The sequence below is a fragment of the Mustela lutreola genome, chromosome 4 (genome assembly GCF_030435805.1).
Source record: "Mustela lutreola isolate mMusLut2 chromosome 4, mMusLut2.pri, whole genome shotgun sequence".
In the NCBI taxonomy this organism is placed as follows: domain Eukaryota; kingdom Metazoa; phylum Chordata; class Mammalia; order Carnivora; family Mustelidae; genus Mustela; species Mustela lutreola.
Genome location: NC_081293.1, coordinates 49,173,539 through 49,316,850, shown reverse-complemented (window position 1 = coordinate 49,316,850; position 143,312 = coordinate 49,173,539). Strand labels below are relative to the sequence as shown.

Genomic DNA, 143,312 nt, shown 5'->3' with positions numbered 1-143,312 from the left:
AATGATTTTTTTAAAAGTCAGTAACTATAATATCAAACCACAGAGAAAAACCACAAATTCCGAAATGCAGAAATCGTTAGTGGCCATAGTCATAGACCAGGTTATGAAGTTCCCACAACATCAAAACAGAATGGAGGACAAGGATTACTTAACAGAAGGCTGAAATTCTCTTCTCCAGCAATAAATAAAATCAAGAGTACAATGAGCAACTATTTTGAAAGTAAAAAATACTACCGATTTAAATAAGACAAAAGGAGGATTTTTCAGAGGAGGCTTAATCTTTTGTATTAACATTTATATTATTTTTTCTCAATATTGTTCAGGAAGTATTAAGAGGAAATACAGGAAGAAAATAGGCCAGAAGGAGGATAGCCAGCAAACTAGGGAGGGAGGAGAAATCATCAGCCACCCTGAATCCTCAAGAAATTTCATTTCTGAACACGTTCAGCCCTGAAGTGTCATCATTAGGAATACTCAGTTTATTCGTGCCTTACCAGCAGCTTCTCAATTGGCTCCTTCCTCTGACCCAACGTCCCTCTCCTCCGATCCATTGGGACTTACCCCTCCCCCGCCCGATGCTGCCATGTTCATTTTAAAACTGTAAGAGCTCCCCCAGTGATCTCCTGTGGAATATTCTGGATCTCATCCTGTGTCTAGCTCCATCCTCCACCCCTCTCTCCTGGACCCTAGTCCCAGCTCCATGGACCCGAGTCTAAAACACACCCCACTCCGCCATGCTACCAAGACTCTCACCAGCTGTCCCAGGGGCCCATAGCCCACCTTCCCACATGGCCAAATTGGATTCTTCAAGCTTTAGCTCAAATGTCACTTCTTCTGTGAAGCTTTGCTAGACTTTCCCTACAAGTTTCTCTTCCACAGGGCTTTGTTCATGCCTTTCGTGTAGGCATTTCCATGTGTTTTGTGACATCTGCCTCTCCCCAGGAGTGAGGGCAGAGCCTATGCCTGGTTTGGCTCTGTATTCCTAGCCCCTCCCACCCCAGCATAGAGCCTGGTGCCTAGACTCCCCTCCAGTGAAAGTTGAGCACCTCAAGTGACTTTTTGTAAGAAGCAAAAGAAAGCTAAAAGACTTCCCAGCCCCAACAGACTGTTGCTGTTCATGACGGTACTGAGACAACCCCTTTGCTTGGCTGAAGCTTATTTTGCTCTCTCTTTAGGACCTAGGTGCACTGCCAGGGATGTCTAGACTCTGTTCACAAAAAGACCCAGGCCCCTTTCCCTTATGATTCTCCTTCTCTTTGATGGGTCTTGCCCAGGTGGGTTCCTACCCAGGTCCTTGCACACATGTCTGTGACTCCACCTTGTGCCCCAGGACCTGGGTCTGGGCGGAGGCCATACTTAGCCCCTGAGGCAGTGTCTCAGTCAAAAAGGAGAAAAACAGATGCATTCACTTATGCCTCTGGTTGTCTACATTCCTCCAGCTCTCCTGATTGGATAGTCCAAACCGAAGTTTTGTCTTTGGATACTCTTCTACAACCTCAAGAGAAAAACATTATGGGGTGGCTGTGCACCCACTACAAGTCTGTGTGAAGGTGACAGGCCCTCCCAGCATCACGAGCACCAGATAGCTGTCAAGATCTTAAGGGAAGGGCCCTGGCACCCTGAGCACTCAGAAAAGAGCCTGGCACATGGTCAGCCCTTCATCGAAGTCACCTGGGTGATGAATTACACAGGCCACACAGCAGGGTCAGGCCTGAGGTTATGAGCGACTCCCACTCCCCTGCCCCAGTCCAACCTGCAAATCCCAGCTGGCCACGCCCATGTTCCAGGCAGGCAGGGGGGAAGAGAAGAGGAGCCTGAGATGGGGAGGGTCTGAACACCCCACCCACAGCTCCTAGCACAGGTTCTATCTTTCAGAGGCCTGAGTCCAAAACTAGCTTTCTGGTACACGCTTGAATCTGAAAAAAATGAAACATTTTTCCATCTTCAAAAGAGTTTGTTTTAGACCACAAGCTTCTAGAAAGCCAATTTTCCTTTCTGTGTAACGGCAAGCACTGCACTTTTTATTCATAAATATTATTTGATAAGGAGAATACTTTACAAAATGAATAGATATTCCTGGTTGGTTATTTTAGGAAGTAACTTCTAGAATGAGAACTCTGTGTGTCGGGCGGAGAAATCTTTCTTACCTCAAACAGAGGGTGATGAATGTGCTTCCCGTGCATAATCCTGAAAAAGGAATCCTTTTTATTAGTCATAAAATTAGTACCCTCTCAAGACCATATATAGTATTTTAATTTTAAACCTAAGTTTGTCAGAGAAACTCAAAGGAAATCATTCCCCCCCCCCCACTCCCCTCCAGTATTTCAATGCCCACTTAAATCTCTATAAGGATAACAAGCTCAGGACCTCTCAAAAAATCCTACCCTGTTTTCAAAAATGTCTATTAGAGAAATGTTTCCTTACCGGCAATCCAGTACTTTGTCCTTAGAATACTGTTTGCTAACCAAAAAAAACCCGAGACTCACTACCAAGTGCTGGCATTTAAACTCTGCTTCTGCTTTCTAAGAGGCCTATACATGCGGCCCCAATCAAAACCCTACAGCTGATCTCTGCTGACAGGCTGACGGGTAGAGGCACAGTTTTAAGTGAGGAATTTGACCCCCGCCTTCCGTAAAGAACATCTGTTGGGGTTAAGCATGGGCCCTGGGGCTCTTAGCCTCTTGAGTTCTTATCTTTAAAAGGAAAATGTTATGTTACATATTTTTTTTAAGGTGATTCATGTTAAGTATGGCAGATTATATTTTGACCCAAACTTACCCAATCCACAAGGACTCCCTTTCCTCAACCAAGCCATCCGCCATCTCACCCGACCTCTGCACTCTCCTCTGAACACCACAGTTCCCACCACCTCAAATGGTGCCCACAAGGAAGGCTCTGTCTGCAGAGATGGGCTCCAACACTTGCCCTCAGCCACACCGGCCCTTTGTTCCAGGAGTTCTCCATCCCCATCTCCTGCTTGGCACAGACCCTCTTCCCAGACGCACTGAGGGATCCTGACCATACAAGCCACCTTGGCCCTTGGGTCCTTGCCCCATGGCCAGCATAAACAGGACAGCAGGAAAATCCCAGAATTGGAACAACCACCCCCCACCCCCCACCCCCCCTCATCCCCCGCCCCAACGCTCAGCAGAGGAAAGGGACAAAGCATTGGACACCCAGCAAGGGGCACCACATGGAAAATGCTCCTCCCAGGGAGAAGGCAAGAGGGCAGGGAGCCTGTCTCGACAGAGCTCTACCACGGTGCTCAGGCACGGCTGGCACGCCTGTCTCCCCACAAGACTGTGAGCTCCTGGGACAGGGACCATGTCTTATTCACCTTTGTTCCCCTGTGCCCGGCACAAGCAGCCATTCAATGAATAAAGCAATGGATGGCACCTGAAAGAAAGGTCCACTTAGGAGCCAGAGAGGGTGGGACCCGACAAGGCAGACGTCTCTAATCACATCTCTACCATCCACTGGGATTGAGCTGGATCTCTTCATTTACGATGTGATGGGGATTTCAGGGGTAACCAACAACTGGGTCCACCCAGCCCATCATGAAGACAGGCTATCTCAGACACCGACCGGAGGGAACCCAGTTTCTGAGAGTCGCCAGGGACCGCCCCTCACTTCTGTGCTCTACCTGAGCCCTTCCCATAGGTCAAGGCCTATTTCAAACACACTTTTGCTGGGAAGCCTAGCCGAGCTGCCCCGTACCGCTGCCTCTGCCTGACAAAAGGAGGTTGCCCTTGTCTGACCTCCTTGGATCCTGGTACCCGGATGGCCCGCTGGGGTGTGGAGACAGGACAGACGTCGGGAAACAAACCAAACAAAAGGAGTATCAAATAAATAGCCAAGGAATCCGTCCTCCTTGTTTTGAGTCCTTTGTTTCCACAGCTGAACTAAAAGCTCCTGAGATTAAAACCACGTTCTCCCCTTATCTCCCCACAGCTCCCCGCGATGGACTGGGCTACGAGGTCTGCGATTGTCACTACACTGCCTGAGCGCAGGGTCCCTCAGGCCTCTGCCTCGGCTAGGTCCTAAATGGGAGCCTACCAGACACAAGGGAGCCCACCACAAACCCCAAAAACCCCCACTCCCTGTTTCAGGAAGGAGGCATCTTTGCTGTTTCTTCTTCTTGCAAAGTACAGTGCTGGTACACATACCTGTCTATGTGTAAAGCAGATGAGCCCCCCCCCATAGCTTCAAATCCCAGCTTTAGCACTTCCTAGTCAGATCATCGAGGGCCAAGTTATTTCTATTTCCATCCTGGGCTTCCTCATTTATTGAATGAGAGTAAGACTTTTTCTAGGTCACTGTGAGGATACAAATAATACACATAGGGATCTGGTGCATCGTAAGCCCTAAATTATCATGAATTCATGGTTAGAACAAAGAGTGTCAGTCAAGCGTGCTCACTGACCAACAGGGCTCCAGAGTGCCACTGCCCCGTCCTGCTTTCCCCACCAGCACACCCTCACATGAGACATCAGAAAGGCATCCTTGCTTGGAGAAGTGACAGGAGCCCCCACCAGTCATGCTAGACCAGGTCACCTGGACTGCTCTTTCTCCTTTAGTCATTTTTCTGTTCAATGTCCTCGTGTCAGGCTTAGTATATCTGCCCCAAATAATCCTCTCCAAACCAGAGCCTAATATCCTGGCAGTTGAAAAACACTAATAATAAAACGTATCTACACTAAGAACCAAAATATGCCCCAAGTGCCTGGAAGGGTTTGGTTTTTTTCATGCAGTGTCCTCAGCATCAGTGCATGGGTTCTGGAACATCTGTTTTCATTGCTGTAATACGTTTTTTTTTTTCTTTTGCCATTTTGGATAACTCAAGGTTCAAGAATCTCTATACAAATGAGGTATTGTTCCTACATTTTTTAACTATGATATAGAGATCCTAACCTTTAAAAAAGTAACCATAACAATGCTATAGAAAAGTTCAAACAGAGTGGAACCTATCACAGAGATAATAAAGGGTGAGGTGGCCCCAGAAGAGCATACAGGGCAAGGCGCTCCAAGCAGGGAGAGCGTACCTCGGGCTCCAGGCTCCCGGAGGTGAGAGCTGGAGGCTGTGGACTGGACTGGAACATTCATTCCAAGGAGGTAGCAGAGAGGGGAGCTGAAAAAGGTATAGTAAAAATACCAGACAGTGCTTTAGGACATGGAATGGGAATGTCACCAAAAAAATAATCCATGAAATAATAATTCTTTCTTTTTTCTATACCAGAGGCATGTATCGTTTTTTTTTTTTTTTTTTTAATCAGAGGTCTTTTATTGTTTGAACCCTTCACAACAACAAAAGGGGTTTTTGTTGTCGTCTTATTTTACTAGTTTGAAAGATGAATAAAGTTAAAAAAAAAAAAAAAGTCAAGTCAGTTTTAATCACAACTTTAAACTGTGCACCATTCAGGGGCACCTGGGTGGCTCCGTCGGTTACATGTCTGACTCTTGATTTCCGCTCAGGTCATGATCTCGGGGTCCTGGGATCGAGCCCAGCATCTGCTTCCTGCTCAGCGGGGTTCTGCTTGAGGATTCTCTCTTCCTCTCCCTCTGCCCTTCCCCTCCCCCTGCACTCTTTCTCTCTCCAAAATAAATATCTTTTTTTTTTTTTAAAAAAGAATCGCTTAAAGACTCTCTCCTCGCTGTTACCCATCCTAAGCTATAATATCATGAAACTTTTGCCAGTCTTGATTGGTTTCCCGTCTGCCTTAAAACGCTTGAGCCTAGATCCCAAACTTCACAATCTCCGATAACTTCCTACTTTCCTTTTCTGGGACACTGCTAAGATCGTCCAAGTGTTCTCTCTTACCGCAGTGAGTTCGCATAAACTTAGTTGTTGTTGTTTTTAAAGAGCAAGGGATACAATACATAAGAGTAAGACTTCACGTGTGCATAAGGAGACTCCATGCATGAGAGAGAGAGACTGGGGCAGGTGTCCGTCAAACCCTTAGAGCACACGGGGAGAGGAATGTGCTGAAAGCCTCTGGGAGCAAAGGGGGACTTTCCTTCCTCACGCGATATTCCTCTGTGCTGTCTGAATGCCCACCATAAGCCCCTATTTCTCTGTGACTTAAAAATCCAGTGTTGAAAAGAATGAAAAATTGAAGCTATAAGTTCAAAGGAACATGTTTGACTCAAAACACGTCCTGGGTCAGAACTAATTTTTTGCTGGTCAGTATAACCTAGGCAGGGAAGTGTTTTGTTTTTGGAAAACTTTGTCTAAATCATAAAGTATAGGATTCATAATCAGACTCTCATTCAGCCCACCCTTAGGAGAAAATGAGCCAGTGGGGCCGGAAGGCCTGGCCCCTACTGCAGAAAGGCCTGGGGGGGGGGGGGGAGGCAATGGGGTGCCAGCCCTGCTCTCCTGCTCAGGAGCCAAGTATAAGGGACACTAGAGGAAGGCTCTAGTGTCCCAGTCAGACCCTCCTCTGCTTGGTCAGACCACACTCTGAGACCCAGTCAACCTCTGAGCAACTTTCCCTATAACCCCAGTTCAACGCATCCTAGTCCAGGCCAAGAGGCATGGCCACTATCTCATCAAGTTCAGCTGCCTTATCCAAAGGGTGGACATCCTGAGTCAGCTTGGTAATAGACTCCTCTCCAAACTCCACATGGTCAAGGACTCCTCAGGAGGCTGACTGCTCTCCTAGGGGGCTCTTCCATGATCCCTTTCCCCCAGTCCTATCTTTACAGATGGGAAAACTGAGACTCAAAGAACTTGGGTGGCTCTGGCCAAGGTCACGGTGATTCGGCGGAGGCAGTACCCTCTTAATGCAGACTCCCTTGGCTTGAAAAAAAGAAAAATCTCAGCACTTTGAGGAGATTTCTGTACTCAGAAAATAACCTTAATGCTTCGTACAAGGAAGAAAACTCCAGTGGCTTACTCAATACACATGCCCTAAGCCAGGTTATGAGCAGTCTAGTCAGGCTTTCGAAGGAAGCCAGGATAGCGGTGGCCATTCTGAGTCTCTCAAGAAGGCAGCCTTGGGTGGGATGGCCCCGACAGCCCCTTGTGCTACTGTTTGTTCTAGTTCTGATGAGTGTCACTAAGGCTTCATGAAGAAGTCGTGTTAGTTGTCATTTTGAACAAGTAGGTGTGAATCAGCAATCCTAGGCTGTGTTCTCAACCTCCTCCCAAGACGGATACATTGCTAAGAGTCAGTTTGGAGAGAATGTGAACTCGGCCTCCTCCTAGGTCTTCTCTGTTGGAAGCAGTCCTCTCCTGGGGGCTGAGCAGCTCAGACAGCTGGTGGGAGAGCTCCACGTGCAGGCTGAGGGGCTGCCCGCCCACAAAGAGTCATGCAGGGACATCTGGGGAGGGGTCTGCTGTCCTCTGGGATTTCCCCACACTAGTTGTGTGTGTAGGCAGGGACCTGAGACAAGCAATCCCAGCCAGAAATGGGACTGGGGTGAGGCAGGCAGGATCTGTGCCCAGACAGTCTACAAGACACTCCTCACCCTGCCTGGCATCTCAGAGCCTCATCACACAGGAGTCAGAGGCAATAGCCAGAAAGTTCTTCCCCAGACTGAGCCACAACCTCCCTCTAGGAACGTGTGTCATCCTTGGGCCTGGTTCTGATAGTCCTTCAGCTATGTGAAGCCAGGCATCACGTCCCCCTTAAATGTCTTTGGATTCAACCTCGGAGTCTGCCGGAGGCTGAAGTGTGCAACGTCTTCAAAGGGTGGCGCAGGGACTCAGGGAATCTGCCTGCTTGTGTCTTACCCCTGTGCCAGCACTTGGCCTGCTCTAGGGGTCAAGGTGACAGCACATTGTGAGGCATTTTCATGTAGACTTCCTCCTGACTTTCCGCCTTCTAGATGAATAGGGCAGCAGGCAGTCTAGGACCTGTCTTAGGGGCTCCTTATGCTGCCTGAGACTCCCTGGAGGCCATCCCGTCTGTTTCCCTGGCCCCGTGAGGCAAGCATCAGGAACCCACCGTACTATTTTGCTGCCATTGTTTCTGCTGCTCCTATGCAGTGTTGGGGCTGGCGGCTGACCCCAGACAGTGAGGATGGTGCTTGCCCACGAATAGGATGGTGTTCTTGATGGTTCAGATCCCCCACTGATGTCGCCAGCTGGGGCTGTGATTCTGCAGACACTCAGTTGCTCTGTCCCATGGGGCCAACCCAGTTCTTCACCATGACAAAACCTCCCCGGCAGTCGTTTCTTTGCAGTGGCCCACAGCTGTGCACACTAGGGCTGGGCAGTATTCCAAGGGAAGCTGCCTCTCCAGAGGAATGCACACTCAGTCACCGGTCCCTGGGAGCTGGGGGATTTGTTTTCAGAACTTATCCCCACAAGGCCAGACTGTCCATTCAGTTCATGTATACACAGACAGCTAAGGGGTGCTTCTCAGGAGATCTTCCCCAAGCAAAGATCCTAACTCAGGCTCCTGTCTACACAGAGAAGGAGCAGGATGCTTGAAGATTGCAGATGGGTTCAGAAAACGTTTAAAAAACACTTCTTAGTCCACCAGGCAACACCTATAGGTCTTTATTTCTAGAAAGTCCCTTCTATTAGGTCCCTTATTAAACGAAACGAGACAGAGACAAAGTGAAAGTTATTTAAAGCTTTATTTTATGCCAAGTGTTAGAAATCAGACTGATCGGTCAGGGGAACGAGACTGAAACAAGGTGAAAGTTATGCAAAGCTCTATTCTATACTAAGCATTAGAAGTCAGACCGACCCGTCAGGGCCATCTCTGAAGAGAGGGATCACCCCCAGCTTACAGGCTCAAGAATTGACTGACTGATCGGTCAGGGCCACCTCTGAAGAGGGCGACCCCTCCCCATCTTACAGGCTACCTTTTATAGAGCAAAAGTGTGGCCACATATAGGTGGCCAATGAGATTGTAGTCATGTTAGGTCACACGCAGGTGGCCAATTGAATTACAATTTACCCTATAGTAGCTGTTTGACCTAACCTATTACTCTGGTCAGAATTGGTGCTCAAGGTTGGCACCCAAACGGTGGGGTTAACATTCTTTGGTGGTTAGGGAAAAAGTATGTGTGTTTCTTACTGATTGGATGTCTCCACCTGGCCCGATTCGTCCTTATATTCTGGGCCCTATTATCAGGAACTGGCCAACCTGGCCTTGTATTCTGGGCTCTGTTAGTAGGAACTAGCTGACTATATTTTTTTAATTAATTAATTAATTAATATATATATATATTTTCAGCGTAACAGTATTCATTGTTTTTGCACCACACCCAGTGCTCCATGCAATATGTGCCCTCCCTAATGCCCACCACCTGGTTCCCCCAACCTCCCACCCCCGCCCCATCAAAACCTTCAGGTTGTTTTTCAGAGTCTATAGTCTCTCATGGTTCACCTCCCCTTCCAATTTCCCTCAGCTCCCTTCTCCTCTCCATCTCCCCTTGTCCTCCATGCTATTTGTTATGCTCCACAAATAAGTGAAACCATATGATAATTGACTCTCTCTGCTTGACTTCTTTCACTCAGCATCATCTCTTCCAGTCCCATCCATGTTGCTACAAAAGTTGGGTATTCGTCCTTTCTGATGGAGGCATAATACTCCATAGTGCATATGGACCACATCTTCCTTATCCATTCATCTGTTGAAGGCCATCTTGGTTCTTTCCACAGTTTGGTGACCGTGGCCATTGCTGCTATGAACATTGGGTAGCTGACCATATTTTACTGGTTTCCCAGACATAGGCTTCTAAGTAAGTTTCTCTGGGGGGAGGGGAGCAGAGTCAGTTTAAGTTTTACTGCACAAACAACAAAATGGCTTTTAACCAAGATGGAGTTGCTCTTGCTAAATAGGTTCTTACACCTTCTAGTTAAAGTCTAAAAAACATTTTCTTGAAAATGTTTTTTTTTTTTTTAATGATGCCTTTAAAAGGAATCTCTTCCAGTCAACAGGGTCTACTCTGGAAATAGATGGCCTCCCATTCCTACCTCGACGGCATGGGGAATGGAGAGGTAGGAGGGAAGAAGGCACCACGTTTGGGGAGTTCCCAGAACTGAGGAACCTCCTGTGAGATGACATTTTAAATACTGGTGTCCTTGTCCTAACTGACCAGATGTCTCCCTCCATCCGCAGATGAAGCCACAATTACTAGGCCATAGAGTCACGGTGTCATCAACGGTCCCATACCTGTCGCTGGTCCTGCGTTTATATTCAAGTGGACATTGGCAAGCCTGGCTGTCTCAAGCTTCCAGCCACGGCCTAAACCAACCAGCACAGACACTGCCTCGAGCGCTCACATGCCCTCTGTGTAGGGCATAAGGAGGCTAGAAAGGCAGCTGTCCTTGCCCTAAGGATGTCCTACAGCTAAGTCTAACTTCAGAGCCCATGGTGCTCCTCAGGTCTGACTGAGTTGGAGGACAGGCTCCACATCCCATGTGGGTTCCTCTTTCCTCTGGCTCCCCTTTCCCCTAGCAAAGCTCTGTGCCTTATTGGATCAGTGCACCCACCTTCTTCTGTGGACACGGGTCCCCCTCCCAGGCCTGGGCCAGTCACCCAAGTCTGGGATGGGGATGGACACCTTCTCAATTGCCTGGCAGGCATTCTAGGAAAGGCATTAAGGGCACAGACTCTGATTAGCTGTACGATCTGTGAGTTTCTCAACTTCTCTGTGCCTCAGTTTCCCCATCTGTAAATGGGAATAATAGTACCCACCAAATAATGCTGCAAGTTAATATACAGGAAGCACTTAGGGAAGGATGGCACATAGTAAGGCCCATGAAGCTGTTACCGCTACTGTTATCTATTCCAGCTTTCTCAGGACACCATAGCTCCTCCCTCCTCCCGCTGCCCACAGTTGAGCTGCACAACTAGTTGAGAATCTCTCATTCGACGCCTGGAAACCAGACTCACCCACCCTTACCAAGGATCCTCCCTCTCTCACACTTCTTTCTGTCCTGGGGTACAAGTGTTGACAAAGGATGAGAGGCGGCCCCTAGCCTCTAGAGGCTCCTAACCCTGCAGTGACACTAATATCGGGGAGCAGGGAGTCCACGCCTTTAAAACAGAAGGAGCACCTGAAGGGCTCTGAGAGCTTGGCCAAGTCTCTGTGTCCTTATTCCTAACTGATGAGGCTGGGGCTATCTTGTCTCCATTTTTCTTTAAGTACTGATGGTTTAGGATCTGGCTTTTTCTAAAGGGTCCCTGACTTACCTAGGGATCTTCATAATGCACAGAACCTAAATGTGGGGACTGTGGAAAACACCCAACAGGACGAAACCCTCAGCATGTATGAGGGTTTGAAATCTGAGCTAATTACAATCAGAGTCATAAAAATTAAGTTCTCCACATAAATGGGCTGGGTTTCCAGAGGACCAACCCTCACTTTTCTAAAGCACCCGAACTTGGAACTCAAAACCGTAGGATGGTAGGAAAGAAAATAGCCCCAGTGTTTTCGGCGACCTCCTCATCCTCTTTGAAGGCAAAATTTCAGGGAAACCCAGTTACAAACTGAATCTGAACAAGTGGCAAATAGAGGAGAAGAGCCCCTTGGGTGATAAAGCTGTGATGGGAAGCGGAGAAGCTGCTGCTCTACAGGGGAGCCTAGAGGGTCCCTTCTCGGGGGCTTCCTCGGCTGGTGCAAGGGGGCCACGTGGGCTCTGGCCCCACGGCTGGCAGCGCTGGCCTCGCCACCCAAATCCCGGCTACAAGAGGACTCGCGGTCTACATATTTGTACTTGACGTACGTTGTGCACCTGCGTGGCACTTCCCAGTAACGAGGGATTCCAAGGAGCAGCAAACAAGTCACTGGGGCAGTTTTCATGACCATCGTTTGCTTACATTCTTGTGTGCAAAGAGCCCAGCTCAGAAGCCACCTCTCATTTCATCAATGAAGACATTATCACCCAGTCTCCTTCAGGAGACTCCTCTGGGGGCAGAGCTCTCCCCAGACTGATTGCTTTCGGCAACTGCCCCCCCCCACCCCACCAAGGCTACTCTGCCCCTGGGCTGTGACCTGGCCGTGACTGAGCACAGCAGAGGTAGTCGTGCCGGCAGGGCCACTCCTGCCAAATAAATGCAAGGCTCTTCTAGCACCTTCCAAATGCGGCATGTGCTCACGGCCTTTGGTCCGGTGGAGATTTTCTCAGAATTGCACTGCAGTTTGAGGTGCTTCCTCTGTCCTTCCTTCCCTCTCTCCCTGCACAGGTGTCAGCTCTCCCTGCGTCCAGCCGAAGGCTTCTCTGCACGCCAAACTCCCTCCCCGTTTATCCTTCACAGGCGTTTGCCCCAATAAACCTCTTGTATGTCTAATCCCATGTTGGCACCTGCTTCTCGGAGGACCCCAACAGGCACCCACTTCACAAGGCTTTTGCCTATCCTTTCAAAAATAATGACACCATCCTCGATGTATGGTATTGCTCATTTTTTCATAAAACCTATTCTGAGCATTTTTCCTGGCTATCAAATGTCCTGCAAAATAGGCTTCTGAAATGGCTGCACGGTATTCTATGTTATGAAGGCACCACGTTTATCTTAAGGTATTCAGGTTCACGGAGTACCTTTGTTGCTTGAAGCTGCCCAGCACCTTTTGAATAGCCTCCCTCCATTTGGGAAATCCCTCACATTAGGGGGTCCTGCCTCCCTAGGCTAAAAACCCACATTTGCTTTCTTGGGCTCCCTTACAGCTAGGGTACGTACAGACAGATGACTCTACCAGACACGCTCACGGGAAACTTGAGTTAGTCGCGCACTGTGTGGGAAACATTTTCAATGGATGGCAGTGACAGAGGTGTGTGGCTTTCCAGGCAGTGGTCCCTGCCAGCTCCTCATCCTTTGAAGACATTACCATATTGGTCGTGAGGAAGGAGCAACCCCACTTATAAAAAAGGATACTAAAAATCAAAGACAAGTGTTTAAAGTGGCCCATTCATTGCTAGATACAAATCAGCTGAGGAATTTTGACCCTTAAGCAAATGCTCCGAAATTATATACCATGTGACAGATCAGTCTCTGAGAGGCCAAGGACCAATGAGTCCCAAAAGGAGGATGCTAGAAGCAGCACTGGTTTTATGAGCTGTGTGCAGGGCTCTAGAAACATGAACTCGGCTTCAACGGCTGGTTCTCTCTTTTGGCTATGTGTCTTCGGGCAGGCAACACGTCTGGTTTCCTTTCATGCCTCCTTAGCTCTTTAACAGTAGAATTAGATACTGCTTTTAACAGCAGAAAAACTATTTTTGTAAAAAAGGTCTACATTAAATAAATAATGGTCCATTCATCCCATAAATCCTTCGCATGCAGTCATAAGAACAAGGCAGAGCCCCAGGGTTTGATGTCGAAGAGGCTCCACGGTATTGGTGGGGAGAATCAAGCCACGAGGTTGTGATTTTATTTAGGCAGAAATGTAAGGGGAGAATTCACGAGTCTGTCTTCTGCTGGTGTGGGCACGCACTGCGATGGTGGTTATTTAGAGGAAGAGGGGCTAAGGGTCGGTCAAAATAACTCTTTCCCAAGCATTAGGGTAAGAAGTCCGAACAGAGAAGTCTGCTTTTCGGTGACGAAAACCCACAATTCAATCTCTCGGTCTAACACTCGAACCTGTGGTCATGCTGCCTCACCTTGACCCTGCCGCACCCCTTTGAAGGAAAGGACACTGCACACGCAGATCTGTGCCTCTGAAGAGTCAAGATTGCGTTGCTGCCCCCAGCACGCTCACATCTCGCCCCGTTCCCTCGCGGAATTTCATTCTGAATCCATATTCAGATCCCAAGTGTTTCTCAAATGTCTCTTACAACTTTTTTCCTTAGAGTTGGTTATAGGTCTCTTAAGACACCTTTATTTTTCCTTAGAGCTGGTTATATGTCTCTTAAGACACCTTTAATTTAAATCGGTCCCTTCTATCCATCTACTGCCCCCACCACACACACTTTAGAGCTGGCCATTGAAGAGACCAGGTGATTGCCTTGTAGAAGCCTCCTCCTCAGAGATTTGCCTGATTATCTCTCCATTCCCTAAACGTTCTATAACCTGAGCAGCTGAATTTAATGACTTGATGAGGTCCAGGTGAAACATTTTGGGTACGAACGCATCCCAGGTGCCGATGCTGCGTCCTCATGTCACACCATCTCATCGGAATAGCTGGTGATTTCATTACGAGATTGAATATACCCACGGACAACAGCCAGGCCATTTATAAAAGCAGGGCTTGGACACATAATCTGTAGCCACCAGCCCAGGAAGCCAAAAAACCCCTATAACAGTTGGCCCCAAATGACTAAGATTTGATCGATACCTGCCGGCCAGTGTCTATAATTTTTGCTCTAGCGTCTAGCTTAGTGAAACCAATTAGAGAAGGCCCAATATGCACCCCGAACCAATCATGCAGGATGCCCCACTGCTAGTTAGCCTGCCTCCAGCTTCCTGGGACCAACAGACTGATCAGCGCACACCTGAAGCCCTTCCTCCTCCACCGCACAGCCTTCCCACGCTCCAGCCTGCCTCTGGGTCTCTGCCAAAGGCAAGCGATGGGGGCTGACTCCCTTGCTATGGCTAGCTGGAAGTAGCTCTTGCTTGTTCTCATCTGAGTGGCCTGTATTTATTTCCACAATTGTTACTGATGCTAAGTGCAATCACAGTTAAGTTGATACCAGCCAGACCTCTCCCAATGTCAAAGACTGTGGAATCGAACTTTTCCATTCGTGCCCTGCTGAACACCATTTGCAGTGTTTTGCTGTGTGTCTACATTATTATTTGCAAGAAAAAGATGGCTTAATTTGTCAACTAGAGTTTAATATTCTAAACTAAGAAAAATTAAACTACACGCTTCCCAAGTACACAATGTTAAGTTTTGCGTGTCTGGCTCAATAGAGCAAAGTATGTCCTGTTGTATTAAAATGACGGGATATCACCCTCTTCTCATTAAACATGTGGTAAATTAAGCCAACCTCCTAAAAATTAGTTTAATTTTAATTTGAATAAAAGGATGCTACAATCAAATCCTGACCGTTAAAAACGAATTTTAACCCTGAAAAAAAGGTCGAGTCCAGAGCCTAGGAAAGGCAGCTGACAGGATGCGTGGCACAAAGTAGGTGTTCCCGTGGAGGCACACACGGCACGTGACCCGCCTTTTCTTCTTTCAGGTCAGGTCACGATCCACAGCACACCCTAAAAGCAGCACCCCACCCTTGCTAGAGGGCCACCAACCTCCACGCTCGTGCCCAGTGGGAAGTGCCCCACCATTTTCCTCCCTGGACAGCATCACAGCTCTCTCCCTTCCTGGGACCCAAGAACAACAGTTGGTGTCCCTTTCTCCAAGTTCCTCCGTTGATGTTTCAAGGTCCGAGCCGACACCCGGGACGCAGGACATTCTGCAAGGATCGAGGGGGTGAGGCAAGACGGCCACTCTCACTTGTTGAATTCCAGCAGAAAACCTCCACCCGCTAGGACCCCGGGGTACCCAGGGCTCTTTCAAGCACAGAAACCGCTACCCATAAACCCCAAAGCAGGGGCTGAGCCTTCTCCTAGCACCCCCATTCGAAAGTGTGGGCCCAAAGTAGAGCCTCCAGTCTGGCTTGACACAAAACACTGTGAATGTTTGTCTTTCTTTTTAAACCATCCCTGCTCTCAACTGCCTAAGAGAAACAGGACACGGTGGTAGCTTAACCCACTGAGTCAGCCAGACGCCCTGGGACACGGTGGTAGCTAATACAGTCTCAGGGCTCGCCCCTTTTACACACTTCTCCTTCACCCCAAACCTCTATCACCTCTGGCCTTTCCCCAGGGGGCTGTGTGGCATCTTAGCAGAGCCTTCTCTGTCAGGGAAACAGGCTCTGTGTGGCGGGATGTGAACCTTGTGCGCACTTCCCATCGGCTTCTCTTTGCCTGCCCCGAGGCTACCTGTCTGAGGGCACGCTGCATTTCCGGTCCCAAGTGGAACAGCCCCATTTGCTGCCACACCGGCGGGTGCCTTAGAGAGCAACAGGCCACACTGGTGCTTTGGGTTCTGTGGGGAAAAGCAGGAAACAGAACACTTGGTGCGTGCTCCTTCGGGATGGTGTGGAGGGAGATGTCACATTTGTTTAGCTGCTATCTGCCTCTCGAAGCCACAAACTGATGAAAATATGTCCCCTTCCTGGGGTGAGGAGTGGAATGACCCTCAAATGAGACTTCTCATGTATAAAAATAGACATTTTTAGATCTTTTCTACATTTAAAGCAAACAAAAACCTCCAGGAAGCTCTGATCATCACATCCTTCCAGAGAGGTCTTCTAAATCAAGGGGGTCCTTTCTGTCCCACCCGCTGAAATCCTGGAATCCTTTACGGCCCCTGCCCACCTCAGCACTGATGTGTTGTTTCCTGCCATGGACCGTCCTGTGTCCTAGGGGGTCAGGAGGCCTGCAGTGGGGAAACCCACAGCAAGGAGTCCAAGAAGCCCTTTCCGGCCGGCCCTCGGAGGGACCGGCTTACAAGGGGACACACCCCTCCCCAACTGCGGGCCTCCTGCTTTTCATCCCTGGGTTTCCCCCTCATAGCCCGGTTTTCCTATCTGACTACCTGAACGCGCTTGAGGCACTGAGTGTCCCTGGAGGATGTCTTCAGCGTCGGAGTCCACATGTTGGATCATCCTGGCAAGCTAATGTAGTAACAAGCCTGAGCACTGTGACCGGTGCCTTTTCTAGGAAAGTTCCTGGCGTCCTTTCGAGAGCATTGAACCCAGCACGTGAAGGTGTGTGCTCTTATCACCAACTGGCTGCTATGGGGACATCAGAAAATCTTTCGGTTGAGAGTTTAACCCCTCTCGGGTACCTGACGGAACCACCTGTGGGCCTTCTTACCCTCTGCTACTGCAGCAGGGAAGGCTGGGTGTCCACTGCCCCTTGGGGGCTGCATTCCCAACACTGATCTTGATACCCACCAACAGTGCTGGCTGCTGTTGTCTGGGCACGTTCAGACATTTCTTAACTTGCTCAGCTAGCTCCTTTCCTGAGGCCTTGAACGACCTCGTGATGACAGCCAACACAAGGATCCAACCCAGGGCTGCATGCCGACCCAGTCAGGGTGTGGGGCAGAGCTGTAAATGACCAGATCGACAACTCGGTCAGTTCCTTCTTAAGGACAGACACCACGAAGGCTTGCGACCTCTCTGAACATGATCGGCGCTGGCAAGTATCCGCAAATCCAAGCACGCCACAGTGTACCAGGGGCACACATGCCTATGGACACCACTTGGATTGCAGTCGTCTGTCCTGAGCTCCCCTCCTGGGGCAGAGTGGTTGCTGCTTCCACTTCTGCTGGTAAAGTAGCTTGATGGTAAGCAGTAACCCCTGACCTCCTGTGAAGACCACCATTGTCAAGAGTATCACAGGAGCCCTCTATGCCGCAGCATGGGAACCCGAGCCCGCCATCACAGAATAAAGCACCACTATGGCAGGGAGGCCAACATGTTCCTGTCCACCCCGGCACCTGGGCCCTCCTCCTTGGACTATTGGGGAAACAAGTGAGCAGCCCACACAAGACCCAGAGAAGTTCTGTTGGGTCCCTCCATGTTCTTTTGCATCTGTAGGCATTTTGATTGGCTCCTTCCCTGCGTTCTTAAAGGCAAATTACCTGGGCTTTGACCTGAAATAAGGAACCTGCTTTCTTGGACACACACCTTTCAGATTCAACTCTGAGATTTTTGGTTTTAAATAACTATATTCCTTGCAAATGAAGATGACCTCAAGCAGCAGCCTCTTGGAGAATGACTGGCTTAGCCTAGCCTCTGTAACATATACAGATTGTTTAGAATGCCATTAAAAATGTAATTTTAAAAAATACACTGATTTCTTAGAAAGGGACTTATTTAGAAATTATAAAATGTTATCAAAAATAATGGGTTTCAAACACGGAAATATAAAAACAAGTTATTGTACTTCAACAGAAAGGTCAACTTGTCAAATGCCAAAGTGAAACGTACATTACCTTCATTCTAAGTATTAGCAGATAATCTTAAAATTTAAGCCGTTTGTCAAAAAAGAGACATTTCCAGCAATACTGTGCAATTTTAGAGTTATTCTTATTTTCATAGAGAACGAACACTAGCATGCACCGTTGCTGAACTCGGAGGACCTTCTGATTCTCTTCTTTTTTATCAGTACATATTCTTGGATGGACACCAGACGCCAGCCCCGTGCTACAGAGCCCTCCCATCTGCAGGTGGGCTCTGGGGGTCCTGCCAGGCCCTTTACATCCTCACAGTCACTTAGTTCTCAGAACCTCTGTCCATTTTCCGTCGACTCAGGCACGCATTAAGTATCTTAGATGGTTCACATCCCCAGCAAGGGTGGCATCGATAGAGAGCAACTCCCAAATAACCAAAAGTCTGCTTTTATCCCAAAGGTAACACAGTGTAAGAAAAGGTCATAGGGAATTGCCTGCAACTGCCTAAAACCTGAGTGTATTTATCTGGGAAGTACAAACTCTACTTTGAAGATAAAGTTAAATTTAAGCTTATTTTTAAAAAGTCTATAAACAACAACAAACTTAATCCAAATGCCCATTTGTGGGGAACTGGTTAAGTAAATGACTGGCAAATGCCCCTGTGAGGGGTGCCTGGGTGGCTCAGTGGGTTAAAGCCTCTGCCTTCGGCTTTATGATCCCAGGGTCCTGAGATCGAGCCCCTCATCGGGCTCTCCGCTTAGGAGGGAGCCTGCTTCCCCTTCTTTCTCTGCCCGCCTCTGCCTACTTGTGATCTCTGTCAAATATGTATTTTTTAAAAGTTAAGAAAAAAAAAAAACATACCCTGTGTATGTGTTGAATACCCAGTGGTGCTTCTGGAATTCTTTTTAAAAAAATGCCCCAGTGATTTTTTTTTAAATGTCACAACTTGCCCAGTTACTCAAACACAAGGCATTGATGTGAAGGTATTTCCCGTGTCCATGAAAGCCCCTAATCAGCTGACATTAAGAGCAGGGGAGTATCCTTGATAATGTGGGTGAGCCTGATTCAATCAGCCGAAAGACCTTAGAAGCAGAAGCCTGGAAAGGCCTGGACAGACGAAACCTCACTGGAAAAAAAGGGAAGAAACTGCATGTGTGGACCCAGCTTCAGCTCTCTGTGGAGTTCCACCTGACCACTCTTCCCTCTGTTGGTCCATGCCAGGAAGCCCCACCTGCCCCGGGACCTTTGGGCGGAACTCCCAGCCCTGTGGACCTTATGCCCAGTAGCCAGTACTCCCACTCATAGAAGCCCATTGCTTGAAACGGATTTCTGAAGTTCAACACATATCATACTGGTTTCTACTGGCCTTGCCTCTCTGGTAGAGGTCTGATGAACACACCAACTGGCAGAGGGCATGGCCACTGAAGGAATGAGTATGCGTTTTAGGTCCTTCCAAGCCCCCAGTGAGAGTAAAAATAAAGCAAAGGACATGAAAAGGTGTGAGCCTTAATTCTGGGATAAAAAACAAAAAAACAAAAACCACAACAGAATGATACATAAGCTTAATTTTGTTCCTTTATCAAACCCTCATTAAGGCAAAATAAATATTGGAAAAGGATTTTTTTTTAAGATTTTATTTATTTATTTGAGAGAGAGAGAGACAGTGAGACAGAGCATGAGTGAGGAGAAGGTCAGAGAGAGAAGCAGACTCCCCATGGAGCTGGGAGCCTGATGTGGGACTCGATCCTGGGACTCCGGGATCATGACCTGAGCCGAAGGCAGTCGTCCAACCAACTGAGCCACCCAGGCGTCCTGGAAAAGGATTTCTTTTAAAAAGAGAAAAATCTGGAAACCTGGGGAGAGCAGAGGAACAGCCACCACAAAATCAGTTTAGAACGTGAACAGGAGTTATGTAGCTGAGCTGAGCATGCTGAATCCTAAAACAACTTGAGAAAGCAAGGAATCTTTGAATGGAAGGAACTGGGGCATCGTTCCTTCTAGAACTCAGGGTGGAAAGGAGGGCTTAAATGAATTCAGGAAGACCAAAAGAGACGCAAGTTTTGGGGCTCCTACATTTCCCTCAACTCGGCAGATGTCAGGGAAGTTTTCACCTTGGAGAGTGTAAGAGAACTTTCTGGACAGACCAGAGGATTGGTGCCACACTGAAAACAAATGAAGTGGCTGAGTGCTGCCGCCATATTGAATGCTGACTGTAGAGTGCCAGCCTTTCCCCCACGATGGCTGTGCACGTGCTGCCAGGCCAACCCTTCTAGTCAGGGCCCGAAGGACTCCTCCGGGGAACCTGAGACACCAGAGGTCCAACCCTCTGAGACCAAGACAAAAGGTGGGGGCGGGAAATGAAGAAATTAGATTTACGAGAAAGGATAAAGGAAAAAAACTATCTTCAGATAAAACATCATACCCATGAGACAAACACAGAATGACACAAAGATGGTCATTCAGAAAATAGAGTTCTTGGAAATTAAAGATATGATCTCAAAGGTGAGAACTCCCTAGAAGGGACTGAAAGGAAATGTTGAGGGGATCTCCATGAAAGAATGGCGAAATGACAAAATGATGCTGACAGATCAGAAATGGAGGGACCCAGGCCAGCATGTCCGACACACGAACAACCGAAGCTCCGAGAAGAGGGAAGAAGCCCCCATGGCAGCTGTTGGCAGACGCAGGCCTTATTATCTGGGCTCTCAGCACCAACGCACTCCCTCCCCAGCCTCCCGACCTGAGGGTAGCAATCCGTAGACGCTGGTGCATACAGACTGTTAGTTTTTTTTAATCCAGGACTTTTCTAGAATACAGTGTCATAAGAAGGTAAACCGAGTCACCCTCCTAGGGAGAAAGAATTCCCATCATGAACTGACACCCCCCCCCCCACAAGTGGCAAAGGGGCAGCGATCCATCAACAGAGAGGAGAGCCAAAGAAATGGTGAAAATCCCTAGGAAATGCTCAGGAGAGCAGAGGAGAGGCGTGAGCACGACCAGACTTCACGGATAAGGAGGCTGCTTGGGGCAGGGCCTCAAGACAGAGACATGAAGGGCTATTCACACAAGTGCCTATCTTCGCTGGCTGAGCTAAGGGAAGAACATCCAGAGGCCCTGGTGCACATTCTCATTTCCACTCAGCTTCTTTTGACGTGAGCTGCCAAGCATCCTGCCCTCCAGACCAGCCTTCCATCCCACAGATGGCGTCTCTGACTTTCCAGAAGAGTCCAGTGGACGGCGGTGATCAGCCTGCCCACAGAAAACAGCAGCCCAAGCCCTCTGGCCACGTTTCCACCAGACAGTGAGGACGTGGTGTGTGGAGGCCCCAATACCCCCAGGACCCATTCCAGTCCTCGCTTGCAGACTTCCTCAGAAGGGGCTCTGGTAAATCCCCCAGGACACTAAGGTCCACCTGGACCCAGAGATCGCGCCGCTGTTTCTGGCCGACTACCCCTAATAGTGGCCATACTGTTCTCTCCCCACGCAGCTCAGTTTGTGCTTGATGCCAGGTGTTGTCAAAACTCAATGCTCTACTGTTTCACAGTATCTCCACTGGGGTTAAAAACTAGAAAGCGAGGCAATTACTGAACCACAAATCAGCGCAGTATTCACTCTGGTGGAAAGGTAGAGAATTTGACCACGTTGGGCATAAGAGGTCCTCCAAGGGACGGATACGCTGCCCACTTTATGACTGTTTAAAATGTACAGTCACATTGTACATGCTTTTCTGTATGTAGGACACATTTCACAGTTAAAATTACATATATAATTGACACAGTACATATTATATAATAACATAGATATGATCATATATGATATATGATGAATATATATATTCATATACTAGCAAAGAGAACTTAGGGGAGAGCCATCAGAGGGCAGAAACCATACTCAGGAAGGTACAAGCCGAGGCAGATACAGCCTCACAGCCCTGCTCCCTGTGAGACCATGGAGGCCGCAGGCTCCCTGTGAGCATATGCCGGCTCGGGGGTAGCCCTGCAGTTGCTTGCATTTCTGTCCGGCCTGGGTATCTGACCCAGGTGGTGCTCTACTCCGTCCATCCAGGGCGGGCAGCAGTGCAGCTCTCTTCTTGCCCCAGCACCTTTGTTCTGGCCAAGAACAGGCCGGAGACTCTGGGCCAGTGCTTGGCTCCTAGTCCCGGCCCTTTGGTTTCCACTCCTGCGCATGAGGTGCCCAGGGGCTCCTCCAGCTTCCGAAAAGGCTCCCCAGAGCAGGGGTTCTGCTAGAGTCCCATTCGCCACCCCATCCCAAATGTCAGTATGGGAAGGGGCCTTAGAGATGATCTAGTCTGCACGGCCTTCAAAGGCCAGGTGCTGAGGCCACCAGTGCTATCTGTCCGAGGCATCGTGGCTGGAACCAAAAGTTCCCTCTGCTTTTCCAGAAGGATCTGAGCCTGCACAAGACAGACACCAACTTGGGGCCGAGACCTACCTGCCTGTGCACCCCTCCCTGCTTCCCCAGTCTTGGCAAGCCTTGGAGACGAGCGTAATTCCCTCAGTGGAGCATTTGTGATCTCAGCAACTTAGCTGGCCTCCATTTTTAAGAGACAGTGTTTTTTCCCCCTCGTAATTATAACCGAAAACCACATTCCCTATAGACAATTTGGAAACTACAGAAAAATCCCCAAGAAGAAATGGTCACTCAAAAAGCCACATGTGCAGGTCGTTAAGGTTTTGGCCTCACTGGGCTCTTGAAAAGAACCATTCCTTAAACAAGTAGCTGACTATTCCCATTTGCCCAGTGGGCGACAAAGTCCCTGCAGCAGCTGCCCCCCTTGGGTCAGCACTGCCCCTGGGCTGTTGAGGAGATGTGGGCAGCCCCATGGCCAGGCACATGTGGGCAAGAGGAATGTGCCCTGGGCCCCAGCCAGCTGCACCAGCCCACACACCACCACAGTCCCACAGAGCACTCTAACTCCCATGGCCACAGGTGAGGCCAAGGCCACAGGTGCACAATGCACCCTTACTCAGCCAGAAAGGACTAAGGAGGCACCAACCCCAAATGTGCCTGCATTGGCCAGGTCACCGAAGCAGCACGGGGCTTTTCCAGAACACAATGCCCCCCCCCACCACCACCTCTAGGCAAAAAGAGCAGAGGAAGAGGGCTCTTCCCAGTCCAGGCTTCCTTCCACCCTGGAATTGTAGAGAGTGACACTTGGTATCACAATGTAGCCGCCGTGCCAGGCAAGGCCTTCTTCACTCGGGGAGTCCAACCTGGGACTCACCCCCTTGCAGACAAGTCTCTGGTCGAGAACATCAGGGGATCCCTGTGTCCTTCAAATCCCTTTTGCTCTTTGCAACTCTGAATATAAGCACCCGTGGGCAGGATTTGGACCTTACATAAATCAGCTGCCTGGCTGCCACCACCATCCACACTATGCTGGATGGATGGAGGGGACAGACAGACACAGGGGAGGTTAGGAGGGGAGGTTAGAGTCAGAGGTGCTAATGCAGCAGGGGAAAGGGGCTCCAGGGGATCATGAGGCTGGAAAGGACATCTCACGTCAGCCAGTTGCAGCTACCTGCTACAGAGGGGAGGAAAGCCATCTCACACATTTAGGAATACAAGAGAGGCGAGGGGTGGGGAACTGATGGAAAATCAAAAGACTGCTATCTCCATGACAACCAGTTACAGAAATTGACCTTTATTTATTGTACTAAAGTCTGTTTAACTTTTGATACAAAGTAAGGTTTTAGTACAGAAAATCCCAGTCTGTCAGAACAGTACCTGTGCACACTGTACCGTCACAGTCCCGCTCGGGCTGCCGCTTGCAGGAACAGCCTTCGGGCCCTGAGGAGGGCCTCAGCCCACCGTCTGTCCTACTTGTCTGAGCTAGAAGAAGGCGCGTACCTGTGAGACCAAGGGCAGCACGGAGGACTGACACGTGTCTCTTTGAACAACTGTGCAAGAAAATAGATCCCTTTTTTAAAAATGTCAGTTTGGCTAAACTACAATCTAGTGTCTAGAATTACAAAGAATAAAATGAAATCAAAGATTTCTTGCTAGCAAAATGAAATGTTAAGAACAGTATTAAAATATAGGTCCTACCCCAGTGTCGCTTACACGGAGCCCAGTACAGTACCTATTATTAATAGGACGCACAGTTTAAGGAGGAACCACATCAAATCTTCAGCCAGAGACATCCAGCATCAGAAGTGCAAAAAAACAAAACAAAACAAGAACCCAAAAACAAAAACCCCAAAGACGCCCTCATGGGGTCCTATTTCTGCCGGGAGTGCTGTCACCGGGACTAAGAGGATCCCCAGCTTCTCTCTACATGTCTGAAAGCGAGGACACTCCTCGTTATGCTTCATCTAAGAGCTCTCGGTTCCAAGTCTGAGACATGAGTGTCTTCCTATCAGAGAGAGGTGATGTACCTGCCCCAGCCTATGGAGTTTAAGAATTACCCTGCAAAAATTGCACTGATAAAGCGGTCATTATTTACAGAACCTAAAGAAGACCCAGTGGCATGTGCCAGCCCTCGGTTTACACCCCGCCCAGAACCACAGTGTGGCGGCGAGCCCAGGGAGCCCAGATGGCCCAGGGAGAAGGCAGACGTAACGATCGCAGACAGAGTAGAAATGAGAGGACACGGAAGGGGGGACAGAAAGCCTGAGCGACAAGCTTGCGAGACGCCAAAATGGCCTTCCTGGTGCAGGAAGGGAGAACACAGCCGCTGGTGCCTCAGCCCCACAAAGGCACTGGTCCTGTGGCCACCACGTCTGAGCCCCTGCAGTCACCATGACCTGCCAGGAGAGGTGCCGCTGAGAAGCAGGAAGTTTGTCGAAGCTCTGGTCCCACCGACGAGAACCTTCCAGAGCAACGTGGCCACTGCCGAGGTTCCAGAGTCATTTTGCTGAAAGCAGGAACAAAATGCAACACCAAAACAAAACGGGAGGGTGACGGGGTGGGGGGCAGGGCTGGGCACCGACAGCACGGGGCCGTTCAAGTAAACATAAACAACCAATACTTAGAAAAGGCTTGTAAACTTGTGATCTGAAAGGTTCTCTGCAGCATCTCTGATCGGCTGGCTAAGGTAAGGGTGGTGTTGAACCCCTCTATCAAAAGTCTTCTGTGTTTTTTACTTTGTCTTAAAGCACATGTGTGAGAGGAACACAGTCTTCGGTCTGGGGCCCAGATCCCGGTCCCCTGTGGCCCTCGGTCTACAGAGGAGGTGTTTCTGGAGTCCGTGTGCGTGGATCCTTCCCTTGCGTGCTTATATACAGATAGACGTGTACTTTGCAACCACTGAGCAGGAGCCGGGCCAGGCGTGCGCGTGGGCAGCCAAGCCACAGCCACCCCCAGCATGGCCTTCTTCTACAGTGGACAGGCTGGAATCCACAGGACTTTACTTTGTTCCTGATTGACCATTGCCAAGATCTGAGTGCAAATGCTCGACAGGGCTCCTCCCTGGATGACCCCTGCAAAAGAGCCCCCAAAGACACACATCATTGAGCTCAGAGCCAGACCCTGGGTTCAAGGCAAAATAATACATCTGTTACTCTTTCTGGTTTTCTGCCTGTTCGGAGCTACTTGGCCTGCCTTCCTCACGCTCTTCCATCAGCAAGAAATTGGGGAAGAAAAAGAAGAGTTGAGTACAAATAACTTTGGCTCTTTAATCTGTCCCTCTGCTCAGCTGTTCAGTAAGTCACTGACAACGTGGGCTCAAATGAAGGCTGGTGTCAAATTTTGCCGGGCTTCACGGGTGCTCGTAATAGGAACGACCAGGATTTAACCGCTTGCATTAGCTGCACGCCCCCCGCCCCCAACCCCGCACGCCCTGGGATGGGTCTGCCCCCTCCTGCAAGGGGAGTCCGGCACCCTGGAAGGCAGTCTGGGCTTGTGTTGTGACGGTCCAAACAGCAGCTGGAGTCTCCAGGAAACAAGAACGCGTGCCAGGGCATCCCAGAGCCCAGTGAAGATTCCCAGGCAAGATGATGACACGTCCCCAGTTATGGCCCGGCCCTGCTCTGCAGGCTTTTACCACCACAGGCCCTGAAGACACTAGCCCGGGCTCTCCGTGTGCCCCAGGGAACGGTGCCAGTAGACAAAACATGCCCGGCCGCTTGCCACAAGGTAGGGACAGGAACAGACAGGGAGCCCTTAGAAACTGCTGTGGAAATGTGCCGAGAGGGGCACCCGGATGGCTCAGTCGGTTACGTGGCTGCCTTCAGCTCAGAGGGTCTGAGTCCCACAGCGTGCTCCCTGCTCCTCCCTCTGCCCCTCACCCCGCTCGTGTGCACTCTCACTCTCTCTCTCTCAAATAAACTCTTAAAAAATAAATTTTTCGGGCGCCTGGGTGGCTCAGTGGGTTGAGCCGCTGCCTTCGGCTCAGGTCATGATCTCAGGGTCCTGGGATCGAGTCCCGCATCGGGCTCTCTGCTCAGTAGGGAGCCTGCTTCCTTCCCTTCCCCTCTCTCTGCCTGCCTCTCTGCCTACTGTGATCTCTCTCTGTCAAATAAATAAAATCTTAAAAAAAAAAAAAAAACTGAACTTTAAAATAATAATAATAATAATAATAATAATAATAAAAATAAATTTTTCAAGGGGCGCCTAGGTGGCTCAGTGGGTTAAGCCGCTGCCTTCAGCTCAGGTCATGATCCCAGGGTCCTGGGATCAAGCCCCGCATTGGGCTCTCTGCTCAGTGGGGAGTCTGCTTCTCCCTCTCTCTCTGCCTGCCTCTCTGCCTACTTGTGATCTCTGTCAAATAAATAAAACCTTTAAAAAATAAATAAATTTTTTTAAAAAGTGCTAACAGTAACTTTATGTTTGTTGAAACAAATAAAAAGTCAAAAGTTTGTAAGTTTTAGAGTTTTGAATTTTTCATTTCTCTAGTAAGTGTTAATACATTTGAGTAAATACTGGTTTATGACAGATTAGAAATGAAAACTCACACACGCATATGTAGAAGCTCCAAGATGGGGTTCTGAGGCCAACTGTTTTTGCATGAGAAGCAGGAAACGAGATCCTAACAGTCTGCACAAGTGAATTAAAATCACTGCTCCTGCCTCCGTGACCCCAGTGTGATTAAGCGCCTACTGATGACTGAGTTTAGCAGAGGGAGGAAGCCACAAGGCATGATGGCAGCCAACAGGCCAGAGCCGTGCTGCCTTCGGTTTGCTGTGCCTCAAAGACCACAAAGCTGTCGAGACTGCAGCTTTTCTTGGCCAAACCTCAGGGCTACACTGGACTGCACTTCACTACCCTTCACAGAAAGTGTGAAGACCAGCCAGCCACAGCCATCACCGCCGGGCCGCCTGCGCGGGACCGCCGGAGCCCTCCCGCACAGCACTGCTGCTGGGAGACAGACCTGCCACTGCGTGGGGAAAAACCTGGGGGACGAGGCCGGGGGACCTCCCTTGTCAGCCTGTAACACTCTGCTCACTGCCCCGCACTGGCCAGCAGGACAGCTTCGATGCCGGGGACCGTGGCAGCACCATGGGGCATCTGTCCGCGCTGCCTGCTCTTCCTCTCCGGCCCGGAGGCGCACCTACCTGTGAAGTACCGACTGTACTCCTGTTCGATCTTCTGAGCCGTCTCAAACTGCTCTTTGGAATGCCTCTGAGTCACCTTGTCCTTCAGGTAGATGGGGTCTCTCTGCTCCCTGTCGGACATCCAGAGAAGCAGTCTGAGTGTCTCACCTCCCCAGGCCCTTCTCTTTGCTTTGTCCGGAGTAACAGGGCCTCCGTCAACAGGGTCCCCCCGTGAAGCACAGCGACAGCCTGCGGGCCCCAGGGGGAGCTCTGCATGGTAGGGGGAATGGTGAGTACTCCAGTGTGTGTGTGTGGAAAGCAGCTGGCCCCTAGGTGCAGGCACCAGAAGCTTGGAAGCACAGAAGTGGTCAGCCCAACCAGCACAGAAGCTGGGGCTCAGGGAAAGCCAAGGCTCATCCACGTCCCAAGCTAGCTCCTGGCCGACTGGACCCAGCCAAGGCCACCTAGCTGCTTGTGTCCATGTGAGCCCTAAGCTGAGAGGCAGGAGAAGGAGAGAGAAGGCTGGGATGCCCAGGTAATGACGCAGGGAACCATGGCAGCAACCACATAGGGCCAAAGGCCAGTCGGGACGAGGACTGTGCCTGGTTAGCACTGCCTGAGTGAGCATGAGACCTTCTGGCCATCTCCTTCTTCCACGCCCACCCCCACTGCCCTGGTGTCTGAGTCAGCAGCCTTACCCCCAGCAAGCACCCCGAGCCCACCAAGCCCCCGAGGACCCAGTCACCTACTTGATGTGTTTGGCGCTCTTGTAGTGGATGAAGATGACGATGGGGTAGATATGCATGTGGTGCAGCCGCTCGATGGCATGGGGGGCGATGTCCAGGAGACAGTGCCGGTTCTAAAGGGGGTGTGTGGCCAGTCAGGGCCTGGGGATGGCCCTAAGGACACTGGAGCCCTGCCATAGATGGGACCCCCCTCCCGCAAACATTGCTCTACCTCCCTGCATCAATGAGCACATGAGGACCAGTCTAGCATGAAGACCACGTAGGGAACCCAGGGAGAGTGTCATCCCAGAAAAGCTCTCCCCACAAGCTGTCAACTCTGATGGTGGTGACAGCTAGGAGCCAGGGCACAGTAGGGTCTGGACGGCCTGCCTCGCGACTACCTTCCCTGCCTCTGACAAGACACAGGGAGCTTCTTAAAGCCCGACCCCAGCCCGGCCTCAGAAACCTCACCGCCGCCAGACTGAGCAAATGAAGATGGGGAGACCCAGTAGGACCTGCCTTGGGGAAGGGGCGTGCGTGTCTGCCTGGCTGTGACTAAAACATGTCTTGGGGACCCCTGAGCCTCCATGGAGTGTGAGCCAAAGAAAGACCACGGGCGCTCTGCACAGGGTTCTCCTTGATCCCCAAGAGCTCCACTGAGGGAGCCCAGGTGCCAGCCGGCTTTCTAACTCCCTGGGGCACATCCACACTCCCTGCTGCCAGAAGCCACCTCCCTCATTCAGTGAGGAGCAAAGCCAAGCCTTATGAGGTGAAGTGAGCAGCCCGAGAAGGACAGGGCCTGAGGTGTCCGCACTTGACAGCCGCTTTTCCAATACCCCTTACAGGTTTCCCCACTTTTTCTCACACTCCCCGGCAAATGGACCCCAGTATGTTCAAGAGCCTAAGGACGCAAGGAAACGGTTCTTAACCCTTTCAGGAGCAGGGCCCTGATGGAAACTGGGCACCCTGTCCCCAGAAAAAAGCACACATACAGTTCTGCACACACGCTGAGCAGGGCAAGACCCTGTCATAGAATCCGCCACATGGGGCTTTCCGAGAGCTCAGAGCTCTCACCAGATCCCAAATCCTCAGAGGGAGAGGGGTGACATGGGCACAGGATTAGTGCCCTTTTTATGACGGTGGAAACACAGAGAAGCAATGGGGCAAGCCCTGACAGAGGGTAACTTAGACTAAAATGACACGGGCGAGCGCACTGAAGGCCCAAGAGATGCACAGGGCAGAGGTCCAGAGCCGCAGGGGGTCCACACCCAAATGCTCTGACCCTACCCCTGGTCTAAGCAACAGGTACCTTTTCTGTGATCTCCTTTATGGAAGCCACTGTGGTCACATCGAAATGGCCACTCCTCCGCTTGTAGTCGACAAACAGGCAGTCTTTGACACCCCGCTCGATGGCCTGCTGAGAGGCCTTCATCACCTCTGCAAAGCACAGACACAGGAATGAGATGCCCCCGGCCCAGGGAGCCATCACAGCACATTCTGAGCAAGAACATTGTGCAGAAAACCTGTCCTCCTGTCCCTCCTTCTGGAGAAACACACTGATGTGAGCCACCCAGAAGGGCACTGAAACACCATGGGACCCAGCTCCAGGAGACGGGTGGACAGAACCCGGCTGGCAGTGAGAGTGCCCCTTACCAAGGGGGCATCTGCAGAACTTGCCGGGCGCCTCGTTCACCAGCATTTCCTTCACCACGTCCAGTAAAGGCCCCAGGATCAGGACAGGCCTCAGGGAGGTGCAGTCTACTTTCTGGACCCGCTGATAGGCGAGGCTCACGGAATCTGAGGGAGAGAGGGGCAGTGTCATGGGCGTGCACCCGGAGTAGAGGGAGGGAGGGAAAGAGGGAGGCAGGCAGGCCCGGGGCCCGCGGCTGCCCTGACCTTGCTTGCCCCAAGCAGCTCCGCCCCCTCGGTCCATAAATCCCGAGCCAGGCCAGGTGAGCAGCTCAGCAGGGCTCGCCTGGGACTTGGCTGGTGTAGCGGGAAGAGGCAGACCAGCGCACGCACGGTCACTCCTGCAGCCAGCACTAGTGTCCCTGCTCTGTGAACACCCAAGACAGCTGGTCTAGAGCAGTCATTCTGGCACTTCCTTCCCCTCAAATTCTTCCTCACGTGTCTCAGGCCTGCTCCCCTTGACCCCACTATCCATTGTCTGCTCTAGGCATGCAACTTGCCCTGCAGGCAGGTGTGCTCATGTGACCCCATGAGCAGAGGTGAAGCTCCCAACTCCTTGCCCTCCTCCCAGGGGCTAAAAAGGACAAGACCAGGGCTGCCCAGCCAGCCCTCACCCTGATGATGAGGACAACCTTTAGAAGCATGGCAGAGCTACAGGACCGATGGGACTGGGGTCCCTGGATGAACCCCAGGATAGAGCTGCCTTCCTGGGGCCACCAACCAGCTGGGATTTGATGGGGCAGAGAAATCACACTTCGGCTACTATTATCTGGTCTGGGTTACAGGAGTCACATCAATCTTGTGTGTGTAGTACATAACCCCGCCGCCCCCTGCACCACCACAGTCCCTGAATGAATAAACAAATCGTTGCCAAAAAAGGCAGCCCAACACCAGCACCTCCCCATACCAGTCACTGTGCTGGCATCTCAGAAACACTTCGGAAAGAATACAAAACACAGTCTCACCAGTGTCACAAGTCAGCAACTTGGGAAAAGCCCCAACGACCACACAAGTGCTCTCGACGCTTGTCCAGGTGACAGAGCCAGAGGTCCCAGGGAGCAGCAGGGGTTAGAGGCATGCGTGCTGGCCCCAAACATGAAGAGACCAGCAGGAGGCCCAGGAGGGGCATGACAGGAGCTGTCGCCCTGGCCGAGCCTGGCAGGCCAGTGGACTGAGGGCAGGGAGGGCTGGGGTGGCCTCTGGGGAAGGGTCAAGGGGAGGCTCAGCCCAGATGGCCTGCAAAGCAGCTGAACACCAAGGCCTGACTGGGGACGGGGCTGTGGGTGCACACGCGGCGGGGGGCCAGGTGCCGCTGGAGCTCCACTCGGACCAAGCTCATGGGCAGAACTGAGGGGGAAGTGAACGCAATCTCTCCCCTCCCTCACCCACACCTACACATGTATTCTTTTTTTTTAAGGCCTGATGATTATCCACGTACACCTCTGTGGCTTTCCACAGGGCACCTCGCAGCGGGCTGGCCAGGTGATCTGTTCCAGTTGGTGGGGCAGGCTCTGGGAGCCCCATCTACCATCCAGAATGTCTGTGCACTTCTGACCGAAGCCTCTGAGGAGTCTCAGGGCAAAGGACTTTCCAGAAGACAAACACATCCCCCTTTTGAAAACCGGAACATTACAAGTAAAGCCAAACAGCTCCTCTGACCCCTCTTCCCCCATCCGTCCTGGTCCCCAGCAGCTCCTCATCACCACTGTTAGAAGCTGGAAGGATGCCCTTCCAGACGCTGGTTATGCTCACATGTTGATTTTGACATTCTCAGGAAAGATTACAAAATCTGCTATATATGTATGTGTTCATTGAAAATGACATAACAACGTCAACATTCTGCACCTCCCTCTTCCGCTCCTGTTACGTTTCTAGAATGCACCCCTACTGATTCCTCCTGCTCTCCTGTATTCCTTCCGAACCTCCCACACACAAGTGCACTCTCTTCATCTCTTTCCCTCTGTATGGACACTAAGTCACGATGCCTCCAACTTATTTGAGCAAGAATCATATTCTCCCCTAACAACTATTAACACTCCACGCAGTGGGAGACCAATTTAGAAGATTCCTGTTCCTCCCTGAACAATCTGCTTCGTTGGAAGTCCTCATAATTACAGAATTAGAGAGCTACAGAGCATCTCACAAGTCATTAAATCCAACCAGCAAAAATATAAAACTCCCTGGGAAGGATAAATGTACATATAAATAGAGAATCTGGAAGTAACGTAATGTAGGTAGGTATGCAAATCACTTTAAATCTGGCGTAGGTATTTAAAAGGAACAGCATAAAAGTAATTATAAATCTATGCTAAAATATTACATTGATATAAAAGACGGTAATAGATGTCATCAACAACATCAAGGGGAGGAGGACACAGAGGTATAACACAGAATTTTTATAGGAGATTGAAATTAAGTTGTCATCAGTTTCAAATGGATTGTTACAGGAGTGCCTGGGTGGTTCAGTTAGTTAGGTGTCTGACTCTTAATCTCAGCTCAGGTCTTCACTTCGGGGTCATGAGTTCAAGCCCCATGCTGGGCTCAAGCATGGGACAATGCAGAGCATGGAGCTTACTTAATAAAAAATAATAAAATAAAATGGACTGTTGTAACTTTGAAATGCTTTATGCAATTGCACAGTAACCAAAAAGAAATATCTATGAAATATACACAAAGGGACATGAGAGAGGAATCAAAACCTGTCACTACAAAAAACAAACAAACAAACAAATGAACAAAAAACAAAGGGAGCCTGGGTGGCTCAGTGGGTTAAAGCCTCTGCCTTCAGCTCAGGTCATGATCCCAGGGTCCTGGGATCGAGACCCGCATCAGGCTCTCTGCTCAGCGGGAAGCCTGCTTTCCTTCCTCTCTCTCTGCCTGCCTCTCTGCCTACTTGTGATCTCTCTCTGTTAAATAAATAAACAAAACTTAAAAACAGCACAGCACAATAAGCAGCAAGGGAAGCAAGATGGACAAAAAAGCTGTAAGACATACAGAAAACAATTCCAGTGGCAGCAGTAAGTCCTCCCATATCAGTAATTACTTTAAATGTGAATGGATCAGCTCAACGGATGAATAAACAAGATCCAGCTACATGCGTCCAGGAGAGACTCACTTTGGATGGAAGGACACACACAGGCTAGTAGAAGGGAAAGAACAAGGACAGTTCATGCGATGAGGAATCTGATGAGAGCAGGGTGACCACAGTGAAAGCAGGCCAACTAGACCTTAAGGCAGAAGCTGTTGCAAGAGACAAAGGGCATTACATAATGATAAAAGGGTCAATTCTCCAGACAGATCCAACAATTACAAACACACATGCACCTCACACTAGAGCTCCCAACTGCGGGAGGCAAACGTCGAGAGAACTGAAGGGAGAAACAGAGAATTCACAATACTCAGAGGGATTTCGACACCCCTACTTTTGTTACCGATAAAACAGCCAGAAAATAAGGAAATACTACAGACCCAATGGCCTCACAGATGTGCACCCAGCATCCCAGCCAGCAACAGTAGAGGACATATTCTTCTCAAGCGCACACGGAGCATTCTCCAGGACAGACCACCTCCAGGACAGACCACCTGGTAAGCCACATAACAAACTTAACATTGAAGCTATACAAAGCATCTTTTCTGACCACAGTGGAAGGAAACTAGAATACAACAACAAAAGGGAAACAAGAAAATAAACCTATGTGGAAATTAAACAACTTAGTCTCCAACAACCAAGGGCTCAAAGAAAAAAAGCAGAGGGCATTTCAGAAAAGTTCTGGAGACAAATGAAGCCAAAAGCACAGGATATGGACACTTACGGGATGCAGCAAAAGCTGCATCCAGCTGCATCCACATCCAGGAGGAAAGTGTGTAGTGGTAAATGTGGATATTGAGAAAGAAGAAATCAACAACCCAACTTTACACTTGGAGGAATTGGGGGGGGGGGGGGGGAATGAACAAACTAAACCCAAAATTAGCAGAAGGAAGGAAGTAATGAAGAGCAGAGATAAATAAATAGAGAATAGAAAAACAATTAGAAAAGATCAATGAGGGGCGCCTGGGTGGCTCAGTGGGTTAAAGACTTTGCTTTCGGCTCAGGTCACAGTCTCAGGGTCCTGGGATCAAGCCCCACATCATCGGGCTCTCTGCTCAGCGGGGAGTCTGCTTCCTCCACTCTCTCTACCTGCCTCTCTGCCTGCTTGTAATCTCTATCAAATAAATAAATAAATAAATAAAATCTTTTAAAAAAAAAAGATTTAGAAAAGATCAATGAAAAAATCAACGAAACCAAGAGTTGGTTTTTCGAAAAGATCAAAATTAGCAAACTCTTAGCTAGACTAATGAAGAAAAATGGACAGACTTAAATCACTGAAATAAGAAGGGCCATGATAACCAATTCCACAGAAATGAAAACAAATTCCATAGAAAAAAATTTTTTTTTCTAGAAAAAATTCTAAATTTCTAAAAATTTCTAAAATTTTTCTAGAAAAAGTTTTTTCTATGAAAAAAATTCCACAGAAAATTTATAGCAAATTACCTCGAACAATTACATGTAAACAAATCAGACAACCTGATTAATAATAATAAATAATAAATTCCTAGAAACACAGAATGTATCATGACTACATCATGAAGAAATTAAAAAAAAAAATCTGAACAGAGCTACACCAAGTAAGGAGACAGAAAGTAACAGAAAAACTTCTTCACAAGAAAAAGCTCAGGGCGCCTGGGTGGCTCAGTGGGTTAAGCCGCTGCCTTCGGCTCAGGTCATGATCTCAGGGTCCTGGGATCGAGTCCCACATCGGGCTCTCTGCTCAGCAGGGGGCCTGCTTCCCTTCCTCTCTCTCTCTGATCTCTTCCCTTCCTCTCTCTCCTACTGTGATCTCTCTCTGTCAAATAAATAAATAAAATCTTTAAAAAAAAAAAAAAAGAAAAAGCTCAGAACAAGATGGCTTCTTCACCAGAGAATTCTACCTAACACTTAAAAAAAAAAAAAATTAGTACTGGTCCTCTTAAAGCTCTTCCAGAAATTGAAGAAGAGGGGACACTTCCAAACTCATCCCAAGACATAATAATAAAACAACAGACGAATATCCCTGATGAACAAAGATGCAAAAATCCTCAACAAAATACCAGCAAACTGAATTCAGCAGCAAATGAAAAGGATCATATGCCACGGCCAAGTGGGATTTATACCTGGAATGCAAGGATGGTTCTTAACATACAGAAATCAATCTATGTCTTACACCACGTTAAAATGAAGGACAAAAACCACATGATCATCTCAACTGACACAGAAAAAGCATTGACAAAATTAAGTACACTTTCATGATAAAAACATTCAACCAAGTAAGAACAGAAGGAAACTACTTGAACATAACAAAAGCCATATATGAAAAGCCTGTAGCTAACATCCCACTCAAAGGCAGAAGACAGGAAGCTTTCCCTCTAAGATCGGAAACAAGGGCAAGGATGCCCCACACTTGCCACGACTATCCAACACAGTACTGGAAATCCCAGCCGGGGCAATTAGACAAGAGAAAGAAAGCAGGCATCCACATTGGAAAACAAGCAGTAAAATTATCCATTCTCAGATGACATCATCTCAATGTAGAAAACCCTAGAGAATACACACACACACACACACACACACACACACACACGACGTGCACACACACAACCTGTTAGAACTAACGATTTCTATAAAGTTTCAGAATACAAAATCAACATGCAAAAATCAGTTGCACTCCTATACACCAACAATGTCCACTCTGTAAAAGAAATGAAGAAAACAAACCCACTTACTGTAACCTCACAAAGGATAAACTACTTAGGAATATGCCTAAACAAGGAGGTGAAAGACTTGCAAACCGAAAACTACAAAATACTGCAAAAAGAACTCAAAGAAGATACAGATAGATGGAAAGACAGCTGTGCCTGTGGACTGGAAGACTCAGTCTTGTAAACATGCCCATTCTACCTAATCAATCTTCAGATTCAACGCAATCCCTCTGAAAATCCCAACAGCATTTTTTTTTTGCAGAAAGAAGAAACAGCAAAATCAAGCAACCGTTATTGCCACTAGGTGTTCGCGCCTAATGATAGTCTTTGTTACTACATTTAAACATGTGAACATCCATTCCTAGTTCTGGGCCATATAAACAGACATGGCCCACCTGCTGAGGTCTGCCATCCCATCCTGAGAGAGCGGCAACGGGCCACGAACAAGGATGGGATTCACTCAACTCCCAGTATCCGGGCCTTCATTTAAAAAATAAAAATGGGAGCAGGCAAGGAAGAGAGAAGCTGTCCTCCATGGCCAGCTTTGTAGCATGCCTGCTCAGAAGGGCAACATTCAGGACACTGGACCCCCACACCAGGGTCCCATGAGTGGCAGTCACAAGAACCTGTGGCTTTCCAGGACAAAAGCACCCTTTACATAAGGACAATCTGCCAGATGTCACACTCCCTAATCTGCAACTCTGGCCCTGGCGCAGTGCCTGGCCAGGGAAAATCTTGTAAGAATCGTTCATGGACACAGGAAGAAACCCAGGAAAGGCCAAAGAGCTGCAGAGGCTGGTGGCTCTTGATTACCACCAAACAGCCTACAGTAACCCCCCAAAAAACCCAGAAGCAACGCACTGACCGCAGACTGCTTCTGCCCCTCCCACACCCATCCTTCCGACAGAAGCTACATTACTGTAGCTGGAAGGGGTCCAGCTGAAACCCCACCCTTCCAGGCTCTCTTTCTGAAACAAGCGGCCAGTGAGGTGTGAGTTGGGAGTCGCAGACTGGGTCTCCCAGGAAAGCAGTTTAAGGAGGCACACTCAACTGCGGCACACTTTGGCCCCATCTTCCTTCCTGCTATCTGAATCTGGCAGTGATGGCTGGAGCTGCAACGTCACGTGCTGCCAGAGGAAGCCATGCCCTACAGCTGCCAGACCCTAAGGACAACAGTACCACCACCCCGACTACTGGGACTTCTAGGACTTCCATGCAAAAGCAGGGTAAACCTCTATCTTGTCTAAGTCATTGCTGTGCGGTTTCTGTGGTCAATGGCAAGCCTAATTCTGAGAGCCTGCTGGAAGAGTGAGCTTAGCCACTTACCTTCAAAGAGTGGAATGGTGTCGTTGGAAAAGGTGTCCAGGGCAAGGAGGTCTTTCCCATCTTTGGACCCGCTGCGTTTGTGCTTATGTTTCCTTCGAAAGAAGGATCTGCGCGCAGCCGCTGACAGCGTCTTTGCGGCGTTGTTGTCATCTTTGACCTCAGACATGCTGAGTCTCCTGGAGAATTCTTGATCCATCCTGTGGGCACAGGGAACGGTGGTGCTGGGAAGGGCCTAGCAAATGCCCCCACCCACCCCACCCCTGCCTGTGCAGAGGAAAACGCTATGCAAAGTGCAAGAAAGCAGACACAGAAGGCCACGTTCATGTGAAAGTCCAGAACAGCGCACTCTACAGGGACAGAGGTAGAGTCCCAGCTGCCTCAGATTGGAGAGGGGGCAGGAAAGACGGAAAGACAGGTGAGGTGGCTGAGGGCTGAGGGCATGCAGGGCCACTGCTGAGCTCAGAAAGCTCTGAGATGACAGTGGGACGGTGGCACACAGCTGTAAGTACTCTAAAAGCCACCAAATCAGACACTTCGAGTGAACTGCATGGCACAGGAACGTATCTCAATAAATCTGTTAAAAATAAGAAAGTTCTATTTCCTAAGTTGCCCCTGTATAGCATTGACTTACATACACCATCAGATTGCTCTAGAAGCACAAGTGGTTTGAGCAAAACATACAGACCAGAAGCCAGGGTGCAGGGCAGATGAGCCCTGATCCCTGGGACAGCTCCAGGGGTGGGCTCCTCCTCCTCCAAGCCCAGACATGAACACTTACACATATTTGCTGGGGATCTGGCCACGCTGCATCTTCTGGGCATTCTCGTCCAGCTGCCAGGCCATCCAGGACCCAAATGTGCCCTGTGGCAAGGTGTCATCCACATAGAGAATGTCATCTTTTTTAAAGCTCAGCTCGTGCTCCACCTCTGCCAGCCGGTCATACAGGGCCCTGGCCGGGCAACAGAGAGAACGGGATCAGGAGGAGGCTACCGGCTGCTGAAGGGCCCCCCAGCCACACACTTCAGCAGCCGGTCTCCTGGGACAGCTCTCCTGCCCTGAGCTTTTCCCAGACCACGATCAGGACCCACCTCCCCTGATGCTGGGGGCAATTCCCAGAGAAGGGAACCCCCGACTTTATGTAACAGAACAACATTGTCTTGCCCTCCCCTAAGACTGGGGGTTCCCTCACATCCATCAGATAAAGAACGTCTTGCCAAGGACCAAAAACCATATCCCATCTTCCAAGCGGGGCCTTCACTCCCTGCTGCCAAGTCAAGGTCACTGGTTCCTATAAAAGTGAAACTCCCCAGGATGGACAGATGTCATCTCCCACCAACGAGGGTGTCCTAGAGACAGAGACCATATCTCACAGTACACAGCTGATCTGAGGCCTCTCCATGGCCTCAGAGCTTAGGGAATGTGAAGGAATCTAGAGCCTCTTCTAGAAAAAACATGCTGCCTATGCCTGGCTGCACACCAGTCACACCATACTTCGGGCAGGTGCATACCTTGACACTCACACACGCTGCAAACAGATCTGCCGACGTGGGGCAGGGGAGACCAGGAGAGGAGTGCAGCATGTAGGAAAATGGGGCTCTATACCCTCAAAATTTCCCAGGCCCCAAACCCTACAGAGGGAGCCCTGGAAGGCCTCAAGCAAAGTTTCCCTAAGTCACAGGCGTCTAAGTCACAAGCCGTGAGCACGTGGTCTGGGGCCCACGCAGCATGGACCGCGGTACCATCCTCTGCATTGCAGAGACACTCACCAGCAACAGTCTCCTCAGGAGGGCCCTCCCCCGGCCCCCGGTACCTGATGTAGAAGCTGTCGCCAGGCAGGCTCTTGACCTTGGTGAACTCCTCAGGGCGGTACTGCACCTTGAGACGGACACCGTCCTTGGGCTTGAGCATCTCCACGTAGACCTCCTCCACCGTCTTGTTGCGCACGTCCAGACCGCCATACTGCCCGAGGACAGGAGACTGCGCTCAGAGGCCAGAAGCCAGGGGCAGCTTGGGCCCCCGTGAGCAGGTGGTGGGGGGATGAGGCAGATTTAAGGTCCCCGTCTCAGGGACTCTGCCTGCCTCGCCTCTGCAGGTAAGACTGAGTCCTCTGCCAGGGTCCGCTCTGACCTCAACAGCTTCTCCCAGGAGAAACACTGTGCTCGTCCCCCAGCAAGTGAGGGCTACACAAACACGGCACTTCACCTTGCTTCTGCTATGTGTGTCTTTGAATACTGATGAACCATCCCTCCCATCAAATGGGAGACCCAGCAAGAGGGAGAGGACATGCCATTAGACCCCAGTCCCACTGCTGACACAGCAGAGCACCCTCCCTCCTGATTCCCTCCCTGACACAACTGCCCAAGCCAGGGTGCCACCCGGGACAGTGTGATGCGCCCCGAGGGTCCCAGCAGCATTCAGCACCAACAGGGGGCGCCAGGCAAGAGGCCGTGCTCTGCTCCCCCATACTGCAGAATGGAGGAAGCCAGAGGGGCTGGCAGAGAGGAGCGTGGCCAGCTCAGAACTCACCTCAAGGATGAGGTCCCCTGGCACAAGGCCCTCAGGGCCCTTGGCAGGACTGTCGTCCTCCACCTCTGCCACGAACACCCCGTGTAGGTTCCCTCCACATAAATGGACCCCAAGCTCCAGCTGGGACTTTTTGATAAAGACAACTCGCGGCTCCGGGGTCTTCTTGTTGGCATCTCCCACCATCCTTTGGAGAAGGAAAAGAAAGTCCCTCGGTCACACACAGGGGGTGCAGGGTGTGCAAGACTACGCAGTGGCTAATATCCCAACAGCTGGCCGCTTACTCCGTGAGATCCCCCAGCGGTCCCATCCACGTTCTGGTTCTAGCGACTTAGTCTACAGGCTGGAAGCTGAGGTTTGTAGAGGTGAAAACATGGCCCCAGGTGAGACTGCCTGCTAGGGACTGAATGGAAATCCATGCTGCTTTCTGGCCCATCTGTCCATCCAGTGCCACAAGCTCCCTCTCTCCCCACCTGGACTACACCTGTTCTCCTAACCTAGTTCTGCCTAAGAAAAGTCAGAGCCAGTCGCAGAGCCCAGGGCACAACAGACAACTCAGCAGCGTGTACGCAGCAGCTTCTCTGGCCCAGGGATTGTGTGACACCACTAAGAGGGCGCCCCTAGCCATCAAGAAACCCACAGCACGGTGAGGGAGACACTGGAGAGCACAGGGAAGGGAAGAAATGGGGCAGCAATGGGCACCTGGGGACAGGACAGCTGTGGCAACCGCAGCCAAGGCCCAGTGTGATGAATCCCAGCAGGAAACGCAGAACGGGCCACGTTCTGAGGGAGGCGGGGACTTGGTCGAGAAAACAGCTTTGTCCAGAACTACGGAACCATGGCTGCATGGCCTGGCCTGTGCAGCCCTCTCCCCATGTTCCCACCGGCTCCTCTGTCCACAGCCCCCATGTGCATGGCTAACCCCTGCTCACCCTGAGCATGTTGACTTAGCTGGCTCTGCTCCCTGCCACACTCTCACTCACTGCCCCAGTGTGGCTTGCACCAGCCCTCCCAGCACATGCTGCATAGGCCTGCACACCGGCCTGTCCCTCTCTAACCCCGGCGCTCCCCGGGGCCAACCGCGGGTGGTGGCCGTGGCTCAGGGCCTGGCTGGGTGGTGACTGTGGTGTCCTGTCTAAGGACAGAGTCAGACGACGAGTGACTGAGAAGAGGAGGAAAGGAGGGAGGCAGAGCTAAGAACAAGTCAATGAGGGGAAACAAAGAAACAAGTGTGAGAAAGGGCAGGAGGGCAAGAGGAAAGGGAAGGAATGGCATGCCTCCCACTCCCGATCCTGACGGCCTGTGATATGGTCTGAGGCACGGGGGTACGCTGGCAGGGTGTGCTCAGGCCACGACCACAACCACCCACCCCCCACCCCCAGGCTGGGTTGCAGCAACAGAAGGCTCACAGCACACGTTTGCTGACCTGGAACTGGGGGTGCTCTGCTTGGCCGGGGGGGTGCCAGGGCCCTCATCCTGCTCCATCAGCGGATCAATGACAGAGGGGTGCTCCGGGGGGGCGGCACTGCTCCCCTGGAGTGTGCAGTGGGTGCTGGCAGGGTCCAGGTGGGAGCTGGGGACAGAGGGCAGAAGCAGTAAGGAGCAGCACATGGTCCCCGGCCAGCCACAGCCACCCCCTCTCCGGCGTGGACCAGAGCTGGGCGGAGCAGAGAGACTGGGTCACAGGGCTCGGAGCCCTGAGAACACCTGTCTTGGGAGGTGGGACTCAGGTCGTCCACCCTATAGGATCTGCCTGTCCTCAACGTGGGGCTCCTCTCTGCAGGTGTGGGCTGGGGGCCCCCCACATGCCCTGCAACTTTCCCTCCGTTTGTACGTCCCATTGCCCCTTCACTAAGCTGGGCAGTATTGTGAGTTAGGGGCAGCCCCCCCTTCTCCCACATGCCCGGCAACCCACGGCTCAGAGGCAGGACACGGGGGCAGAACACTCTGTGTGAGAATCCCACCCCAGGGCCTCCGCTCCTGACTATCACACACCTGCAGGCAGGCTGCCTGCTGCACAGGGGTGGGGGACCAGCCATGTGCTTCCACACCCTACACCTCAGGTATCCTGCTTCACCTCCTCCACCTCCTCTATGTTCTTTTTCCACAATCCGGGGCTGGCCGACTCTTCTCTTATGGAAGCTGAGTGGCCGGAACAGACGGTTGGCACCCGGGCTGCGCCCTCTCTCCTCCCCCCAGCCTGGACGGGCCTTGTGGGAGGCCCAGGCCCTCACCTGGACCGAGAGTGGCTGCTGAGCTGGTGCATGTGTGGGTTGTACTGGGCCAGGATGGTGATAGTGTCACACTGCTGCCCAATGATGAGCCGGGCCTGCTGCTCCGTGGCACTCCGCAGGTTTATGCCATTGAACTAGGAGACACCAGGAGCACGCTCAGTGACGTGGCAGGGGCTGGGCCGCAGGGGAGCACAGCTCTTCCCAGGGAGGGAGGAGAGGACGGAGAGAAGGATACAGTGCCCGCTTACCTCAAGTAACTGATCCCCATACTCCAGGCCAGCCTGGTGAGCGATGCTCCCCCCTGTCACCTTGGAGACGTAGACCCCGCCCTTCTCTCCACTCACGATGGAGATGCCCAGCGGCTCCGAGCCCTTCTGCAGCTTCACGTGGCGTGGCTCCTCTGCATAGGGCCTTGGAAGAGAGCCAACAGTTTCGGGGACTCGGACACAATGGAAAGGTCGGGGGCAAATCTGCAGTCAGGCATGCAATCAGCTATGCAGGAAAGGTCAGGGACCACCGGATGCTCCTACGATGACACAGCTGGATGGGAACGCAATGGCCCCACCTCTGTATGGCAGTGAAACACTTTCCCACAACCTCATGCAACACAAACACAGCACCCCCAGATGGCCACAGAAGCACGCAGTCCCAAAGACACAGAGAATGAGCCACGTGAACTATAAACACTGACACAGGCAGAGAAGAAGCACAGAGTTTCCTAACGTGAGCAAAGTTGCTGCAACAAAATGTGCAATGAACAAACCCGGTGGGCTCTCCAGATGCCCCAGGAGAAAAAGAAGGGGCTCCTGGGGTGACAGTCACCGAGGAGCAACCATATCAAGTATCAGTTTTTATATTTACCAGTGTACAGAGTGGTGTACGATGACCATGGAAATGAAGCTGCCACAAACCCAAGCCATTAGAAAGGGAGTGGGTAGGCTGGGAGCAAGGTGGGGACCATGCACTTGCTGGCCTGGGGTGGGGGTGGGGCGGGGAAGCCATCCACCGTGCCAAGGGCACAAGGGGGCTCGGGCAGAGGCCTCATGGCAGGCCAACCTCAGACTCCTCAGGGAGGAGAACCTGGGCCTGGTGGCCACGGGCAGTCTCAGGAGGGATCTGTGGTGGTGGAGACATCTGGAAGGTGCAAAAAGTTAGAAGAGAGGGATGCTCAGAAAAGGGTAACAGATGCCTGGAACCTGATAGACAGAACCTGACAGACATGCAGCCAGGTGACACAGAGCCGTCCTGTGAGGACAGTGCTATGTGCTGCCCTGAGCTCTTCCTCTCAGAACAAAGTCACAGCCAAAGATGAAGGGAAGAGCTGGCCGGAGAGCCATGTCCTTGGGCTCCCCTCCAGAGCATGTGGCTGGGGACAGACTTATGTGCTAATGGAAAGCCAGGCCCCGGAGCCAGCCCTCCCCTGCCAACCAGAGACACAGCCGTCTCTCAAGCTCAGCGGGCCTCAGGCTGGGACACTCCCACCCAGGGCCCGGTCCCCTGGCAGTCTGAGAACAAAATCCTTCTTGACCTATCCCTTTACCTTGTCCCTTCCCAAATTCGCCCTCACCGCAATGCCCTCCCTTGACCCTGCGGCTCAGACACCTCAGTCCCTGGCCTACGACTTCCAGACGCATCACAGGTCACAGTGCCAGGCAGTCTGGAATTGCAGGAGCCCTTACTCAGCAGCCCGCAGCCCCATCCTCATAGCCCCAGCCCGCGTTGGAGGACGGCACAGAGGGTGCGCGCAGCCCTTGTTCCAGTCTGGGGCTCCTCACCCCCCACTGAAGACCCTTTCCTGTCTACCACCTCCAAAACACACGTCTATCTCAATAGAGCAGGTACCTGACTCACCTAAGAGCCCGACAAAGCCGTTGTGAATGACACAAATCAGGCTTTACCAACATGGAGAGATGCAGAGGACACACACTGCGGGAGCGGACAGGTGGGCATAATCCCATCTATATACATCTGTACAAATACGTGTGGCCACTCACACGTGGAGAGGCTTCCAGGAAGGACCCTACTAAAATGTGAACGACAGCACCTCCAGGTGAGGGGACTTGAGGTAATCCTTACTTCCCAGTCCCCTGAGGGATCTAAATTTCTTATAATATGCACAAACGTTTTCTCAGAATAAAGCTGCGTTATGAACGCGGTTTATAAAGCATACTTCGCATATTACAAACCCCTTGAAATGAGAAAGTATTCATGTACAGAAAATGAAAATAATGAAACATGCCTTTAAACTATACACATACACACACACGCACGCTTCACAAAAGGGGAAAGCAATTGAGACTATGTGCGACTTTTCTTCTTTCTACGTTCCTCTATCTTCCCGGTTTCCTCTAATTAGAAGCTACACAATAATGTACGTTAGAATCGGGGGGAAGGAGCTGTTTCGCCTCCAATCGGGTCACACAAGTTAAACTGTTTGCCTCTGACGAGATTCAGACCACGAACACCCCGCTCCCCACAGAGCAGCTCCCGGTTCCCTGCACACTTTAGGAAGCTAACTACGGGACACCCAAGGGCAGGTGAATGGCCCTCTCTGCTTCTAAGGAGCCCACTTGAGTTGGCAGAGGTTCCTGGGGCTCAGTGACCGGAGCTGACCCACCCGACCCCGGATGTGGCACAGGTCTGGCTCCCGAGTGTGTCACGGGGGTGAGAGGTTTCCACATGAACTGCACCCGCTTCCCCTACAGGCCCCCGTGCACTTCTGGGCTCCCGTGAATAGTCAGTCGCTGGTTGTGAGGGTACTTGTTAGGTTGTCTTACAAATTCAGATTTTACAAGTCAGATGGTTTTCTTAAGGCAGAGGCCACCCTGCAGGGTTCCTTCTGTGGCTCATAGAGATGAGGGCCTTCAGCATTTTGGATTTGAGTGGACACGAGCGGTTCTGTTCCTTTTAAGTGATTAAATAAAAGCAAGTTTCAGTTTAACTGGATTGCCTGAAGACTTACCATCTAGATGGGACCTCTTAACCATAAATTCGATCTGATAAAGTCTACTCTGAAAGAACAGAGGTGGGTGAGGGGCACAGAGCTTGTGAGGAGACGGAGGGACCCCTTAGATGTGGGGTCCAACCATCTGGACTGACGTCAGCCTCAAGTTACCCTGAAATCTCAGCAGATTGGCCAGCATTTCAAAATGAACCAATAAATGGCTAAGCTATACTTTTACACTTTACATACATTTTTTTCCGGTATGTTTTATTTCACACACACAAAAAAAGCTTGGGAATGAGGGGAATAAGTGATGCAGCTGTATTCTGGAGCCAAAAAGCAAAGAGTAAGAATGAGCCCTGATTCTAAGGAAGGTAGGCCAGTCACCAACCACGTGACCAGACAGGTCACTCCCACTTTCTGGCCTCTGTTTCCTTATCTGTAAAAGAGAACCAGTGATGATGATGACAAGGACGAGGATGATGCATGAAGCTCACGGGGTCACTGTGAGGATTTCATGACTTATCACACGAAAAGTGCTTAATCAGGGGCCAGGGAAGCCGGGAACGGTGCCATGACATTGTCACGGCCAGGTGGCTCCTAGTGTCAGCCGCCGCAGCTCAGCCCCTCCCACGGACACTCTGTGGAAGGAGCCCACCCTCTCCTCACCTTGCCATCTATGCGCACCCCACCTCCTGGCACCATGCGCCCGCAGGACTTCCTTGTGAAGGGCTGAGGCAGCACGCCAGAGAACGCTAGGTGACCCGAAGCAGAGAGGTCTCGCCCTGGGATCGACTTAGCCGGCACCCTCCAATGCACCCGCTGCTTCCACCAAGTCCCCTCCCTCAACCAAGACCCGGCCCGCTGTGGGGATGCGCAACCCACTGCCGTGCCCATGGGACACATGCCCGGTCGTGCTCACCTGTCCTTCCTCCGTTCCCCGAGGGCCGCAGGGTTGACGGCAATTCTGGGCAACGTGGAAGCTGAGGTCTGGGACTGGCTACACGAGGAGGACAGGGTGTCGATGCTCAGGGGGGACTGCGGAGGCGTGCTGCATTCTGAATGTGACAGCGAACCTGCCAGGAGAGATGCGAAGGAACTCAGGCTCTGTGACCCTCATCTCTGCCCCCCAGGGCCCAGACCAAGACGGAGACACGCCCCAGGCACAAGGCTCCACACTGCAGCCACAGCACATGGCCTTGAATTCAGGGGCTGGGCTTTTACACGGCCTTTCTATCTAGCCCCCCGACACCGGGCCTGAGGCCGGGCTCAGCCAGCCTGCACGGACCGGCTGAGGTGAGGAGGTTACACACTGTGCCCAGACGCTGCACTGTGAAGCCAGCGAGCCGGCAGGCGAGGACGGCAGTGCACGTTCTCACCTCTGTCGGAACCCACGATGGACCGGGGGTATCTTGGCGTTGACGGGATTTTAATGCGTTCTGCCTTGAACTGCAAGTTGCTTGAAGACCCTGTGGTTCCACGAGGAGACAAAACTTTAGGCCTGTGACTAAACCCGCCCTCGCTCCCTTACCACCACGTTAGTAGTTCGGAAGGAGCAGCAGCCAAGACAAACGCAAAGCAGGCCCGGCCATGAACCCCAAGGGGGCCAGAGCGTGAACTGGTCCCGAAAGGCAGATACTCAGTACCCAGTGTGATCTGAGTGAACTGCGCGGGCCTGGACTGCTCCAGAACAGGCTCACAGCAATCTCTCGCCTAGCCCCAAGTGACAGACGGGATGGTCTGCCAATACGCCACGTGGCTAGAAGCAGCACCACCTGAGTCCCTCTAGGAGGAACTTGCTGGTCTCCCACATGCAAACAGCATGATAAACCCCAGAATGTCCAACAGGCTCAGGGACAGGGAGCGAGGCTCACGCCCCAGCGGTTCCCTGGAACAGCCGCATGGCTACCAGGGAAAGACCCAGAGACTCAGAAGGCCGAAGGACAGGGCTCCCAGTGCAGCGTGGGGCCAACCTCGGCTCCGGGAGCAGAGAAGGGCTGGTGTGGCCAGGCCACCTGGAGGTCTGGCCACAAGGATGCAGGTAGAGAGAGAAATAAGGCTAGTGCCCCGCTATGGTGAGAAGGTTCCAGTGGCACCATTACCAAGGCGAGCGCTGGAGGGCAGAGAGTTGGACCCGTGGGAGGTTCTCATATCTGAGTAGTCGCTGCCAACCCTGTGGCTCAGGTCTAGGCTCAGGCGTCCCTGGTGCTGCGCGCTGCAAGAAAACCAGACAGCTAAGGTGCTCAGAAGGAAGGCTAGGACTGGACTGGACACAGCCACTGGGGAGAAACAAGCAGCAGGCCACAGCCAAGGCCTCCCTGAGCCCGCAGAAGCCACCTGTTGCTAGGTGGGAATAGTGGCCTGCCATGCTCAGAGGCAGCATCCAACAATGGCCCTGCCCACAGAGAACAGTCCTACTGTGCCCGTAGAGGACTGGCATACAGACCTGCACAAGGACTGGGCTCACCAGGAGCAACGGCTTCCACTGGGAAAAACAGGCTCTGAACCTGTCTGGACCTAGAGAAGTGGAGCCTCTCCTCCGGGATGAGTGGGAGAGGCTGGATGGGCATCAAGGACCTTGGACGGGGACCTGCACACTTCATTCAGGACAGCTGCCTAGGACACTGGAAGGCAGAGAGTCAGGCCTTGCCCACCTCAGGAGGGCCTACAATCAAACCCAATGATGTCCTTTTCTAGCTGTATAATGAGAATGTCTCTTCCCTGCCTAAAGCCTAGAGTGGAAAAAAATCCAAACTCTGCATCATGGCCATAGGCCCTATAGGACCTGTGCCCTATAGCCTATGCTCTCCTCCTGACTCACTGTGCCAGTGCAAGGTTCCTCATTCTGTCCCAGAAGCCCAGCACACTGTTCCAGGGCACTGTTCCCTCCATCCTGGGGACTCTACCCAGGTCTTGAGCAAAACTGGCTTCTTCACCTCCCTATCTCCGTAGCAACCCCCTCCCCTCCCCCAAGGGGCCCTTCCCTCCACCCAGTCTACTCCCCACCCTCTGCCAAGTCAAAGCCTAGCTGGCTGCCCTGCTCTGCAGTCTTCAGGGTGACTCAGCACCACCTGGTACCACTCTGGAACGAGAACAGTCCATGCCATGTAGTAGGTGCTCAATTAAAACTTGCCAAACAACTGAATGAATGAATGAATGAATGACCTTGAGCCAGTCCGTTCCCCTTTTAAGGCTCAGTCTCCTAATCCATAAAACAGAGACAACAACAGTCCTTAGCTCAGGAGGCTGTTGTGGCCCTTAAATGAAGTTTACAAAGGTCCCAGCACAGCGCTGGCATGTGAGCTCTTAAGCAGCAGCTACCATCACTCTCTCTCTCTTTAAATACCTCTTTGAGCTCCATGCTGGTGAATGAAGAGAGAATCCTTAGCGTTCAGTCTTCCTGGGGCCCCAGCGCTGCTCTAACCAGCCAGCCCCTCCCGGCTAGGCAAGGACACTTCTCAGCTCGTGGGCCACTCTCTGCATCAATGGCTTTATGTGCCTGTGACCATGGCCAGCTGGGGAGCACGGAGGTGTGGGGTGATTTCACATACCTGGGATGCAAACCCTGGGGGCCGACCTCTCTGGGCACAGGTGGAGAGCTGCAAGGACCGACCCTGTGGCTACGCACGGTGTAGACAGGGTTCCTCAGCATGGAGCTCACAGTGGCGCTTGGGGTCATGCTCCGGGGCACAGTGCCTAGAAATGGGCTGCGTGAGAATAATCACCCCAAAGCACCCAGCCAGCCCCAGACCTGTGCAAGCTCTTGGCTTTCTCTACCCGTAAGATGGGAGAACTCGCTTTATCACTTCCTGTATCTCAGGCTGCTATGGGAAAAAATTCTTAGCCATGAAAAGTTAAGGAATGTCCCTGATACAAGACTGAACATCCCAGACAGGGCAGCCATTGCTAGTTCTCTGGACCTCTGGGCTGAGGACACAGTGGCACCTTGAAATGACCGCCTCCCCTCTCCCTAGGAGCGGGCAGGCCTGAGAGCCCACCGTGGACCCTCTTCCCGACCCCAATGACTCACCCGCAGATGCCCTGCCAGGGTAGAATGGGGGGTTGCTGTGCCGGCTGGAGTGCCCTGGCGAGTACAGGGACCATTCCTGGAGCTCTGGGCAGAGCTCTCCACTGGCCGGGATGGACTTCTGCTCCTGCAGGACCCAAGACAAGAGACAGTGGCTGAAAATGGACATGCACAGGTGTCTGCAGGTCTGTCCCCTAAGCACTAGCTCTCCCACTCGGACACACAACATGATAGCCAGGACAGGTCACTGCTCATTCATGTTGCCTTAAGACACCTGGACAGGAAGCACTTCCTTGGATACTACTCTGGAAGAAAACCACAGAGAAAGAATATGTTCTCTGGAGGAGACAAATTGGGTGCAGGAGGTGGAATGCATGAGAGTATCAGGCACGTGTGTACAGTTGCTCCTGGAAACTCGTACTACAGACTCAGGGTGCTCATCTGCAGAGAGTCACATGGGTTTGTCCCCCAGCTCCCAGCAATTTCTCCCATCTGGAAACGACTACAGTGCCCACAACACAAGCCAGCTGCCTCCTGCTACCGGCCAGCAGACTCACAGGTGCTCTCGTGGTTCTCCAGACCCTTCCAGGCAGGTCTGGGTCACAAGTGCAAAAGCTTCTCGATGAAAAAGCAGATCAGACACCACACCCCAGAAAATGCTCCTGTCATGGCATCACATGCCATTAACACACACACTCTCCATCACTTTCCAGCCTCCTATGGAGGGTTCCATCCCACTGGCACCCACCGGCCACCGCACTCCCCTTTTCCTCGGGTAGGTGCTTAGAACGAAGGCAAAGGAGCCAGGGCTAAGCAAGAGGCTGGGGACACCAGCTCAGGGCCCCTCCCCGCACCCTTGCCCATCCTCACCCTAAGGCTGGGCCCTACCTCCAGGAACTGAGCAGGAATCACTACGGGAGCCAGCTTCGGCCGGAAACTAGGAGCGGACTTAGGGCGACGGCGCTTCTGCCCCAGCTCGTCCATCTTCTGGGAGGTGAGGTCTCCATCACAGGACTTCTTGGCAGGCAGGTAGGAGGAGTCCCCATCCCCTTCGGGGTAGTAGCTGGAAGCAATGCGGACCCTGCCCTTGCGAGGGGGCGAAGTGTGCATGGGTTCCCTGGGGTCCATGTCAGGGGGCAGGGCGCTTGGGGGGCTGGTGGATGGGGAGCTGCCCACCAGAGTGGCCTCCGACTCGGAACTGGTTTCCAGTCTGTGCTGGAACTTGATGGAGTCACTCCTCCTGGGAGGTTTTGGGGGTGTCAGAGGCCCCACCCTCTTGGAGGGCTGGGGGGAGTGAGCAGACCCAGGGCCAGGGAGTAGGTAGTCTATTTTGGAGGGAGTCTGGGGGCGCTTGAAAGTGTTAGGATCGAAGATAGACTTTCTTTGCTTTGGCTTCTTATAAACAGAGAGCTTCTCGGGCCCTGCTGTGGAGCTGAGCACGGCCTTGGGCCAGGTCCCGCCACTGCTAGAGCCCTCAGGGTCTGCCTTATCTAGGGGGGCCTCTGCCGCCCCGCAGGGGCCCGCCTCAGTCTCGAAGGGCAGCAGGGGTCGCCGGCTGCGCACGTCCACCAGCCCATAGCCACGCTCCCCAGAGGTATCTGAGCGGAAGGAGCTCAGGCTGCGCTCGGAGGCACTGGGACAGGCCTGGGGGGAGACTGGGAAGGGCCCCCCAGGGAACGGCTTGTGCAGGAAAGAGCTGCTGCCTCCCGGGGGACCCAGCTCCCTCCTGTCCTCCAGCCTGTCTGCGTAGAAGATGTCCGTCTGCGTGGAGTTGTTGTGCTGCAGCAAGCTCCGTTTATTCTGAGCCTGGACCTCAGCGCCGTGGGCTCGGATGCTCAGCATCTTATCAGAGTCCTTGATGTTCTCAAAAATGTTCTGGCCACTCCACGAGGAACTCTGAGGGAACACCTATGTGCAGATTGCAGAGTGAGAAAGAGCGGGTAAGACTGCAGAACCAGGCACTGCCTGCGTCCCTGCGCAGGGAGTGAGGCTCAGCAACGGGCCACACACACCCCAAGATGTGCCCGAAGAGTCTCTACGATCACCTTTTTACTCAGTTCAGATTCAGGTGTATACCACTGTCCTCAAAATGTCCTTTGTGTCTTGTTTTGGTTTTTAAACCAGGATCCCGTCAGGGTTCACACACCCCGCACTTTGTAAACCAGTACCTTTGTTTCAAGGACTCCCTGTGACCCAGCATAGCCGCCAAGGCATACGGAGCTGAGGCTTTGCTGCTGCACAGCCGATGAGAGCAGGGCCGGCATTGGGTGTGGGTCCTTACCTTCAGGAGGGAGAGGGTCAGGGAGTCCTGGCAGCTACGGAGCAGAGATTCACACTCATTCAGAGACTTGTTGTCCAGGGCAATGCCATTGATCTAGGGCCAAAAAGAGAGCCCATCAGGCCCACCGCCAGGTCAGGGTCTCCGCCAGCCCGTCCGGGACGGTGGGCCTGGTTCTCCTAGAAGGGGCCCAAGTCTGGAGTTGGCAAAGGAGAGAAAGCCCCTCCCCAGTACGGCCTGAGAAATCCAGTGAGGCAGCTTGTGAGGCAGAGAAAACATACAGCTTTAAACCATGCGAGAGGCAGGTGCTTGTCCGACTGGGACCAGAACAGAAAGCACCCTACGGGGAACGACCGGACTCTGCTGCCGCCTGCCACGTGAGGCATGACCGCAGCGCAGAACTCCTTCACGCACAGAACGGAAGATACACACGGCTGCTCCCCAGGTTGGGAGATGAGAAATGACATCATGCTGTGGAGTGTCTTTGTAGACTGTGAGGTGTCGGGTGAGATGCCATGGTAGCATCTCCGTTCACAAAGATTTTCCTAATCCCGTAGGCCCGAACCTCTGTCCAGATCTCATTAGATAAGCGCCAATCTTCTGAACAAGCATATGCGCCACAGTGAATGGTCAGCCCGGGGGGCACCCAGACCACGGAGTGCTGCCCAGCAACACAAAGAACACGCCCGTGGTAGCCCCACCACCTGACAGCTCACACGGCTTCACGCTGAAACAGCCAGTCTCAAAGGTCACCTACTGTACAATTCAACTTAGGTAGTATGTTCTCGCGGTGACAAAACTATATGGATGGAGAGCAAATTAGGTGCCAAGGGTTATGGAGGGGGAATGGAGAGCCGGGCTGTAGACGCTCCCACTGAGGGCTAACACGGGAGAGATCTTTGTGCTCGTGGAAGAGTTGTGAATCTTAATTTTTTGTTGTTGTTACTTAAAACATGATAATAAAATGACACAGAGTGACACACACAACTTCATTGTCAAACCCCTGGTTTGGATATCATTTAGTCACATAAATGTAACCAACCATCAGAGGAAACTGCATGAAGGGCACAGAGGACCTCCTGTACTACCATTGCCACATTATTTATTTTTCAATATGATTTATTCAATGTCATACCGAATTCTACCTCTATTTTAAAATCAAAAGTTTAAAAAAATAGGCAGAGTGATTATTTTGGGGCGATGGATTCATTTTTTTTTTTTTCCTTTACAACTTTTCCACATCTTAAAATTTTTTCACAATGGCCACACTGCTTTCAAATTTTGGCATCCTCTGAAATCTTTAATACGGCGGAGATGAGAATCAATGAGCTCCTACACCCTCTGCAAGCAGGACCAAAAAGGCCACCATCTCTTTAACTACACAGGGAAAGATCATGTTAACTGTTAATGCTGATACCCACGGATCCCGCAATTCACGCCCCCGGGGAATTCACCCTGCAGCACACTCCCGTGGGTCCCCGTGGATGGATGCAGCAGCGCACTTGCAGCCCTACTCGTAAAAGCAAAGATGTCCTGGCTGTCCATCCGGAGAACTGGTGAGTGGCTTGAGCTGCTGCCACTACGGAATAAGCAACTAGTAAGTTACTGACATGCCCCAGACAGATCTAACAATGTGAATGCAAATGAACCTGCATGGGAGGCTGTGGGAAACAAGAAAGGAGGTTAGCAGCTCAGGATATTATGATCCCATCTGGGTGTTAGGAAAGGAAAAGGGAAAAATGAAGGGAGAAGGAAAAGGGAAGGGAAGGCAAGGAAAAAGAAAGGAAAAGAAAAGAGAAGGAGATGCAAGTGTTTTGAATATTTCAGGGTGGGGGGAAACCAGAATAAACTGTTAACTGCCATTAGGGTAGGAACTGGTAGACGGGGACTACAGAACCAGAGCAGGAGTCATTGTCATGTGTGCCTTCCATACAACCAGGATTGTGTGTATGTGTGTGTGTGTTGGTGGAAGTGTGTGACTTCCATTTTAATGAGTCAGTTAGAAATACTAAATTAGGGAACCTGGGTGGTTCAGAGAGTTAAGCCGCTGCCTTTGGCTCAGGTCATGACCTCAGGGTCCTGGGATCGAGCCCCGCATCGGGCTCTCTGCTCAGCCCTTTTCTCTCTCTCCTCTCTCCGCCTGCCTCTTTCTCTGCCTACTTGTGATCTCTGTCAAATAAGTAAATAAAAACTTAAAAAAAAGGAGGGGTGCCTGGGTGGCTCAGTAGGTTAAAGCCTCTGCCTTTGGCTCAGGTCCTGATCCCAGGGTTCTGGGATCGAGCCCCGCATCGGGCTCTCTGCTCGGCAGGGAGCCTGCTTCCTCCCTCTCTCTCTCTGCCTGCCTCTCTGCCTACTTGTGATCTCTGCCTGTCAAATAAATAAATAAAATCTTTAAAAAAAGAAAAGAAAAGAAATACTAAATTAGGCTCCATAATCTCACAGCATTTGGGAGGTCTGATCACCAGGGACGCCATTCAGTGTCTGCCAAAGGGCGGTACACACAGGTGATGTCCAAGGCAGGGCTGTATGCAGTGGCAGAAACTGAAAATAATATGTAGGTCCACAAGGGGGCGCGCTTCCAACTACCGATAATCAAACCTCAGAACACCATGAAGTGGATAAAAACACCGAAGGTGAATTTGGAAAGCTGTCCATGGTATGGAAAAGCAGGATGATCACACTATTATATGCTGAAAAGCAAACAAAGCCAAGAAAACTTTATCTGTGTATAGAGATTTGTATGAACACTCTCGGCCTGGCTGGGAGCTCATCTTGCAACGGGGAGTAGAGATTTTTCTCCAGGGGCAGGATTAAAGGGAAAAGAGGGGACTAATGTCTTATACATTTGTGTACTGCTTGACTACTTTGGACACATACGTCTTACTCTGGTCATTAAAAAAGAAATTTTAAAAATAAATGGATATAATGTTTAATAAAAGGGTTTTTTTTTTTTATCACATACAAAAAATAACAATCCAATTAATCACATAGAGATACCTTCTTTTTTAAAGCTCATGTAAATAGGGGCACCTGGGTGGCTCAGTCGGTTTAGCATCCAACTCTTGGTTTCAGCTCAGGTCGTGAATTCAGGGTCATGAGATCAAGACCACGCTCAGTGGGGAGTCTGCTTGAGATTCTCTCCTTCTGCCTCTCCCCCCACGTGCGCGCTCTCTTGCGCTCTCTCTCAAATAAATATTTTTCTTTTAAAAAACTGATGTAAATATACATTCATGTGTAGAATAAAGTCCATAGAAAAATACATTTTGAATGCTCATTAAGGTTATCTGTAAGGTAGTACTGTAAGAGGGAGTCATACTTCCTTCCTAAACCACCTCTGTATTTCCTGATTTTCTATTTATTTCACATTATCAGTAAAAAAAAGTTTGTTAACATTAGAGAACAAAGCAAACTGGTCATTACTTTGTGTTCAACCTCCCAGATGTCATCTAACTGTCCATGTGGGGCAGACAGCCCTGGCCCTGAGGCTTACCGCCACAATCCTGTCTCCCACGGCGAGGGACCCCTCCTTGGCGGCCGGGCTTCCAGGCACCACAGCAGCAGCGTACACGCCATTCTCCAGACTGATACCGCTGTCTGTAAAACCCACCAAGGGCAGACACATGCAGTCCCCAGTTAGCCCCGGCCCTGATCGCCTAGCCCTGGGTGTCCCCTCGTCTTTGTGAGATAAATTATGAGGGGAACGTTCGTAGACTGCGACCTGTCCACCCCAGCACCCAGGTTAGAGAGCACCCCCGCAGGGGCTCAGTGACGTCTGCTCTGGTCAATCAAATACTCGGGAGACCAGCAAGGCCCAGGACGCAGGTGGCCCCCTGCCGGGGATACACATGCTGCGTTCAAGCGGCATCCACGCCCCAAGAACAACTACACACCTGAAAATGCACACCTCCCCCCTGCACAAGGAAGGGGGGCCCTGCCATCTGGGGCGCCCCGCCCACCTCTGTGGGCCCACTACCTTTCTGTCCACTCAGGTTGATGTACAGTGGTGTGATCACCTTCCCGCCCAGAGACTTCCGCCGCCGCACGACCATGTTGATGGCACCCTCCCCATGGAGGAGGGCCTTGAGGGCCTGCTTTTTGTCCTTGTTGATGAGGTCCACGTCATTGATTCTCAGCAGCCAGTCGTTGACCCTGAGGAGGAGCACAGCCAGGTCAGTGCCTTCATGGGCCTTGGGACCAGTGGGCAGGCCACACCGCTCCAGTCTGGGAAGACGAGGGTGGGAAGCGGGTGCCCCACCTACACGCTTAAGACAGATTTCCTCTTTGGGATGTCAAATGGCTACACTCGCAGAGGCTGGAGCCAGACTGCCAGGGGGCGATCCTGGCTCTACTACTTACTAGCTGTGTGACCTCCCTCCTTCGGACCTCAGTGTCCTCATCTGTAAAATGGGGGCAAGAGCAGTAGAGAACCTACCTCATAGGATTTTAAAAATGAATGAGTTGGTTGATTATACAAAGTGCTGCATAAATCAGTATTTAGCAATTCATTATCATTCTTCTTTCATGGAATGGGCATGTGATACACACCCTACACTCTTGCACATGCCACACCAGAACTCTTTCCTAACTAGAGAAGTGAAGGGCAGCATTGGGGCCTGAGGAATGCTCAGACTCACAGGCGCCAGTGAGTCACAGTCTCCATTAACAACAACATTAGCAGTGGAGACTGCCGGCCTGACCCTGCTAGGCCCTCCAACGCCAGGGTGTGCTCATTTACTTGCCACCTGGCTCTCTGGGTCCTTCGCAAGGGGTAGGAGGGGTCCCCTTCCCTCCAGAGCCTGGGCATCCTCAACTCTTACCTTAAGCGGCCATCAGCAATGCTTCCTTTGTCCACTTTAGTGACAAATATCCCACAGTCCCCAGGCAAACAAGGCTCATTCACACCTTCTGCCATATCGAACCCAAGTGCTTTCAAGTCAATATCCTCCTGTCAAAAGAGCAGCAACCACACACTTTACACAGCAGTGATCAGAGACAGGTCGCTCTTAAACCTCAAGCCACTTGCCCCACTGTGAGCACTTGCCCCTCCACGCCAGACGGGGCACTCAGTCCCCAGGATGAAGCCCAGGAGCAGCTGCCATTGGCCTCTTCAGCCACTGCAGATACACGTCCCTGCAGAGGGCTCTGCTCTGCCCTCCTCCTGCCATGTCCCATGCCAGCATCTGCCACTGGAGAGGCCACGGGCACCAACCTGCCAGAAGCTGGCGTGGACAAGTACAAGGAAAAGATGCATGCACCCCAGGAAGAAAAGCTGCAGCCCCAAAACTGACAGCCATGAACCTGGGACCCTCACAAGTGGGCTGTCCTCTCCCGTCCCCCTCCAAAGTGTCCTAGTTGGGAGAGCAGGGGAGAAAAGACATTAAGGCCACTCACCGTCTCCCTTTCGAACTCCACAACTTCCGTTTCCCACTCCATGGAATCTGTGTCGATGGCCGAGTCGTGGGAGCTGTGGGCCATCAGCTGCCGGAACCGGGCCTCCTTCTCCAACTGGGACTCCATCTGCTCCCTAGGAACAGAGAGAGCCATGGCGATGGTCCCCTGGGAGGCGAAGGTCACCATGAAAGCTAAATGGGGCTCCTTTTGCTCTCGGATTAGAAGCCAGATTAGATGCCAGTTTCCCAATAAATCTGGAGCAGCATGCCAGGCAGGGCTTCCTGGATATCACTGGGTTTTCAAAGGGGTTTTTCAAAAAAGACCCAAATTCATCCCGAATTTATCCAAAGGTTTAATGCAATTCCTCAGGAAATGGCGGCAAGACTTTTTGTGGATACAGACCAGACTATTATAAAATACAGAGGGAAAGAAAGGTAAGGATAAAGAAGAGCTAAAACAATTTGGAAAATAAAAAACTAAGTGGGAGGAATCAATGTCCTCAATTTTAAGACTTTTTCTACAGATTCCTCCAGTAATCAAGACTATGTGGAATTGCCAGCAAGACAGACACAGAGACCAGTGGGACAGAAAAAAGGAGTTCAGAAATACCCCACAAAGCACAAGAGATACAAAAGTACTTCAGCCAAGGAAGGACAGCATTCCACCAGGGAGGCAGGAGCCCCTCCATGCCCACACCAGGAAAACTAAACCCCAACCCAGACACTGGGACTCCCATAAAAACCAACTCAAAATGTATCACAGACTGAAATGCAAAAGGTCAAGCTGCAACACGTTTAAAAGAAAACATAGGGACAAAATCGTTGAGGTGTATGGCTAAGGTTAAGGACACCTAGACACCATACAATCCATTAAAAATTAAAAATCAGTAAGTTTGACCTGGCCAAAATAATAAACTTAAGCTCTCGGAAAGACCCAATTAAGAGATGAAAAAAGACCGAAAACTGTGCCATCCCCCAGCACCTGACACTCTTGGTCCTAAAACCTGTGCCCAGATGACCTTGCCAATTCATCAGCGCTACCCGCTGGGCTCTGGGCACGCTCGTGACCTCCTCCTGGTTTCTGCTCAAGTGCACACGCTCGCACGTCCACACCTTTGTCTGGACTGTGCTCTCACTAGCCAGCTCCAGAATGCTACTGAGCCTCAGGGCAGAGCCCCAAAGTCGCCTTCACGAGACCCGGCTCCCACCAGCCCGGAGCTCTGGGTTTCCTGCTCGCTGCCCCTGCTCATCTCACACCCACTGGGGTGTGTCGGCTGCCTCTGCAGACCGGGGGTTTCCTCACCAGCACCGGTTAGAGAGCCCAACAAAGAGGAGGGGCAGATCCAGGGATGCGTGACAAACAAGTGGAATTCGACTTTCTTAGAAGTCCCAGGCAATTGCAGCTCCGCACAGCTGCCTCCCACGCTCAAGCCCCCAGTATCCAGGCTTTACCTTAATGTGCTTCCATCACTTGTTAGACCCAAAGTGGGTCCCTGGAGAGAGTGTGTCACTCTGCCTCTTAGCCTGAGATTTTCTTTAGAGTCCCCAAGCCCAGGAGGTTCTGGGTTTTTATCTGGTAAATGAAGCTGGCTGGCTCATGTCAGAGTTACTGAATGAGGAGGGAGGGGAGGCTGTCACTCTGTCTGAACGGCGCTGCTCTGGCAAGGGAGCTTGCACGCTCGCACTCACACTCCTCACCGCCCTGCACCACCCTATCAGAATGGGGAGTCGTGGCTTCTGCCCTGCAGGGACAGCTACTAGGTTCTGCCAATCTCTCTCTGCAGCTGTGATCTTTGTATCTTCAGTCCACTGCCTAGGGTCACCGAGTCTCACATCACAATCCTGGGTGCAGTGCTGTAACTGAGGGGAGGCTGTCTGACACCCCAAACAGTCTCTTCTGAATGGGCATCCTCACACCACAGGCAGAATGGACCGCCAAGTGGTGATGGTTTTCCAAACACCGCACCACGATGTCAGCGCCTGGTTCACACAGCTGTCGCTGTCCGACCCGCCTGTGGTCTGGTCTCCTGTGTGCAGTGAGCCCCACAGGGCAGAGACCTGGTCCACTGTTCGGTGGCTTCCCCAGTGCCTCCCACAGGCCTGGCCCGTCCAGTGCAGGCATGTGGTAAATCCCTGTAGAGTCAGTGAATGAACGAGGTAGAAAGGGAATGAATGAATGAATAAATAGACAGTATACACTTGCCTGTCTCCAAATGGACTGCCTAGGCACAGAGACCTTCCTTTCTATGTGCCTCTGCACATGGTGCCTGCCCACCTCCGCGTGCTCACCAAAGGGCCGCCATCTTCTGTGATGGTCTAAGAATTTCTCATTAACTTTCAACATGCAGGTGGCATTCAGACCCATTCTACAGATTGACAGAGTAAGGCAGAGTGAAGGGACAGACATCTGGCCAGCACGCAGAACGGCCCTGCCCTGACAGGAGAGGGGCCACCACGAGCCCCACCGGCAGGCACCCACCCCCACGTACTTGAGCTCCTTGAGCTCCCGGCTGACGTCGTTCTTCTGCTTGCGTGTGTCGTCCAGGCTGCGCAGAGCTTCAGCCAGCTCGCTCACTGCCCGGTCCCGCTCCCGCCTGAGGTTGTCACAGAGAGTCCTGGCAGAGAAGGCAGAGGCCGAGGTCACTGTGAGGGGCAGGGGGCAGCCTACGGTGGACTGTCGCCCCAGCCCCCACAGCCCCCAGTGCCCACCTCGCCCTCAAACGCACTGAGGGACCGCTGGAGAGTCTACAGGTAAGTCCGCCCAGGTCGACTCCATCAAGGGGCAGAGAAGATACAAGGGCCAGGAAAGGGGACATCTACGCAGTTACTGGGCAACGGGTCCTGAATGTCCAGGGCTCACCCCACTGCTTCACCCTCAATGTGCCTACCTGAACAGCCACCTGAGCCCCAGCCCACCTGGCGGGCCCCTGGATGCCAGCACCTACCACAAGCCTCACATCTACCCACAGGCAGGCCTTTCTAAAGCTGGCCCTGACCCCACATCTAGACTGAGCTCCCGACTCGGACAGGACCCATGCCTCATGCACCTCTGCAGCCCTGAGCTCTGTCTAGGCGCAACGTGCAGGCACCTCCCCACCAAAGGACAGGTGGCTCCTGGCACCACAGGACCACCTCAGCCGTTCACAGAGCAGGTAGGGGCAGGTGGCCAGGCAGCGGGGGAGTGCTTGCTCTGTGCCATCTCCCGAACGGCACCCTGTCATCAGACGGCCCTACGGGCTAGTCCCCACCTCTCCATGGCCCCCAATTCCCTCCTCCTTGAACCCTCACCCGCCTTGCTAGACAGCGGTCTCTCCTCCCGACAACCACAAGGGATCTTTCCGAAACTCTCAATGACCAAGTCACCACAAATACCACCACAGCCCCTTGTGGCTCTCTGCCAGCCAATAATCAAGACTATACTCAGGGCTTCCCTTTCGTGGCCCCAGAGCCCACCCTCAGGAACCCTGTCAGCCACCTCTCTTGTGACTCCCAAATCCACAAGCAGGCCCCTGCCCTGAGCACACCATATGCCTTTGTTCATAGCCATGACCATCCCCCCCACTCCACCTGGAAAAGTTCCACTCAGGCCCAAGTTCTAACTTGAAGGTCATGCTTTCCAGGGAGAAATCCCCACCTGGCCCTCCATGTCCTGCATGGCCCCATCACAGCTCTGACCATGGCCCTGGAATTCACCATCCATATTTTCTCCCTCCCCTGTTGCCTGGTCCAACGAAGCTGCCCGTGGCCCCCAGAGCGCTAGCCTGGGGTGGGGGTGGGCATCATACCCGCCTGGGAGCCCTGGAGGCAGTTTCTCTCTCAGGGTCTCCTTGTACAAGGGACCTAAGATCCTGGCACACAGCAGGTGCCCACAGAATACCAACTGAAAGAATGCACTCTTGATACGTCCGTGTCATCAGAAGTCCCCTAAGAAAGAAAACTGTCTTTGTGCCCTTTCATGGCTGGGGGAGGGTCTCACCTAGACAAAGTGTACACGCAGATGTCTAGGTTGAAATGAGACAAGAAGCAGAGATGTAATGAGCACGTCTAATGTGATGACGCAAGGCTCAGGTGAGAAGGGAGAAGCCGAGGTCACGCCCACCTTACTCGGACATGCAGCTAGTGATTCTGACCCTCCCCACCGACGCAGTGCTTCCCGGGGAGACTGGGGCCCACGCCAGCCCAGGGCTTCCCCATACCGGATGCTGTCCCGCTCCGCCACAATCTTGTCCCGCTCCTGGAAGGCCCAGTCTCTCCGGCACTTGGCCACATCTGCCTCCTGGAGGGCTTCCTTCAGCTCCTGGCACAGAGCCTTGCATTGCTTTCGAAGGAGTTCAGCCTCCATGTTGGCTCTCCCGGCATCTAGTGTCACCGTGTCTTTGATCTGGTGGGGTCAAGAGGTAAGCAGAGAGATGGTTACTGAGTCTTCTGGTGCAGAAGTGCCCTCTAGCTGGTGCGGGAGCTGGGTCTGAGCCCTCAGGAGCAGGAGGGAGGGAAACATGGGATGCCAGCCCAAGCCCATCCCAACACACCCCTGCTGCACCTGCATCCCCAGGGACCACCTGTCCCATAGTCACACTCGAGTCACCTAATGACACTACGCAGAGTCCCGTCCAAACTCTCCCAGCCCCGCAAAGAGCCTGTCCCAGCACCCCAGCCCCTCCTGAGCCACAGTCTCCGTGGCCCCGGTGAACGCCTCCCCTGGTGTGTGGCTCCCACACTCCTCCCGGCCACTCGCACGCTCCTATCTTGGATGGCCCACCCCGTCTCTCTAAAGAGGTCTCCTGTCAAAACACAATGACACAAGGCCTGAATGCAGTGAAGGCTGCAGATGTCGATCATGATGGTCCCCAACCCATTGGTCTGCAGTACTCATTTTTATGCTCTGGCATACAGAGTTATTTTGAAATCTAAAAATACACCAGTTTTTCTGCTGGTGAAGTCCTGTGTGTCTCAGTTTGTTTAAAAAGCTGAAATCGGAAGCATTTGCATCTGGACACCGCCCAAGGCATTACATGCTCGGCTACTGTTCCAAATCAAACTCTTGGAAGCACCTGTAGAAGTAGCTCCATCTGTGCCCCGAGAACCCTTAGATGACGCTGGGAAAGTGACAAAGGGAGCATCTTTGCTCCCACCGCAGCTCATAGGCTTCCAGAAGCAAAATACCAACAGGACACGAGAGGAACAGGGTCTGCAGTGTGTGCACCGGGAACCCCCCACCTCCAGTGGTAGGAAGCCGCCACCGAGGCCCAGCTTCCACAGCGAGCCCGGCAGGCTGCCTCTGCTCACACGTGCTCAGAGAAATCCCAGAGGTGCATCCGAGACATGAGAACGAGGGGGACAGAGGGAAACACAGAGTCAGTTTATAGCCATCCCGCATCTCTCAAGTAGAGTCAAGAGTCAATAGGAGCTGGAGAAAAGTCAGCTCAGAAAGTACACCTTAACTCCAGGAGGACACAGCGGCGGGTGCACTCTACATACACCTTACACTTCCCAAGATTAATTCAAATTATTTTCGTTCTTTTTCCCACTTTCTTTTTTTTTTTTTCCAAATATTTTATTTATTTATTTGACAGAGATCACAAGTAGGCAGAGAGGCAGGTAGAGAGAGTGAGTCAAGGAAGCAGGTTCCCCGCTGAACAGAGAGCACTATGTGGGGCTTGATCCCAGGACCCCAAGATCATGACCTGAGCCGAAGGCAGAGGCTTAACCCACTGAGCCAACCAGGTGCCCCTGACTTTTTCCCACTTTCGTACAGTGCTGGGGGTCTGTTCAGTTTGCTATTTTTTGGAAACTGGTCATTACTCTTACAGGTGTCAAGAATTTATTATAATAAGGAATAGGTTTAATGATCACATGTATTTAAATTTACATTTCACTCAATGTTCTATAATATATTAATACAGTTTCATATTTGCAACATGTTGCATGCGGCTCCACTGAAAGGTCTCTGCACTTGGCCCTGGAGAAGCATCTCCAGGTGAGGGCCAGAGGTGGGAACACGAGAGGCCAGCCCCAGGTGTTAGGCAGCTCCCATCCTCTCTCTCCATGGTTGGTCTCCAAAATGAATTCACTCCCAAAGCACCACTTCCAGATGAGAAACACAAGAAGTACAAGACTTTGTTTTACAGAGAGGGGAGAACAGTGAGGCATCGTAAAGGCACCGTAGCACTGGGAGCTGAGATCCTGGTAACACTGATGAGGGCCCAGGAAGTGACTGGCCCAGGTCCTTCCTGTTAGTGAGGAGCTGACCTCCATGCCTGGTCACCCGATTCCCACTCCCAGGCTTCCTCCTCTATACTGTGCTGTCTCCACGTGGCAGCTCTTAGTCTGGAGCAGCGCCACAGAGATCTCCTGTCCGCCGCAGGTGATCCAGGGGGCCGCAGGCAGGGACTGGGCCTCATGAGACACTCACCTGGCCCAGGCACAAAACCAACAAGAACAACCCCACAGAGGCACACGCAGGTCCCAGGGAGAGGGCAGTGCTCCCTGAACAGACCTCTCTCCCTGAGCATGCCCGTCTCTTCCATCCGGGCAGTATCTCACAGCCGTCCCCAGACATGGGAATGTTCTTGAAATGCCCTCCTGCTCGTCCTCCACCTCCAGCAGTCCTCCCTCCCTCACACATGGCTCCCGCTCGCCCCCAGCCCCAAGCTCAGTGCCACCAACAGCTCTGGAAGTCAGAGACGCAGCCGCATTCAGGGGCAGCAGGAAGGTGAGGACATGGGAAGCCAGTGCGGTTTAAGGGACCTTGCTGGCCTTTCCATGGGACAGAAGCTCTGGCAGAGAGGCTGGTCCTGGGACATAACCTATTATCTGGAGGAACCTCTGTGTCAGGCAGCGGTGCCCCACAACTTTCGGGAGGTAGAGACCAGCTGCCCATGCAGGTCCTCCGCCCTCCCGAAGGCAGTGACCCTTCACTGCACCTGGTCGCCAGGGGCCAGAGGCTGGGACAAGGGCCGTAGATGGGGAAGCTCCCGCGGCCATGCTCATTCAGGGAAGGGGGAAGCAGGAAAGCGGGTAGCATCCAGAGCCAGACAAAGAGCCAGACAGGCCCCCCTGAAGCCCTCCTTTCACCTCGTACTCCAGAGAAGAGGGTAGAGATGGGGGAGGGCAGCAAGAGAGGGAGAAGCAAAGAGAAGGGAGGAGTGTAGAGAATGCATGGTCTGTCAGAAAAGAACCACCTCCTCAGCTGAGCAGAATGAAGGCAGCTGTGCGATCAGGGAGGTAGGCTGGCTAGAGAGAGGGTAGGCTGGAGAGAGATGGGGTCAATCCCAAGGGCCCTAATCAGGCCCTGGGAAGAGAAGACCCTCCCGACCCCACCTCAGGGCTGGCACAGCCAAGGCCACAGACCTGGCCTCCTCTAGCCAAGTGGGGTGTGGTGTTGTCTGAAAAGCCAAACAAACTCTAGAAGGAGCCAAGGGTTTCAGCTCTGGAAGCTGCCGGGGTGGGAGCAGGGCTTCTCCGCTCCGACCTGCTGACTCGGAACAGTGCCTAGAAGAGATTCCTGCCTCAGCTGACAGGCACACTTGACGTGCAGCCAATGCCCCCTGCGAAGGCCCGGAAACCGGGCTCGGGCTGAAGGGCACTCAGAGAGCTGGGAGAAGCGGGGGTTGGGAGAGGATGACAGACCGCCCCCAGCTGCCTGCACCGCGGGAGGCCCGGAGCCCTTCCCACTGCGAGGAGCGCACAGTTAACCTCTGTAACTGCGGGGTGGGGGTCGGGGGAGGCTGATGGCCTAGCACCTTCTCGGCAGGTCACACATTCTCCGCAACCGTGTCATTTAGTGACTGACTCATAGTTTTCTTCTCACCGTTTTGTTTTCCTTATTTAATATCAACATTTCCCCCCAACGATTCAGCTCTCAGACACCAAAATGTAAAAAGTGAGAGGATGCTGTCTCTAGAACGATGACCAAGTACCAACACATTATCTCTGCCCATTAAAAATGCCCTCATCACGCACGTATTCCCTTTCACGAGGCTTTCACCTCTGGGGTCTGGAGAAGTCTCCCTCCCCTTGTATGAAGTCGCTCTTATTTGGCCCTTTTGCCAATAGAAACAATTTCGTGGGGTTCACTCCAGTGCTAACAGGGCAGTGAGACTTGGAGGATCAAAACCATCATCTTAATGATAAAGGGAACCTCTACTGCCACAGCCACCCTATAAGGCGCTCACGTCCATTTTGTAGATGAGGAAACTGAGGCCCAAAGAGGCAAGAGGTCCCATAACCAAGGAGTGTCGCTCTCCAAGCACTGCCCTTGTCCCTTGCATTTCCGTGGCCCCAAGCACTGCCTGGGCATAAGGAGGCATCATAGTGTGCAGAGAGACTCACAGGCCCCAGTCCCCCCTCAGGAGTCAGCCCTGCCTCATGCTCAGTCCAGAGGGCTCTGGCCGGGACAGTCTAATGAACACTGCCTCCCGCCCAACCTTTAACCCCTTGCTTTTTGCGTCTCACAGACCAGTCTTCAAGGCTGCATTGTAACTGACCCAGAATGAAGAGGCAGGAGTAGAGGACTGTTCCAGTGGGGAAAAGTCTGCTGTGATCAGTTGCAGCAGCTCTAAGCACAGCCACCGCATCACCCAACAGGATAGGAGGGGACTCTCAAACAAAAATCCATGAGCCAATACAGGCCCCCGCAGCACACACCTGGACTTGGGGGGACATCGTGTCAGTAATGAGGCCACGTGGCTCAGGCAGGAAAGAGAATCCTTGCTGATCACTCAGGAGTCAAGCTCAGTGGCCCAACTCTGAGGCCACTCAACCCTAGCCCCTGACCCCGATGAATGTTCCCCAGGGAGCAAGGCTTTAGAAGGGTCTCGGGCTCAGTCTAGCACATCTTCCCAGTAGGAGCCCAGACCTTTAAAGAGCAGATTCCTCAGATCTAAGGGATTGGCTAGGAGGGGAGCAGCATCTCTGAGGGCGCTCTTCCCCGTTCACAAGGCCAAAGGTATCGATGGCTTTGGGCACTTGACCTTGGCCTCTTGCTTCCCAGTGAGCAAGTCTTTTAGATGTTCACTGACCATCAGCACAAGGCTGATCTACGACCCCTTAACCAAGGGCTGGGTATGGGAGCATCTATGCGCAGAGCCCACGCATGTCTGTGTGTGTCACCGGACTGTCTACATCACTATAAGCTCCAAGGCCTGGCCCACAGCTGGACTTCCCTTTGCACGCCCTGTGGCCCACATTAGAGCTGGGCCCCAGGTATGAGCTCAGCAGCTACCCAGGCGACACTACCCAGCACGCAAGCCTAACAGGAGAAGCCCTCCGCTCTGCCAGGGCAGACAGCACGGCCATGACAGCCCTGCTCTCACACCACTCTCCCAGAGGCCGGGAGGCCAGCCACACACACACCCCGCCCCGCCCACCTGCCGCAGGGCCTCCATCTCCTCGCTGGCCGCCTTCTTCTCGGACGTGCTGCTCTTGAGCTTGGACTCGGCCAGCTCCACCTCAGTCTGCAGCTTGTCCAGCTCAGAGATGACCTGGTCGCGCTCACTCATGATAAGCTTGTACTCGCTGTACACCGCATCCCGCTCCTCCTTGTACTTCTCCGACTCCTTTGCCATCTTTGCCTGCATAGTCCTCAGCTCGGTCATCTCCGACTGCAGCAGCTCCATCTCCCACTGCAGGTCCTTGTTCTGGGCCGTGGCCTTGTTCAGCTCGTGGTGGATCGCCTCGAACCTGGGGTGAGAGGCAGCTGTGACACAGGGGCAGGGGCCCGCCCAGGCAGCGTTGCTCTCCTGGACACTGAAGCGTGAAGGAGGGAGTGAGGTCATCCGCACCTCTGAGAAGAGGAAGCCACGGGCACCAGTGCCCCGGACCTGGAATTTTTCTCAGCCTTCTACAAATACCAGAAGTTGATCTGAGGACTTCATGCCCTCTGCTCTACCAGAAATATCCATGTATTTCTTCCACAGTCAAGCTATATTATCTTTTAAGAATAAAACAAAACAATGCTAGAAACACAGCATATGAGAGATAAACATGGCCTTTATGAGCATTTAATCTGACCACCTCATTTCCCAGATACAGACAATAAGGCCTGGGTGTGGGGTGACTGGTGCAAGAGAACGGCTCACCCCTTCCAGCCCAGGAGGCACCTTTCACACAGGTAAGCCTGCAAGTCAGAACCCACAGCTCTCCAGCAGCATTTCTGAACACATGTTTTTTAGAATAGCAATTCTTCACGGAATTCCACTGAGAAAAAAGTGTGTTCTCTGATCACCTACGTTGGGAAACACTGTGTCCCCTCCTGGAGCAGCTGGCTAATGCAGAATCCCAGAAGGAAGGCTCTGAGAAGTCCTGCAGTGCAGACACCTGTCTGAGTGGAACTCAGCAATTCTTAACCCTTTTCATACCTAGAGTACACCTTGCACAGGACACCAGAGTGCGCTCCAGGGGACTGGTGTTAGGTAGGACTACACCTTATGAAACACTGGTAGAGGGTAGGGGTCATTTCTCTACAAACCATATATACCATTTAAAAAAAAAAGAAATTTGGGGGGCACCTGGGTGGCTCGGCCAGTTGAATGGCTGCCTTCGGCTCAGGTCATGATCCTGGATTTCTGGGATCAAGCCCCAAATCCAGCTCCCTGCTTGGCAGGGAGTCTGCTTCTCCCTCTGCCTGCTCCTCCCTGTGCCTGTGTGTGCCCTCTCTCTCTCTCTCTCTCTCTCATTCTATCTCAAATAAATAAATAAGTAAACAAAAATATTAAAAAAAAAAAAAAAAGAAATTTTAGAAGAAACAGTGCCTAAGACAATTAACTTTCCTGTTTGCTGGGTGGGTATGTGACACAGAGGGAAGAGGCTTATGGGGAGACCTAAGAAACAGGGTGGTCAGAACACATCAGAACTGCTGGGATGTGGGGAAGGAGCACAATTCCCAAGCCACACGGAGAGCCAACACAATGTTTCCCAAATGTTCCAAAAATATTTTTCAAATCAAAAGGCACAGCTCCCTTGCCACCTGCCCCCCTCCAACCCCCTGGAAGTGGCTGGAAGCCTTGCAGATAACAATAAGCCCATGAAGGGAAGCGGTCCTAAGGCCAAGTCAGCCCACCTGGCACAGGTTGCGCGTAGCAGTAGGCCCTTACCTCCTCAGGGAGAGGGCACACTGGTGCTGCAGCTGGATGGCCGTGTCCCTCTGCTGCGTCAGCGTCTCCGCCTGCTTCAGCAGACGCTGGTTCTCCTCCTCCAGCTGCTCCAGGCGGCTCAGGTCCGAGTTGTGGATGGCCACCTTCTCGCTGTACCTCTTCCGCAGGGCATCGTAGTCCTTCTTGACCACCTCCAACTTGTCCATGGCCGTGTCATAGAGCTTGTTGAGAATCTCTGACGACCCGTTGAGCTTCAACACCTGGGGGCCAGAGCGTCACACTTACCAAGGGCCTAAGGACAGAAGGAAGGACAGACTCACCTCTCGTCTGCCCGACTAGGGGTAGTATTGCTGACAAAGGAGGAAAGGCCCCACCTTCTGGCCCTGAGGAGTCTTGAGGTCTGATTCCACGGGCCCTGCCATCATACTGTCAATTTACCCATTCACAAATATTTCTTAAGTGTGCAGAAAGGAGTTCTGAATCAGGCCCGAGACTTCTATCCTAAAAAAGGCCTGCTTACGGGGCGCCTGGGTGGCTCAGTGGGTTAAAGTCTCTGCCTTCAGCTCAGGTCATGATCCCGGGGGTCCTAGGATCAAGCCCGGCATCGGGCGGGCTCTCTGCTTGGCAGGGAGTCTGCTTCCCCCTCTGTCTCTGCTGCCTCTCTGCCTACTTGTGATCTCTCTCTCCCTCTGTCAAATTTAAAAAAAAAAAAGCATGCTTCCAAGTCAATCCTTGGCTGGCATTTGGGAACCGGAATGGCTAACAGTTCCCTACACTCAGGTAAAATGCTCCTCAAGTGGAAAGCAGGGTTCCAGGGCCCTGGATGGGATGAACGGTGTGGCTTAGGCTAAGCACACACCTTCTTCTGGGAGTCCAGAATTTCAGTACCTGCTAGGCAGAGAGTGCCTGGGAGGTAGGAGCCCAGGAAATCCCTGGGCCGGGAGTAGGTCCCAATTCAATGAGAGAAGAATTAAATGTGTCCCATGTGACTCCTCAGGGGAGAACTCCTGGAAACTTGCACCTGCCTTCCTCTGGACTTCACCCCATGCACCTCTTCCCTTCGTTGATGTTGCTTTGGGTGCTTTCGCTTAAATAAATTTTGGCCCTGAGTATGATTATATGTTGAGCATTGTGACTCCTCCTAGCAAATCACCAAACGTGGGGGAGTGTGGAGGATCCTTAATACAAGTATCTATGCTGGACAGGACACATAAGGACTGTGGCTTGTGGACCTTTTATCCTCATGCGAGGATACAAACACACAGTCAGAGACACATAGGTAGAAAGAAAGAGAGATAAAAATAAAATAACTTCAGAGCATTAGAAGGGCTATTAAAAAAAGAAAGAAGGCCTAAGGCTTAAAGAGCCCTCTCTAAGAAGGTGACTTCTGAGTCTGGATACAAACAAACAGTAAGAGTTCGAGCACAGGGGGGTGAGCAAGTACAAAGGCCCTGAGGCAGGAACCACCACACATGTCCTAGGCACAAAGAAGGACAGGGCCCCAGGCAGAGCCCAGTGAACAAGGAGTTGCACAAGTGGGCACACGCAACTTCAAGGCTCAGGGCAAACAAAAACTGTATCCTGAATGAGATGGGAACCATGAGAGGATTTTAAGCAAGACAGTATTCTACTCCAAATCAGACAGTGAAGTTCACTCAAGGTGCTGCTCTAAAGAATAAGAAACAAAATGAATGCACTGGTTGCCAGGGTCCTGCTGACTTCTGCTAAGCACCCTAGTGGACCTGAGCCCTTGGGTGAGTCACTCCACATATCTGGGTTTCAGTTTCCTTATTCCTCAAATGATAGGAGTCAACCAGAAAAGCCTGCTTAACCGTTCCAAATGCAACAGACCAGGAATCATCTGCTTATTCGGCACAAACCCTGAGTTACCAGATTTCTGCGGCCCCAAGAACCAGGACATGTGACAAATGAACAATCCACATGAAGGGAGGGTTCGCCCTCAGTAAAGAGGATGAACAAGAAAGAGCTAAAAGTCTAAAGCACAGAGACAAGGAAAGCGAGTCTATTCCTCTGAGACCTAAACACTGGCTCCTAGGACTACTGACTGCTGGAAAGGAAGGGTACCCCAGAAATCAGCTCAGTCAGGGTGGGCAGTATTTTTCCCTTTTTCTTCTCTCTCTCTCTCTCTCTTTTTTTTTTTTTTTAGCAAAGCTCTTCCTTCAAAGAAAATCTTACAAGGCAAGGATACTGAAATACAATCCCATTTTAAAAACAGTACATATACATGGAAAACTAATGATGTACTACATGTTGGCTAATCAAATAATAAAAAATTAATTAATTAGTTATTAAGAAAAAAAGCAGTACGAAAGTTCCTCGGGCAATTAAAACAGTCATTGTTTTGTAAAAAAGCTTCACTATGAGGATGCCTGGGCGGCTCAGTGGGTTAAAGCCTCTGCCTTCGGTTCAGGTCATGATCCCAGGGTCCTCGGATCGAGTTCCGCATCGGGCTCCTTGCTCCCGTCAAACTACAGCTCTCCACGCCCCCTCCCCCAGCCCTGGCAACCCCCACTCTGTACCTTCTGTCTCCCTGAATCTGATGACTCCAAGTACCTCAGACAAATGGAATCATACAGTGTTTCTCTTTCTGTGACTTACTTCCTTTAGCATAATGTCCTCAAGGTACCTCCATGTTGCAGTAGAAGGCAGAATTTAATTCCTTTTTTAAGATGAATATTCCAGTGTATGCATGTATGTATGTATGTGTGTGTGTGTGTGTATACTGAGTTTTGTTCATCCATTTATTTGTCAAAGGAAATGGGTTGTTTCTATCTCTTGGCTATCATAAAAATCAGATTTTTAAAAATAGTATTACCCATCTCATAGAAAAATCGGGGCTCTTTTAACTTGCACTCCCAATTACCAGAGGGACCAATTCCCCTTATGACTCCTGTTTACTGACTGTATACAGGTTCCCTTCTATGAGCTGCCTGGCTGTATCCTTTGCTTTCCTTCCTCGCTCCTTCCCCACCTGCTCCTTTCTCTCTTCTTTCTTCCTATAGGTCCTATTTTTAAATTCCAGGTACTAATCCTTTCCCAGTTCTATTTATTAAAAACTCTTCTCCCAATATGTGTCTTATGTTATACTAAAGTTTCTCATTTTGATAGAGTAAAATCTATCAATCATTTCTTTATGGTTTGGGTTTGGTTGTTTATTTAGGAAGCTCCTTCCTACCCTGAGATCAGGAAGATACTCTATTATTTTTTTTTTTTAAAGTTTCAGCTTTACTTTTCACATTTAAACCTTTAAACTACTTGGAATATCTTTTCTGTACGTTGTGCGATGGGGATATAACATTATTCTTTTCCGTGAATCCCAGAATAAGAACTGAGCCCGAATCCAGGACAAAGTGAGGACAGCTGAACATCTCCAGGTGCAGACAGTGAGCACGGAAGGACACCGAGTACATCACCCATACAAGCTCACAACACACAGAGGCGTCCCACAAGGATTCACCCCCACGTGCACCCAGGACACAAACAGTGAATGGAGAGTTCTCCTGACCTCTCGGTCAATCAGTGTCCCTACCCGTGCTAGAAAAGGTCCAGGTCTGCGGCCCTGAAAAGTCCCATTCCTCCACTTTCTGGCAAGGCTAGGGGCCCTCCCTGAGGCTAAGACAGAGCCAGAAACACATCCTACACTGGATTGTCCCGACCTGTGGACAGTACCTCATACATTCCAATTATAAAATCACTTCAAGGGACCCCTGGAATGGCTCAGTTGGTTGGGCGCCTACCTTTAGCTCAGGTCATGATCTCAGGGTCCTGGGATCCAGCCCCATGGTGGTGCTCTGCTCTCAGCAGGGAGTCTGCTTCTCCCCTTTCCTCTGCTCCTCATACCCCCCACCCCCGCTGTTGCTTGCTCTCTCTCAAATAAATAAATAAAATATTTTTAAAAATAAATAAGTCACTTCAAATGTTTTACACTCTGAACATCCCCTAAGCCAAGTGAGAACCCCACTGGCTCCGAAGGCATGGACTGGTTTCTGCAGAGCAAAGGACCTGCTGCCATTCTGGGGCTTGCCCGCTAGGTGGCAGCCCTGGGTAGGCTGGCCGAATGCTCTCCTCCCGCAGTTGCCACACCTTCTGAACTTCATCAAGAAACAAACTAGTTCTAAACACAGCCTTGACCCGGCACAAAGACGTCATCTTGGGCCTTGCTACTTCATGGGGCCACAACAGAATCTGGAATCTACACTTTTCTTCCTTGGGAAACAGTCCCCCAAATGTCCTCTCTTCCTTGAGAAACAGTCCCACAAATGCACCAGTGGTGAGGAGCTGGGATAGGAGACTGCATGCAGGACAATCCAGGGCAGTGAACTGGCTCCAGGCAGGGTGACGAGTTCTGGGGAGATAGCGTCAATCAGGGGAAACTCCAGAGCAGACCCAAAAATCCCTTCTGATGCTCAACCCAGCTCTGACCTTATGGTGGGATCTGGGATCAGAAGGGACCCCAGGACCATCGGGCTAACAGCCTGTGTTGTTTTCGCCATGGCCCTGCCCAGGTGAACACTCCACAGGACCAGGGCTTGCCTGTTATGAGCTGAAGTCCTCCTTCCTCAGCTTTTACCGTCTTGTTCTCATTCCAGCTCTAGTCATACAGAAAGATCCCTTTCCCACAGGACAGCATCCAGACATTCAACGAGGCTTATGGCCCCCGAATACTTCTCAACTTCTCTACAAGCGGGGCTCAGAATATGGGCAAATGTGATCAGAGCCTCTGCAGAAGTTTGTTAAAATCATGGCCACAGGTAACTCCAGAGAACTGAAAAGCTATCCCATCTGTTAGTGTAAAATTCTTCCTTTTTATAACCAGATGATCATGGTCTTATTAGATAGTTCAACCTTCTCTCTCTTTCTCTCTCTCTCTCACATACACACACCACACACACACACACACACACACACACACACACAAACACACACACACTTTTAGCTTCCCAGCAAGGCTAATGGAATTCTAAGTGAGAGAGAATATCTAATTTGGCACAGAATTCTAAAATGAGACAGGCAGTAAACTTCTCATCTCAGGCAGGCATGTAAGTCTTTAGAGATGACTCCCCCCACCCCTGGCCCAAAGCAAGGGTCTGGTTCCATCCACACAGGAGGATGGAGCAGCTGGGCTGTGCCCCACAAGAAAGCCAACAAGAAAATGGCCCTCATCTTTACACTGGTCAGAGACACTTGCCCCTCTGGGCTTCTGTGAGGCATGCCCTTCATAAACTCAGAAACTCCTTTCCTGGGATACCTGAAAAGAGTCAATTTTCACGAATCACCAAAAGCTGAGGTGGGGGTGGGTGACTTCACTGTTGTCTGTAATTTTTTTCTTTTTTAACCAAAGAACAAGTATCGCAGTAGTAAAGAAAAAAGATCCTCCGTGTTGCTCCCCCAACCAAGGCCTGGCAATCTCCGACCAGTTCTCTTGGGCATTTCAGAAGCACCAAGAAGAATCCAGATGGCGCATTCTGACTGAGGGACCTGGAGATGGAGCCCCAGGCGGCCAGCCACCCCTTACACATGCAAACACACGCATGCACACAGGCAAAGTAGGAGAGGGCCCGGGCCCCAAGCCCCAGGCCCGTGCCCCCACCACCCCCGCCAGCCAGGGCCGCCTCATTTCCTCAGAGATAAATCATGCAGAGGGCTGGGAGCCCCACAAATCCTTCAAGCAAACACGCAAGTCAAACAGCACCATTTACCCTGCAAGGGCCTCTTCAAGTGTACAAGGCATGGGAGGAGCCAGGCAACAAAACCGGCCTTGTCTGATGGGGTCAACCTTTGCCCTCGGGCCCTGTGGGGAGGAAACCTGTGGCCACCCCTGTATTCCCTGCTTCCTCTGCTGCTGGCCTATCCAGGAATGAGCTTTCCACAGCCTGGCATTCAGCCCAAACCTGGTGAAGGTGAAATGGCCTAGGCTGGTGAGAGCAGGTGGTCCTGGCACTCAAGAGATGTCCCCTCACCCCTACCCCCACCCCTGCAGCAGCCAGCCACCTGTCCTGGTGCCATCATAAGGTAGCACCTGCCAAGGGACAATGGTCCAGCTGGACAGAACTGGGGAAACTCACTGACCACTGTAACAAATTAGACCCAAAAGGGTCACAACTATAAGGAAGGATAGGAGAAGGAGACATGGGCTGGAGGGGACAGGGGTCACCTTCCCATGTCATTCGTGGGGAGAACAGGAAAGGGGGGGAAGCTAGAAAGCACTTTCAGTCTGGATATTTGTTCAAGCTGTGAAAGTCCTCAGGATAGTCAGAGAACAGGAGACAATGAAACCTTACGCCTCATGAGGGCAGACTTTTTTTAATAACAAGGTGATAACTGGGTCCTTTTGCTGAGCTGTAATCCACACACTGTACGATTCACCACCTTGAGCGCCCCAGTCAGCGGAGCTGGTATATTTACAAGGTTGTGAATCCACGAAGTTGTGCAGTAACTATCGCTACATAACCCTAGAATACCGGCATCACCCCAAAAGGAAGCCTGTGCCCATTAGCACCCACCCTCCCTCCTCTCACACTGGCCCTCGGCTACCTGGTGTGTCTAGAGAATCAGATACTGTGTGGTCTTCCGTGACTGGCTTCTTTTGTTTCGCACAAAGTTTTCAAGGTCATCCGTGTCAGAGCGGGTGTCACTGCTTCATGTGATTTTATGCTGAATGTTACTATTCCGCCATACAGCACAGACCACACCTTTGGTACCCACTCAATCGCCAACGAACATCTGGACTGCTTCCCTTTTCTGGCCGCTGTGAGAAATGCCGCTACAAGCATCTACACTACGGGTTTTTGTGTCAACAGCTGTCTGCAGTTCTCTTGGGTACACAGATTGAAACGGAATTGCTGGGCCATATGGGAACCGCACGTATCATGACGGCAGGAGCCGCCACACCAACTGCAGGGGGACCACCCCATTTGACACCCCGCAGCAGGTGGGGACTCTGGCCACCAGCCCACCTCCTCCAGGAACAGAGTCGACCCCAGCCTTGATGCGACCCAAACAAGAGCAGCAATGACAGCAAACACTTCGGCAGGCACACAGCATCACTGCTCTGTGGCTGACATCGTCTAATCTCTGGGACGACTGTCTGAAGCCAGGTCTGCGGCCCTGAAAAGTCCCATTCCTCCACTTTCTCGCAAGGCTAGGGGCCCTCCCTGAGGCTAAGACAGAGCCAGAAACACATCTGAAATGAGAAATCACTCAAAGAAAAGTAAAATCCAAACTAAACCCAAGACAAAAGGCTGAGCCAAATCGAGAAAGGATGGAAAAAGGCCCAGAAATAATTGAGCACAGAAACGGTGGGGTGAAGGTAAAAACCGGAGGTAAAGCCAGCACTCCCGCCCCGGGCACGGAAGGCACACAAGCTGTCCGCTGAGACTAACTCTGCCTCTCGCTGCGATCTCCCACTGCTGGAAAAGGGAGTTAACAGAAATAGAAAGGGAGGCAGCTAGAATGAAACCATGGTATTGTGGTGCTGGACTGGAACTGGGAATGTTAGTGCAAACTCACCGTTTTCAATACATACGCTACATACTGAATACCCAGATACGAGGGGGAAGGGGAGACAAGAGACCCGGAAACTCAGATACCCCATTCCAGCTACTGGTACAATGTGGGAGCCGCGACAGATACCCCAGCAGCTATGTGCACACCTGGCATTCGGATCTTGCTTCTAAGCAAGGAATGAAGACTTTCACTACAAGGAATGAGGACTCCTTGGAGAAATGGCTGATTCCCAAGGCAAGAGCAAGAAATGAAACAAGCCTGGGATGACAGCAAGAAAGTGTTCAAAGAGTGAGAAGGGCCTGTCAAAAAGTCAGAGAAACCTCTTGAAGAGGCTCCCGCCGGCCATAGTGAATCACAAACCCACTGAATAAAGCAAGAAACCATGAGTCCACAGAGAGTCCGTCAGACAGATGGCCACAGGGAAAGCAAGTAACTCTGAAGTGGAGAAGCCTGGAGACATCACCGGCATCGAGTGACCAAGGGAACGTCACCAGTAACGAGTCCTCACCAACCAAGTCCCAACCTCTTAAGACGCAGCAAGAAGGTGGCAATCTCACTTCTGGGACAGCAAGACACACACACAGAAACAAACCAGGAAGATCAGACAAATCCAGGTGGAGAGACATGTGTGCAAACAGCCGGCCTGTCATCTTCTGAAGCCATCAGGTCAGGTAGGCCGAAGCCTGAGGAACTCTTCCAGATTGAAGGAGACCCAAAAGACCTGACAGCCACACGCCACACCATATTCTGGCCTGGATCCTCTTCCTGCTAAAGACACTGCACATACAACCGGCAAAACTCAAATTGGGGTCTGATGACTAGAGGGCGTCATGTACCAGCGTTACCTTCCTAATGTCGATGCTTGTGCTACTGCCAAATGAGAGAATAGCCTTGTTTATTAGAAGCATGCAGACTGGCAACTTGTTCTGGAAAGATGAGGGGTAAAAATTCTTGGGGCTGTAATTGCAACTCTTCTGTAAGCTTGTGATAGTTTCCCAATTTACAGAAGTTTAATTGTAAATGAAAACAGAACAAGAGAGATAACATCATGCTACGCGATCAGATGAGCACGGATGGTCCCCGAGGCGCTCTGTGACGAGCAAGCCCCGGCAGTCCTGCTTTAACTCGGGGGCCACGGATGATGCCGACGGAGATGGGGAAGCTCTGCTCCTTGCTGGGACTGCGTCCGACTCCAAACACGTGACCATCTCCACGCAGAACGTGGCCCCGGCCCCTGCCGTCAGCTCCAGGCAGCTCCGTCTGCGAGCTACAGGAGAACTGGCCAACAGCACTCTCAGCGAGCTGGTGGTCTTCTCACTGGCTCTCTCCTCATGCTTCTGTCCATGTGAAACAACAGCTGAGCAAAGTGAAGAAACTAACCCGGAACGCAAGCCAGGAGCAAAGAGGCCAGGCCCCCACCAAAAGCTAATGAAGATAACTCCTCCATCTCGTATCTGCACAGGGCTTCAACACCTCCAAGTTTCTCTCCATCTGTAAGCTCACACCATCCATACAAAGGGAGGAGGCGACAGATCCATGTCTCCTTACTCGGTCCAATTCCTATTCCCCACTGAACTGCAAGCACCTCCCCCCCGGCAGCCCTCACAACATTCGCGGTGATACACAGATCTGTGTGATCATCTGACTAGCATTAGTCTCCCCCTCTGGACTGCAGAGTCCAAGATTGTCTGTTCACAGATATCCCAGGGCCTCACATTAGGCAGACACTCCAAAAATACCTGCTAAATGATCACAAGGCTATGTGAGCGAGTGGACGGATGGACGGTAGGTGGGCTGCTGAACGGGCGGAAGGATGGAGAAAGAGGATGGATGATGGGTGGGTGGATGACGGGCTGGGAGGGTGAGGGATGCAGAGAAGGATGGGGGATGGGTGAGAGGATGGAAGACGGGTGAAAGATGGCCGGGAGGTGGGAGTATGGCTGAGAGGACGGGTGATGGGTAGAAGGACGGATGATGGGTGGAGGATGGATGATGGGTGGAGGACGGATGATGGGTGGAGGATGGAGGATGGGTAGATGATGGGTGGAGGATGGACAGGAGGTACAGGACGGATGATGGGTGGGTGGAAGGATGGAAAGGAAGTGGGAAGACAGATGATGGAAGTAAAGGTAAATGATGGGTGGAAGGATGGCTCTGGGGTAGAAGGAGGGATGATGGTGGAAGGAAGGATGGGAGGATGGATGGGAGGTGGGAAGACAGATGAGAGAGGGAGGATGGATGGAAGTGGGAAGATGGATGGGCGGTGGGAGGATGGATGACAGATGATGGGTGGGAGGGCGGGGGATGAGTAGATGGATGAAGGGGTAGGAGGATGCCCAACCTTGGTCTGCCCCCTGCCACCCTGCCCGGCTCTACCTGCTGCTGTTGGGCCCGGAGGTCACCGATCTCCTTCTGATCCTCCTCGTGGAGCCGCTTCATGTCCTCCCACGATTGCTGCAGCAGGTTACGTTCCCGCAGCAGCTGTCCGTTCTCCCGCCTCAGCATGTCCACATCATCCTTCAGCTGGGTCTGGTCACTCAGGAGCCGGCTGTGCAGTGTGCTACAACCCCATACACACGGTGAAACGCAGCCAGCCTCCCACCCCTGCCAGCCCCACTTCTCTCGCCCCTCCACATCCCAGTACTCCCAGCACCCACGATGGGAGACCATAGCAACCAGGGCAGCAGCACTCAGAGGCAGGCCAAAGCCTGGTGTCAGCCAAATACCAGAAAGAACCACACTGCCTATAAAAACCTAATACCAAAAAGGGCACATGGATGAAGACCAAGGCAACGAAATGAGCCCTTACCTGGTACAGGCCTGGCCCCTCTAAGTACTGAGGCCGGGGCAAGGTCAGCAGGTGGGCAGGTAAGGCGGGTCAGTACCCTCAGAGCAACCCCAGGAGACCAAAAGGGAACAGGCCCATCTGCCTCTCCTATAGCAGGAGCTGCAGCAAAGCTCTGGACAGCGACCCACGAGCCCAGCCATCTGTCTGGCTTCTGGCCTCATTTTCAATCCCTTTCCTGCCAGTTGTGCTTCTGCGGCTGTCACTAGCTGGTATGAAGAGTTCGCATCTCAGCTTGTACCTTAGAAAAACCGAGACCCAAAGACCCCAACCCGCCTGCTGAAGGCCCACTAAGTGCCATGAGGCAGTCCCACTCACTGATAGAAGTCGGTCTCCTTGGCCACCTCCTCGCACCTCTTCAAGGCGTTGGTGTGCTGCTTCTGCAGGCTCTGCAGGTCCGACATGGCCCGGACGCACTGGATCTTCAGCCGCTCGTAGTCGGGATTCAGCCTGTGGTAGGGCCTGACCCAGACAGCAGCAGTGAACGCAGGCCCTGGGATCACTCCCAGAGACAAGGCATGTCTCTGCCCGGGGAGCCTCCAGCCCAGTGTCCCTGGATACCGGTCTCCTGCACACCCCCCCAACCACCTGGCGCGTGGTCAACTCAAGACATCCTGGCCTGCCCAGACTCACAGGAGGAGAACAATGATACATGGCCTTGGTTGCCCGGGCTCCTTGCTCGAGCCTGGAGAAGGTACTGTCTTCTCTAGCAGCTCCCAGGGAGACCACACAACTGGCCTTCACCCACAGTGGGCACCCCAGAAACCTGTGAGGAAGCTTTTCCTCTTTTTAGGAAAGTGTCAATCTTGGGAACTTATCATCAAGGCCCAGACCAATTACATTGGCATCCTTGGGGTGTCACACCTTGGGGGTATGACCCAGACACCAGAACGGGGACTCCACTGTGCAGCTACTATTGAGGACACTGGCCGGGAGCACTGCTTCTCTGTGTTAGAATGTGTTAGAAGTCCAAATCCTCAGGTCAGTTCCAGAACTCCTGAACCAGATGCTTGAGGGGCAGAACAGAGGGAGACCTAACCTGGAACCTGAGCTTTAACAAGCCCTCTGGTGATGCCAGTGCACGCGTCAGGGTGAGAGCCAGCCCTACAGCCGGCGTCAGTAACCCTGCTCTGCGGAAGGCTGGAGAGCAAACACGGCAGGCTCTGCCAGCCATCCAGGCTCTGTCTGGGGAACCCCGTGCTCTGCCTCAATGACACAAAGGCAGGCACTGGACAATATGCACTCCAGCACGCCGTATCTCTGCAGGCCTTGCCTCTGTGCTGAGGACCGTATCGTCGTCAAAGTAAGCTCAGCTGGCTGGCTTTGCCACCCCGATATCACCCCAGAGGAACTTCCTCAGGACAAGGCACACACATGCCTGATGTTCCTAAAGGCAATCCCCCTCCCCTCAGAATCCCTAGGAGAATCTCCTAGAAGGATGAATCAAACTGTTTCCCTCCTCCTCCATGAAGCCCTCCTGGGTGGGGGAGGTGGGGAAAGACACTCCCTTTGCCTCACCCTATGGACCTGGTACCCACATCTAAATCCCAAAAAAGGAAGTAAAGATTTTCTCCAAAACCACAAAGGAGTGGAATATACCCTCCTAAAACACACACGTGGCGGGAACAATGAACACTGGCACACACAATGATCCATGTAGCAGTAAGAGGAGGGGCGCGTGCAGTCACACAGATGCACAGGCAGATGCTCGAGGGCTCAGCACAGGGACAGCTGCCTCCATGAGGGCAGGACCACAGACAAGCAACAGAAAAGGATACTGAGAAAGTATACTGCTCTGGTGCTAGAAGGCAGAGGCCTTGAGAGGGACAGTGACAAGCCTGAGGCCACGCAACCAGCTCATGAGGAGGCACCAGAGTGGGACCAGGCCCCAGCAGCTGCTGCCAAAGCTACCCACCGAATCGTCACCTGCAGATGACAAGTACATGACAGACACCCACACTTCACAAGCTCTGCGTCATGTGACTCAGGCCTGGACAGGGCTGATCTGCCTTGGGACTGGGCTCCAATCTGGCTTGGAGGAAGCTTAACCTCCCCCGACCCAGGGCTGCAAGGACAGCGTTTCCAAGGGACAGGGGAGTGAGGCAAAGGGACACTCTGGCAGCACAGCACGGACCCCGGGGAGCTAAGGATGAGTGCCTGGCAGGGAGGGGCTGGCGTGATGACCTCAGGGGAGTAGCCCTGGCCCATCGGGCCTGGGCAGGGGAGCAGGTGCGATCACTACCTCTTATCAAAGGTCGTCCCGTGGGTCGCGAAAGCCAGGCGCTTCCGAAGTTCATTCCTCTCTCGGGTCATCAGCCGCAGCTGAATGGAGAGGTTCTCCACTTTCTCGTTCACCTGACGGTCTGTGAGGAGGGGAGGTGGTGATGGCGCCTTCCCGGTGGTACCTGGAGAAGGGAAAATAAATAATACAGTGACCCGGCATTTAGACAGCACTCTCTAGGTCTGCCAGGCACTGTTCTGAGCCCTGTGTCAGCTGTGCCTAACCCTACCAGGTAGGTCCTTTCAGATGACACCAAGTCTGGAATAAGAGGGGGAACAGAGACCTAACCCCAGGCTGTGTGCTCCAGCACCCCAGGATCACCCACCCATTCTGCTGGCCCTGACTGGGGACCCCCACTCTCTTCCCAGCATGACTTTGACACCTCCAAGATGGAACCCCTTGGGCCCTGATCTGCGTGTTTTTGCCTGGTCTGGAAACAGCAGCTATCCCCAACCCCTAGGCATGGAGAGGCCAGCCTAAGGCCTGAGCAGAATAGAATGCATGGCTTGAGGAAGAAGGGCCAGGTGGGACCCAGAGGAGCTTCTGGGGCCAAAGGAAGCTGGCCCTGAAGCTGGGGCCCAAGCTCTGTGTTCCCACCCCCACCCCAACCAGGGCTGAATATGCTACACAGCTCCCTTCTCCAACCTCTCCAAATGCCCAGAGGACCTGCCCCAGGCAGCCCAGGGCTGTGGGCTCAGAGAAGGCTCTCCAGCAAAGCCGCCCATGGCTAAGTCAGTGTGACGTGATGCAGGTAAGTCCGGGGGCCTCTGGCTGCCCAGTCCATCTCAGGCCCTCATCACCTGCACCCAGGACTATCAAAGGAAACCCCATGCCTTATGCTATTACTAAGGACCAGCAGCAACAGTGACCACCAGTAGTAGCACCTCTGAAAAGATCCAAATCCTTTTCTAAGAAGGAAGCATCTCACTCAAATGTCCATAAAAACAGACAAAATCCATGGTGCTTTTATCTTTAACTCTGTCCACACATTCACCCAGGATATCCGTTAACCCTCAGGGATCTGAGGCAGGGTCACAGGAACTCACAGCAGCCATTGCATTTTATGGATGTGACCTGGGAGGCCAATCACCCCAGGGAACACAGTGTCTGTCTCCCCAGCAGCCCTAGAATGTGTGAAGGGCAAGATGCAGTTCTTCTGAACCTGGGCCATCTTGATCACCAGTCCCCCAGCTGATCCTTTTGGCCGAGTGCTCATGTAAACCAAGCGTCCCCCAGAATAAAAGATGGGCACTCAGTTGTGGCCTAATGTCCTCCAGGAATGCCAGGGAAGATGGGGACGACTTGGACACTTTGGCAGGGGGGGCAAACCAGATCACGGCGTGGGACAGGAGCTCCCACCTCTCAGCTCAGAATTATATTATTGGGAACCCCAACCACCTGATCTGGTACCCCCAAAAGTGCATTTATTACAGACCCACCACCACTGTAGTGGTTGGGAATGCTGGGCTCCAGGCCTGGCCCAGATGGGTCAGAATGCCATCTGAGGTGTGGCCCACGACCAGCACTGCCCACGAGCATCTCCCCTGAACCCTACACAGTTCTACTCCACAACCTATGAAGCCTCCCCTCACCTTTTCGCAAAAGACCCTGATCCTCCCCCCTGCCCCCAGAGGTCTGGAAAGCAGCTCATTACAGCTGTACAGGCTTCCTCCTCTGGCAAACGAAGTCACTTGTATGAGCCTTGACCCAGAGCCAGGTCTACAGTGTCAAATGACCTGCAACAGCATAGCCGGCGCTTGGACAGATGAGGCTTCCTCTGGACATATGTCCAGTACCCCTTCTGCTGATGCCTGTGAGTCACGCTCTAACCAACTTCAGGGGGCAACGATCCATGTGTGACAAAAAAAACCCAAGAGAGTGGGATGAAAAGACAAAGAGCTCCTAGAAATGGTGTATTTCCATGTTCACGGTCATATGCCAACTCACACAGCAGCAGCCTACAGAGATGTCCCAGGCATTAACATCCCAAACCCAGGTGGGCACTCACATTGTCATCCCTGTCTACAGCTGAGAAAACGTAGGCCCTGCAAGATCAGGGAACTGATTCAAACTTGCACAGAAAGAGCCAGCAATGCCCAGGGATGGGAGCCCAGGCACCTAGGTCCAGAGCACACGCTCTCTGCCTCAGTGCCCCACTGCCCCCTGAACAACAGCCACGACTAGTACTTACTTCCTGCCTGGCATTTTCTAAATGCATCCCAAACCCTTAAGGAAGCTACTGTTGTTAGTCCCATTTACAAATCACAAAACAAAAACTTATCAAGATCAAATGAACTATCCAGGTCATAGAGCCAGTAAATGACAGCACTGAGTTTTGGACCTCCCCCTACCTACCTGACACCAGAGCCCGAGGTCTTCACCTAAAGGTTCACAAACTTTTTGATCTTAGGACTGCTTTACATACAATCTTAAAAATGACTGAGGACTCCTAAGGGCTTTTGTTTACATGAGTTATAACTCTCTAATGAGAGCTACCAGATTAAAAATTAAAAATAAGAATTTTAAAAATCTATTAATTTTAAAATAACCGAAAATCCATTCCATGTTGTCATAAAATTTTTTCCTATGAAAAATTAACTACCCTTTCCATTACAAAACAAAAAATGTAGCAAGAAGAGGGACATTGGAGCACCTGAGGGGCTCAGTCAATTAAGCATCCGACTCCTGATCTCAGCTCAGGTCTTGATGTTGGGGTCGTGAGTTCAAGCCTCATCCTGGGCTCCACACTGGGTGTAGAGCCTACTTTAAAAAAAAAAGAATGGCATCACTTTGCAACTTTCTAATGCTATTGGTGTCTGGCCTCATAGAGATAGCTGGAGTCTCTCGGCCGTGCAGTATCGCATGCAGGACGGATGCACCTGTAGAAAAGTCTGCTTGACAGCAAAGTCTGCTGAGGATGAGAGTCAAAAAGGCAAGTGGTATCTTGTATCATTAAGAAAACAGTTTTGACCTGACAGGCCTCATGAAAGGACCTCAGGGACACCACGCCATGCTTTGAGAACAGGTGCTCTGTGCCATAATCAAGTCCAAGAAGTATCACAGAAACATCAACTCGAGAGTTTCAGAGATGAAAAGCACATCAGGCTCAGCAACTTGCCTCCAGGGAGATAGGATTTTCACCCCACTGGGGGAAGAAGGCAAAAGAAAGATGCAGCCCTTCCTTGGCTTTTGAGGAAGCTGGAGAGAGAAGCAGCAGGACAGAGATCAGGGTCATCAGGTCTGTCACCACACACAGCCACTGTCTCCTGCACAGGTGAGGACCTGAGGGGAGCTGACCATTCAGACAATGCAGCGCACCGACACTGCCCCACAAAACCTAGGTGCTGGGTTCTATGCTGAGTGCACTTTGTCCTTAGCTGATTCAGCCCACGGCACCCTCCCAGGGACGTGCTATGACCATCCCCTGAGAACCTGACACCCACAAAGACTGCACAGCCAGGAAAGCGGTGCACACCCAGACAAACGTGACGCAGGCTCAAGAACCAGGACCACCCCCCTGACACTACACTGCCTCCTGACAGGTAGCGCTCCAAAGGGCTGAACACACCCGAGATACATACAGGTCTGAGAAGCCATCAAACTCAAGGGGGCCCTGACTCAGGAGACCATGCTGCCTGGATGCCTACCCTTCCACAGAAAGGGGGGTGGAGGGCCACAGGGCACCTCAGGAAGAATCCCAAGATGGGCTAAGTCTGGACATGCCAAATTAATGCCAAGTGGTCCAGAAAATCCTCTCCATTCACAGTCAATTAAAAATAAAGTTTTTCTGGGGACCTGAGTGGCTCAGTCCACTAAGCATCTGATGTCAACTCAGGTCACGTTCTCAGGGTCCTGCGATCAAGCCCCATGTCGGGCTCAAGCTCAGCAGGGAGCCTGCTTCTGCCTCTGTCCCTTCCTCTGCCAGTGCAATTTATACCTCAATGACGTGACTTCTTAAAAACCTACACTAACAACAAAACCTGCAATGTCCCAAACAGAAGCCACCCTCCCAGGAGTGGTGTGGTGATTGGAGTTGTGGACCGTCAGTCCTCCCCACCCCTCAGTACCTCACCACAGGTACAGCAGACAGCGTAAAGAACAAGCAAATACGAACTCACATCAGGTGAGTTGTCCACAGAAACTGCAAACGACTTTCCCTCAGCTCTCCTATCTCTGCATAGTTGTTCTTTTGGATTCAAGTGCAAAAGTGTCCATTCTCCCCGACTTCACTTCTTTCTCTTTCCAATCTGGAAGCCACTCAAAACAGCAGATTTTTTTTTTCTTTTTCTTTTAGGATTTTATTTGTCAGAGAGAGAGAGCACAAGCAAGGGGAGCAGCAGGCATCGGCAGAATCAGGCTCCTCACTGAGCAAAGAGCCCAACAGGGTCCTGGGATCATGACCTGAGCCAAAGGCAGACACTTAACCAACTGAGCCACCCAGGCACCAGAGAAGGTAGAGGTCTTTCTTCCTTTTTGTATCCAGGATGGGGTCCAAGGGGTAAGGGACTTAGGCCGCATTAAAATGGGGGTGCTTCAGAGATCCCAAGAGAGCAGGCACAGGCCCTGGATTTTGGAGACATCACACCAGGTCTTGGCATGAGAGGGAGAGCAGGAGCAGAATCCGGCAGGGGGACAGAGCAGACCCCTTTTACCACATGAGTCCTAGCTCTGCCTCCCAGTTGCCATGGCTGGTGCGGCCACCTCCACAGACCGCTGAGGCTCAGCAAGCTACTTGGCAGCTGGGTAGTCTCTGCCAGAAGCCCCTTTGTCCTTAGCTCCCTCACCACCACATGTCAGCTGAAGGCCTCCCCCTCTGTCTTATCACAACTCTGCTCCAGAGCCCTATGGGCCCATGGTGCCAGAGCCGAGGAGAACACTGGTCATGGCCAAAAGCAGTTCGGTGGAGTGGCCATGCCCAGCTAAGCTTCCTAGCTATGTCCAGGCCCCCGCTCTCAGGGGAGAAGCGAAGCAGTGGCAGAACGTGGTCATCAGGGGCAGCAGCAAGCAAAACCAAGCCACCGTCCTCTCCCGCCCAGGAGAGCCAGAACATCAGGAGAGACACGGTCTCTCATCATGAACCAGGGCTTCTGAAAGCACCTAATGTCACCAACATGAGAGAAAGTATATCTCAGGCCTAGCCAGACCTCCTAACTCAGAAACCCAGGACGTGCAGTCAGCACTCCCATCCAGGTGATTCTGATGTCCGCTCAAGTTTGAGAACCTCTGGCCTGGACCAAAGTGGCATCTGCTGGACAGCGGCTTTCTTCCCCCTCGTTTTACTGGCTGTCCCGTAGCTACTGCCCATTGATGACACGCAGGGAGGGCCCCTTCCCCAGGGAGCTCAGGGAGATGCCCCCCCAAGTCAGTCAGGACAGGACAGAGGCCCAGCTTCTCCCAGGACTGGGCGTCCAGCAGCTGCAGCCATGCCCACCTCTCATGGAAAACACTTGCTCTCCAAGCAGATGCTCAACTCGGGGTCTGCTCTGCAAAAACCTGAACCAAGAGAGGCAAGCACTGGCCTCTTGCCCTCTTGCTTCCTCACTGCTCCTACTTCTGAGGCACCATTCCTAGAAGGCCCAACACAAGGCCGACCTACTCCGTGAAATGGACTCTGACGCCCCTCATCAGACGTAGCTGCTCCTGTCCCTGGGCTGTTCGTTTCCTTCGATTTTTACTCAGAGCGCAGTGGCGGCTGAATTCCCTCTCTGGTCCTATGGCCTGAATGCCAGTGTCTCCCCACCAAAATCCCAACAACCCCCCAAGTGTGGGATTAGGAGGTGGGGCCTTCAGGAAGTGATTAGGTCATGAGAGAGGCTCCCACATGAGCAAAACTAGTGCCCTCCTAAAAGGACCTAGAGAGCTCTCTCCCCCTTCTCCCCATGACGACACAGGAGGAAGACGCCATCCATGGAGCTGAAGCAGGCCCTCACCAGACGCGGCATTGGCCTCAACCTTGAACAGCCAGCCTCCAGAACCGTGACCAACAGATGTCTGTGGCTCCCCAGCGGCCCAGTCGATGGTGGTCGGTTTTGGCAGCCTGGATGGACTGAGACACCCAGAGGACTGTAGGTCAGGGGCCAGAGCTCTCTACGACCACTCCAAGCACTAAGCATGTGCTCCAAAAGAAGTGCTCCCCTTCTTTGGAGGAACTGAGAAAACAGGCCTCCGACCCAAAGGCCCAGGAAAGGAAGGGTCAGAAGGCCCAAGGAGTCGAGGTGAGAACCCGCCTGCGTGATGACTCACTGCACTTCCCATGCCAACCAGCAGCTGCACTTTCAAGGAATCTCCCCTAGGACATAGAGGAAGGCCTCCAGCTGCTTCTCTTGCCAACAAGCCAAGAGACCTCTTTGCTTAATAAGAAACCTTTCCTGATGCCTCAATCTGTATAAAATTTAAAGCTCATTTTACAAATGCTACCCAAGAATTAAGGAGAATGTCTATTCTCCTTACAACGTCCCCAGTTGTTCCAGGTCAGAAATAGAAGGCACCTGAGAAATCAGGTCAGGATGAACGGAGAAAAAAAATATCGACTGCCTTAAACGAATGTGTGCTCCCGGGGCAGATCCCTGAGGCCTACCCACAGGATGGGTTACCTACGGACGGGCTGCATGGGCTGGGGGAGGCCTCCAAGAAGCCACACGCGCTCAGCTGATGAAAACTGCTGAAAAAGGTGTCCACAGAATCTGGGTTAGCACAGGCTTAGTGAGCTGTTAGCCATGTCCAGCTGAGAGCCGAAAGGGGACAGGCCACCTGCAGACCTAATGCTAGCCAGGCAGCCGACCGGGCAGCAACTATTGCAGAGAAGACGCAACACCCAAGGCTTCCTCTACCAATTTTCCCTTATGTGGACTGTAACTTGTCATTCTTTTTCCACATGGGGTTTGTTAAGGAGACATAGCGGGAAAGGGGAGGAGATTTCGATTAATTGTTGGTGTTTTGGTTTTTTTTTTTATTTTATTTATTTATTTGCAGAGAGAGAGTACACATAAGCAGGGGGAGCAGTAGGCAGAGGGAGAAACAGGCTCCCTGCTGAGCAAGAAGCCCCATGCAGGACTCGATCCCAGGACCCTGGGATCATGACCTGAGCCGAAGGCAGACCTTAACTGAATGAGCCACCCAGGCATCCCAGGGAGGTGATGCTTTTATCGTAAGACATTGCCCCTGCCTTGCCTTAGCTCTGTGGACAGACTGTGAACAAACAAGAACAGCCAGTCTCCATCTGCCTAGGGGAAGAGCATCGCCTGTCATCAGGTGAGGCTGAGCCAGGAGGAATCCTCCAGGAGGCAGAGGTGCGGTCCCCATGGCTAACCCCATAGCTCATACCACTCCAAGGGACAGGTCCAAGCCAGCCACAGACATTCCAGCACCCTGGCCAGGGAAGAAGTCAGGCCAGCCCACCTCAGACCAGGAAACCTGTTAAATGTAGATGCCGGGCGCCATGCTCAGAGCTTCTAATGCAGCAGGTATGGGGCAGAGCTCAGGAACTGGCATCTCAAACAAGGGCCTGAGTGCTGCTGGTCCAGGGACCACATCGCACGAGCCACTGCTTAGGGCACAGACTAGTGATCCAGCACAGTCAGTGTGAGGACAGCCTGCCGGGAAATTTCTGGGAAGGCTGCTTTGTTGATAAGGAGACACGAGAGGACCCTTTTCATCTTCTGGACCCTTGTGATGACAGATTTTCTTTCATCTGTTCTGTCCAGTATGGAAGCCACTAGTCACAGGTAGCCAGAGAGCACCTGAAATGTAGCAAGTGTTACTGTTGAAACTAGAAACGTTAATTTTAGTTCATTTTCATTCAATTTAAATAGCCACCTGTGGCCAGTGGCTCCTACAAGGGACCCTGCAGGCCCAGACACTGTCACATCTAGACGTGACAGCTGGAGCTGCGGCTACAGGTACCCCGCCATCAGCATGAGCCAGACACACACAGGGGCTCCCAGAGTCCCGTCCCAGGGTGCTCAGCCCAACCTCAGTGGCTTCTTATTATGTGAGAACACACGCTTCTTTGTTGTTTAAGGCAGGGTGAGCAAGTATTCCTATTGCTACAGCCAAAGGTCTCCTGGCTGATACAGCCACAAGGACATTGAAGTCAGCCTGCAGAACTGTGGGGCTACTCTTCCCAATGATGATGTCAACTGCTGGCATAAGAACGAAAGAAGCAGGGCACCTGGGTGGCTCAGTCAGTTAAGCATCTGCCTTTGGCTCAGGTCATTATCCCAGGGTCCTGGGATAGAGCCCCACGTCGGGCTCCCTGCTCAGCAGGAAGCCTGCTTCCCCCTCTCCCACTCCCCCTGCTTATGTTCCCTCTCTTGCTGTGTCTCTCTCTGTCAAATAAATAAATATAATCTTTAAAAAAAAAAAAAAAAGGATTGGAATGGACTTTATGGGGAAAAAGAAAAAAGTAGTACAAAAGAAGCAAGACTTGGGTCTCGGAGAACTGAAGAGGGTCTGACCCAAAAGGATGCAACCAGACCATTCAGCATTCAAGATCTGGGCACCAAAACCCAAGGCTCAGCCTCCAACAGGAAGTCCACAGCACTGCCTTCTGCCTGCTTGCCAAACAACATCTGGGGACACTGCTGACCTCTCCTTCCCAAGGACTGAACCAGCTTCAGGTACGTGTGGAACCAACCAACAGGTGGTTGACATGAAGCTTCCTCCAGAAGCTGCGAAGCTCTAGCTGCATAAAAAGTATCTTCACACTCTTGCTTGAAATTCCACAATTAATTGGTGTGGTTTAAGTAACACCTCTCTCTTTGGAAAGACTAATGCAAACGTTCCTAAGAAAGGTACCATGTTAAGCCCTAAAGTGTCGACGAGATGAGTTTGTCAGCTCTCTGTCAGATCACTGCCCCTTGTTCCCGAGTGAGCATGAGGGAGGCAAGAGAGGTGCATTCGGGGTTGAACAGCTTCGATTTTCCTAAAGCCCACATCGCCGTTCCACCCATCCGGACTGCCCCACTCCAGGGGCTTCCTGGGGTCTGGTCCCATGTTAGAAATTCTAACAACCCCACCATTTGGCCGGCGGACCCACAGCAGGCAGCACAAAGGCTAAATAAAGAAGCTCTGACCTATGGTCCCAGAAGAGTCCTCCCTGAACCCTGCACAGGGATGAGGGACCTGTGCCTGGCCTCGCTGTTGAAATCCTGACCCCCTAGTAAACGTGAATGTGACCTTATTGGAGATACAGTCTCTGCCGATGATCAGGTGAAGATGAGGTCAGCCTGGAGTAGACTGGTGTCCCTCTGAAAAGAGGAGATCTGCAGACAGACACGCACAGGGGGAGAGCACCATGTGAAGACAAGGGCAGAGACTGGGATGACACACCGGCCGGCAGGAGGAAGGACAGAGGCCCGGGACAGACCCTGCCCCGATGCCATCTGAGCCATGAGAGAATGCACTTCTGCCTTGTCAGCACTTGGCTACAACATCCCAGAGAGCACTGTGCTCCCTCCTCCCGGCACCAGCCCCACCGGGCTGAGCTCGCTCACTGTCTTTACTCACAAAACCATCTCCCCCGCGGACCCTAAGATCCACAGGCACAGGGGCCACGTGTGCCCTAGTCCCCATGCATTCCAAGCCCACTTGTAGCTCAGCAGAGGTACTGGCTAAGTGCCCGTCAAATTAACACATTAAAGGTCTGCCCCTGATGGGGTCTGGAGTCCTCCACAAGAGCATCCACTTTCCCATCTGTCTATGCGCAGGGGATAATAATTGGACTGGATGACCTCCAGGGGCCCTTCCCACTACAGACACTCCAGGACTCTCCACCAAAGGTGTATCCATCCATCAGGGTCCGATCGGACATGAGAAGCCACACGTGTTAAACAGAGGGCACGTGATGCAGGAATGGGTCCCAGAGGTGCCGGAAGGCTGGGAGATTGGGACAACCTTCTTGCTGGGATGTTTTCAGTGAAGGGAAAGCAGGACCAGCTGTGGGCTTCTGGAGACACATGGATGGGCTACTCCTGTCCCCAAGGCAACACATGGCCGAGGGGACTGTTCCTGCTTACAAAAGACAGTCCCAAAAGGGGCCATTCTCATGGACAGTGGTAATAAGGCACTAGGTTGGGGGCAGAGGGACAAGAAACACACTGAAAAATCCCAAACCCTGACAAAGTGAAGGAATGGTAGAACACAGCTCCCCCCCAGCACCTGCCAGCACCAGATCCCTGCCCTCCTCCATTAGAAGAATGTGCTGCTGACGGGAGAAGGTGTGAATGGAATCAACAGAAGATGGCCCCTTGAATGATCTGACACGTGAGGCCGACTTCCCACTGGGAGACTCAGGGCTACCTCAGCTTGCACCCAGCCTCTCGCCCCGGATCCACCCAGTGCCCTCCAGGAAGGAGGGGTGCCCAGGGGTACTCACCCACACTGCTGAGGGAGCTGCTGCTTTCTGAGTCTGAGGGCATGATGGACAAGACGCTGTAGGTGGAGCCTGGGGACAGAAGGACAGACCATTTGTTACTAATTCCAAACTACTGTCAGACCAACTGAGTTTTCAGTCAGCACCAGACTGAGAAACACCACCAAGTCAGGAACTAGAAATCGGATCTAAGGGGCCAGGCAGGTGTGGTCAGCAGGGTCTAGTCCGTGGTACTTCTGCCTGGCCTCCCACCTCACCTTTCCACTACCCTCCTGCCCTGGAAACTATCCATGCACAGAGGGAACTCGAAGCCAGTCCGTTGCCTCTCCGTAAGACTTCTGGGGAAAAGCTTAGCAAGGAAGCAACATGCCCCAGGTTAAAAAAGGGTCTGGGGATTTCCTGCAGATCTTTATCAGTACCATGCTGGCTTCCGTGCAGTGAGGAACAGGGTATAAGTTAAACATCTACGAACTATTTGTTCTTTCTGCCCCAGTGTTCTGCTCTCGGGTTCTGACTATATTTAAGCTCAGTCTTTCATAATTTAGTCAGCGACTGCCCCCTTATTAAAAATTACTCATAAAATTATGAGCAATTACACCGTCACCAAAGCCAAGGAGCCTCTTTTTTGGCCAACACTTAATGTTGTTACCTTGGTGTTGGACACACAACCGCACCACAGTTCAGTTTGAATTCGAGGGTTTTCTAAGCTAGGATGTTACCCGCCTCGCATCAGTATAGTCTCTGGGTGAAGAAACCCCATTTCCGAACCAGCTCTCATCCACACATGAGTAACTGGGTCACACTGAGCAAGTTGCTTGTTTTATGCAATTCTGCTCCCTGGCCTATACAAGGAAGGGGTTCAACCCTTATAAGATGGCTTATAAGACACCTCAGGATTACACTTTCCCCGGATGCTGTGCTTTGTCTGTGACTACAGGTGACACCAAGTTAAAAGGGAGAACCCACCCCAAGACTATCTTGGGAACTGAGATGGTGGGTCAAAGAAAACAAGAATAATGGCAGGAATGCAATGTTTTGTCCTTGGAACCAAAAGAACTACGGAGGGAAGAGGTGTGTGCGCCATGCAGAGCAGAGTATAGAGAGGGTGAGCTAGAGATGGGATTTTTGCAGTAAAGCCTTTCAACAAGCCTCAGGGCTCTGAGGAGGAAAAGCAGCCAAGAACTAATGAGATCCAGGGCTCCAGAACCAGAAAGGTGGGGGCTAGATTTGAGGCTTCTCTCCCACCTCAACTCTTGACTAGCTACCTAATACTTGCATACCCTCTCAAAGGGATGAAGTGGGGGAGAGGAAGAAGGAGACTCATGGGGGCGGGGAGGGAGGAAACCACCAGGGTGACAAGAGACCCAGAGCAGAGTGGGAGGAGGAGATGTAGGGCAGACAGACAGGTAGCCCTGGTGTACCAGTATGCAGGGGAGCTGGCAGGTGTGCCCCACCCACCCACCCAGAAAAAGAGATGACAGCCCAGAGCAAAAAGAAAAAAACGAGGAAAAGGGACTCTGGTAACGGTGAGAACTAGGACAGTGACCGGCATGACTGGTGGACTCGTTATCAAATTGTCTGAGACTCTCTTAAAAACCTGTGGGTGTTATGCTGTTCTATATTTGTCCAAACCCCTGGAATGTGCAACACCACAAGTGAAACCTAATGTAAACTACAGAGTCTGGGCAACAACAGTGTGTCAGTGCGGGTTCGTCGACAATAACAAACGTACCACTCCGGGGCATGGTGCTGACAGTGGGCCAGGCTGTACAAGTATAGAGGCAGGGGGTCGGTGGGGGAGGGAATTCTTTCTGCTTTCCCCTCAATTTTGCTGTGAATCTAAAAGGCTCTAAAAAACTTTAATTACAAAAAAGAAGAAGAAGAAGAAGAACCTGTGGATGTTTTGCATGAACTGAAGAGGAAGACTTAGGGAGAAGACAGATGTTCTGTCTTCAGACAGGACTGTCAAAGGGCTCCATCTGTGCCGAACGGCATTGGGCAGCAGGACAGAACATGGCAGGGGGTGCTGGAGAAGGCCGCGGCAGGGGATGCCCAACTGTCAGGCCTGGCTCGGTCCCAAGAGACCTGGGAAGGGCGGGACCTCCTCGACACACACCTCACTTCACCGAGGCCCCCTGCCCGGCCTGGCCCAGAGGCCACAGGAGGGTTCTGCCCATCACTCAAAGGGAGAAGGAACCAGAAAACCCCATTCAGCCCTGAAATTCCTTGATCCCACCAGAAAATGAATCGCAATGTTCAATGAAATACCTCTTGTATTTCAAGTTTCCACCTACATGATTCATGTTCCTGCCCATTCAACCTCTCTGTGTTTTTGTCTCAACAAAACAATGAGCACCACCAGTTTCCCCAACCATCTCTCTTCTCATACCATGAAGGGCAGTAAGTATTGCATAAGGATTGGTGAAATAAAGTCAGGTAGAATTCTGTGGGTATCTTCAAAGGACAAAAACGTCAACACAATGCCGATTTTCTCAACTCAATCGACAGTCTCTTATTTTTTTTCTTTATGTAGACAAGGAAGGCTAGCCAGTTGGTATGTTGGTGGACTGTTTTCGAAAGATGCCTACTCAGAAAAGGAGGCACAAATAAACTCTCCCACTCAAACCTCCCAGATCTCTGAGCTGGGCGCGATCGTGCTTGCGCCACCACGCTCCCTGCAGAAAGCCTCGCTCTTCCTGACTACAGGCATCAGCAGAGCCCGATCTTCCAGTAAAGCACCCCTCCTCATCAAGACATCTCTTTCCTCCCCCATGGCCAGTTTCCACTGTTAATTACACTTGGCAGACATCCTTGTCTCTCTCCGCCCATCTCCCTTCCTGGCTGGGGGAGTCAACGGGCCAACCAACACATTCTGTTCTTCTTCCCTGTCCCTGAAGTCCTCCTGCCGAGGTTCTGGGGCATGACCTGGGGTGACGTGACATCTCTATCTGCATCTCTGGGCATCTCCGCCCCCGAGTCGGCTGGCAGGGCTCTTAGGAGCTGGGGGCTGGCAGGGAGTGATGCAAATTGGACAGGGCCCAGTTTTTACAATGTTCCCAGGGCCTTAGACGTCATTCAGAGGGAAAAAAAGGCCCAAAGACGACGTTGTCTTGGTCATGCTTTGTCTCTGCTGCTATTGTTGTCTTAAAAAGCCTATGTGGTCAGGATGTCGGGAAAAGGCAAGAGGAGAGACTCTCCTCCAAAGTCACGTGATATCCTTTCAAAGCCAGTGGTTTTTGAAGGGCAAGTGTCAGGCGTTATCTACTGAGGTTTCACAATTGAATCTGGAGGCCAAAAGGAGTCTCATCTCACAGGTGCACACTTCCCAGCCCCCCCAAAATTTCCTCAGGAGTTCCACAAAGACACCCATTTCCCACATGCTCTGAAACCTAAGGCATATGCTCCACCTGGCAGAAAGGCCCAGATTAACGAGGGCTATGAAATTGGCCTGGCTCCCCCACTGGCACTGACCCCACTCCCTCCCCGTGCTCCCCCATGCCCCCACAGGACAGCCAGGCACTGCCACTAGGGATGCTCCCACAAACCCAGACAAGCCTGTGCACAGATCCTCAGAAGACTCATGAAGAAGTCAGATGACCTGGAAACATTTCCAGGAAAGGAGAGCAGAGCATGAGCCTAGATTTTTCATGGACGGGTAAACAGAGAGAGACACAGGGAAGGCCTCTACTGCCATTGGGACTACTGGGGACCCAAGCAAAGGGCAGGTTCTGATGTGGGCAGATGAGGGGGGCCTGAGACTCTGCATTTTTAACAAGCCCCCAGGGCATGGGGTCCACAGACAGAATAAATGCAGGGCAGCAGGGCGCCAAGGTTCCCCAGAGTTATCAGGTGGGAAGCCAGTGCGAGCTATGGCAGAGGCCCTGAAACAGAGGCCCGGGGAACCCTGGGACCCACGCGTTGTCTGCATCCTTCCCAAGAGCCCAGCCCCTGCTGTGTTTACTCTGTGACTCAGCCCCACTGGGTCACGGAGACCACTTCAAAAGAACTTCCAGTAAAATCACCCGAGCGATAACGGAATGGCCCAGTCCGCAGGCCATGGGGCCCAAAGAGAGACAAACTTAGCTTGTCACCTAATACACCCCTCCATTCACCTGGAGCTTATAAAGGCCCCGTGACTCATGCTTCCTCCCCATGAAAACCAGAAGCATCGAAGGGACTTGATTCAGCCTGGAGCCAGCACGCAGAGTCCTCCCTGTGCTCCAGGAGGGTGAGGAGAGGCTGGCCCACCAAACAGATCCGAGACAGCGCCAAATCGCTGGGAGCACCTACAACCCCCCCACCAAGCATCTGCGAAGAGGAGGATGAAAGCAAGCTGCGAGTCCACTGGGAAGGCAGGCAGCCTGGCCCTGGCACCCTCTCCTCGTTCACACCTGAGGATCCCCAGCCAGGGCACAGATGACCGAGGGCTTCCGAGTTCCCTTGCTTGCATGTGCCCGTCAGGTTCCTGCCATGAGCCTGAGCCCTGCAAGGCCCTCGGACCAGGCCTGGGAAAGAAGACAAGACAGGAGCTCAACAGGCTACCCAGCTGCTGTGAAACTCTGCATAAGTCTGTGTTCCTCTCTGAGCCTGGGTCACTCGGCTGTCAAGGAAGGCAATAATGACTAGAAGTCCCACATGGGTGCCAGCCTACCTGGGCTAAACTCCCAACTCTGTCACACGGCAGCTGTGTGCTTTTGGGTTATTCACTCGGCTCCCCCTTGACACCATGTGCCCATCTGTCAAAGGGGTTAGTAAGAGTACTTACTTAATAGAGGAATCTACAGAGTTCACATGAAAAGGGCTTGAAACAGCACCTGGCACGAGTGCTCTACGTGCTAGCTGCTGCCACTGTAGTCAAACCAGACCTTCCCACCCTGCCGTTCTCAATCCTCTGATTACTGAAATTGATAGCTGTACTAGAGTGACAAGGTCAAACAGGTTAGGATGACACACTGCCAGACTATACAGTACTCAACTTATAGTAATAATAATAATAATAGTAACAGCAGCTAATAGACACTGAGCACTATTAAGTATCAAGTTGTGCTAAGCACTTGGCATGCACTGTCCCAGTGAATTCCTAAAACAACCCTGAGGCTGTCATTAGGCCCATTTTACAGAAGGGAAAACTAAGGGTTAGGATAATTAAGAAACTTGCTTAAGGTCTTGATAGAGTATGGACAAGATAAGCCCAGTTAAGCCCAAAGTCTTCAATCTTGATCCCTATACCCAACACTACTACCAGGCTCTGAAGGTGGAAGGGCAGTCACCGGAAGCTTCATGGAGGAAGCAGCCTGGAGCTGGCCCTGGAGGATGGTAAACTTGGACTAGCACCCGAGAAGCCAACTCAGCTTGGAAGAAACACAAGCAGAATCTGTCCCCCTGTGCAAGCAGAAAGTCTCCGAACAGAGCCAGCCCCTCTGGATTCCCACCCCACCCCACCCCAGAGCCACTCCCTGCCCTCCTTCCCCCACCAAGAGGACACTCAATAGGCATTGCTGAGATGGCACTGTTGAGCCAGAGATGGGGACTAAAGCTGGGAAGAGGGTGAGAGGAGCCATGGCTCCATGGCCCTGACACGTACTATTGCTTCCTGCCCACCCCAACAGCCATGGCCATGCTGGGGGCAGAGGCCAGTCCCAGCGCATGGACATACTCAACCAACAAGCACCAACTCCGTGAGCTGCAGAGACGAGGAAGGAGGCAAGAGCATGAAGAGCGCTGTGTGCAGTGCAGAGAACACCTCCCTGCTTCTGAGGACCACGGGAGGTAGTGGGAGGGTGCCCCCCCATCTGCCAATGAGAAGCCCTCCTGCAGAATCACAGGCTCAGTGCAGCCACACATCTCCCCAAGGCCTCAGCTTCCTTCCCTTTAAAAATACGGCTCAAGGCTGTAGACACAGACCAAACTAGGAGGCTGACAAGCCCCAACATGTCAGAGAGGTATGGGGTGACCACGGCCCCGGAACTGAGCAGCCAGAACATGGCACAGCCGTTAAGGAAGTCCTGCTTCCTGCACCCTCTGTGCCTGCCTCAGGACGGGAAAATCACCTTCTCCCCAGCATGCACAGGAAGGCCGGCAACAAACAGGAGGCCTGCTGTTCTGGGTCAGGTGAACACACCCCCCCCCCACAGTGTGCATAATCCACCCCCCAAAGTGTCAGGTGTGTAGGTAAAAACCCCATTAGTCTTCCCAACTGAGAAACAGCTGCAGTATTCTCTGCAAAGTTTAGAAAAAGAATAATGAGTTTGCTAAGATATCACAGTAAGGATGCTTATTTCTCCCTTTTTGAGGTCATGACAAGAACCAGTAGCCCATCTTTCAAAGGTGAAAGGGGGGTGTTGATTTCCTAGCTAAGTGGAGTGTTAACCTCCAAGTGTGCAAGTGAGACGTGTGCGGGGGTTGACGTGTGCGGGGGTTGACGTGTGCGGGGGTAGTGTGAAGGACACCTGCGGGGCTCTAGGCTCACTCCTTCACCCCCTCTCACTGGACTCTGGAATCAACCAGGAGATAAGGCACTGATGACCTGACACCCTGACCGAGGAAACTCCCAGATGTCAGTGCTGTCGCCTGTGACCCAACCCCATCTCCCACCAAAACTGCCCCCCAAAGCGGAAGTCTGAAAAGGTAGGAAAAACAAGACATGCGTACCCAGAACTGATCACCCATGAGATTAAAATAAAGACCCTTCTCTCACTGTCAGGCCCTTTGGGTCCTCTCCTCCCCCAAGGCACAAGATGATGGAAGTTTGTTGAATTTCCAGAGATTAAAAACAGCAGTCAGAAAGCTTCCTTCCCCTCTTCAGCTGGGAAAAGCTGGAGGCTTTCTTTGTTGTCTCCCTGTCAGAGCAGCTAAACTCCAGGATGGGAGTAGCGGGTGAAACTGGGACCATCAACTTGGTGCCAAGTGGGAACACCTCCCAGTTCTGGATTTCTGTCACCCAAAACAAGCCCTATTTTCTATCATTTCCCAGCTGGGCTGGGTTATAATTCTGCACCCAGGACGTGGCCCAAGCAGGGTCTGGTGGGCTCCCTGGGAGGGAGGCTAGGTCAGCATTTATAGCTGGAGGTGGGGGCTGGGGGGGTGCTTGAGACAGGTGTTAAGAGTCTCCTACTAAATGCAATCATCTAGGGGTGCCTGGTGGCTCAGATGGTTAAGGATCTGCCTTCAGCTCAGGTCATGATCCCAGGACCCTGTGATCAAATCCCATGTCAGTCTCCTCCCTTTCCCTCTGGCTGCCACTCCCCCTGCTTGTATTCATTCTCTCTCTCTCTCTTTCTCTCTGTCAAACAAATAAATAAAATCTTTAAAAATAAAATAAAATACAATTATTTAGAGGCATATTCCCCACCAATGAATGTGACCAAGCCTGACCAGCATCCCCCAAACCAGAGCTCATGACCACGACCCTTGTGAAATCTCATGCCCCTGGTGTAGCAACAAGGGTACAGCAAGAGGGAACAGGGAACCAGAGCAACACAAACACCCAGGGGGCCACCAAGCCGCCACGATGCCGCTGACGGACAAGTCGCTACAGCACATCTGCCCTAGAATAAACTTCTAACCAACACCATACATCACCATGGGCAGGAAGCAGCTCCCTGCACGGCACCTGGCACTGCCAGCTCCCTCCGGCTCTCAACTGGGACTCACCTCTCTGCTACTCAGTAAGGGGAGAAGAGGCTACCTGCTCCCCACGGACTACCACCAGGAGTGTGCAGCCCTGTACCATCACAGGGCATCAACACAAGTGCCAGTTCTGGCCAGGCCTCCACGCTGTGTGGACTGGGGCAAGTGCTTTCCACTTTCTGGGCCTAATGTCCTTGTTTATAAAGCAGGAAGAATGATGAGTATGAGGGCCAAAGGAGTAAAGAGAGGTAAAAGCCCAAGGACAAAGCCAGACACAGGGCAAACACCCTAGGATCAAGTCCTGCATCAGGCTCCTTGCTCAGCAAAGTCTGCTCCTCCTTCCCCCTGCTTATTCTCTCTCTCTCTCTCTCTTTCTCTCTCTCTCAGACAAAAGAAAATGAATAAAATCTTAAGGGAAAAAAAAAAAAAGATCCCAGGGTTCCTGGGATCAAGCCCAGCAGTTGCGCTCCCTGCTCAGCGGGAGGACTGCTTCTCCCTCTGCCGCTCCCCCCTTATGCTCTCCCTCTCTGTAATAAATAAATAAAAATCTTAAAAAAAAAAAAATTGGAGGAGGGGCGCCTGGGTGGCTCAGTGGGTTAAGCCTCTGCCTTCGGGGACGCCTGGGTGGCTCAGTTGGTTAAGCAGCTGCCTTCGGCTCAGGTCATGATCCCAGCGTCCTGGGATCGAGTCCCACATCGGGCTCCTTGCTCAGCAGGGAGTCTGCTTCTCCCTCTGCCTCTGCCTGCCATTCTGTCTGCCTGTGTTCACTCCCCCCCCCCCGACAAATAAATAAATAAATCTTAAAAAAAAAAAAAAAAGCCTCTGCCTTCGGCTCAGGTCATGATTTCAGGGTCCTGGGTGGGACCCCCATATTGGGCTCTCTGCTCAGTGGGGAGCCTGCTTCCCTCTCTCTCTCTCTCTGCCTGCCTCTCTGCCTGCTTGTGATCTCTGTCTAATAAATAAATAAATAAATCTTTTTAAAAAAATCAGAGGCCCCCTTTGTCTTCTTCTACCATTCTGCCTGGACTCAGCCAACTCCAATCCATCCCTGGCCTTCCCTGTAGGTGTCTCATTCTGAGTCACAAAGAACAAGCCGGAGCACTCGGTATGTGCCTGGTATCCCTCCAGCCCGCCCAGACCTTCTCAGAGTCCTCACTACCACCTACCTGCACATGAGCGGCACATTGTCAGCACACCTCAAGAGAGATGGAGAGAGGGCACTCTGTGCAAGGCACCAACCCTTGCTAGGCATGTCCGCCCCGGGGAACACAGAGCCCATTCATTCACCAAATGCTCAACAAGCACCTCCTGGTCCTGTGGGTGCAGCAGAGAATGAGAGACAGAGTCCCTGCTCTCGTGAAGCTCACAGGAATAGGGGGAGAAGAACAGAGCTAAACTAATAAATGTGAACTGCATCAGGTTATAAGCACACTACGGAGGGTGACTGGGGTGGGGTGGACAGGTGGCTGTTCTGGTACAATTGGGGGGGGGGGGTCTCTCTGAGGTCACATTTGAAGAGAGACCTGAAGGAAGTGCAAAGTGTCTCAGGTAGAGAAACAAGTGCAAACCGTACCTGCACTCCACCCCCTCCCTGAACTTCCCTGAGTATCAAAGAGACTGATAGAAATAAGTCAGACAGATAGGAAGAGCCATCAACTAGGCACCTTACATATCTGAGCTCAAGCTTTTCTTGAATGCACATTCTGACTACTCATAGCAGCTGATATTTATTGAGCACTTGTCACAGGGAAGGTACTATTTATATGGATTATTTCATTTACTCATCCCAACAACACTATTAGAAATGGACTAATAACTCATTTTCTAAATGGTGAAATACAAGCTCAAAGAAACTAAGTAACTCACCCACATCCCCAAAGCTACTAAGTGATGAATCCAGATTCAAATTAAGACTCTAGCCCCATATTACTTCCTTTCCACCAGGGTCAGAAAAATGAAAGTCACCAGTACCTTGTCCCAGCAGAGGGTGGGAGCAGCCATCCCCCTGCTCAGGTGAGGAGAAGCATTTAGGAGTCACAACTAATGGATTAGAAACTCTGGCGGGGCTGTGCCAGAAAGCAGCTTATGGGCCAGCATTTGGCACTGTGGCCAATACTAGCTTTCCAAGAGTGGGAGGGAAGAAAAGAAGCAAGAGAAAGACAGGTTCCAGTCATCTCTGCCATACCTCAGCTACCAGCCTTGTCCTCCTGTCCTGGCTTCAACCCCTCCAACCCTGTCACTCTTCCAATCACCAGCTCATCCTGGTCCACTCAAGGGAGACCAGCACAATCTCTGGATACAGAGTCAGATAGATATTTCCATCCTGGCTTGGAAGGCAGCAAACAGAATGAACCAGTGGGGTTTGGGGAACCTGCTCATGACTCCAATGCTCAGACTGAAGGCCAAAGAACTCCAAAATGTCTCCCTCCCCTGTCCCCTTAATGCCACGTCATCCCCCAAATGGCTATTTTCCATTCATCACAGCTCAGGGTAGACAGAGGAGTCACCCAGAGGGAACGATGGCTCTGGAAACAGCCCAAGTCTCAGGGCGTAAGGGGTGAAGTAGACAAGGACGTGATACCAGCCTGCACAGACCAGGGACACTCAGCCCACAAAGGCCAGAGAGGAAAGCACTTGCTCTCACCAGCAATGAGCTGCTGCCTCTGCCCCTTTTCCTTCAGCAGCAACAACAGCACCCTCCCCATTGCTTTGCATGGTGCCCCCAAAACTACTGACCACCGGGGTGCCTGGGTGGCTCAGCCAATTAAGCATCTGTCTTCAGCTCAGGTCCCAGGGTCCTAGGATTGAGCCCCACATTGGTCTCCGCGCTCAGCAGGGAGTCTGCTTCTCCCTCTCCCAGGTCATGAGTGCTCTCTCAAATAAATCAATAAAATCTGAAAGGAAGGAAGGAAGGAAGTAGGGGGGAGGAAGGGAAGAAGGGAGGAAGAAAGAAAGAAGAAAACTACTGACCAGCACGCTGGGTCCCCATGAGTCTGAGACCATGGAGAACTGCTTATCTCCCCTCCACACACCATTCCTGCTGGATTTGAACCCACCAGGACCCCGGCCACAGCGGGGGGAGGTACACAATGCACAGGACAAATGGCACAGGATCAGAAGCTGGATGGACCTGGGTTCTCCCTGGTTTGGTCACCTACTAAGAGGTGGCCAAGGCGAATTATTTTTCTGAGCCTCAGCTTCTTCATCTACACACCAGAGCTATAAAAAGTCCTTATCTGTATCTCACAGACTGCCGTGCTGGTGAATAAAGTCACAGATGCTGAAAGTGCTTTGCAGCTGGAAAGGAACTGCCTTTTCACTCTGTTGGTAGTGCCTTTCAGTGTATAAAATTCTAACGTATTCAAACACAAACCTGCCTGAGACCCATGTGCCCCTGCTCCCTGATGCCCCTGTGCACTATTCCCAGCTGCCTTCACCCCCCCTCACTGCTGGCCTCTTCTCTTCCAGAAACTCCTCCTTTTCCAGTACTCTTATTCAAAACACAATGCTACAACAAAACACAAGGAAATGAGTAAAAAGCAAGGACTGTGTTAGATGCCAACATGACCCAGTGTGATCTATAGACTCAGTGCAATCCCTCTCAGAAATCCCATGACCTATTTTGCAGAAATAGCAAAACCCACTTGAAAATTAAAATGGAGTCTCAAGGAACCCCAAATAGCTAAAACAATTGTAAAAAAGAAGAATGAAGGCAGAGGACTCACACTTCCTAATTTCAAACCTTGCTATGAAGCTGCAATAATCAAAACAGTGTGATACCAACACAAAGACAGGCAAATGTACCAGCAGAACAGAAATAAACCTTCCCACAAATGCTCAAATCACCCTGACAGGTGCCAGCGCTAGTCAATGAGGAAAGAACAGTCTTTCCAAGAAATGATGCTGGGAAAACTGGATATCCACATGCAAAACAATGAATTTGGACCCTTATCTAAAACCATATACAAAAATTAACTCAAAATTAATCCACATCCTGAAGATCAGAGCTAAACTTATAAAACATGATTAAATATAGGGCTTCAAGACATTGAATTTGGCAATGATTTCTTAAGATATGACACCAAAGTCATGGGCAACGAGAGAGAAAGACATAATGGGCTTTATGAATACGTGAGAATTTTATACACTGGAAGGCACTACCAACAGAGTGAAAAGGCAGCCCACAGAATGGGAGAAAATATTTGCAAGGTACATATATGATATACGATCAAGGATTAATATCAGACTAAAAAGAGAACTCCTAAAGCAATTAAAAAAAAAAAAAACCTGATTCAAAAACAGGCAAATGAGGGGTGCCTGGGTGGCTCAGTCAGTAAAACATGCAACTCCTGGTTTTGGCTCAGGCCATGATCTCATGGTCATGGGACTGAGACCCAAGTTGGGCTCCTTGCTGGGCACAGAGCCTGCTTGAAAGTCTCTCTCCCTCTGCTCTCCCCACCCCCCCAACACATGCGCACGTGTGCTCTCTCACTCTCTTTCTTTTCAAAGGTTTTATTTATTTCAGAGAGAGACAGTGTATGCACATGAACGTGGAAGGGGGTGAAGAGGGAGAGGGAGAAGCACTGAGCTTCCCTTCCACTGAGCAAGGAGCCCAAAGTGGGTGTCGATCCCAGAATCCTGAGATCATGACCTAAGCTGAAGATAGACACTTAATGAACTGAGCCACTCAGGCGCCCCTCCCTCTTAAGGAAGAAAAAAAAAGGCAAATGATGAATACTTGGACAGACACTTCTCCGAAGAAGATATACAGCCAACAAGCACATGCAAAGATGCTCAACATTACTCATCCTTAAGGAAATGCAAATCAAAAAAAAAAAAAAAAATGCAAATCAAAGCCACAAGGAGCTACTCCTCAGCCAGCTTGGGGTGACTACCATCAACAAAGCAGAAAGTAACAAGTGTGGGTGACACGCGTGGAGAGACAAGAACCCTCCTGTGCTGCTGGTGGGAAGGTAAGACAGTAGAGCCACTGTGGAAACTAGTATGGCAGTTTCTCAAAAAATTAAAAATAGTATTATCACAGGATTCAACAAATCCACTTTTGGGCATATATCAAAAAAACTGGGGGCGCCTGGGTGGCTCAGTGGTTAAGCCGCTGCCTTCGGCTCGGGTCATGATCTCGGGGTCCTGGGATCGAGTCCCGCATCGGGCTCTCTGCTCAGCAGGGAGCCTGCTTCCTCCTCTCTCTCTCTCTGCCTGCCTCTCTGCCTACTTGTGATTTCTCTCTGTCGAATAAATAAATAAAATCTTTAAAAAAAAAAAAAAAAAAAAAACTGAAAGCAGGGTCTCAAGGAGATATTCCTATACCCATGTTCACAGCATTACTCACAATATCTAAAGCATGTGAGCAACATGAGTGTCCATTGCCAGATGAATGGATAAGCAAAATGTGGGACATGCATATGCTGCCGTGTTAGCCAGCCCTAAAATGCTAGGAAAGTCAGGGGTACCTGGGTGGTACCGTCAGTTGAGCATCCAACTCCGTTTCGGCTCAGGTAATGACCTCAGGATCATGAGATCGAGCCCTGCGCTGGGTTCCACACTCAACACAGAGACTGCTTAAGATTCTCTCTCTCGGGACACTGGGTGGCTCAGTCGGTTAAGCGACTGCCTTCGGCTCAGGTCATGACCCAGAAGTCCTGGAAGCCTGCTTGCTTCTCTCTCTCCCTCTGCCCACCGCTCCCCTTGTTTGTGTTTTCCCTCTATCTGTCCAAAAAAAAAAAAAAACAACAACTCTCTCCCTCTCCCTCAACTGCCTGTGTCTCCTAAAATAAATAAATAAAATGTTGGGGGGAAGAAAAGCTAGGAAATTGGGACATGTTATACAACACGGGTGAGTGTTGAGGACATTATGGTAAATGAAATAAGCCAGTCACAAAAAGACTAATCCTGTAATTCCACTTATATGAAGTACTTGAAGGAATCAAAATCATAAGAGACAAAGTAGAATGGTGATTATCGGGGGCTGGGGTGAAGGGAAAAATGGGGAATTACTGCTTAATGGATATAGTTTCATTTTTGTAATTTTTCTAAAGATTTTATTTATTTATTTGACAGAGAGAGAGATCAGAAGCAGGCAGAGAGGCAGGCAGAGAGAGGGGGACGCAGGCTCCCCACTGAGCAGAGAACCCAATCCCAGGACCCTGAGATCATGCCTGAGCCAAAGACAGAGGTTTAACCCACTGAGCCACCCAGGCACCCATAGTTTCATTTTTGCAAGATGAAGAGTTCTGGAGATAAATGGTGGGGATGGTACAACATTATGAATGTGCTTAATACCACTGAACTCTATATTTAAAAATGGTTAAGATGGTAAACATTGTTATATGTATTTAGCCATCCAAAAAAAAAAAGACAAGGGTTTTATTTCCCTCTCTCTTAGAGTTAGCCCAAATCCTTGGGGACAGTTTGGGACTAACACAGTCTCCATGGGAGACATCCCACAGCGCCTGGAAGACGTCAGTGGTAAGCCCACAGCCGCTACCCTGGCAATGTGAAGCCCTCGGGTCAGAAAGAATCGAGGGAAAGGGGAGGGCCAGATCTAGGACTTACCCAGCAACCGCATGGTATTGTTTTGTTTTGTTTTGTTTTGTTTTGTACCCCCCCCCCCCGCACGGTATTGTTCTAGGCACATACAAAATCCTGGGACACACACTCTGCAAGGATAGGGGAAGGAATAAAATTTTCTGGAAGAGACACGGAGACCACTCAGGGGGACAGGACGAGCCAGAAAATGAGATCTAGACAGCAATGGGGTAGAGAGTGGTCAGAGCACTGGTCTGCAGCACCAAATGCTGGGGTAGGACACAGAAGGCAAAGAAACGTCTGATGTGGCCTTCTGGAGGTCAACAGAGCTCTGCCAGTTAAATAAGGCAATTGATTGTCTCCGGTTTCTCCAGAACTGAACTTGGATCCGACCAGAAAAGGCAAGAGGTTCACTGTGAAAGAACAGCAATGTCTTGTGACAACTGCCCGAAGCATTGTATTAAAAGAGCTTGAGGCCACACCTGGGAGGAAGCCCATAATGGATTAGTTAGGTCTGCTGAAGGCAAGATGGGAAGGCATATGCCATCTCCACCTGGGGGGCTCCTAAGAGCCAGTCAACAAGAAACGCTATTTCAGGAGCGCCTGGCTGGCTCAGTTGGTGTAGCATTTGACTCTTAATCTCAGGGTCCTAAGCTCAAGCCCCCTGTTGCGTCTAGAGACTACTTAAAAATAAAATTTTAGAAAAAAACAAAAAAGCTGGGGGGTGGGTCTGGGTGGCTCAGTCAGTTGAACACTGGACTCTTGATTTTGGTTGGTCCTGAGATCAAGCCCCACCTAGGGCTCTTTGCTCAGCCGGGGGGGGGGGGGGGGGGGGGGTGTGAGGTGTGTAGGGCATTGTCTGTTTGAGATTCTCTCTCTCCCTTTGTTCTTGTATGTTCTCTTACTCTTTCTAAAATAAATAAATCTTTAAAAACAAAAAAAGAAACACTATTTCATGGTGCCCAGTTCTTAGAAAGCTTACTGTAATTTTTTTCAAAAGATGCTATTTATTTGAGAGAGAGAGTGCACATGAGCAGGGGGAGGAACAGAGGGAGGGGGACAAGCAGACTCCCCACTGAGCAAGGACCCCCAAAGTGGGTCTTGATTCCAGGATCCTGACAACATGACCTGAGCCAAAGTCAGATGCTGAACCAGGTGCCCCAGAATGTTAGCATGACTGACTACCAATTGGAATTAACTCTAAAATCCAATCTGTTTTCTCCATTCTTTAAATGACCAGGACCAAAAGGGCCCTCAGCGAAAAATAAAAGGACAGTGATCTCCCCTGTATTCTTTTCTTTTGAGGTCCTGAGAAACAGAATGTAAAGAAGGGCTTGGCCCTTCAGGCGCTTCTGGGAGACAAAGCAAAAGATTTTCTTATCCAAGAAGAGGGAGAGGCACCTGGGTAGCTCAGTCAGTTAAGCCCTTCGGGTCAGGTCATGATCTCAGGGTCCTGGGATCGAGTCCCACTTCCAGGGCTCCCTGCTCAGCAGGGAGCCTGCTTTTCCCTCTGTCCACCCTCCATGTGCACACGGGCGCTCTCTCGCTTTCTCTAATAAATAACATCTTTAAAAAAAGAAAAGAAAAGAGCCCTAGGACACTTAATGCACCCTCCCTCTTAAATGAGGGGACACCATACAGAAGGGTTCACCCTGTATTTACACAGCGCCTTGTGTGGATTTTAAAAAGGTGACTCCAGAAGTGGGTGAAAAGAATCCATTCCTGAAACCACAGGGACGTTTTACACTGTATTACAAAAAGAACAGCTGCACGTACTCACCCGCAGTCACACAGGGGTGAGGAGGGGTGAGGAGTTTCTCAACACCTGTGGTTACAGACCCAGCGCACCAACACACTCAGGCAGTGAGCGCTGCTCTCTGCCTCAACCCCACCTCCCACAAAATAAGGGGAAACACCTCAAACAAGTTTCCCCCTAAAAATCCTTCTATAATGTCCCAATTTCACACCTACTATTTCAGTGAATCTGGTGCTTCCATTTACCTTCAACCTGAGCGCATAACCAATCTCACGTCCTAATGTCCAGGAAACACTACCATGGTCATTCTTCCCTCAAATGCAGAAAGCCACCCACCTGGGGCAAAATCTGGCCACAAAGGGTCTTCCAAGTGCCCCGAGTCAACCCCAGGAAATGGGGGAGGAAATCAGAGAAGTATTTCAAATGCACAAAGGGATGTGGGTTATCTTTCCTACACAGGCGGCCCTCAGGAGAGAAAGTAACAAGATCTTGAGTAACAAGAGAAAATTTCAACAGAGAAAAAGCCAAAATCCACATCCATGACCACAGAGCACAGCAAATGAAACCAAAGTGGACAAGCCCCCGAAGATCCCAATCTTCTCCTAGCTCCTGGTCCACTGGCCATCAGCTAGGACCCCTGAGAGCAGATACACCCAAGCCTTCGCCCGGTGGGCAGGACACCGCCACGCCTGTGTCACTGTGCCTGCTCTCCCTAGACCCAGCACAAGGCAAACAGTGAAAGTTTGAAGACTGAGTGTTGGATCCCCATTTTCCAATTACCTTCAGTTGTGTCAGAGCTCACAAGGACCCCTGTCCTGCCTGGCCCTGACATTATGCAGATGTCCAGAGGAAGCACGATGAGCCTGGTCACACAGACAGCTGGAGAGTGGAGACAATGCCAAGGCCAGCTTCAGAGCCCTCCATCACTATAGAACCATGCATAATGGAAATAATAGCTGTGAAGGGCTGAATTGTGTCCCCTCCAAAATTCACAGTTTAAGTTCTAAGCCCCAGTACCTCAGAATATGACTTCTAGTTAGAGATAGGGTAAAAGAGGTGATTAACTTAACATGAGGTCAGTAATCTGGGCCTAATCCTTATAAAAGGAGGAAGTCTGGACACAGACATGAGCACACACACAAGGACACGGAGAAGACAGTCATCTACAGCCATGGGGAGTGGCCCAAGAAATCCCCAGCCAACACCTTGATTGGGGTCTTCTAGCCTCCAAGACTATGAGACAATAAACAGCTGGGGTCTGAACCCCCCTGCATGGGCTACTTTGTTATGGCACCAACATAGTTGCGACTGTGCCAGGCTCTGGGCTCCTTTTCTAATACAGACACCCAGTATAGTGCCAGCCATGAAAAACCATCATATTACTGTTACCTCACCTAAATTACACGGTGCTCCAAGAAAGAGGTATTGCTATTAATCCCAATTTACAGACAGGGGCCCTGAAGCTCAGATAGATTAAGGAACAAGATCACTTTAGCTGCACTCACCTCCAAGCCCTGCCCCTTTAACTATGGCCAAACTGCCTCTAAAACAAACCCCTCGGCTGACCCTCACCCACTCAGCAGTCATAATATGATTCCCAGATGGGCCCCACCCCCCAGATGACCAATCTCTGAGGCCACTGAGCCTTCTTCCCCAGCCCTCGGCCCCCAGCAAATACTCAGGTTTAAGGGAACTCAGGCTTTCTACCTCGTAACAGTTCTTGGGTCTATTCCCCCTCCCCCGCCTTTTTTTTTTTTTTTTTTTTGATGAGCATTGCTTTGATAATCAGGAAAAAATTATTAAGGAAAAAAGGTTAACACAGTTAAGGAATTCTGTAGAATCTTCAGGCTGTGAGCAAATAAATAATCAAAAGGCATCAAAAGGCATATATTTGGAACTACTATTAAGAATAAAAAGGGGATTGGGGCACCTGGGTGGCTTAGTAGGTTAAGCGTCTGCCTTTGGCCCAGGTCATGACCCCAAGGTCCTGGGATAGAGCCCAGGATGGAGCATCGGGCTCTTTGCTCAACGGGAAGCCTGCTTCTCTCTCTCCCTCAGCCTGCTGCTCCCCTGCTTGTGTGTGCGCTCTCTGTGTCAAATGAATAAGTAAAAAAATAAATAAAAATTAAAAATAAATAAATAATAATAAATAAGTAAAAAGGGACTGAAATAAAACAAAACAAGCAGCCCTTGCCAGCATGCTATCCGCTGAGATAAGATAAGGGACTCAAGGGGTAGAAAGGAGAAGACCCCCAAGACCAACAGTCCCAGGCAGGTTATCTCCAGAAAAACATCCATTTTTAAAAGCACGTTCCATTTCAACACATTTCAGAAAAACCAAGAAGAGACCTTGAGGGGCAGACAAGCAGGCTCCAAAGCCACTCACAGCGTGCGTGTCTGCAGCTCAGGCCGCGGTCGCCCGTGGCCAGCCAGTGATCTTCATCGGAAAAATTCAGATCTCAAGTGACAGACGGGGCTCAGACAGGGGGCTACCATCAGCATGCAGCCCAGCCAAGTGCCAATTTTCATATTTCCTGCAGCCTGCTGGGCTCCCAGCTTCTTAGTCAAAATGGAAACTGTCAGACAGGATTTTGTGCAAATAGGCACTTTCCTTGGGGGCAAACATTCTGAGTCTACAACTTGTTCTTTCATTTTCCAAGCTTTCTGTCCACGGCAACTACATCAAAGATGAGAAAGGCGGGCGGGGAGGGTGGCTGGGAGCACTGGGAGAACAGAGCAAACTCAAGAGTGCAGAAAGAGCTCGCTGAGTTACCAGAAGGCGAAATGCAGCAGGAGCCTATAGGCTCAGCCCCCCACAGTCCCAGAGAAATGACCATGCCGGGCCCCTCCTCCTGCAGCTCCTATGTGCATGTCCCCACCTGTGTAAGCCCATCTTGCCTCCAGATGACCTGGGAGAGAGAAAATATGAAAGGGTGTATACACACACACACACAAAGTTTCAAGGTGGGGAGCAACAAAACTATGAGGACAAAGGAAAAGAAACAGAATTCCCATCTGAATGGGGTTAGAGGAGTGGGTTAAAACTATTACTAATGCTCATTGAGCAAAAGTATTGAATGCGGGGCACCTGGGTGGCTCAGTGGGTTAAGCCGCTGCCTTCAGCTCAGGTCATGATCTCAGGGTCCTGGGATCAAGTCCCGCATCGGGCTCTCTGCTCAGCGGGGAGCCTGCTTTCCTCTCTCACTCTCTGCCTGCCTCTCTGCCTACTTGTGATCTCTCTCTGTCAAATAAATAAATAAAATCTTTAAAAAAAAAAAAAAAAAAAAAAAAGTGTTGAATGCAGCTTTAGTTAATGATACCAATTCTTCTGGAACCATTTTTTTTTTCAAGATTTATTTATTTATTTGAGAGAGAGAGAGAACACAGGAATGGGAGTGGGGGGTGGTGGCAAGCAGAGGGAAAGGCAGATTCCCCACTGAGCAGGGAGAGCCTGATGCAGGGCTTGATCCCAGGACCCTGGGATCATGACCTGAGTAAAAACCAAGAGTCAGATGCTCAACCAACTGCGCCACCCGGAGTCCCTGGAACCATTTTAAAGGGCCAGCCAGGGAGCCTGGGTGGCTCAGTGGGTTAAGCCACTGCCTTCAGCTCAGGTCATGATCTCAGGATCCTGGGATCGAGTCCCGCATCGGGCTCTCTGCTCAGCAGGGAGCCTGCTTCCTCCTCTCTCTCTCTACCTGCCTCTCTGCCTACTTGTGATCTCTCTCTCTGTCAAATAAATGAATAAAATCTTTAAAAAAAAAAAAAAAAAAAAAAAAAAAAGGGCCAGCCACTTTTTTATAGTAAGATCATTCCCCGGAGCCTCATCCGATAGCCTCAGAAACAGCTAGGCATGTGCCCAAATTCACCTTTCTGTAATCAGCATGTGTGGGGCAAGTGGAATTCTGAGGCCAGAACTTCTGGGAGGACCAGCCCAGCGCCTACTACTAAATACATCTTCCTCTCAAGTTTCATACTTTAAACCCAATTAAACCGCATCACCTAATGTTTACCAAGCTCCCATGAGATGTGTGGTCTTTTGAAATGTGTGGTTGTGGTATGTTTGGGGTTTGCATTTGGGCGGGAGAGTGATGGAAGGATTCCTTCAAGATAACTGAAGAATTGCCAAAATTGAAACACTCCAATCTCCTTGAGTCTCATTTCCCCTCTGGTGATATCTCAAGGAGACACGGTAAAAACCCAGCCATGAAGAAGGGTGAGAGCTCCTAGGGGACCTCCCAGGCCTCTGCCAGGGAGGTAAAAGAATCCAAGAAATCTCTTGATACAGGCACTGGAAAACACTGTCTTCAACAGCAACCAAAAGAGGAGAGGAATGGTCCCTGCAACTCTGTGCCCCACACAGCCATCATCAAGGAAATGGGTCCACTGCGGGCCCCCCAGCTCAGAGCTAGCTGCCCTGGGCCCCACCCAGTGCAGCAGGCCTGCGGGTGTGCAGTCACCTCGCCCATGCTGACGGCCACTCTGTCCACCAGCTCACCACAAAGGCCACTTGTTTCCCATGAGTGCCCAGAACAGTGGCTCAACCAGTTGGCCCAGTCAGGGACTGTGGTCCTGGTAGATGGGTGGTGACAAGGGCTCACTGTGACCTCAGCAGACAATTAGTAAGGCAGTGTCAAGTTACCAAGCACCTGCCTGGCTAGGAGGCTGTAGGATTCAGCTTCTAGGGCCAGGAAATGTCAGGCAGGGTCAGCTCCAGGCTATTTCACCTCCACCTCTGTCCCTCAACACTAAGCATCAGGTCCTCCCAACACTGAGGGCTCACAAGGAGTCACAGGAATAACAGAGCAGCTCTTGGGGTGCAAGGTAAAAGAGTACAGTTCTCCAAGGGGGTACCTGGAAATGTGTAGGGACATGGTCCAGTAGATGCATGACGGGGAGGGGCACCACCAGCCCCCCACGGGTGGAGGCCAAAGATAATGAGCATCTGAAAAGTGCGGAAAGATCCAAAAGCCAATAGCCCTGCTGAGACAAGCAAAGTCAATCCCAGGTCTCCCAGCTGCTAACCACACCTGAACCACCGCACTCAGCACAAAACCACAGTAAACGAGACCAAAGAACCAAGAGTTGCAAAAAAGGAATAAGTAAAGCTCTGGAAGAACAGACTACCGTCTTTACATGCCCAAAGGGCAATGATGAGGAAAAGGAGAAACTCAGAGACAGACTGCAGCCGAAAACCAAGAGGTAACAACTGGAAGGATCCACCAATGAGAAGGGCAAGCAGCTTCGCGAGGTGGGGTGCCCCCACCTTGCTGCCACTGAGCCACCGCAGGAGGCCACCCAGCAGGACTGCATGGCATCTTCAGCTGCTGGGAACTCCTGCCCACAAGGGCCACGCAGGTGCCCACGTCCACCATCCAGGCACCCCTCAGAGCTCAACCGTTGCATTGGCCTTCTGATTCACCTCATGTCTCTAGGATCCCAGCTCCACGACCAGCCACTGTGGACAAGGTCCCTAACACCTGTCTACTCCTCCACTTCCTCATCTGCAGAAGCCTGGGAGGATGAAGAGAATACCAAGTGTCCAGTGTCTCAGCAGCAGAGCCACTCCCAGATTTTGGAATATCAAGGAGCACCAATCCCCAAAGTGCTCCCAGAGCCCAGCTGGGCCATATCCCAGCTCCCCGCAATTGCTGGCTACAGAACAAAGCCTGCCTTGAGGCTGGCATTCGAGGGTCTTCAAGGACTGAGCCCAGCCTATCCACGCCCCAACTGCTCCCCACCACCACCCAGCCCACTGGCCAGGCTCCCACTTGCTTACCACTCCCTGCGTGTGCCCATGGGTTCTACCCCATCCCCACCACCGGCACAGTCCTAGCCATCCCTCCAGGTCCAGCTTTAGAGGAGACCTCTCCAAGGAGGCCTCCCAGATCCCTCCAGCTGGAAATCACCTGTTCTGCCATCACCCTGCTTGTACTTGCTCATGGTTCTAACGGATGTCCGCCAGCCTGGCCCACAAGGCTAAGGACCTGGGCCGGCATCAGGGTGCATGGTCGGTGCAGTCTTACAAACCCACACCCGGCTTCATGCTCTTCTGTCATCGTCTTGATCCTTAATGATTTATGAGCAGGGGCTCTCTATTTTCAATTTGCACCAGGCTGCAAATTAAGTACCAAGTCCTGCTGATGACTTCCCAAAAAGAGGCTTTTGTTAACCTCTATACTGCCCCCAGCACCCGGAAGTATGTGTTACACAGCAGGGATTCAGTGAGGGAGGAGAGGAGGTGAGAGTCCAGGTATCTGTGTTTGCCAATAGGGAACGTACAACCCCAGCCCGGCCAGGCTGGGCAGTTCGCTCGTACACAGCAAGCTAGCCTTCCCCTCTCCCTCCTCCTGCCCCACAGTGCTCACACAACAGAGCGATGCCCCTCCACTCATTCTCTAGGCTCCCATTCCCCTCCAGTCCCCACCACATACACATCACTCCACAGGACACCATGAAAAAGGCTCTTGGACCCAACACAGTGCCTCTTCTTAATGAGACACTGGTTTGCTGAAAAGCTCACTGTCCGAGGAGTGTTGAGGACACAGGAGCACAGGCTCAGGAGGCATCTAGCTCTACCACTCACTGACTGTACGAGCCTTAGCGTAGGGCCAAGAAAGAGGTTACCCCGGGGGACAGACCCCTGGAATCTCCCCTTCCAACCTGACCCTCCTTCAAACCTGGTCGCAGTCCTGCCCCCTGCTGCGGCCTGGTTCAGGGATTCGGGGTCACAGTGATCTCATCCCGCTCCTACAGTCTGTGCATGTGGTGCCCACAAGCCCAGACTCAGTACAGACACACATATCGGCCTGATGTGGCCTTGGGAACCAGGGATGCTTCATTAGGACACCCTGGCCAATGGACTCACACCCAGTCCAGGCTCTGATCCAAAGGAGCACATCTGACATGTGCCCTCAATCCCTCCCTACCCAGTGACCTACAGCGGTCTGTTGGCACTGGCATAGAGCCATATGCCAAACCAGCTTGTGAGAAAAACACTCCCTGACCATACAAAACACATGTATTTGGCCCACTGGAGAATGAGTAATTGTTTGTGAAAAGAGATACAGAACCCAAGAGACCCTCCTGTCTCCATCTGACTTGAGAGCCCCTTAAACAAAATTTTGGCTGATGCTAGGTGTGTTTTAACCCCCAGGATAACACTCCTTTCACAAACAGGATGTAGAAGACAGAAGGGACCCCGAATAACATGTACTCCAATGCACCCATTTGACAGATGGAGAAACTGAGGTTCTGGCAGAGTCAGGACTGCGTACCTCCACGCTCCCAGAGCACACCCTGCTCTGCTGGGCACCGCACCTGCCCACTGCATCAGCGCAGACTCTTCACAAGCTACCACCCACACCACACGGTGAGCTCCCCATGACCAGGGTGTTACCGCCTTCGTGTCTGTGGCTCCAGCATCTCCCACAGGACCAGGCAAGCATCTGTGCTCAGTAAATAATCACTGAACACACAAATGACCCACAGAGGTACTCCAGCCTCAGAGTTGGGCAAACAAAGCCGAATCTGGTGCCCTGGCTTCCTGCTCTCCTCTCAGACTGAACACAGTGCTGGGCAACTGGGTGAAGGAACAAGCACCAAGAGTAGTGTACTGCATGCAGTGGGTTAGGGATGCTGCAGGGATAGGGACGTTGTGGGGTTAGAGAACCGGCCTGGAGGCCGCACCTGCTTCCACCCCTGACTCTGACACGGGTGTGCAGGTCATGCGACCACAGGAACAGCCCGCTCTGAATGGAGGATCGACAAATCTCACCTTGCCTGCATGGAAAGTGCATGGGCACTGAGGACCAGGCACCAGTGAGACTGAGATCCCCGATGATGCCGCATCTCCCCACGTCCCAGCTCCTCACGCCTCCTGTAACCCTGGTACACAGCAGGATCAACAGACCGCATCAGCCTACTGTACAGCTAGGAAAATTAGGTAAAGAGAGGCTGTGCTAGCCACTGCAGGGCTCCCTCCACTTTAACAACTGTCCTGGGGCAGGGAAGGCTTCCAGGAATGCCTGGCCCCAGGCAAGCCACACCCGCCAATCCCATATCTCTCTGGGCAGCAACTCCTGACTGTGAACCTCTAAGTCCACAGCCAGTCCCTGGATGCCACAGGGAAGTACCAGCTGTGGACCATCCCAGGCCCTGGGGCAGAAGGACTGAAGTCCAAGGAAGCTCAGATGGTCAAATAAAAAATAACCAAAGAATAAGCACACCCTATGGACTAGAAATCACTGCAGATGCCATTACCTGCTTTACCAATTCTCGCTGGAGAAAACATTACTAATGGCAATGGGGGGAGGGGTGACAGCTTTAGACCCCATCTACCCCTGTGCATAAGCTGAGGAGCATCCCCAACGCCCCCTTCTCCTTTTCCTAACATGGTCATATCTTGGGTCCATCCCCCCGATAGACTGATTTCTCAATCCCTCGGGCAACTAGAGCAAGTAGGCAAACACTTGTTTTTTGTTTTTTTTTTTTTAAGATTTCATTTATTTGAGAGAGAGAGAGCAAGGGCGGGGTGAGGGGAGGAGAGGGAGAGGGAGAAACAGACTCCCCACTGAGCAGGGAACCCAACATGAGACTCAATCCCAGGACCTTGAGATCATGACCTGAGCCAAAGGCAGAGAGAGGCTTCACCAACTGAGCCACCCAGGCGTCCCAAAACCTCTGTTTCTAAACTGCAGGCCACTGACCAAAGGCTTTTGTACAAAGAGCTGTGGGTGGAAGTCGAGGCAGAACGGCCGTGCCCACCCGTATGCACCAGTGCGTGGTGGCTACCGTCTCTATCGGAAACTGAGAATCTGAATCGTGCCTTGCATGTGTATGAGGACACGCGCACACATACAAAACGGATCAGATGTCGGTGGGGTGGTCAGTGTCCCAGAGTGGTCACCAGCACGAGCTCTGAAGCCTACCCGCCTGCTGGGAGTCCCAGCTCAAACACGTTCTTTGTGACTCAGGGCACCTTCCTTAACCTCTCTGTGCTGCACGTTCCTCTCCCATGAAACAGGGATAATAAAAGAGCCTACCTCCCAGGGTTTCTGTGAGGATGAAACGAGATAACATTTGGCACGATGTCTGGCATACAATCAAAGCTCCATTTTCCCCCAGCACAATGTTAATGGGGTTGCCTCTGGGATTTTGTGTGCCTTTCCTTTTTCTTCTTCATTAATTGAATTTTCTACATGAATGTGCATGCTTTATTGTCAGTAAAGAATAAAGCTTTTTTTTGAGATGGGGTAGGAAGAACAACTCATAATCCCAAGTAACCCTTTCCTCGAAACACAGTCCTAAAACAGCCTTCTCCTTGCCAGTCTGTTTTCGGGGATATTCTTGAGGGCAGGCCCCGACTTTTCGGCTCCCTGATTCTCACTGTATCTCTTTCTCTACCGGTGCGCACCCAGTAAGGCTCAAGCCGGACCTCGCGTCGCAGAAGCTCCTCCCCGGGGGCGCACACTGCAGCCTTCCTGCTCTGGAACGCCACCTTTCCTTTCTCTTGCCCTCCCCTCTCTGGTGCTTGCCCCCCAACCCGGTCCTGAGCAGGCTTGTCATATACCAGTCTCCAACAGCTCCCAGGAGGATGAGCCTGCCAACCATGGACATTCTTAAGGGCAGGCCCACTTCCTTCCATGGCAGTTTCAAAGCCACTCACCCAACTTCTCTTGGATCGTCGTGACAACCCTAGGTATTGTAGATGAAGGATTCAGGGAAAGGGATGAGACAGCCCCACAGCTGGACTTAAAACCAGTCTGACCAATTCCAATCAAGGACCCATTCTTAGTTCTGAGGGAGACCTAGAGCAGGCCCTCCACCAACGGCCAACAGAGAGGCCTGGCTCTGTAAGGCCAGAACCACACTGGCCTGCCTCCCTCCTGTCACGCCTATCCCTCCTCCCCCATCTTCAGGACTTCCGTCCTCCCCTGGCTGGGCTTTGGTACTGGGGCAGTCCCCCCAACCCGCTGTAGGGAGCAGCCCTTCTGAGGGTGTCCAGAGTAAGGAGGCCAGTGACCCCACACTAAGCGGGGAGAGAGGAGAGGGAGATTCTGATTGTAGAAGACACCCCTAGTTTTTCTCTGTTTTATGTCAAATGACCTGTAACACTCCAGGCAATGGTATATTTGAGCCCCGGGTACTTAAAAGAATTTAGCAGGACAGTTTAAAATGTCCAGACTTGGAGGTGTCAGATTTCATAAACCAAAGAAATTCAGAACACATATGCGGACTTCAAACCGGGACACTGGAAAAGTCTCTCCCATGTGGAGACCACAGATTCTGTTTAAATTAAAAAAAAAAAAAAAAAAAAAAAGGAGAGGGGGTTCTCCCAGTCCCCTTCCATGATTCCAGAACTCTTAAGACTGCCTAAGGGATATCAATGAGTAACATATATACGTCTGCATCTGTGTTACAACACTATGTTCTAACAAAGATGGGTCAATCCCGGATAACCAAGTTTATAATCCATGTTTTTAAAATAACATAAACATAACAACCAAATACAGGTTTATTAGAGCCTTGATTTTTTAAAAATCTATAAAGGCATGTTTAGGACAAATGGGGGAGACTTGAAAAGGACTGCAGAGTAGAACGTACTGTATTGGCATGGAATTCCTCCCGTAGTGCAAGAGTGGTGGTGTGTCACGTGGGATGTGTCCGGGCTCCCACGTGACACACGCTTCAGTGCTCATGGGTGACATGTCCTGGTGTCCACCATTTTTCCCCAAGCAAATCAGCAGAAACAATCATATATGAATATACAGGGATTGACCGAATGAAGAAGCAAATGTGGCAAGCTGTTTCCCACTGGTGAATCTAGGTGAAGACTTACTGTACTATTCTTTGGACTTTTCGTGCATCAGAAAACTTACAAAACAAAATGTCAGGGGAAAAAACAGTGAGGTTAGAAATTTGCTTACGGGCGCCTGGGTGGCTCAGTGGGTTAAGCCGCTGCCTTCAGCTCAGGTCATGATCTCAGGGTCCTGGGATGGAGTCCCGCATTGGGCTCTCTGCTCAGCAGGGAGCCTGCTTCCCTCTCTCTCTCTGCCTGCTTTCTGCCTATTTGTGATCACTGTCTGTCAAATAAATAAATAAATAAATAAATCTTTAAAAAAAAAAAAAGAAATTTGCTTAAAACAAAAATATGAAAAAAGACTCATGATACCACTGTCTAGATAATTCTTTAAAATTGTTGCTATTTAATTGCTGATTTTAAAAAAAATAGATGAGTAATGCTGCATGTTTTACCTACCCAAGAAGGAAAATACTCTAAAGAGCATTTTTTTCTCTTAATAAATGAATGTTTAGGCAAATAATACATAAAGAAAAAAGTCTATTGTCCCGTTTTCTAATGGTACAATGACTTAAAAAAAAAAGGGAGGGAGAGAGGAGGGAGAAATAGATTCCCAAAATGAGGGAGGGTCTGTCCAAAGATAAGCGACATGGGAAGAAGCCTGGAAATATTTTACCAAAACATTCTGGTCCCCTTGCCTATAGGTTACCTGAAGGCATGGGAACTTCCAGGCAGGGCTCTCCTCTCCATCTCCACTGCCCATGGGCAGCACAGCCATCTGGGGTTGCTCAGAGAGCCTCAGGAGCCCTGTGACCACCAACTGAGGGTCCAAGGGCATGGGCCCACCCAAGACCACTCAGGGCCATGCCAACTCGGAAGGAGCACCTTCCTCCCCACAGGAAGAGAGGAAAAGGAAAGCAAACTCTGCTGGATTGTTCATTAGGACTTTAATACCTGTCCCCAGAGGGAGACGGAGGCAGAGGTGCCATCTGAGGAGGGCAGTCCTGGCAAAAGGAAGGAAATGACCGGAGGGCAGCTAGAGGAGAGGCAGCGGTACCCAGCAGCAGGGGCTGGGAGCACCCGCACAGAGCTCACCATGGCCTGGGGATTATAGCCAGCAAAGGGCCGCTCCTCCTGCCAACAGAGTTATCTTTTAATCCAACCCCCGGATGACACCATCTGGCACCAGCACAGGAGCCGCTCCAGAGGGCACACGAGTCACGAGGCCGGGCCCCGGGTCTCTGCTTTCAGGCTGGGGCTTGCTCCTTGCTCCCGAGGAAGCAGGGCTTCTGCCCCTCCGAGGCCGGCTGTCGACAAGCCCGTACACGCCTGAGAGGGCGAGGCAGGCGGTGAGGAAGGGCCGGGAGCTGCTGTGCTCTGCAGCATCGCCAAACCCCACACGCAAGGACAGGAGGAGGGAAGGCGCTCACTGGGCACAGGGGTCTCATGCCAGCATGAGGCAGCAGTCCTAGGATTTTCTTTCCACCCAGATGTGGCAAAGAGGTCTGCGACCCCAGAACAGCTGCGTGGACAGGCTGTGGCGGGCTGCCTGGGATTCACAGCAAGAGGAATTCTGGGGGCAGGCAAGGCCAGTAAGTCCACTGAGACTGACCGGCGAGGTCCTGCCCAGGACCTGCCACCCCTGCATGTGCTCTGATAACTCATGGACCAGCCCGGAGTTCAGTGCCACCTGCCACGCTGACTTCTGAAGGCCTGCCATCATTTACAATACAGTAGCAACACTCTCTAAGACCCAGTGTGCTCATTCGCATCGCCCTGCAAGGGGCTAGCTCTGTGCCTGCCCCTATGAAGGATGTGGGAGAAGAAGGCATGGGGGAGGTAGGGGCAACAATTGGGAAGTCTGGAGGCTGGCAGGGAGGGGAGGCAGGTAGCCCCTACCCTAGGTGCAGGCTCGCCTTCCCCCACTCCTGTAGCAGCCCTAGCAGGCAATCACCCAGGCTCTCCCAGGCTCAGGAGCACATCGCCTCCAAAGGCAACCATCCCCTCACTGACCAGTTCTTTGTGCCCAGTGCTCTTTCTTGTGGGCAACTAAAGCCTACCAGCCGGAACTGGTAGCCAAAACTCCAAATCTAACAGCTGCTCCATTTCCTGCCACCACTCTGCCATATACCCTCTGAATTCTAACCATCAGGGGTGAAATCCTGACTCACTAGCTTGGGACTCTGAGCAAGTAACTTCCCCTCTCTGTGCCTTAGTTTCCTCATCTATAAATGGGGACAATAACAGCCCCTCATCTTCTGGTAGCTGGGACGAGTCTTGAGACATCAACAAAAGCTACCTAGCGCACACCAGAAGTGGTCAGTAAATGTGTACTAGGCTACACTATGGGTGCCATCACGCCAACTGTCACCATCGTGAGCCATCCCCCTGCCTTTTGATAGTCATCCCACTTTCTCACGACCAGACTCAAGCCCCACAAGTATCCAGTTCTGTAGCTTCCCTTAGGGTTTTCTGGCTCCCTGGGAACACACTTCACACTCTACTCTCTCCTGGCAAAACCTTTGCCCAACGCTCAGGCAGGCCATCCCAGCAGCCCAATGGAGCTGGCAGACAAGAAACCCAAAAGGAGATCATGTGAGAGAGGATTCTACTCTTGGCCTGCGTCTCTAGCCTAACCACCCCAAACCCCAAAAGTAGCCTCCCAAAGACTACCGAAGTTATCTCTAAAACACACAAACACCCAAATAAATAGATATAATCTTATGAATCCCATGCTCCACAACCTTCCATGGCTCCTCTGGCCTATTAGGATAAAGTCAAAAAGTCTCACCTAGCATTGCAAGGAGGAAAACAAACATTTATGGAGCGTGTGATTCTTTGCCAAGTCCTAGGCTACACACTACACATTTTATGTATATTATACCATTTAATAACTTCCTCTAAGGTTGGTCTGATTACCGCATCTCACAGGGGAGGAAGCCAAGGCTCCGAAATATTAAGCACCTGGCCTAAACCACACAGTTGGGATGCGTCAAAAGCAGACTTGGAGGCCAGGTCCATGGCCCAGGCCCTGCCCACTCCAGCCCCTCCCTGAACATCCAGTCACCACAAGGCCCATGATTACCCAGAATGCCTGGCTCCTCCTTGACTCACTGCTCTTTCCTCCCCTGCCTGGAAGGCACCTAACCAACACCTGCTGATTTTGACTCAGTCCTCAAAGCCCAGCTCTCCAATTACATCCTCCACGAGATGGCCCTGAGCCCGACTCTCCCTTCCGTCAGACAAAATCAATCCATTGCTTGGCTGTGCTTCATAGAGCTGTCTCTAACCACATTAGAGCACAACTTACCAATCCCCAAGCCAGAAGCACTGCTGTCTGCTTCTGCTTCGTAACACAGATCATTCATCTCGACACCACCACAGCTTGGTGTGTTGGGTTGAATAAGTGAATGAATGATCTCCCTTCTAGACTTACAGACCAGGAAACAGGACAGTCAGAGGCGGACCTGACCTTTGCAGGGACAACTGGTAAACAGCCTGTCTAGAGTAACCTGCTGGAGATTACACATAGCAAACAGTACTTCCTTAGCTGGGGACACCGGAGCAACCCCATCAGGACCACCAGCTCCAGTGTCAGGATGCAGCATATCCATAGGGTGCCTCCCGGGGGCCACACTGCTGTGGAATGACTTCCCAGCCTTCTCCATGACCCCCCAATGCTCAGCCCTGGGCCTCCCGGCACTCTCCCTACTGGACCCAGGAGGCGGTGATCCAGAGGCAAAAGCAGCTCCTCTCTGCTGGCCTGGACAGAAAGACGCCAGCACCTGGAGGGGCCTCAGCCAACAGCACCTGCTCCAACAGTTTATCAGTCCCGGTCCCCTTGGGGAAGAGGCCGAAAGAGGAGCTCTGCGTCCTGACCCACTTTTCCCAGAGCTCCCTTCCCAGATCTGGCCTGGCCCAGTGAGATCCTTCTCACCTTGTGACACCAGTAAGAGAAACGCTCACATACATACTTGTACAAAGAGTATTCCAGCTCATCAAAACCACTCGGATACTTGCGCTTTACAGGAAAATGGTGCCCGAGGCAGGTCCCAAACTGTGCTCTTCCGGCTCGGAGGCCTCCCCGGCTGGCATGAACATCACAGTCCTCCCTCAGACAACACAGAACAGATGGGCTTCTCTGCTTCCCTTCTCCCGGCAGCTCAGACACGGAGGAAATGCCGTGTGCCCTGAGTCAGGGTCCCCTGCACACTGAAAAATACGGAGGCAGAGACCAGCCCACGCCCCAGGTTCTGTCTCAGGAGACCTGGGGTGGGGCCCAGGAGTCCCAGTTTTCAGGAGCTTTCAGGGGGTGGGGGGATTCTGAAAAAGACCACCTGCGCCGCACCTGGACAAACCTAGCAGTGACTCAATCAGTGACATCAGCCTGGCAACGTGCATCAAAGATGTCCAAGCCCGTTGACGCCACAGCACTGCGTCCAGCAACTTCCCCCGAAGACAGAGAGAAACACACAAATATCAATGCATCAGGACAGTCACTCAAGCATGATTTGTACTGAAAATGGGAAATCTCTGAACCTCCATGTGGGGGGAACAGGTGAGACCCATCAGAAGAGGACAATACTGTACATCCACAAGAAGTGATTTCCTTTCTCACTCTAGAAAAAGCAAATGTAGTGTGGTTGTCTCCAATTAGCAAGATGGCCTACAAACTTATTTTCCTTTTGATTATCTACTTCTCCTAAATTCTCTACCATAAGCATAGCCGATTATATAATATTTTTTTCAACCAAGTAACTTGGGGGCACCTGGGTGGCTCAGTTGCTAGGCATCTGCCTTCGGTTCAGGTCACGATCCCAGGGTCCTCAGATCAAGCCCCGCATCGGGCTCCCTGATCAGTGGGGAGCCTGCTTCTCCCTCTCCCACTCCCCCTGTTTGTGTTCCCTCTCTCATTGTCTCTCTCTGTCAAGTAAACAAATAAAATTTTAAAAAATAAATAAACCAAGTAACTTTTGTGTTTTAATTATCAGCACCAGACCTAAAATTTGAAGCCCAGTTCAGTCAGAGCAGGAAAAATTACAAGTAGCACCTATTCCAACCATGAACGTGACAGAGGCACTCCCTCCCTGCTGTATTTCAAGTCCTACTCCAACACTTCCAACAGCCAGGAGCTCATTCCCTTTCCTAAAGCAGTATCTTCTGGCAATTAAAAGATAATCCCTTATCCTAAACAAGATTCCACCTTCCTGAAGCTGAAATCCCGTCTCCCTCTACTGTTTGCATGATGCGGCATCACACGATCAAAAAACACACAGAACAGAGCTGTTTTTTAATGAACCAACTTACAGGATGCCTGCCCATACTCTCCCCCAATGACCAAGATGAGAAAGTGGGGTTTTGCAAGCATTGCTGACGCATATTCACAATGCCAAATTCAAATCAAGCATTGTTCATCTCTTATCCCCTACAATCACCTAGATGATTAAAACACCTGTGTCCCTACTGAGTCCATTGTTCCATGAACAGCTGCCCCTGCCCAGTGGCCCAATACCAGTCTGGGGAACTCTTCACAGAGGCCATTTTTGAGTGAACAATCTGCTTGAGGGTGGCAGCTCAGCCACACAGATGCCACAGCACCAGAGGCTGAGTGATCGAGTGGAGCCAAGATGGTGCAGGCAAGAGGCCCTGCCCTCAAAGACAGCAACCTGCAGGAGAAGCGATGGTCTTCCTTCCCTCTCTCGTTTTAGTTCCTCTTAGTCCCATTTCCTTGGCCTCCTTCCTTCTCCTCCCCCACATCCACAGACAACCATTCTTTTGTGTTTATATTGTGTTCTTGCAAAATGGGTATTATCTGTATGGTTAACTTACCTACTAGCACAGCATTATCCATCTCTACTTACTTCTTCCTGAGCACTATGCTTTGAAATCGATGCTTTGCCTCTAGTGTCTCATCAGTCATTTGCAACTGCTGCAGAGGACTGTGGGCTCAGGCCTGCCACTGCACACCTCAGCTCTCCCAAGGATGGACGCCACCGGGCACTGTGGTGAACCTGTCCCCTCAGGGACTGGCATGACAGGCTAGGGGATCCCCACCCAGGAGGGGGACTACAGCGTAGGATCCTACAAGTCTCCAGAATGGCTGCACCAGCAGGGGTAAGTTCCTGCACCCCCAACACTCTGCTGTGCACGGACAGCAGCCAGCTTGCTCACTTGCTTGCTTTGAGAGAGAGAGAGAGAAAGAGAAAGAAAGAAAGAACATGCAAGTAAGGGAAGGAGCAGAGGAAGAAGGACAAGTAGATTGCTTGCTTTGAGAGAGATAGGAAGAACGTGCAAGTCGGGGGAGGAGCAGAGGAAGAGAGACAAGTAGAATCCACTAGAAGCATAGAGCCTGATGCAAGTCTGGATCCCATAGCCATGAGATCACAACCTGAGCTGAAATCAAGAGTTGGATGCTTAACCGACTGAGCCACCCAGGCGCCCCAGCATCCAGCTTTCTAGCTGCTGCCAGCCTAAGAGGTGGAAAGGAACAGAGTTCACAGTGGATGCTTCGCAAACCTGCCAGAACCACAGCTGCTAGGAGAACAGCAGGAAAGGCCTCTGCTACAGAGAGCGTCAGTGGCACGGACTGGAAACAACTGCTCGTTAACACAAATCTCCATGGGGAGACCGCACTGCCTTGAGCTGTCAGACCGCTGGAGCACAAAAGGCATGCACTGACTTGCAAAATGCCATGGATTCACCTGCTCCGTTTGGTTGGCAGAGGCTCCTCCCAAGGAAGTCTCCTGTCGAGGGGTGGGCAGCAGCAGAAATGTGCGGCTCACTTTGTTATCTGCAGTCACAGGTCATGGCTCCTACCACATGTGACACCCCATGTGATCAGACAGCACCTGAAGCAGTCCATACCTGTTCAATGAGTCCTGGCAAGGTCAAACTAACTGCTCTAAAGGTCGCCAAACTCTTACTCTAATCTCGGAGTGAACTTCCTCACAGATCAGGAACCTAGAGTTTACAGACCAGCACTGGTCTGGAGACCACACCCTGAGTGTGGGATAGAGTGGGAGAACAAACCAAACCACCCTGGCCTGGAAGTCACAGTTTAAGGGGCCACTAACACAACAACAGGTAAGGAACACTAACACCAACATAAAAAACAGAGCTTACATAGTGCCAGGCACTGCTCTAAACAACTTAGAAACAGTAATTCCTTCAACCCTTTCAGTACAAGGTCCCATTACTACCCTCATTTCTCAGGTGGGGAATTGGAGACACAGACAGGGAAATTGAATTGCCCAGGTTTGAGCCCAATACGTGGCTCAGACACAAGCTCTAACCAGTCTACTGAACTGACTCCAAAGAGACACGGCCTCCCCAAACTGTCCCCTCCCTTGTCAGGGGGAGTAAGGAACCCCCAAGGGTTGTTAATGAGACAAAACGGGACCATAGACACAAGAATAATAGACAAAGCATCCAGTGCAATAGAAACATGTACCATCTGCAGAGCATACAATCATCTATGTGCACGTGACCGTTTCCCAGCACTGTTTACCTCCTTTTACACCAGCTCTGGGAAAGAGGTGTTGTCACAGACCCCAGCAAACAGACAAGGATAAGGCCCAGAGAAGCTATGGAAACCAGCCAGGGAACATCAGCTAGAGACCAGTGATCACTCATTCCCCTCAGCCACCTCACTCCTTAACCAAAGAGAAGGTCAACAGACGGGACATGTCAACACCGCCCATGCCCTCCAGCCCTGTGCTCAAGGTGCCTCACAGAGAACCAGTCACAGGGAGAACGACTGGAAGCAGCAACCAGGCCTGCCCTATGCCTCCCAGGGCCTGGTTAGCCTAGCCTCACTTTCCCAGTGGCTGTTGAGTGCATACCACAAGCAGAAGCCTAGAATTCCCATAAAGACCCACTACTCACAGATTCCCCTCCAAGTCTCCTACTCTGACCCCGAGTGTGCCTTCACCAGGCCTGCCTTCCTCCTTGTGCATCTCCAGGGCCCATCCAGCCTCTCAGCCCTCTACCCATGCCCAGCACACTGGACACCCCAGTCTCCTTGAGGCAGCCTCATCTGTTCCAGGGATCTGTATGGCTGGACAGCTGCTCCTTCTGGCTGGGGACTTCCAAACAGACAATAACCCCCTAATTGGCAGGACCCATCTTCTCTGCCATTCTTCTGAGAATCTTAAAGACTTTTACAAACAGAAACAAACGTCATTTGCTTCAAACCACCAAACAGAAGGTGAGGAGTAGGAAGTCAATAAACCGGGCTGATTATTTTCTGGCATTTCCAAAAGCTCCGGGACAGAGCAACAGAAAAGAAAAACCTTTGGTGAACAATAGGATATATATTCCAGCTAAAAGGAGTGTCCCATACGGGTCTGTGGTGCTGTTCACAGGTGATGCTAATGTCTTTCTCACCTTTTCATGCTCTACACTTACCAGAACACTGACCAGGGATATGCTGCCCGGATGATGGGTGGGCAGATGGATGGACACATGGACTTGACAGGTAACATCCGGGTCTAAATCTGGGCTCTACCCTAAAGTCAGATGATCTCACGCAAGAAGACACTGTGGCCACTTCTAGCAAGTTTTCACGAGAAGCCTTCAAATGAGGGGGGTTGAGAGCAGAAGAATGTGCTTATACAAAATTCCACAACTTGGCACAGAAAGTAAGGACTACTACTGCCTGCTTTGTTTCCTCTCCCTGGGCTTAAAAAACAGGAGAGAAAATAGGACAGGATATATAAGGGCAGTTTGCCATTTTCTATCAGATATGAGTTAGGAGACTAAACAGGCTTCTGCACTCTCACATGCACAGCCCCTAAATTCTAAGTTGCTTCAGGTTCAGCTCTCATTTTTCTGCAGAAGGACCCAGACCCAGCACATTTTAGTTTTATCTACTTTCTTGCTCTTTCCTAGATCCAGTCCCCCAATCCAGGGTAGCCAGGGAGGTGGATTCCAACTCAGCATCCATGGGTCTTTACCCTCTTATCTCTGTTCAAAGCTTTCTCCTTAGAGCCAGAGGCTCCACAGATCACGTTCCTGCTTGAACTCTGTCCTGGGACTAAGCAGTAAGAAGCCACAGCCGTCAGCCTGGAAGTTTCTGCTGTGTCACAAAAAGAATGAAACAAGGAGGTACCTCCTGCCAATAGCAAACCCATCCTCTGACTCAGCACTAAATTTAGATGTCACGTCCTATGCCTACATCCAGATAGTCTCCCGTGTGACAGGTGCTGAGTCAATGAATGCTGTGACAAGGAGAGGAGGGGGGGTCCGAGGCTCGGGACACAGACATCTTACTGGGGACCTTCATCGGATGGGCCCAAGTCCAGAACAAATGCAGTCTTTATAAAGAAACGGACAAGGAGTCCAAAGCCTGCCCAAGCTCTCAGCAGCTGGTGGCCCCGCGCAAGCCGACAAGCCTCTCTTGGCTCGGTTTGCCTGTCTGCAGAACGTAAATACCAACAGCACGGGCTGCGAAAGATCTTTCTCAATGGTCAGGAATGAGAAGCTAGAGCACAGTTCTATGAACTGGGATGCCTGTGACTTGCTCACCCTCACTGGAAAGCCGGGTGCCTGCAAAGCCAGGCCCAGATCAGGAAAAACCAGCCAAGGTTCCCCAGATTCCCCACCCAGTCCGTGGCTGGCAGAGACACCTTGGAAGGAGCCCCAGCCTAAGAAGACACCTGGGTCCTGTGCCCGCTCTACCAGGGGCTTGCTCTAAGAGCCTGGTAGAGTCTGTGCCTACGGGCTGCTGTGGCTCATTTACAAAAATAAGCTGTTTGGGCAGAGTGGTCCCTAAGACCCCTTCCAAACATAATCCTCAACAATCTTAAGCTGCTTAAGAAACAGAAACAGAAAATGAAACTTCTGGCCAGATAAGAAGAAAAAGAGGCTACCCAGAGTAAGAACAGAGATTACCGGGAATATTGAGAAGGTCATTATAATTTTTTAAAGCAGGACTTCTTAGATCACGATATAAAAACAAAATTAAGTTTACTTCTGTTTGTTATCACATCACTCCCTACTGGGGGGACAGATTTCCACACATGGACAGCCGACTCACAATGGTCAAAATGATTAAGACGAGGGTCCCTGGACATCTTAAAGAGTCAGGCAGGTATCATTTCAACAATTAATCCAGAGCTGACGCAGAAAGAGCCCCAACTGACACACCGCATCAAGAAAAACGCTGTGAGCATGAGAACACACGCTGGCTGGAGGTGGCCACTGAGATAGCAGCTCAGTAGGGGGATGACCTACGATGACACTGCTTCCCACTCAGGTGGCCCCCAACCCTGATGGCAGCCGGGGGGGCTAGTTACGCATGCAGCAATGGCTAACAGTTCTCTTATGCAAAGTGGGGGTCATACCAGCTAGTGACGATATTGAAAATAGAAGAAGAAAAAGAAAAATGTTTCAAAAAAAGGTAATCCTGTCCCACTCCAAGGGACCCCAACAGATGGGGTTTCACTCAGCTCCTGCCCATGAAAACTCTCTCGGAAAGCAGAGAGTGGGGATTTTTTCTTAGCCGCATTGTGGTCATCTGTCATTTCTGAGAGCATGGTTCATCCCCAAAGGAAACCTACAAAGGTAAACAAAGGAGGCAGGCAAAGACAAGAATATGTCATGGAAACGAAGCTGTCACCGATGGCAGCCTCTAGGTCCAGTCATGGCCTGCCAACCCAGTTCAGCTGAGGCAAAGGAAGGTGAGCCTTGTGGGGGGCTCCTCTGTCTCTCAACATGGGGAGCATCTCGAAACAAAAGCATCCAAACAAGTGTTTTCAAACTGTGTTCCATGAACCTTGGAGAGCCCCACAGACCTCTGTAGAGGAGCCTCGGGGAGGACACGAGGGAAAAAGGAGCTCCGGGCCTCCACATCCAATGACCACAGCCCCTTTTTGTCTGCTTTACACATTTGCCTCTCATATACAAGGCCGCTCAAGGAAAAGAGCCCCACAGCTTAAAAAAATAAATAAATAAATCACAAAAAAACACTTACACTTCATATGTTTTCATTTAATTGTTTGTAACAGGGACGGCCGGGTGCCTCAGTCATTAAGCGTCTGCCTTTGGCTAGGGTCATGATCCCAGGGTCCTGGGATGGAGTCTTGCATCTGGCTCCCTGCTCAGCAGGGATGCCTGCTTCTCCCTCGGCCTGCAGCTCCCCCTGCTTGTGCGCTCACTCTCTCTCTCTCTGACAAACAGATAAATAAATAATTTAAAAAATAATTGTTTGTAACAGCCCTGTGAGGAAAGAGAGGCTGAAGAGGCTTCTGGCTGGACTCCATGCCCCACATTCTGAGCAACCACCCTGTGCTCATTCGTCATCCACAGGGACTCTCAGGAAAGGACCGACAACGGTCCAGTCCGTGGCTGGCTGGCACATGGTCTTCCATGAGCAAAAGACCAGGAGAAGGGGAGCTGCCCAGGATGATAAAAGAAGCTCAGAAGACAGTCGTCAACTAAATGCAATGTGTGAGCCTTATTAAAATCCTGATTTGAGCAAACCATCTATAAAAAGGCATTTCTGGGACAAGGTAAAGAGTATCAAGTGGGTAGAAGACCTTCAATTACCATGAATATTGTTGTCTATAAACATGGTCTTCTGGCTGTGCTCTTTTAAAAGGCCTATTATCTCCTCGAGCATTTATGGTAAAGTGGTACCTGGTCTGGGGCTAGTCTGACATTGCTGTAGACAGCTAAAGTCGTTGGGAGAGTGGGGTGTGTCCGTTATATCAGGTGCTCCAGAGCTGCGTGCATTTGAAAGTTGTGTTATATGGGGCACCTGGGTGGCTCAGTTGGCTAAGCTTAATCTGCCTTTGGATCAGGTCATGATCCCAGGGTTCTGGGATTGAGCCCTGCATCAGGCTCCTGGTCAGTGGGGATTCTGCCTCTCCCTCTCCCTCTGCCTGCTGCTCCTCCTGCTTGTACGTGCTCTTTCTCTCTAATAAATGAGTAGATAATATTTTTTTTTAATTTCAGAAGAAGTTTTCTATCATTTTTTAAAAATGATTTTATTTATTTATTTGACAGCGATCACAAGTAGGCAGAGAGGCAGGCAGGGGTGGGGGGGTTGCTGAGCAGAGAGCCCAATGCGGGGCTCGATCCCAGGACTCTGGGATCATGACCTGAGCCGAAGGCAGACACTTAACCCACTGAGCCACCCAGGCACCCCATGAACAGATAATATCTTAAAAAAAAAAAAAAAAAAAAAAGAATTATGATAGAAAATTATTTCCAACATTAAAAACACTAAAACAGGGGCATCTGGGTGTCTCAGTCAGTTAAGTGCCTGCCTTCGGCTCAGGTCATGGTCCTAGGGTCCTGGGATTGAGCCCCACATATGAGTGTCCCTGCTCAGCCGGAGCATGCTTCTCTCTCTGCCCCACCTCCCCCCTACTCATGCTCTCTCTCTTTCTCTCTCTCTGCAATTAAAAAAAAAAAAAAAAAAAAAAGCTAAAAAAAAAAAAAAGAAAGAAAGAAAGTTGTGGAATATGAAATCTAAAAGAAAACGAGGGAGGGAAGCAGGTCCCTCCTTAAATGGAACTTAGTTCTACCTCCCAGTATCTTTCACCTGTCAGCCTGTGATTAGCTCTCTGGGATCCAAGAGAACCCGGTCTCACCACTGTCTGGTGTCCTTTGGAAAACAGGCCCTCTAAGTCTCCTTTTCTCCAAAATGAGCTCCACCTTTGGTCCTTCTATGCCATTCCATGGCAATGCCCTCCTTAAAATGTAGGCTCCAGGGCCAAAACACTGTGAAAGTGTGTTTCTGAGCAGCCCCAGAGGGGCAGGGCCTCTTGGCCCATGCACACTCTGGACAGACTCTAACTCCAAGTACGGCCTGTGCCCTGCAATGCCTCTCAATTCCCAACACAGGCAGACCCTGCCTCTCCAGTCAAGGGCAGGATGCTCCCAAGAGCAGCAGTGGCTCCAGCAGCTTGCTCTTACCCCACATAAATCACCTCAGTCCTCACCAAAGCCCTTGGAAGAGAATACTATTAGCCTTTTTACAGATAAGGAGAAAGAAGACCCAGAAAAAGTAAGCAACTTGCTGAAGTCCCACAGCCTAAGATGGAAGAGCCGGGATTTAAACCCCACAACTGGTTTAGGACACCCAGCAGTGTCTAGTCCTGTGGCCTCCTTCCCTGGCTCCAAACCTACCAGTGATGCTCAAGCCACCTGGCTCATTCCTCTTTGTCAACTGTCCTCCTAGCACTCCCAGGGCAGAGACTATGTGCCTGCTGTCCAGCCCAGCATGGACAGTTAGCCAGTCCCAGAGCTGCAGGTATCAAATCACCAGAACAGATCACAAGTCCTCATGAGGCGCCCCCGGAAACCCTGACTGGGGACCACAGCCCAGTCCTGCTCACTCAGACCTAAAGAAGATGTCAAGACGCAGCACCTGGCTGGCTCAGTCTGTGGATCATGTGAATCTTAACCTCAGGGTCATGAGTTCAAGCCCCACATCGGACACAGAGCTTTTACTTAAAAAAAAAAAAAAAAAAAAAAAAAAGAAGAAGAAGAAGAAGAAGAAGAAGACTGCAAGAGGTTTAACCATCTCAAAGATCAGCCACCATGAGATCAGACCTCATTCTTGACAAGCCACACTGGAGAAATGGAGGCCCAGGGGGGTCCCATATCTTACCCAAGATCACACAATCTCAACATCTACTCGTCCCAGAATCTACTGCATATCTAAGTTATCCACACATCCAAAAAAAATCTACTTGCCCCGGAATCTCACGTGCCTATTTCAGCTGGTACTGGAGTTTAGAAGATGGGGAAGCTCAAGGTCTGGTGGGGCAGTGGTGGGGCGGGGGAGCGAGCAAGTGAGGGAGCTGGAAGGAAGTTTGAGGAAATGATGGTATACACTGATGTTCCAGTTCCATGCCCTGATGATAAAGTTTCCCAAAAGTACACTTCTCAGAACTCTGATGTCGCAAGATACTCAATGAAAAAAGATGTGTGGTCAAATCCATCTGGGAAACACTGCTGGGGAACCCACTCCAGCGACATCCCGAGGCATGCTGGCCTATTAGTCCTCTCAAGGGGCTCCCAATAAAGGATGCTGTGTGACCTGCTCACAGCAGCATTGCTCAAATGCTTTGACCACAGAACCCTTTTGTCAAGCAACACCATGAACATCCCACCAGACCAGGGCTAAGAAGATATTTCCTGGGGGGAAATGCTGACCTAGGCCTTTTGAAAGAAAATCTTGATAGCCATTACCCTGGATCCAAGTCTGAAAAACCAAAGAAACCCAGAATGGGACAAGGAGGAAGTGTGTACAGAGCAGAAATAACTAACATTCTTCAGGGCCTTTGGGGATGGAGAGATATTAGTACTGGAAACAAGACGGAAATGTGTGAACACTGCTGGCCTGCCAGATATGAACGCTGCTGGGATTGTACAGTTAACTTCTAGCCTCAAGAGTCACAGGGGACTCCTGAAACTAAAATCTTTCTTTCAAGTCCAAAGAAACTGTCCTGAAACTTTTCAAAACAGGTTGCAGGCAAAAATCCACAAGTTTTAGAAGAAAAAAGGAAATAAAATGTTGGATCTAGGATGCTAGGCAGGCCATTTGCCCTTGAGTCAAGATGCTGTGGAGAGTACGGATTTCATAATTAAAACTCAGACAAACAGTATGACGGTTCCTCAAAAAATTAATCACATAATTACCAATAATTCCCAAAAGAACTGAAAGCAGGGACTCAAAGAGGTACACCAAAATTTTGTACAATCAAAATTGTACACCAATTTTTATAGAAGCTTTATTCATAACAGTCAAAAGTGGGAAGCAGCCCAAGTGTCTACTGATAGATGAATGGATAAATAAAATGTGGTCTGTATATGCGAAGGAATATTATTCAATCTTACAAAAGGAAATTTGGACATTTGCTACAACATGGATGAATCTTGAAAACATTATGCTCAGTTAAATAAGCCAATTGCAAAGCAATAAATATTACATGATTCTACTGACATGATGTTCCTAGAAGAGTCAAATTCACAGAGACCAAAAGTAGAACTGTGGTTACCAGAGGTAGAGAGAGGAGAAAACAGGGAGTTGGTTAATGAGCACAGAGTTTCAGTTTTGCTAGATAGAAAAGTTCTAGAGATCTTTTAAATAACTATGTTAATATACTTAATACCACTGAACCACATACACCTAAAAATGGTTAGGATGGTAAATTTTATGTGTTCTTTGCCATAATTAAAAATTTTTTAATCAAATAAAATTTTTTTGAAAGTAGGGAAATTCTGATACATGCTACAAGAGGGATGAATGCTGAGGATATTACTCTAATTGAAATCAGCCCATCACAAAAAGACATACTGTGTGATTCCGCTTCTACGAGGTACCTGGAGTGGTCAGACTCGGAGACTGAAGTAGAATGGACGCTGCCAGAAGCGGGGAGGAAGGGGACAATAGAGAATTATTGTTTCATTGGTACAGAGTATCAGTTTTATAAGATGAAGAAATTCAGGAGATGGATGGGAGCAATGACTGCACAATGGGAATATACAAAATACAACTGAACTATACACCTGAAATGGTGAAAATAGTATACTTCATGTTATGTTTATTTTGCCACAATAAAAACACAGGGAAAAAATGGTGCAGGGGTGCCTGGGTGACTCAGTCGGTTAAGCGTCTGCCTTTAGCTCAGGTATGGGATCGGGTCCCACGTCAGGTTCCCTGCTCAGGAAGGAGTCTGGTCCTCCCTCTCCCTCCCCTCACTTGTGCGCGTACTCTCTCTCTCTCTCTCTCTCTCAAATAAATAAAATCTTTAAAAAAAAAAAAAAATTGGCCCAAATGCTAAGTTTTATGTTTTGTAGATTTTATCAAAATAAAAACAAAACAAAACAAAACTCAATGCAAATGGGTTATGATCCTTAGTGTGAAATGAACATCAAGGTCAACAGTGCCCTCTCAATTATCCACCAAGGGTTGAGTTGGATGACCAAGACGGGATACTCCAAACCTCTCTGTTTAGTTTAAAATGCTTCTGTAGCACTTTCACTGAACTCTGTCTCAAAAAGATGGAGACACACAATTCAGGGATACACTACCTGGCTCTGGTAAAAGGTGAAAAAGATGTAATACCCATTGCCCACCCCTAGCTCAATCCTATTTAAAATTCCTCTCTGTTGAACACATTCCACATCCCCAGTGCACAGACTGAAAGGCAGCTCAACCCTCCTGCTCTATGCCCAATATTTCTGTGGCTCACATCGTCTCAAGGTTACAAAAATTATTAAAGAGCCCCTTTGCACTGGCTGCAGAATATATAGGTGGGAGGGGTGGGGGCAAAATACCTAACAGGAAATATTTCCCTGATGCTGCTTACTTTTTCAGGAAAAAGAAAGCCAGAGTATCAAAACATCACTCAACCCTAACATGAAATCAAAAAACAGTAGCCGTGGCACAGAGCTAGAAGAAGCCTCAGAATCTTGTCCAACCACGAACTTCCTTGGCCTGAATGCCACCTTGGTAGTACTGAGAGTCCCATAGGACTGAGTTAGCCCTCTAGTCAAGGCTACACTTCAAGTTTGACTATCTGTATTGAAAAGAAAAAAAAAAGGGCAAAAACCCAAGCACCAGGTGGCTAAGATGCTCATCCAAGGTCAAGATGTTGCAGAGTTAGGAGCAGATCCCCATCCAGGTCTCTTTCGAGGACACCAAGCTGACATTCAGAATCTAAGTGTGAAAATGAAAGGTCTCTCCAATCCCATAACAGACAATGTGGGCACTCCACATGGCTCCTGGCAGCCAGCCCCAACATGCTGATACCTGATGGGTAACCTTGGGAACTTCAGACATCAATGTCACACCACCTGCTTCCGTCACAGACATACCGTGGTGGGGACATCCTTGTGTGCATCTGGGACTCACTCTGGTCTTCCTGCACTCCTACAAGCTTCTGTCACTGTGAAGTCACCACTCAGGAACATATTTCTGAAGAGGATCTGGATTTTCGTGGGACACACCACTCCTTCTACACACAGCACACAAATCCATCCAACAGAAATTTTTTGAACACCTATCTTGGACCAGGATCTATGGTAGGCATCAGGAATACATGGAGATTACATTCCACTCTTGGTGACCCGTGGCCACAGGAAAAGCAGCCCTAACATCTGTTCAGCACCGTTTACAAGAAGCTTTCACATAACCCTCAGAAATCTCTGGAGAATCCCAGGTTTTCAGTCCTAAGGCTAGTTGGAGGGCACTTAGCACAGTGACAAAATACTCCTCTCTCTTATGACTGTCAAATAGCACAGTGAAGCAGTTACTGCTTTAACTACTTGTAGAGCAGGACCTAAGCTTAGAAGGGTTAACTGCCATGCCCAAAGTCTAAAACTTAGTAAAGGATGACCACCTGTCCCACCACTGCATTCCACTGATGACTCTGCCTACGAACGACAGCATCACACGAAGATAGGACCACACAGAGTGGACATTCATCTGCTGTTTTAGCTGCGCCAACATCCTTCTTGCTCACCTTGCTTTGGATAATGGCTCTCCTCACCTTCCCCTATCTCAAGAAACACAGGATCCAGTAGAGGCTGCCAGTCACAGCATCCCATCACCATACCCTATTCACACGGTCAACTGCTGAGACAATCTCCATCCCCTGGTCCTTGCCACAGTGATTGGGCCTGACATGGACACACATCTGCCTGGGCTCATTAGATGGATCTCCCTTTATTCTCTGATCAGGGGCCATGAAGATGAAGTCCACAGAGTCCTGAGGCCAAGCTCCATGAAAAAGGCCCACAGCATTCAAGGATTAATCATCCAAAAGCCAGTTTCTCCCCCTCACCCTAAGCTTTTGGAATATTATATAATAAATTTCTCCTTTCTGTCTACTATGCTTTGAGCTAAGTCTCCATCACTTGCAATAAAGGTGCCCTGAACTAATATACTTAGAAGGATAAAGAAAATCTGCCCTTCTCTGAGAACCTTCTTTTCAACCCTTACTTTGAAGTTCCTCCGCTCCTTCCTCCCAAATAACATAGTTAAAAGAACCAAAAGAAAAACTACAATGAATGGTTGGAACTTTTATTTATGTCCCTATTCCAGCTGACCTTCCAGGCTGGACCAGATGAAGATGAGGCAGCAGGTACCTGAAGAGGGCAGAGAGAGAACAAAAGGCCCAGGCAACCTCTAATCAATAATAAATAGTCCATACCTGACGATCAGCAACCAACTGCACTCATCCTGCTGGAAAAGCCTAGCAGCTTATTCCTTTAAGAAAAAATATTCCTCCCGCTTCCACTTGTGACAAATGTCCAGTGTCTAGATTCCTAGTGCCTCCCAAAACCCCTCACCCAACCTAGCCATCATGGTCACTCCAGATTACCTTTGCACATTCATGCCCCCAGAGCCTACGCTGACCCCTGCTTCCTAGTTTCATTTCCGCAACCTGAACCAGAACATCTTCCTCTCCTTTGCCTGTGCATGTTCATGTGGCCTCTTCGACCTCAGCTCAAGTCCCAGTCCCTCCTCCAAGGCTTCCTCCAGCAGCTACTGCTGTGTCCACTCTCTGGCCTCTGGTGATCCAAAAGTGGGCAGCTCCAGAGGACACCTAGCAGGAGGCACAGTGGGGGCCGAGGAGGAAACCTTCATCTCTAGGCACATGGGGGCAACCACCCCGTTGTGCCACCTCTGTCTCATAACAGAAGCCTAGGGTGACATGATTTGGGGGGAGACCCTCACATTTAGATGGTAATTAGAGCCACTAGAGGTGGATGAGAATACTTGGGGAAAGTATGTGATATACAGGGTTTTTGGGTTTTTTTTAAAGACTTTATTTATTTATTTGACAGACAAAGATCACAAGTACGCAGAGACAGGCAGAGAGAGAGGAGGAAGCAGGCTCCCCACTGAGCGAAGAGCCTGATACGGGGCTCAATCCCAAGACCCTGGGATCATGACCTGAGCTGAAGGCAGAGGCTTTAACCCACTGAGCCACCCAGGTGCCCCAGTGATATACAGTTTTAAAAGGAGGAAAAAGCCTGGGGCGCCTGGGTGGCTCAGTGGTTTGGGCTGCTGCCTTCGGCTCGGGTCATGATCTCAGGCTCCTGGGATCGAGCCCCGCATCGGGCTCTCTGCTCCGCAGGAAACCTGCTTCCCTCTCTCTCTCTCTCAATGCCTGCCTCTCTGCCTACTTGTGATCTCTGTCTGTCGAATAAATAAATAAAATCTTAAAAAAAAAAAAAAAAAAGGAGGAAAAAGCCTGCTTGTATCTCTATCACTCAATTGATCTATCTCATTATGTCATTCTCCTGAGTGTCCCACTCCCCCAACTAGGTGGCAAGGTGCGGGCTGGAATTACATCCTCCTCACCTGTCTCCATCTGCATCAAAGCCCCACCTGGACAGATCACAGGACCAAGCACTTCAGTCCTCCCCAATCACATTCTGTCCCACCCCACTGCAGTGGCTGAGGCAGGCAGCCTGGCACCCTTAGCCCCAATTCACAGATGAAGACACTGAGGCTCCCTGCCAGACAGGGACCCTCATTCCAGGGGAATGCAGTCAAGGATCTCCAAGTGAGAAAACCCAGATTTTAGTAACTGAATCAAAAAGAAAAGACAAGGGACTGAGTGGGTTCTGCATAACCAAACGGGATCCTAGTTCACCTCCAAAAAGACATCAGACACCTGAGCCACTCAAAGGAGAACAAGAATTCTTCCCTCTTACCACCACCAGCGAGGGCAAGGGTGATCACCTCTTCCTTAGAGATCCATGTACTGGGACAAGGAGAGACTCCATAATTCCAGAGTTTCCCAATGCAGGAAATGGCCTGAAACTCAACTGTGGGGGCCTAATCAGGTAACAGGAAAAAATAACCCAACATGGAATCAAGAGCACTGGGCTTAGCCTCAACTCGGGCCCCTTTCTGCCCTGCAACTTCTGGCCTGTCCTCGTGCCATACAGATGTGAGTGTGGAACTCAATGCAATGCCGACAAGACAGCTCTCATCTGGGGTTGCTACAGAATCAAGAGAGATATAAAAGTATGCAGTAAGATTCAAAATGCTGAGCAGCAACGTACCATCAATCCTGAAACAGGAACGTCCCTGCCCTCAAAATAAAACAACACGGTGTATTCCTTAGTCATCTTCATACCGTAGGCCTGAGCATGGTGGGTCATAAGTGTCTGGGTCTCTGAGCATGAGCAGAGCACAGGGGTTTGTGTGCAACCTGCCCAGTATACCACCCGGGCCAGCTTCCCCCTTAGCGCCAGGCCCACGTGGGGCTGGGGGGGAGGGGGGGGGCAGAACTGCCAGCCATCATTTGCCTGCAGCACAGCCAGTGCACCAGTGCCAGCCAGTGGATGGGCATCCTGGACCCGGGGCCCACAAGGGGTATGGAAAACACGAAGAAAGGCCCTAACAGGGAGATGGCAGACCCGCATACAGGGAAAGGTGCCTCTGACCCTGCAACCAGAGCAGCTCCATTATGCTCTGAGGATCACCCCGTAAGAAGGGCTCACTGGTGAAAAGAGGAAAAAAAACAAAAGTTGGAAAACCACTGAATAACGCATCCTTTGGGAAGCCTGGGTGCCTCAGTCGGTTAAGCGACTGCCTGCGGCTCAAGTCATGATCCCAGGGTGCTGGCACTGAGTCCCCACATTAGGCTCCCTGCTTAGCAGGGAGGCTGCCTCCCCCTCTCCCTTTGCCTGCCGCTCCCCCTGCTTGTGCTCTCTGACAAATAAAATCTTTAAGAACATAACAATAATAAATATTCATCCTTTACAAAGGTCTCAACACTATTGTTTACTTGCACACCATGTTACTTACCCCTCCCCAGAAGCTCTATCTTGCCATACCAAAAGCTATCCTAATTTTTCTCTAAAGCGTTAACTAAAATGAACTTAACTTCCCCTTGACAATCCTTTTTCTGAGGATTTCATGACACTCTGCAAACCCACAGAATTCTGTTTTGTTGTAAAACTAGGGTCTTTTTCACTGTGCTCAGGGAAAAATCAAGCCCTACTCTGTCCCTTCCTCAGAGGTCAAGACCAGTTCCTACAACCTTAGCCCAAGTGAGGCCCCACCTTCTCTGCCAGGCACAGAAGAGGGGGACCTAATTAATGGCAATCCATCCATCTATTCCAGAGATTAAAGCTAGAGCTGATTCAAACATTCCAAGGAGGACGTGGGTCTGCACACTAACTTCTTCACTTCCTTGGTCAATTTTCTCCCTCAAAAATAGAAAGATCAAGGGATGGGGCACCTGGGTGGCTCAGTGGATTGGGCCGCTGCCTTCGGCTCAGGTCATGATCTCAGTGTCCTGGGATCGAGCCCCGCATCGGGCTCTTTGCTCGGCGGGAGCCTGCTTCTCTCTCTCTCTCTCTCTGCCTGACTCTCCGCCAACTTGTGATCTCTCTCTCTCTGTCAAATAAATAAATAAAACCTTTAAAAAAAAAAAAAAAAAAGAAAGAAGGAAAGATCAAGGGATGCCTGGGTGGCTCAGTTGGTTAAGCAGCTGCCTTCGGCTCAGATCATGATCCCAGAGTCCTGGGATCGAGTCCCACATCGGGCTCCTTGCTCGGCGGGGAGCCTGCTTCTCCTTCTGCCTCTGCCTGCCATTCTGTTTGCCTGTGCTCACTCTCCCTCTCTCTCTCTGATAAATAAATAAAAATCTTTTAAAAAAACAAATAGAAAGATAAAAGCAATTTAGAAAAAAAAAATTACGCCAATGAGATTTCCCGGTGTCTTTATCCTCATGGGCACATCTGATAGCCTTCTTAGCATCCTCTAAACTACCAGCCCAGAAGAGGACTGGGTTTGCTCAGCGACTCAAATATGGCCATCATTGGGAGACCGAACACAGGTTTGAGGGACGTAAATGCTGGAGTCAGAAATCCCAAAGTGAAGACAGAGGACCACCAATGATGTGCTGTGTGGACAGCAGTTTATTCTTTGTGTCTCAGTTCCCTCCACTACAAAAAGTGAGGCTGAAGACAGCCAATATACACTGCAGCTCTTACCAGGAACAGCTTATAAAATCACCCCCTTAATAAGTGAGGTTTTTTACAGCCAAATAAATGGGTCTCATCAGCCTTTAGCCTACAGATACTCAGGGCTCTTTGTCAGCCCTCTCAGTTCACTCTTAAAACAAGGACAAGATATAGAAAAGGTGGCAATTGCCACTGCCTGGCTCTGAACCTGTTAAACAAAACAATAGGTCATAACTGAAAACTCCTGGTGCGCAATACTTTGAGCATCTGAACTACTCCAAACTGCGTTTTTTTTTTCCCCTCTGGCAAAGTAATAAGTAGACCCCTCACAGAGTAGCAACAATAAATGTAATAAAGCAGAGTGCCTGTCACAACAGTAGGAGCCTAATAAATGCAGGTTCTCTTCCTTTCTCAGGGCTATGCCTTCTTCCTCCAGCTTCCTTGTCTAAAAGGCTGCCTTTCCACACTCCCAACCAGGCTAGGCCAAGCCTACCACTTCTCACAAACTCCCAGTAGTACCCCCCACCCCCAACACACACACAGGAATACTCACAAATCCATCACTCAAGGGCACCAGCCACCAGACTTCCCTCCTCAGGCAGCTCAGCACCGCCGGGGAGGGATCTGAGCCACAGCAGCCACTACTAGGATTTTCCCATGGTGCAATGCAACTTCCCCAACTTTTCCAGGCCCACAGTTTCCAAAGAAACCTAGCAGGCATTGTGCATAATCAAGTGCAAGTCTGGGCGAGCAAACAGACTGAACTCTGGACAGAGGGAGTGGACAGTCAGAAAGTCAAAAGGCACCAGTGATCATGAACCTGGGTGGCAGGGACCAAAATTCAGCAGGACCAGTCCTGGCCCAGGCTCCATTCTTCTAGACTGTATCACTGATTAAAGGCTAGCAGGGACTCCCAAATGAACGGCGGATGATGAAGAGCCCTAGGAAAGGGACTGCTGGACATCCCTCCGAGGTCGGCTGGACCTGGTGGTCTCAGGAGCACTCCGATGCCCTGGCAACCGGAGAGTCCGGGCCTGCAGTGCCGGGCATTGTTCACAGCGACGGGCGGGATCGGGGGAGGAGGTGCGAAGTAAGGGACCACGCAAGGCCCCCCTCCCCAGACCGGCCAAGGAACGGAAGCCCCGACCCACCGCCACAGCCCTCGAGAGTTCCCCCTGGGAGCTGCAAAGAGAGATGGTGGAAGGCGGTCCCAGAGGCCGGGCCAGGGGTCTGCCACTCACCGGCGCCCTCCGAGGGCTGCGGCGGCCCGACGACGCCGTTCAGGTAGAGAATCGGCAGCAGGTGAGGCTGCGTCTTCTCCAGCGCCGCCCGCAGGTCCTGGAAGTGGTCTCGCTCCTTGGCCAGGAGCAGCTTGAGCAGCAGCTCCGCCTTGGCGCCTCCCGCCTCCTCGTCCAGCTGCCGCCGCTCGCCGGGGCTCAGCGCTCCCGCGGCCTCAAGCAGTCCGAGCACGGCCTCCACCTCGGTCATGGCCTGAGCCAGGCTCTGCTGACACTGGGCGAGCAGCTCCCGGCGCTGCGGCTCCATGGTGGCGGGCCGCCCCGCCCCGCCCCGCGGACGGCTCCGGCTCCCCGAGGCCGGCGGGCGGGCGGGCGGCGGCGAGTGGCCTCGGGCGGCGGGCGCTCGGCTGCAGCCCTAGCGCGCCCGGGGCCGCGGGGCCGCGGGGGCCATGGGCCGGGGCCTGGCGGGCTGGGGGCCCGGGCGGCGCGCGGCGCTCAGCAGCGGCCGCCTCCCGGGCTCAGGAGCGCAGCCATGTTGGCTGCGGCGGCGGCGGCGGGACTGGAAGAGGAGGAGGAGACGGAGGAGGAGAAGGAGGAGGCGGAGGAGGGGACGGCGGCCGGGGCGCGCCCCGAGGCCGGGCTCCAGCCGGGCATGCTCCCCCGCCCCCTCCGCGCGCGCCGCCCGCCGCTCCCTTCCCGGCCGCGCGAGAGATCGCGCCCCGGCTCCGGGGCCCCGCGCCGCCCACCAAACTAGACCACAACTCTGCGGGGAAAGTCGCCGGCGCCGCCCTCGCCAGGCCCCCGACGGCTCGGGCCGGGTTCTGCGGCCGCCCCGGCCCGCCTCACCGGGGCCCCGCTGCCGCCGCCCGCTCCGCCATGGCCCGAGCCCCACCGCTGCCGCCGCCTCCCGTCCCCCGCCGTCCCTCTGAGAGTCCCGGCGCCGGGTCCCGAGGGGATGGCGAAGGGGAGGGGTCCCCGCCTCCCCGCTCCCCGGCCCGCCCGGGAGGCGGGACGTCGCGTTCCTTCGCTCCGAGGCCTGGGAGCAGCCGGGGGTGGGGACGCGGAGTCAGGGGACCTGCAGGAAGCAGCCCACACCCCCAGGTCCCCTCGGCGGGACACACGGCGAACTCTCAGGCTATTGGAGACGGCCTCAAGCAAAACCATGCACCACCCCCCCATTCAGGGTCTCTAATCTGAGAACTCCAAAATAAAGCCGGGACACAATTGAGGAGGGAATCCCCTAAATTTGGACATCTCCAAATTAAGACCCCCTCCGAATCTGTGAGATTTCCCCTACTCCAAGGAACCCCTAGAGAATTTCCCAAATAGACTCCCCTGAGTCTCGGTTAATCAGGATCTTTGCCCTCACGCCCATTTGAGATCTTGGTCCCCAGAGTCTCAGAGGGGTTTGGACGTCCTCAGAGGAGGAGAGGATGTGTTGCTAGATGAAGAGGGGGGTGGGGGGTTGGCGGCGGAGCCCTTGATCATTTTGACAAGATGTCACCCCGAGATCCTAGCTAGTCTAAGAGAAGGCAAATCAGTGGATTACAGAAACCTTGGACCCTGATGCTCTCAGTGAGGATCTATAGCCAAGAACCCTTCCACCTTCCTTTATAGCCTGTTTCAGACACTTACCACCCAAATGCAGGAGGTGACGGGGCATTGGTAGTTCAGTGGTAGAATTCTCGCCTGCCAAATGCAGGAGGTGGTCCTTAACGCTCGAGCCCCAAGGGATTGCTCTCCGGAACCCCACCCCACCCCGCTAGCGTAAAGTGGGATCCAAGGCCCATTGCAAACGTTTGTGTTGGAGTGAATGACTCTCAAGTACAAACGCTAGGGGCCCAGGGCGCCTTTGCTCCTAACAGTCAATTCCACCCCCCACTTCCTTTCCTGCCTCCAAAAGCAAAATTTTCTCCAAGATTCTGCTTCTTATGGCGGAAGAGTCATTTTTATTTAATGGAAACAAACTTTATGCATAGCGGTTAGAAACAAGGGGACCAGAATTTGCACTCCACTTTTGGATTTCCCTTTCAATAACTGTGCTAGGTGGGAGCAAATCAATTCCTCTGCCTGATCGCACTTTTCTCCTCAGGAAAACAGAGTGGGAAGAGTGTATTTAATCAGGGGTTATTAGCTTTGAGTTCATAAATAAGCTAGAGGATGTCAGTGAAGCTTTTGAAATTATGTGAACATTTTTGTGGACATGTATTTATTTCTGGAATGGGGGACAGGGGTGTTCCTAGCTTGATTAAATTGTTTAAGACCTCCATGACCAGAAATGGACTCCCAAATGACAGAACTGAATTCTTGTAAGAAGACTCCCTGCTCAGATAGTCTGAGCTTCTCTCAGCTGGAGCTCTAGGGGAGGGGAAGGCTGGTTACTGCACAGTGCCAGGGCCTAGACAGGCTCCCTCTAGCAGTCCCTTCCCCCCTGCCCCTGAGACATGGTTCCCCCTTCTGGCCACCACCTCTGCAGCAACTGCAGAGCCAAAATTATCCGCAAAGGCATCCATCCCTCAGGACACACCTGAAGGACAAGACTTCTGTGTTCTTAGATGGATTAACTAGTAATCTAAGGGATGGAAAGAAGGAAGAAGGGGGGAGGAGGAGAATCAGGAGAGTCATTTGTTTTATGGTTAGAACCAATAGTAAGCAAGTCCTGGTCCAAAGAGTGCCTGGGACAGCAGGGAGACATAGTATCCCAGTGTCCCCAAAAGGATGGTGGGTAGCATGCGTGTTTTCTCTCTGGAAGCCTTCCAGAGATGCAGTGAAGAAGCTCATTTGCTAAGAGCATTTTCTCCCAGCGACGGAGACTACTTTCAGCAAACCCTTTATGGAAACCACGGCATTTGATGCAAAACACAAATTCTTGAGGAAAAGGTTTACTTTATAAAATTTAACTTTAGCATTCCTTTCACCAGTGACCTTGTATTTCTGTGGCATTTTATACCCTTCAGGACATCTTCTGACACACTATGTGCCTTGTGCCCTGTTCTGGGTTGAACTGTATCC

At 51.2% G+C, this 143,312-nt stretch overlaps 1 protein-coding gene across 4 annotated transcripts; it reads right to left on the bottom strand.

The window, feature by feature from the left end:
• Positions 1-23,508: 23,508 nt before the first annotated feature.
• DLG5 (discs large MAGUK scaffold protein 5) lies at positions 23,509-140,693 on the bottom strand. Of its 4 annotated transcripts, none has more exons than XM_059169790.1 (32): positions 140,304-140,693; positions 90,386-90,454; positions 79,972-80,134; positions 78,048-78,191; positions 77,261-77,444; positions 67,358-67,617; positions 65,633-65,945; positions 60,461-60,645; positions 58,754-58,879; positions 56,266-56,398; positions 55,692-55,819; positions 54,848-55,023; positions 54,365-54,468; positions 50,878-50,970; positions 49,485-50,504; positions 48,600-48,723; positions 48,121-48,265; positions 46,666-46,784; positions 45,949-46,038; positions 45,492-45,645; positions 41,874-42,036; positions 41,626-41,759; positions 40,818-40,964; positions 39,395-39,578; positions 38,679-38,827; positions 37,647-37,817; positions 36,869-37,065; positions 29,732-29,875; positions 29,388-29,515; positions 28,103-28,212; positions 27,375-27,484; positions 23,509-25,301 (listed from the first exon to the last, which is right to left on the bottom strand). In XM_059169790.1, exons 1-32 carry the CDS (start codon positions 140,605-140,607, stop codon positions 25,198-25,200), a joined length of 5,775 nt encoding a protein of 1,924 aa, XP_059025773.1. In that variant the 5' UTR covers positions 140,608-140,693; the 3' UTR covers positions 23,509-25,197. The 4 variants fall into 4 exon arrangements, with proteins under 4 accessions (XP_059025773.1, XP_059025774.1, XP_059025775.1 ...); XM_059169791.1 differs by having other exon boundaries at positions 46,672-46,784; XM_059169792.1 differs by lacking the exon at positions 90,386-90,454.
• Between the last annotated feature and the right edge of the window lie 2,619 nt (positions 140,694-143,312).

What these genes read in the sequence shown, in the direction of transcription:
- DLG5 (XM_059169790.1), bottom strand. Translation starts at nt 140,607, where the DNA reads ATGGAGCCGCAGCGCCGGGAGCTGCTCGCCCAGTGTCAGCAGAGCCTG. An exon ending in GGGACGACCTTTGATAAGAG is followed by an intron (nt 78,192 to 79,971) that starts GTAGTGATCGCA and finishes TGTCTGGGTCAG; the next exon opens with GCCCTACCACAGGCTGAATC. An exon ending in AGATGGAGGCCCTGCGGCAG is followed by an intron (nt 60,646 to 65,632) that starts GTGGGCGGGGCG and finishes TGACCCCACCAG; the next exon opens with ATCAAAGACACGGTGACACT.